At 36.7% G+C, this 144,179-nt stretch overlaps 2 protein-coding genes and 2 long non-coding RNA genes across 8 annotated transcripts; 2 read left to right on the top strand and 2 right to left on the bottom strand.

Annotated features, from left to right (window-relative positions):
- Window positions 1-1,287: 1,287 nt before the first annotated feature.
- On the bottom strand, window positions 1,288-4,672 carry LOC136735143 (uncharacterized). Its single transcript, XR_010810771.1, has 2 exons — window positions 4,463-4,672; window positions 1,288-4,134 (listed from the first exon to the last, which is right to left on the bottom strand). It is a non-coding gene; the product is annotated as an uncharacterized LOC136735143 (long non-coding RNA).
- A 54-nt stretch (window positions 4,673-4,726) lies between these two features.
- On the top strand, window positions 4,727-64,882 carry slc25a26 (solute carrier family 25 member 26). Of its 5 annotated transcripts, none has more exons than XM_066698013.1 (11): window positions 4,727-4,861; window positions 11,287-11,443; window positions 11,880-11,989; window positions 21,555-21,659; window positions 21,863-21,910; window positions 50,128-50,172; window positions 53,677-53,746; window positions 56,367-56,431; window positions 57,700-57,773; window positions 60,999-61,162; window positions 64,628-64,882. In XM_066698013.1, the coding sequence occupies exons 1-10, from the start codon at window positions 4,829-4,831 to the stop codon at window positions 61,114-61,116; spliced, it is 825 nt and encodes a 274-aa protein (XP_066554110.1). In that variant the 5' UTR covers window positions 4,727-4,828; the 3' UTR covers window positions 61,117-61,162; window positions 64,628-64,882. The 5 variants fall into 5 exon arrangements, with proteins under 5 accessions (XP_066554110.1, XP_066554109.1, XP_066554111.1 ...); XM_066698012.1 differs by having other exon boundaries at window positions 64,696-64,882; XM_066698014.1 differs by lacking the exon at window positions 64,628-64,882 and adding an exon at window positions 61,281-63,013.
- Window positions 62,309-107,804, bottom strand: lrig1 (leucine-rich repeats and immunoglobulin-like domains 1). The gene is made up of 19 exons (XM_066698010.1): window positions 106,618-107,804; window positions 89,780-89,851; window positions 88,657-88,731; window positions 80,551-80,688; window positions 79,968-80,111; window positions 79,126-79,269; window positions 78,656-78,799; window positions 76,700-76,843; window positions 74,809-74,889; window positions 71,194-71,265; window positions 70,653-70,724; window positions 70,212-70,375; window positions 68,310-68,630; window positions 67,257-67,538; window positions 65,840-66,277; window positions 65,312-65,443; window positions 64,615-64,755; window positions 64,127-64,327; window positions 62,309-63,957 (listed from the first exon to the last, which is right to left on the bottom strand). The coding sequence occupies exons 1-19, from the start codon at window positions 106,818-106,820 to the stop codon at window positions 63,734-63,736; spliced, it is 3,192 nt and encodes a 1,063-aa protein (XP_066554107.1). The 5' UTR covers window positions 106,821-107,804; the 3' UTR covers window positions 62,309-63,733.
- On the top strand, window positions 107,524-109,272 carry LOC136735227 (uncharacterized). Its single transcript, XR_010810852.1, has 2 exons — window positions 107,524-107,647; window positions 107,802-109,272. It is a non-coding gene; the product is annotated as an uncharacterized LOC136735227 (long non-coding RNA).
- Window positions 109,273-144,179: the final 34,907 nt, after the last annotated feature.

Below are 144,179 nucleotides of genomic sequence, written 5' to 3' on the forward strand. Positions count from 1 at the left end.
TGCACACTTCATATCAAATAAGAAATTTAGAAATCTGAATGGAAACTGTAATACAGTTTGTGTATATATAATATATATACAATGCTTTTCAAAGAGTGTGATCTAAATTGCCAGTATTGGTTATATATAGATGACTATCTCCTCTGACTCAGAATACTCTGTAAGAATTATAAAAGTCGGTCCTGTAAATAATTAAGAAAGGGCACACATACTCCCTTATATGTATGTGCTGAGAAGATAGTTGTTTGCTGTCACATATCGTATAAATTGGGACTGTGGCAAAACCATCTAAAAGAAATATTGTAGGCTATAAATACAAGTTCCAATCTTCTCTGATTTATGACGTAATTCAAAAGATGTATGTTAAATTACACTATGGGATGTGTTGCCAACAATCAATAACGATGCCACATTAGCGGCTGCACATGTCCTTCCCATTGCCACCATTATTACAATGAATTGTGTCTGAAGTTTCTGCTTAATCCTCAGTTCTTTACCCTTCATTTTTCAAAGACAGCCTGCAGGCTAGAATTGGCCTTTGCTGACTTGCTGCTGACAGCGAATAAGTTTTCTTTGCCGCCATTTACTTTTATCTCAAGGATCACACTTTGAGTGGGTCAAGATCAATGCTGCTCTTTGCAAATCTATAGAGACGTCAGGTGATTTTGATTGACCTTACATATGGTAAATGTACTTTGTTGCTTCGTCTCCCTGTACTGAAGTCAGTGCTAAATGGCATTCTCTTTCATTTGTGTACAATCTGCTGTAGAAGAGAACAGAAAAAAAAACAGAAACAGAAAAGTAATTGTTCATTTAGATGCATTCAGTCATGATTTTTTAACACACAGTTTTATATTTCAAAATTATTATTTTCTTTTTGTCATTCTGACACTATATTGTATAAACTTCACTTTTTATTTCACTCACACTGGCACTTCATGGCCAATCCACCAGGGGGCTACAGAGATTAAATAACCAAAAGCGTACACTTCACAAACAGACACACACACACTTTGGTAACTAAAATGATAATACGATTGCTTTACCAAATTGTTTTACAAACACAAAATAGATATATCACTTGTGTAATTTCTCCTTAACCTGCTATTTGTCACTCTGACTCAGAACTAAAGATTGCAGATTGTTTTAATACTAATTTATTCCAGGACTAGTAATTGTAATAAAGGAAAACATTCTGAGGATTTGCGAAAGAAAAAGCAACCAAAACGACAGAGAATGAAGAACAATTATCCCTGAAACAAGTTAATTTAAGCACCATACTGAAACTGTAATGAGTCCATATTTATTAAAAGATGGCTAAAACATTATGGGTTTCACACAGAATCCAGTAAGATGTACAAGCAACAAAAACAACAAAGCAGAAAACAAGATATGACAGAATGATAGATTACCTTCTCACTTCATTGATTAGTACTGGAGGATGAAAACATCACTGAAACAGACTGACAAAAATCAATCCTGCCCATAAGATTAAATCAATTCAGCACAAATTGGCTGACCTGTGGATAGTACTATTATTAGGCAAGGAACAAGAAATGTAATTAGTATTATAATGACTTTCAAAGAAGGACAACATGACCTTGTTTCAATCTTAAAACTTAAAATGTCAGGGTATTTTAAGAAAGAAATGTTCATCAACACATCACAGGAATCATTATTGACTTTATGATGAACATAATCCACAAGTATGTTAGGCATTCCTAAGCACCACACAAAAATAAACACCTCTGTTTGATTTAAAGTTTAAAGTGTGTTAGTGATATTTACATTTGCAGGTAAATTGATAAACTTGTTCATCATATAAGGTACATATCTGTTAATTTACCCAACAATCATTACTTAAGAATTATGTTTTTTATTTGTATTAGTTGCTTCTGTAACAATGTAAAAAAAAAAATCACAAAGAAAGAAATGTCTTTAAAACATGATTTAAAATATTTTACAAAGGTTTTAAAGTATTACCATTTTCCCAAAACATTACAACGTCCAGTGTGTAGATTAATATCAACCGTGTGGGTATAATATTTTGACAGATATTCAATTTTTTCTACAACTTTTAACTAATGGTTTCAGGTACTGCACACCAGCCTGTATACGGTACCTTGAGGAGTAAACAAACTGGATTGTTGCTCTCTGTACATTACAGAACAGAAAGGAAGAGACAAAAGCCAATCTCTTTCTTCCCACAGCTGGTTTCATAGGCCCAAAGGGATCCCTGTGAGCGACATATCAAGAAGATGAATGTTGGGCACACGGCGTCAAACAGGGCCTGCTCATTTAAGACATCATTGTAGCTCAGATGAATAAAGGGTTGTGGCCCTCCTAATGGAGAACTGCTGCTCTTTTGACAGGAGGTGATAAATAAAAGAGCCACAATGCCACAGAGCATATTTGGAAGTGGCACACCAGGCACAGTGAAAAATGGCTGAGGAGACTACAAAAGCCTCCAAACAAAGAGATCCCAAGGAAGAACGCAAACATAAAACACTACTTTATGGTTTAATAAAACAGCTTGCATGCTTTCAGAAGTATGTAACATGCTTAAAAAACACACAACGCAAACACAGATTGAATAGAAAACTCAAGGTATGTTAGGCGAGAAACCAAGCAATTATTTGATTTACTGTCTATTGATCCTCCCTTCAGATAATTATCAACATCTGCTCAGTCCTTCTGTTTCGTTATTTTGTCATCATCGTTTTAATGTGATCAAATCATGATTTTCATTATGAAGTACTATACGCTACGTCATATATTTTGAATTTAGAGTTGCAATCTGTAGCTCTGAAACAAACATTTTGGATGGAATGTATTTTTATATACCATGTAATATTTAAACATAATTCATCTGCACAGGACAAATGAAACAGTTAGGACACGGAATAATTGACACTGTCACTCAGACACCTTTCTTCGGAGTACTTGTGTCAGAGACGTGCCATAGTAGAGAGCTGTAATTATCTGGGGCTGTAACACAACTGGGTAGTAATCTGCGGCCATGTCTTTGTCACGCTTTGATGTGGGAGAAGGCTGGCCTGAGCGAGCCGCTGCAATCAGTAGACAGACAGATCCACACAGCCAGCAACTGCACCTTCAAATTACATCATAAAAAACTAATTCCCAAAGCAAAGTAGGTGATAAGTGGCACAGATTAAATGTCATATCACACAAATACAAAGGCTGAGTCTGTTTTGATAAAAATGGCAGATAAAACACTTTACAAAACATCAAACACCTTCATTTTTCTCATTTAAACGGCCAAGCTCTCTTTACACAGCCCCTGAAAGTAAAAGCAGCATGAAAACTTTAGCAGATTGCCTCATGTATGAAATGTATCATGTATCTGTTGTTCATACTGGATGTGTTTAAATTAAAAGCTACTATTGTAGATGTGGGGGGAGAACTGGGTAATATATACCCAGTACTTAATTGTACATGTGCATGACATAACCCAGATACTACTACTACTATTTTAATATATTTTAAGATATGCAGTTGTTATTTTGTGCTGATTCTGTAAGTCAATATGTTATTTTTATTTGCATAGAATACAATCCATCATTACACATTATAAGCAATACATACAATTTTGAAAGCAAGCAATTTTGCATTAAAATACCAGTCTTATTGGTTCCTAAGGTTTCACTGTTCAAGCAAAAAAAAAAATGAAGAGTCAAATTATTGATAGACAAGGACTGGATACTCCAATATATTTGAATAATATGTAACGGTGTGTCTGAATAAACAGATTTTTAAAGGTTATCAGAAATGTAAGGTTATCTCCAAGACAAGACAAAACAGGCCCTTTTCATTCCAAGTGCCTTTTAAAATTAAAGTCAAGGAGACATGAAGATAGGTTTTGTTACATCTTATGTCAGGTGGAGATGATTGTTCATTGCCTTCCTGGCACTCAGAAGCAGGCACAAGTAATAGCATTTCCTCATCTCACATTTTCACACAACCAAAGGCACAACCTGTCTTGTAACAGCTATATTTCCCAAGAGGTCTTCAACTCAGCCATAAAACCAGGTCTGAAGGTTTCTCCCATCTCAAACGGGAAAGGTAGCCTAACATTGTTGCTCTCTTTTGACAATTTGACGCCTAGTGACAAAGCTGGAATATATAATACAAAGTTGATGTGAAGGTTAAACTTCAGCAGGAGCAGTGACTTATTTATGTAGTTATTATTCTATCAATAATTTCTGGGTACATCCATGTAATCACTGTGTATAATTAACTTATTGATGACATGTAAAGGTTCAATTCAGACCAATTTCTAAAGAATTCATGCATCTGTGGTCGGAATTAAACCACAATATTGTTGTTAAAAAATAAAAAATGTATGTTTATGTGATTATCTGTTTTGCTTGTACTTAGTTTTGCTTCGGTTGTACTTTCGTTTGACATAATGTAGACCATATTTATAACTGCAGACACTTACATGCACATGTGTCGTGGATAAGGTGATCGCTGGTGGGCGCTGGGTAATCTTTACAAGAAAAGACAAAGACATAAGTTCGTTTTCGTCAGCTCGTTAAAAGTGATCTGGCTACATGCTTGCTCAGTGCAATCCTTTCAATACAATGCATGAAAACAGAAGCAACAGCACAGCGAAACTGCACCGCACTGCTGTTATCCGCGCCTCCCCTGCCTGCGCTTCCCGCCCTACAAAGAACACGTGGAGTTTTCATTTATGACCTGTACCCCGGATGTACTTCTCCTGCGCTCCACGGCAACATGGCGGCCCCCTTGACAAACATGTTCTGCATATAAATATCAGCTGTGACCTGCCATTTCAGCCCGAAATATGGAGAAGAGGCAATTTACAGCATCACTTCTGGTAAATATATGTTTTAAACTACCCTTTTGCTAAGGTTTTTAGTGTGTACCACAACAGGTTTATATTGTAAACATACCATGCAGTGTTAATCCAATGCTTTTGTGGAAATTAGTGTTTGAAATAATGAGATTATTCAAAATGTATGTATATATCCCCCCGTTAGCTAAAGATTGATTAAGAAGGCGTTTTAAAAAATACACATTACGTTGTGAGCTTGTACATTACAGTACATATAAAGTGAAAATTTGCAATTCAATACAAATTTCGTATCAATAGTTTTATATACAAGTAATCGGTAATACCACAACTTCAGCAATCATATAATTGTTAGTATAGTTGTTTTTTATGTATATGTATGTATGTACGCATGCATTGTATTTAATAGTTATTGTAATGCAAGGCACTGCAATATTTTCGCAATAAAGTAACGAAACGAACAACAACAAAAACTCACTGCCCCATGGGGCTCTGTAGGGCCATCTACAGTGGCTCTCAAATGTATTCACCCCCCTTGGACTTTTCCACATTTCATCGAACATGAAATCAGAATGGATTTAATCAGGAGTTTCAGCCACTGATCTACACAGAAAATGTCCATAATGTAAAAGTGAAAAATATAATCTGCATATTGTTCTAAATTAATTACAATTACAAACAGAAAATTATTGAATGCATAAGTAATCACCCCCTTTGCTATGACGCATCTGATTTAGCTGTAAAGTCCATTATTAAGAAATGGAGAGAATATGGCACAACTGTGAATCTGTCTAGATCAGGCCGTCCACAAAAGCGGACTATCCGGCGATAGGGCTGTGCTCAGAAATCGATATGGCAATATATCGTGACGTACTGCTTGCTGATGCGCGCATCGATGCAGATGCTACTATATCGATACGGCAGTTTTGAAAAAGAAACATACCTATGCACATTTCTTCCTCAATGGGAGAACTAAACATGTATATCACTCTCTCGGATTATCATAACTTGCTATTCAATCAATCGTACATGACTGATGCATCAATATACTCAATGTCTGCAGTAGCCATTTCGGCCGCCCGTCGCACCCCTCCTTTAAGTGAAAAGTCCCACTACTAGAAGTATGATTTGACAAATAAACTGCATATCAATTTAAAGTAGAGGGTTTCACCAGTATGGGTCTGAATGCGCTATTGAAACGGCCCAATATCAATAAATAAAAACCACATTTATTCCATTTACCTCATGTTTAAAAAATGTAAATCAATCCGCGCATAGCCGACACTTGTATGATATATCCAAGTGCTTGTCTATATTACATATCTGTAGTTCTGTTAAGCGAATCGGTTGGGACTTGGCAGTTATGAGGGTGAAAATAAGAGGCGGTGTGTCCACACGGCGGACCACACAGCAAGTGTACTGCCTCAGAGCACTGTGCATGTAGACTTTATACTGCGGTTTATTCAAAACACGCGTTCAATACAATAATAATCCAAAACATCTGAGAAGAAACAACAAAAATGTTTTCAAATTAAGCCAAAACAACGTCAATTCCACACCATACAATTATTTAAAACTAAAATACAAATCTGATTAATTGCTGATACATGTCTGTGTATTGATTTATATAATATACACCGATCAGCCATAACATTATGACCACTGACAGGTGAAGTGAATAACACTGATAATCTCGTTATCATGGCACCTGTCAGTGGGTGGGATATATTAGGCAGCAAGTGAACATTTTGTCCTCAAAGTTGATGTGTTTGAAGCAGGAAAAATGGGCAAGCGTAAGGATCTGAGCGACTTTGACAAGGGCCAAATTGTGATGGCTAGACGACTGGGTCAGAGCATCTCCAAAACTGCAGCTCTTGTGGGGTGTTCCCGGTCTGCAGTGGTCAGTACCTATCAAAAGTGGTCCAAGGAAGGAAAAGAGGTGAACCGGCGACAGGGTCATGGTGGCCAAGGCTCATTGATGCACGTGGGGAGCGCAGGCTGGCCCGTGTGGTCCGATCCAACAGACGAGCTACTGTAGCTCAAATTGCTGAAAAAGTGAATGCTGGTTCTGATAGAAAGGTGTCAGAACACACAGTGCATCGCAGTTTGTTGCGTATGGAGCTGCGTAGCCGCAGACCAGTCAGGGTGCCCATGCTGACCCCTGTCCACTGCCGAAAGCGCCTACAATGGGCACGTGAGCATCAGAACTGGACCACGGAGCAATGGAAGAAGGTGGCCTGGTCTGATGAATCACGAGTTCAAGGTGTTGACTTGGCCTCCAAATTCCCCAGATCTCAATCCAATCGAGCATCTGTGGGATGTGCTGGACAAACAAGTCCGATCCATGGAGGCCCCACCTCGCAACTTACAGCCATGTTATGGCTGATCGGTGTATATTATAAATATATAATGTGTGTTACTGAAATGTAACTCGGAACCTTGGAAGCAAAGTGGTCCAGTTATTGTGACACAGCTCTGCTGAATCCCACCGATCCCATTGGTGGAGCAGCGCACATGCATGCAAAATGACCGTTACCAGTTGCGCTGGTGTAAGGGTCGTGACATACAGAAACGCCCCTCCGGTGCCGCCTCTTCCAATTGAGGCAGTGGCGCTGCCCGGAAGAAAACCGAAGCACGTATTTTGACGAAAAAGACATCTTTGTAAGGATCTGATACAATTTTTTGAAAAAAACTTTCATGTCAAAAATTGTTAGTTCAACATCTTTATAATAAACAACTCCGGTGTTCTCCACTGCTGGAGACATAGTTACAGCCCAGAGAAGTGCTTTGAAACCTGAGCATGTTGATCAACTGTTTCTGCACAAAAATCTGAAAACATATTAAGCCTTAGCTAGTACCAGGCCGCTTTTAAGTTTGTTAAAACAGTTTTATGTATTTATTTTTTTATTTTTTTTATAAAAGAACTGATATGTCAGGTGGACATTCTTACAGCAGATAGAAGTGCACGTAATGTCAAGTGAAACCAGAATATTATTGTTGCATCAAAAAATTAAAAGCATAAGAGAGTTTAAAAATTAAATAATATTTTATTTGCATTTATTAATAACTGGGTTTAGAAACAGAATATTTTATCTTACTTTTAAGATCTCTGTGGGCCTGAATTTTAAGTGTTTTAAGTTGTGTGATCTTTAAGGTTTTGCCTTCGCTTTATACACAATAATATAGAACAACTGTTGTAGTAAATTATGTGTAGGACATGGTCATTATTCAAAATCAATGTGTATTGTGATATGTATCGTATCGTGAGGTTGTAGGCAATACCCAGCCCTACCGGTCGAGAAGGGCACTAGTCAGGGAGTTCACCAAGAGGCCTTTGGCAACACTAGGAGTTAGTCTTCCATTGGCTGAGCTGGGAGACACTGTGCATACTGCAACAATAGTCTGGGTGCTTCAAAAAAAGTAGCCTTTATGGGAGAATGGCAAAACGAATGCCATTGTTGAAAATCACTTGCATCAGATCTTGGCTAGAGTTTGCCAGAAGGCATGTGGGAGACTTTGAGACCAAACTTGGAGGAAGATTCTATGGTCTGATGAGATCAACATAGAGCTTTTTGGCCTCAACACTAAGTGCTACGTTTGGTGCAAGGAGACTTGGGACTTGGGAGAAGATTCATCTTCCAGCAGGAGAATGACCCCAAACATACAGCCAAAGCCCCACTGGAATGGCAAAAAGGTCAAAGTCCTGTAGTGTCCCAGTCAAAGCCTGCACCTCAATCCAATTTGAGAATATGTGGAAAGAGTTGAAAATTGCTGTTCTCCAAAGGTCCCCATCCAACTTGATGGAGCTTGAGCAATTTTGCAAAGAAGAATGGGAAACATTGCTGTGTCCAGATGTGCAAAGCTGGTAGAGACATATCCACATAGACTCATGTCTGTAATTGCTGCAAAAGGTGCATCTACCAAATATTGACTGAAGGGGGTGATGCATTCATTTATTTTCTGTTTTGTATTTGTAATTGATTTAGAACAATTTGCAGATTATATTTTTCACTTAGTGTCAAAAACGTTTGATTAAATCCAATCTGATTTCATGTTGTAACACAATGAAATGTGGAAAAGTCCAAGGGGGGTGAATACTTTTGAGAGCCACTGTACATTTGAGAAGTGGAAAGTTTGCACTTTTGTGTGTGTGTTGGGGGACCATTTAACATAGTGAAGGAAAGGTGGGGATGAGGGGGATTGGAAGATTGTATCAAGGTCAATTCTGTAGCAAAATTGGGAATTCATTATTGATTACACTGGGCTAATCATCAATTCTTGCCTTGAAAGTGAGGCTGGTGTCACATCGGGATAAAGACAATGGGGGAATTATATTATGAAAAAGCTTTCTATAGAAATGTATTTGTTTTAATCATTGATGCATCTAGTAAATTAATTTATCTTCAAAGTGCAAGACAAATAATTTCCTTCTGGAAATCACAAGATTGGAGAGACTTATTTTGAATATGCTTCAACACATGTCTATGCTTAAAAATAATAATATTAACAAAACAAAATATGTGATAGCCATTTTAAAATCTTCACTCTTCCAATGATGATATCAGCCAGACTAATTACATAAAGAACAGGCGAAAGATGGACTAAAAAACGCTGTAGAATGTAACCCAAGAAATGAAAAAAGACAAAGACGTGACCCTATGGAAGATGGAAAGATTAAATCACAACTTTGCTGGCTTGACCTGGAAAAGAGATTCTGTAAATCGAAAACCAGTGCAAACATCTTGTTGAAGCCTTCAACCAGCACTGCACTGATGAACACTGCTGCTGAGACCTCTCTCTCTCATATATATATATATATACACACACACAAATGTACATATTTATGTATACTATAGATTTGTTTGTGATTACCCCAATGCCAATAGATTGTTTTGCAATGTGTTTAAATCCCTTTCTGTTTATATACCATAGTATGTATAAATATTTTAACATTAACTTAATTTTAAAGCTCAGAAATATATATTGGGAAAAAAAAAAAAAAAAAAAATCTTAAATCCAGCAGCAGCAGCTGCTTTAAAATTGAATGTGTTAAGATTTTCAAAGTCATTTTTAATCTACATGAAGTCTTAGTATGTAATTAGTTACTCTCTGGGTTTAAAGCAGTTTACATTTAATTTGTCTTCCTTCAGTTGGACACGAATACTGATGTACTGTAGGTAGACCTGAAGAATCGATTAATGCAAAATGGCATTAAAACAGCAATTATCCTATTGATTAAAGCTTCACTGTGGTATGCATACTCAAATAGTATTTTCCATTATTTTTACTTATGTAATTTTAATACATTTGAAATACCATTAACATATAATGTATATTAAAAGAATGCAAATATTGAGCACTTTATTGTATTAAACAGATTTTGTTCAGCCTAAAAGTCATTGACTGAAATAATCAATTTGTTGTGATCTATGCGTATGTTTATTTAGTCCCAAAACGGCACATAATTTATAAAATAATTAATGGAAAATCATGCTGTGCTAATGTACTATTTTAACAGATTATTTTCAATAAAGCACGTTAGTTTTCTTACTAAGTGTAACAAGGAAAGTCCTTCCTTAGCAGGACATGGAGTCTTCTATTGAAAGCAATGATGTCTCTCCCTGCCTTGGCTCAGTATGTTAGAATATTAAGAATTCAAAGTGAAATAAGGCTGATACAAACACAAATTAAATGAAAAGTAGAATGGTTAAAACAAACCATATACAATTCAACAACAGCATTCATTTGCATGTTTGAACAGATCAAACTCACAAAAGTAGTTATAGACATGAGCGATGTTTGATGTCCACCTACGCCTACATTATTTGCAGTTATCGATCTTTGACTAAAGGGTATGCTAATATTAAATGTATGCATTACATTATCAGAAAAGCAAATATACACCTTTTAAGCACAAATGTTCCCAAAACATCTTATTCTGCATGTTTAAAAAATACTTAATAGATTTTTGCAGATTATTACTACAACTATTCTTATAGTTGTAGTATATGTATAAATATGGATACATTCAAATATAGTGTACACAATCCCCCCACCCCAATATAACCATCATTTTAGAATGACCAATAACTGTTAAATCCTGGTTGCTGCTGCAATCCCCATGCCAGCGCTCACACCAAAAACACAACATGTCTCATGAAAAGTGTCTTGTGTAGCCCTCCAAACTCTTTCCCTCTGTGAGGCCACTGTGCAAAACCCGCTTGGAGGATTGACATTACTCCCCCTAATGACACCAAGAACTTACAGGTGCCCTCCAGCCACCGCAGTAGCCCCCATTTGAGTGAGTGGGCTCATCCCGTGCTCCGACTGCAGGCTTTTTCTGATACGGCCCCTCAGAAGACCTTGTATTGATTGTTTTCAAGCATCAAATTCAGAGTCAAAATGAAAATATGAATTCTAATAGATTATGTTTTTGTCTCTATCCCTAGGCTGGTGGCTGTGCGGGGATGTGTGTGGACCTGACGTTATTCCCACTGGATACCATTAAAACCAGACTGCAGAGTCAACAAGGCTTTTATAAAGCAGGGGGCTTCCGGGGGATCTATGCCGGTGTCCCTTCAGCGGCTCTGGGCTCTTTTCCTAATGGTGAGACTTCATTTTGCTGAGGACCTGCACACCAATCAGCCGATTTTCAATCCAGTAGAACCCACAAAGGATCAATTCAAAGTGAAACTGAACTGATTTTACTAGTACCTGGCAATATATAATATAAATAATTACTATATTCTACCCTTTAGATATGCTTATGAAAATGAAGGCAACCATATAGTGTGTTAAGAGTGTGTAATCATTTTTTGAAATGGAAACCAGCTGTGCGTGGTATCTCATTAAATAAATACAAAAGGGTCTGTTCATGAGAAGGGTTTGGCCTGAGAGTCCATTGTTCATAGGTCATATCGAGGAGCAAGATGAATTCTTAACCATAGCCGCAACAAGAGCAGACTCTGCAGTGCCAGCGTTTTAATTAATTGCTGTAATTTAACTAATTGGTCCTAAACAAAATGGTTCTGCTTAATTTCAGCGGCTGCATTTTTTGTCACCTATGAAACTGTGAAGTCCCTGCTCGGCAGCTCTGTGTCTCCATACATGGCCCCAGTCACTCACATGGTTGCTGCATCCTTGGGAGAAATAGTATGTGTCTTGTTTTGTAACTTTTTAGGTTTCCTGTCTTATTATAACTGGTTTCCTGTCTGGTTATCAGTTAAGTTGAAATCTTTAGAGATGAATATGTGAAGGTAAAAATAGTTTTGGCTGAGGTTTTGAAACGCAGCTGGGTAAATTAGGGCCCAAGCACCTAATGTTTTCCTAACAGCTGGGTAAATAAGATCTCATTACTTTCTGTTGACTTAGCTGCTTTCTCAGAAAAGCCCCAGACTCTTCCACTTTTGTCTGGGGATTTTTGTTTTAAAGTGGTGGGGAAAATTACAATTTCCTTTATTACTGTACAGCCTGATAACTCCATGTTAATGGAATTCATTTCAATGCAATTCACTTCACAGATATGCAATACAGTAACACAGGAAGCTTAAATACTGTTGCATTAATGCACTAATTCACTTGAGCAGACACTTTAGAATAATCAGTGTTTAGATTTGTTTTACATGATTCTTATATTCTTAGTGATGATTACTTTATGTATATTCTACTTTGAACCAGTTAATTTATGAGGGTCTGTATTTAGTGAAGCTCATTCCATGTATTTGTAAAATACTTTTTAACTCTTCTAAAATTGTATTTTTCCTTTGGGAAAGGTGAGGGCATGGTCAGTGTTGCATTTAACCCTTTTGGCTTTGGGGGATTTGTCTGCTTCAAAAGAAAAACAAACCCAGCTGAGCAGCAGCTGCATGCTAGCTTTCATTGTGGGTTACGTATTTCATCCAAACAGTAATCCAGGGTTTAATCAGGAAAGGTCATGTTCTGAGCAGGTCAAATCCAGGTGAAAGTACTGTCTTTTTTTTTTTTCCAGTGTCTTGCAAATATTTACTGTTACATTTATTATTTGTCAGCTTCAGTTGAAAAATGTTATACAGAGGCTCCTTATATTGTATTTTGGTCTCAGGGTCATAGTTTACATGTGAAGTTGTTTACTCATATAGACTGCACTCTACATATTAGATACCGTTTAAATAGTATTTATTGGTAAAATAGGAAAACAAAGTACTGAGATTTATAGAGAATAGTGTGTTGGAACTGCTAAGCACCTGCCCCCCCCAACTTCTTAAAGAATCCTGTTTTTAATTAAAATGTTTAGGGTGCTTTACACATGTACAGGTGTAGTAAAAATAATACCCACTTCCTTTATCCGAGATGGTTAATCAGTGATTCATTTATATTGGATTACACATTTTTCGTTAAACTATCTGTCAATAATATTCCAGTTGGTTGAACATAGATTCAGCCTAGAGAAACAAAGATCACAGTTGATCAAACTTGGTTAAATCTTTAGGTGTGTGAACTTAATCAAGTTTGAAATGACCCTCTCCCTCGCGGGGTTTACATGGGTTTAGTATATTGCACTCGGGACGAGGTGCTGTTTACCTGACGTCATGCAAATTAAGGGCAAAGGAGTTAATTAATATGTAAATTAGCTCTACGTACAGCTCTCGTGCTGTTTTTGCAGGAAAATAACAAAGGGTGGTTTATGCGAGAATAAAGGCCGTTGTACACTGGATCCAACATGTCATTTGTCATCCGAAAAGGACATTGCACATTGGTCCTTTACGTCCTCAAATGCAATAATAATGATACTCATGATAATAATAATACATTTTATTTATAATGTGCTTTTCTCATACCCAGAGTGCTACACATCAATCAAGAATCAAAACCAACACAGAAAAAATATAAAATGGGCAATAAAACAGTAGCAACTCAAACATGCAGACTACAAGGAAAAATACAACAAGCAGCACAATAGCAGCAGTTTAAACATACAGACAACAAGCAGGTTAGGAAATATAGGGGAGCAAGCAATACAAAAAAGGTTAAGTATTTTAAGGAACTGTAGTAGCAAGTTTTTAAAACTTTTTTTAAAAAGGTGAGTTTTAAGAAATTTCTTATCAAGTGTAGGGGTGCTACTCAAAGCCTCTGGAGTGCCTTCCACAGCCCTGGAGCAGTGCTACTGAAGGCTCTGTCACCCGTCATTTTGAGTTTGCAACGGGGCTGCTGAAGAAATAATGAGCATTTACATACATTTTTACAATGATGTAAAATAAATAAATAACCTAATGGCAAACAAACTACACCTCACCATAAAGGCACTAATGCAGAATTAAACATGGGTTTACATGTGGGAATGGGTGTGTGTTTCATGTGTTTTTGTCATTTTTACGTCATTTACTCAAGTGTTTGGGATTGACCCTGTCTTTCTCTGGGGCCGTTTATTTTTTGGCCGCAAACCTAATTCTCCCGGGTTTTCAGGCTAAATGAAAACACTGCATGTAAACTCCCCCATTGTCTCAAATGAACAGCTGATGCATTTATCATTTTTATTTTTAATTATTGACCGTAGAATCTTGTAACATATTGTATTCTATCCTAACTACTAAAACTACATGGACTTAAAAAAATCGGAATACTTTATTCTTCAAAACAAACCCCTTTATCAGCTCATGGAAAATAGTTTTAAAACATAAAAATAATTCTTACAGGATTGTTTATTTTTTGATGTATGTATTCATTGTCCATTTCATGTTTTATGACTTCGGCAGTTGCTTTTCCTTTATTGGGGAAAAACAAAGGTACTTGAAAGTTAAAGGTCTTAGTTTCTTCTTTGAAATAATTTACTTTTAATGATGCAATACCTAGAAACGGGAATTTGTAGTTACTGAGGAAAACATCACACTTGATAAGGGGTTTAGTAAAAATTAAGGTTACATCCACTAAGTTCCAGCTAGCATCAGCTATTCAGCTTGAAAGTATGTGTCTGTAATCTTGTAGGTTTAACATGTTAAGTCTTTGCATGTTAATCAAAAGCAACCATAAGGTTTAGACCCACAGCTTCAAAAAGGCTTAGTAGTGTCACCTCCACCTTAAACATTATCCCTTAAATTATTCAGAGATCTTTTTTTCTTTTAGCAAATGTAAGTAACACTATTTTATGGCATCATCAGTCTAATGGTTTTTGAAAACCTGTGAAATGCAGTGATATAGTTTCCTAAAAATGCGCTTTTTTTTCATTTCATTTCTAAATTGACGAGAAATTGAACCACAGCAGAAGGTGGTGATTCCTCTAACACTCACAGTACAGAGATTACACACAGTGACAGGGGCTAGATTTGATCTGTAACTATCTGTTACATGGCTGAGGTTTGCTGCTTTCAAAAACCATATTGGGAATACAAATCACTGCATTTCCATTGACATATAATGGAATTCTCTGTTCTCCACAACGTAACACTTTTTTCAATGTAATTTCAAAATGAAACCTTGAAGCCCAGGTTTATCTGCAGCAGAGTTTAAAGTCTTGGCATTCAAGTGATGCTCTCGGCAAGAAAATAACAGGTGAACCAAATTCAGACCGATCATGCGACCTTTTAAAAATAAAGGAAATTATGTTTTGCTAAGTACTTTGTCTCAACAAAACATAGAATTTACTGAGTGAGGATTGTGGGAAGTGGAGAAATAAAAATTCATACAGGACGATTCTTGCTCTGTGTGGAAATCAGTTTTTCCCAGTACAATAAAAGTAAAGTTATTTTGTTTGTTGATTGTTGCACTTTAAAATCATATGAGCCTCAGAAGGTGTGTTCTTTTAAGAAAGTTTTTCCTCTGGCAGGTTGATATATGGTGTCATAGTCCAGGCCCAAACATTTTATCACCAAATAATGCAATTAAATGTGAAAGATATTTCACCATAGCAAACTTAATCCAGCACTGTCAATAAACTCCACTTTGGGAGTGTGTTCTGGGTAGTGGGCTGTCTGACAACTGCTTAACCTCATAATAAAATCAATATAAGGGTTGCCAGATCAGCTATGCTCAAACTCACTGTTCCTTCATTAAAGTGAACTTTTATCTTTTCTTTCTCAAAGCCTTCGCTGTATTTTAACCGAAACCTCCTATTCCACTGTTATCCCATCCCTAAAAAAAATCCTTTGTTTTGAGAATGCGTTTCCCCTAAAAAATGTAGAAGCTGATGGCTGGTGTCAGCAGCAAACAGGTTGTTACCCAGCCATTATGTCAGATTTATCTTCATTCCCATTCATTCGACGTTTTCTCTGAAAGCTCATTTGTCACGTTGAAGGAATGGTTTTCTTGCATTTATAAACCTTGTCTCCCCGAGGATGTACTGGAAAATACAGTGTGACATGACAAGGTAGGGCAATTGGCAGCCGCTTAACTTGGCATGGCAAATAATCCATGCATTTCAGCGGAGAAAGGTGGCTTGAAGTGATTTATTGTGTGTTGCTAACTATAGTATTGTATTGCCTTTTTCTCTTCACACCTGACATTTAAATAACATAATGAAATCTAGAAATATTAAAATAAATACTTTTGCTTGTTGAATTACTATCATATTCTGAAAGCCTTGGCTGTATGCACTACAGTCAAAGGCATCTTTTTACTGGACTAAGTAACCCTTCACTTCATAAATACAGTGACTTGTTTTACATCCTATACATGCACGTATGCCCTTTTCCTCCTGATTTTATAGGTTATTATTTTTTGTTTTTGTGGTCTGGTAATTTTAAGAATTAGGCAATGAAATATCGTGGTGCTCTGATATCAATATCCTTCTGAGGTATGCAGAATTAGCACACAATTGATTTGCATGAATAGTAATTTCAGCTACTGCTTGTGACCTTCTCCGTGTTTTTGCTTCAATACTAGTCTCGGCTGCCTGTGTTTCAGCACTAGGCTGATGTTTGTGGAGGAAATTAAATTGCTGTCATTAGGATTTACTGCACAACACTGGCAAAAAGGGTGGTCTGATCAGAAGGAAGCTCTAATTAATGCTACAGCTGTAAATGGCTTGTAAATAAAGATGAATGAAGGCAGAAATCTAAAAGACACTGCCAACAAATGTATCATACAATTAGAGGCTGGACTGAGCAAATTAGAAGCTGTCAGCCACCCACACACGCCTCTGAAATTGTATGGAAACAATGGAAGTAAATTACTACAGTAAAACATCTGCTTAAACCTGTATTTAGATGATAGTCAATACATGTTTAAAACCTAGTATTTTAAGTTGCATACATTACAGTACATTATTCTATTTTTATTCAATTTATTCATTTACAGTAATACAATTTGATTTATTTTTTTATGAGCATTGCTTTTCCTCTGATACTGTATAGTTTTAAATAGAAAGTAAACATAAACCGTACTTCAAAGGACAGAACTGAAAAAGCTTTTTGTGTGTAAGGTGCATGTGTTACTTTTCCTTTTAGTAGTCATTGTTATCAAATCACATTTAAATGTTTCATTCTCTGTAGTACAATGTTAAAAGCACACCTTGAAAAGTACCACAATACATGTGACGCATTGTGTATCTTATATAGTGTGGATATAACTATAACTGCATTGGATCACACTTGGAGGAGTATTAAATATTACCTTTTTGGACTCAACTGGAACTTGCACCTGTTTTCAGTGAATACTCACTTCCATTTGAACATTTGGTTTTTCATTGTAAACATTTATGGATGATCCTGAAAAATATATATATAATTATAACAATATATTAATAAGTCTACCACAAGATGGCAGTCTTAGAACATGAATGATAATAATCAGGGCAACTCATACCAGTTTAAAAGTACACCAACTGATATGTAAAATATGTTGGTAAATGAACTAAACAAAAACTAATATTAATGTCATTATCACTTTCTATTGATAGTAGAATTCTTTGCGCTGCTACTTTAAAATGTAATCCTAACATAAGTAAGCAGTTGAAGAGAACGTTTTATCCTCTGTGGAGCCTATATTATAAAAAACAACTTAGTTTTAAGTTATAATTAATGTATTAATGATATTATTTACTGTCTTTTTTCCCCCCGCTCTCTCTTGGGGAAACTAGTTTTTAAGATGGCATATCTGTTAAATGCAATATAGTCCTTATTATGCTTGTAATTTTCAAAGAGAGAAGGATTAGGAGGTTAATTTCCAATCATCTAACAGTGACAGCTACGCTTTCATACCAAGCTCTGGGAGACAAATTGCAGGAAAGTAATTTGCTTTTACATGCATTAGTGTACATCTAATAATGTAACCCATGAAAATTAACTTAGCCCCTCAGCTTGGAATGATGAGTCTTAACTGAAGATCAAACAGTAGCAAGCACTAAGCAGGTTACGACTTGATGTTCAGCAACTGACCGCATAGTATTTGAGGATGGCTGGGTGGTTCTGTATTAAGTGTTTGTGCTCTTATAGATAGGCTTGCCATATTGAATTGAGTGTGTCACCTTGGAAAGTTGAATCTTCCATTGCTACAACACTTTTCCACCTTTCGGTTTAAATATTGTATTATGCACCAGGGTCCAGCTGCCAAACTTTTCTGTGTTTGTCGTGATTGGATTCAGTTGTAATTGTCTGTAAGACATTGAAGCCAAGAAATGTTCTTTTCTGTGAAATACTGAAAATTACATGTTATGTTTTGTAACCATAACGCACAAGCATAACCCATGGGTCTGTATTCTTGCTTCATTGGCTGTCTAATGCAAGGTATAAATATACCATCAGCAAGTGTCTGTAGATAGGTTTCTTTTTTAAATAACATAAACACACGTGGCAGCAGTGATTGAATCCTAACATGTCTTTTGATGTAAATAGAAATGCCAGCCATATGGATGGATTTGACATTCAAAGCCCTCAAGTATGCCTACATTGTGGTAAGTGTATAAGCAATGAATGTCCTATGGAGTAGAAAAGTAGTCCCCAGGATGACTTTACCTTTATTTCCCTTTCTAGTAGTACAATGAAAATATGGCAGTTTGTTCCTGCTCACTCAGGGCTATCCCCCTGTTGTCTTGATTCAAATCTGAAAAAGATCAAAGTTATTATGAAGCAAAAATGTAAGGCGCTCAGAGAATCAGAAGGAAATTGCAAGACGTGGCACTTTGTGTCTCCTCGGTTGGCGAAATTGCAGCACTGCGAAAGTCAGGAGGCCACGCTGGGTTCTTTGTACCCCCTCGGCTGGGGAGATTGCTTTTCATCTGAGCGACTCTTTAACGCATCCTTTCTGCCACCATATTAATAAGAAAAAAAAAAAAAAAAAAAAGCTACCATAAGGACATAAGGTGTTATGAAGCATGAAGTGCTATAAATATTTATGCCAAACTTCAATAGTTGACAATTCATATTTTGTTGACATATTGGGGTCGTATGTTATTTGTGACTTCTTGAATTGAAGTGGGCAAGGTTTTTTTCCCCCCTTTTTCTAAATGACTTTTTGTAACTGACCAAGTTTATTATGTTCTTAGGACTATATGGATAGTGCTCATGCAGGGTTTATTTATATACAATTTCCCTCTACTGTAGGCTAACAGGCTAACAAATTTGCTTGTCAAAATAAGTGTTCTTCCTTCCCAGGATCTAGTCTGTGAGGATTAGTTGTTGGCAGTGACATTCCTGGGGTTGCATTTAATGAACTGAATTATATATATGTTACGTATATGAGTGAGTGTTTGAACTGTGAAAGCTAATTCCTGGGCTGTATGCTGTACTGCTGAACTACCTATACATCTAAAATAAGTGTTCATTTTCTGTATCCTAGTTCTAATTAGCGATTTTTTTTTTTAAAAGTTACAGGATTAAAGTTCTTCTTTATGTTCCCAAATGACTGTGGTAAAAGTCTCTGCTCGTAGTGTAGATTGAGCCCCATAGTTCAGACAATACTGTGTTGCACCTGGGATGTGTCTTAGATTACTGCCATTCCTCATGGTTTTCAATAGTAGTACAACAATGCCATGGTTCAACTTTGTGGGTGCCTGAGAAAGATCTTGCCTGTAGGATCTTGTGCTATAACGGCTGTTCACACTGACATGTCTCGGGTCCAAAGGTGCTCTTTTTTTGAGCCTTCTAAGAACAGATGACTGAATAATACTTATTATACAGTGAGGGGAAAAAAGTATTTGATCCCCTGCTGATTTTGTATGTTTGCCCACTGACAAAGAAATGATCAGTCTATAATTTTAATGGTAGGTGTATTTTAACAGTGAGAGACAGAAATCCAGAAAAACGCATTTCAAAAAAGTTATAAATTGATTTGCATGTTAATGAGGGAAATAAGTATTTGACCCCTTCGACTTAGTACTTGGTGGCAAAACCCTTGTTGGCAATCACAGAGGTCAGACGTTTCTTGTAGTTGGCCACCAGGTTTGCACACATCTCAGGAGGGATTTTGTCCCACTCCTCTTTGCAGATCCTCTCCAAGTCATTAAGGTTTTGAGGCTGACGTTTGGCAACTCGAACCTTCAGCTCCCTCCACAGAATTTCTATGGGATTAAGGTCTGGAGACTGGCTAGGCCACTCCAGGACCTTAATGTGCTTCTTCTTGAGCCACTCCTTTGTTGCCTTGGCTGTGTGTTTTGGGTCATTGTCATGCTGGAATACCCATCCACGACCCATTTTCAATGCCCTGGCTGAGGGAAGGAGGTTCTCACCCAAGATTTGACGGTACATGGCCCCGTCCATCGTCCCTTTGATGCGGTGCAGTTGTCCTGTCCCCTTAGCAGAAAAACACCCCCAAAGCATAATGTTTCCACCTCCATGTTTGACTGTGGGGATGGTGTTCTTGGGGTCGTTCCTCCTCCTCCTCCAAACACGGCGAGTTGAGTTGATGCCAAAGAGCTTGATTTTGGTCTCATCTGACCACAACACTTTCACCCAGTTCTCCTCTGAATCATTCAGATGTTCATTGTCAAACTTCAGACAGGCCTGTACATGTGCTTTCTTGAGCAGGGGGACCTTGCGGGTGCTGCAGGATTTCAGTCCTTCACGACGTAGTGTGTTACCAATTGTTTTCTTGGTGACTATGGTCCCAGCGGCCTTGAGATCATTAACAAGATCCTCCCGTGTAGTTCTGGGCTGATTCCTCACCGTTCTCATGATCATTGAAACTCCACAAGGTGAGATCTTGCATGGAGCCCCAGACCGAGGGAGACTGACAGTTATTTTGTGTTTATTCCATTTGAGAATAATCGCACCAACTGTTGTCACCTTCTCACCAAGCTGCTTGGCGATGGTCTTGTAGCCCATTCCAGCCTTGTGTAGGTCTACAATCTTGTCCCTGACATCCTTGGACAGCTCTTTGGTCTCGGCCATGGTGGAGAGTTTGGAATCTGATTGATTGATTGCTTCTGTGGACAGGTGTCTTTTATACAGGTAACGAGCTGAGATTAGGAGCACTCCCTTTAAGAGAGTGCTCCTAATCTCAGCTCGTTACCTGTATAAAAGACACCTGGGAGCCAGAAATCTTGCTGATTGATAGGGGATCAAATACTTATTTCCCTCATTAACATGCAAATCAATGTATAACTTTTTTGAAATGCGTTTTTCTGGATTTTTGTTGTTGTTATTCTGTCTCTCACTGTTAAAATACACCTACCATTAAAATTATAGACTGATAATTTCTTTGTCAGTGGGCAAACGTACAAAATCAGCAGGGGATCAAATACTTTTTTCCCTCACTGTACATTGATGTATTTATACCCCTGGTTTAAGTGTGTTTCCTAATTATTTTTCAGGTAGCTTGTCTGATACGGGTGCCAACTGAGGTCATTAAGCAGAGAACACAAGCCTGTCCATCTTCAAATACATATCGAATACTGCTGGGCACCCTGCGTGAGGAGGTAAGGGGACTTTTGTCAGAGAACAGGATTATTTATGAAATTCTCTGGTGTGTCAGATGATTCAATACCAAAGAAATATCACACTTTTGAAGTACTCTACTTTTTAATTGCATGCATATAGTGACAGTCATATTAAATCCCCCCCCCCTTCTGTCTCTTTGTTGTATGCTTGTATTTTTTACTGTTTTCTGTTCTTGTTTTAGGGCTTCAGGGGATTGTATCGAGGCTACAATAGTACAGTACTGAGAGAGGTAAGACTTCTTATTGCTATTTTACTTCTATTTGAATGTTTTCACTTAAACCCAGACAGTACAATGAGTGTCACTCAGTTTTTAAATACAAAACAAAAATGTGCATTTAAATATAAAATGGACTAGTGCAGTAATAAAGAAAACATCGGTATCTGAATGCCTTTCTATCCTATAACCTAAGGTTCCCTTAACATACTGTACTATATTTGAATTGTACTGTGCTAAGAGCTATATTAGATTGCTGCAGATGTGCCCCTATTTGGGAAGCACTTCTGTTATTGTGTTTGTTGCTTCAATCTGAATTATATGATTATGCAGATGTCAGAATTTTGAAATTCATTTTACATATTCAAGCATTTTTCAATGCAGCTTATGCAATATTTCCTCTGTAATATATATATTTGTGCAGTACCGATAATATGTGTAGAAACATTAATCATTGATTTGACAGCTGTCAGTAACCGCTACATAACTAAATGTACTCACCTTTATAGTGGAACTCTTTATAGAGAACTGTCTCTGTGGTCTATTATCTAGCACATAATGTGTGCTGCAGTGAATTTTAATGCTTAATTAATGTAGACAGAATACAGACTTCTATTTTCTTTACAGGGGATGAATTCTTGTTTTTATGGTTTGGGAAAATAAGATTATTTGTATGAAGGTGACACTAGCTTTTTGTAATCAAGCCCCCCACCACAGTGCGATCCTGTACTTATTTTCTGGCTCACTAAACAGATGTTATTCACGCAAATTCCATCTGGACACCGGAAAAAAGGGCAACAAGCCTTTTTGATTTCTCCAAGGGGTTCTGAATAAATGAATAAATTTCGAACCTTCAGAATACAGATTCTGCATACTAACTGTTAGATAAAACACACGGTTACAAATGGATGCGATTCTCTTTAGGATTCATTTTGACATATGTCAAGATGGTAATTAATTTTCTGGCCGCTATCTTAGCACGGGATGTGACCCTGTCGAGATAACTTTGTTTACTCAAGATGGCAGTCCTCCGAAGGAAATTTAATTGGGATCTTTTCCATTATATATATTCATTAAAGAACCTTCAAAACGTATTTCTGATGAAATATTACTGATTTTGGAGTGCTGGTCTAATAAAACAAGAATAAATTATTGACAAATGAAATAGTGATTCTGTCCAAAATGAAGCAAATCAAAGTTAGTTTACTTTTACTTAAGAATCTAGAAATCCTGATGTGCTTTTTCCCTCGCAGTGATGTGCTTTTCTGTCGACCATGTCAAAATGCCAGGTTCACGTGTTTGTTTGTTTTTTAACAATTGAGCAGAGCTGATTACCATGTACATTCCTCCAAAACATGCAATTAAACAGCATTTTTAAATGTCGCAAATTAAAGGTGACACATGTGAGGTGATCAATTAATGGGTTGCACAGTATAGTATTGCTTAGCTATTATTAATAATACCCATAACTGATTTCTTATTGTCATGTCTTGGTTGTTAATAACTTACTATGAGACGTCAAGACGAAATGGTATATAACAAAATTACTTCACTATTATTCTGTAGTGAATCTAAAAATACAGAGATTAGTGTGGCCAGCCTGTTGTCTAGATTCATCCTATATCCGACGCATAGAAGGGAGTTTTTATTCAGCTCATGTAATTAAGTGTTCCAGTATTTATTTATTCGGCTCCACAGTCAACCACACAAACTCATGCAGTGTGCGTTTGTCTTTGTAATTGGGGTAAAACCAGATACTTTGGGGAATACTTTAGGTTAGCAGTTTTCGTAAATGTGTCGGGAAGAGGTTAAAGAGGCATGATAGATGATGGAAAATTATGGGAATATGTTGTGTAAGGGTAACTGGGCTGCCCCACCCTTAATTGACTGCAGGGCCGGAGTGCCGTCTCAAAGGCCATGTTGGTCAATCAGCCCACCAGACATCAGGATGCGGTTGAATATTGTGTTCTCGTTGGCGAGGCAATCAGCTGATCAGACACCTGGGGGGGTACGCCTCATGCCTTATTTAAGACCAGTCTGTTAAATTAGTAAACCATTCCACTGATTTTCCAACAACAGCTGATTGAATTAGTGAAATGTGCAGTGAATCTAAACTCATCTGATATTGCAGAAAAGCAAGACATGCTTGAAGTAATGAAGCTAAGGAATACACTGAAAATTAATGTGTACATCTCTCTGTCTGCGTACATCATATATATTAACAAACCCACTGAAAAATCCATAAAACTTGGTTTTGTAGAATTGTCATATAGATAAATCTTTGGTTTATGTGCCGCAGTTTGTCACTAGACACTCTTAACCACTTGTTTAGCACTCGTGCAGGACAATTACTGTTCCATGGTATGCATAATTGATGTGCAATCACTTGATGCTCAATGTTTTAGACAAATTAAACGAACAAAATGCCTACTGGGTTTTAATTAATTCTGCTTTGCTAGTATACATATTAAATTTTCTCTTGTAGAGAGAGGGGAATGAATTAGGATAACATTTAAACACTCAAAAATATAGTAAATCAATTATTAATGTGCTAAATTTGATAGTATCGAGTATCTGTGTAGCTGGACTTTTCGTCACTGTACATAAGTGTGAATTGTCTTCAAATAAATGTGTTGCCTGTAATTTCCATTCATTAAAATTAATAAAACACAACATAAAATTATGAAAATTCCTCTTACAGGAGGTCTTCAGTCATTTTCAGATTCGAAATTAAAGGACTATTTGAAACTCATGCTTTACAGGTCTTATTTTTTTTAATGTGTTATCAGATGCCTCAAACTGCTATGTCAAGTAAGTTGTTACTGGAATTTTTACTAAGTTATTGGACTGCAGCTACAGTGATGTTTAGATCAGTTAAATCATTGGGAGTCCTTAATCTCTTCTGACAGCAGTCCCAAGGAATTGCTGTAGGTCAGTATCAAACATCTGCAACAATTATAAGCCATACATAGTCAACTGAATTGCATAAGGTGCAAGGAGCTCATGTCAATATGGTGACGAATTTTAAACCTATTAAATTTCACCCTCCACTAATAATTTAAGTAGTCTTGCTTGCACAGTATTCAGTTTTTTCCTAGCTTTCTATGTCCCCTAGCTTGCATTATTGCTTTTTTTACACTAGAGGGCAGAATTTACTAATGATTGTTTCTTTACCAGTAAACTCTTATTTTAGTCTGTTGCTTACTATAGATTAATTTCTATAAACATAATGGTCTGTATGTTTTATAAGCTTGTTTATATTCTTTAATCTCCTCTTGTTACAGTTATTGCTTAAAGCATTACTTAAATATAGTTTTAAGATGCTTCCACTAAGAAATATTCAACCCACAATGTAGATGTATTAAGAACTTGAATTTACTGGTATTCTGTGTGCTTTGTGTTGAGATGATGAATATATACTTTTTTTTCAATAAATAAATCTGTAGCAATAACTCAAGCAAATACCATCAATGCATCATCTCAATTTGATCATATCTCGAGCATTGTCTGCTTCCTCCAAGCAAAGTTTCACACCTGGGACATTTGCAAATTTCCTTCTCACTGTTTCACAATGACATCTACAGCTGGCAATGTGAGCCGAGAGTTTGAAACCATTCTCCATGTCTCAACGAGAACAGCGTTCCATGCCTCAAGGAGAAACTTGTCTAAGCTGTATCTGACACACACAAAAAGGAATGATTTATGAGCTTTTGTGCAATTCAACATGGCTCAAGGTTTTCTGTTCTTATGTATATCAAGAATACCTGCAATTCAGCATTTTAACACAAATAATCAAAGCCTGTTTTTAAAATTAGGCGCTAATGAAATCTTTTTCTTCACTGCACATTTTATAATGTTGTACAGTTATGTATCTATTTATCTATCTATCAATCTTGCAAATAGTTGGCAGTATGTGGGGGATGGCAGGGTTTTCTGAGGTTTTGCAGTTTTTCCAATGTTTGCATGTCTTGTTGTGTTACTGGTTTATATGGTTTGTTTGTTTTTTGGATCGGTTCAATGTTCATTTAAAAAGCTAAACCTATCTATCTAACTCTATACATTAATATATATTAGGATCTTTCCATTACAATATAGCATGTGCATTTTGTTGATTTTCCACTAAATGGTCATGGAGAATGAAATCGCAGTTACCCGGTTTAATTCTGCAATGAAATTAGAATTCTAACGATTTAAATAGTTTTTCATGGTTTTTATCCAATCTGGTTTACTCTCAAAGGCACACTTAACACTGTAAAGCTAAATACCCTAATATGCCATGCTTACATCCGATGCAATTTGTTTGAATTACTCCGTTATTTACTTTTCTAATGCACTTTGGTCATGACTTATAGTTCTAAAAGTAGGTGTAATTTACAAAGCATTTGGTCTATGGTTGAGTTGAAGGGCAGCAGAGTATATGTGCCTTGGGTTGGTTACAACTTAGTTTATTTCTAAAACAATCAGTATTTCTACCTTACCTTCAAAACAAAGTAAAGCATATTTCCTCTTTCTGTGAACCAATGTTGCACCACAACATTGTCTTTGATCTTTGTTACACACCCATGTTTTCTCTTCTCGTGTTATGTTTTGCATAGGAAAAGATGAATAAAAAGTACCTTCATCTTGGCAAGCGTTGCAGAAGTTGGAAAAGTAACAACAAAGAACAATTATTTAAAGTTAAATGGGATATTTAGAATAAATATTTGTATTAATGAGTAAATCTTGTTTTGTTAATATGTGCAGAGAACAGCTACAGCTTAATAACCAGCAAAGTACATATTCCAGGACAATAAACTGTTAAATAGCAGTATTTTCCAGCTCTGTTTTATTATATTCCATTAACTTTTCCTTACATTTCCTGTTTGTGTACAGTTTGAATCTTCCAAAAATGATGATATATAATCATCATTATCAGCTACTGGATGAAGGCTTCCCCAAATTGTTTCTACATGTTTCATTTAGCATCCTCTCTTTTCTAGGTCACTCCACCAAAGCTTCTTATTTCATCTTCTTCCCATCTTTTATGTGGTCTTCTTCTAGCTCTTCTTTCATCTCTTGGGAACCATTTGATAGCTTCTTTTGTCCATTTTTGGTCTGTTTTTCTTGCAATGTGTCCGGACCATTGCCTTTGGAACATTTTCACTCTTTCAATGATGTCATGTACTTATGTTTCTTCTCAGATCTATTTATTTGTTTTTCCGTCTCTTCATGTTATTCCATGCATGCATCTTTCCATGCTGCTTTGTGTTGTTTCCAATTTCTGTATCGGTTTTAAGTTCAGTGACAAGGGTTCAGAGCCATACATGTTTTGATCAAATACTTTTTTACAAGGCAAATTAGTAGATTTCCTTTCAATTGTGTGCTATTTCTTCCAAATATACATCCCATTTTCACTTTTCTTTTGATTTCTATATTCTATATACTCCTTTAGTTTGGAATCAGTTATTTCAGTTTTGAGATCTGTGTTTTTACAGTTGTTAAAAGTCTGGTTCTGCTGTGGATGGTGTGCATAAATCTTAACATCTTGTGGCAGAAAACATGACCTGTTCCAACAACCACACTTGATTAAAAGAATATTTGAAAAATAAATGAATTAATAAAATGTCAAGGCCTGAAAGACAGAAGATGTATTACAACTAACTGTAACATAGTCCAGGTACAAAAACTGGCAGGCAGTTTCAATCTGAGCTGGAAGATATCTTAATAACAATATAGGATGGACAGCTGTTATTCCAGACATGAAGTCTGTTAATCTTAGCAAAATTCATATTACTCAATAGATGTCGTGTGTGTGTGTGTGTGTATATATACAATATATATGTGTCTCTCTCTCTCTCTCTCTCTCTCTCTCTCTCTCTCTCTCTCTCTCTCTCTCTCTCTCTCTCTCTATATATATATATATATATATATATATATATATATATATATATATATATAGAATCTCGTATTGTTACAGAAGACATGCATTCAACTATGTGCTTGAATCAATGATAATGATGATGACCAATTTTTAATTATTATTTTGAAACACAATGTATTGTACTTGTCTATAAAAGACAGCTGTACTGAAAGCATGGGCACATAATATAATCGACAGAATATCATGCAGTTTTCAGATTATCCCAGTGATTGGCCCAATTAATATATATTTTTTTTAATCTTTGGCAACAATCCAAATATTTATTATATATATTCAGACCACAGTTTGAATAATTTATAAATCCTTGTGTTTTTTTTTTTTTTTTTTGCATTTGAATCTACAGGACATTTTCACTGAGTTGTACTGTAGAAGGAGCTTATCACAGTTTAGGAAAGATTTAGCACTCAAATTATTCTCTGTGTTGCCTGTTTTGTTAATCAATTAACAGGTATTCTTCCTTTAAATTAACTAAAAATAAATAATCCGGCTCTGATATACCCCCATTTGGAATGCATTATTTAAATACATTTTAGCACAGCAAAATAAATGTACTTTTTTGTTTTTGCATTGTAAGGAATTTTAAGACTTTGGCTGGAATTGCCCTTTTTCTTCTTCCCAGATAAAAAATGGTTTCATAGAACATCTGATAAAAATCAAAGTTGCGTAATTTTCTTATTCAGATTGTTTTTATGAACTAGATAAATTATTGTATTATGTTCTAAATGAAAGGCATATAACCGATATTAAGGAAATGTTATCATTAAGTATGTATTTAAATACTCTGTTTTTACATTAAAACTTATCTGTTTTTGAACAGTAAGCCTTTAAGTTACTGAAACTAAATAGCAGTGACAGCTTTATTGGTATTATGTGTTTAAACAGTATTGTCAATTGAAGTTCATCTGTTTTATTTTAAACTTTCTTTTAAACAAAAGCACCATTAACCCTACTTGTACGGACTCTAATAAAACGCAAACCCTCTGTTAACATTTTCTAAGTAATGTCCGAGCAGCAGCACATTCAAAACTAATGTAATATATAGCAGTACATCTCTGGGTCTTGTCATTTTGTGACTCGACTATGTCACATCAAATGATTACCTATTGCTTTCATAAGGATGAAAATATGCAAATCATAGCAAAGACTAAATGTGCTTGTTTTTATTTTATTTGTTGGCAAGATTAAATTTAAACGTTACAGTCTGAAATGTACTTTTAATTTTATTGTCCATCTGGGATATGGATTAGCCATTAAATCAAAGAGCCTTGATCACCCCTTAAGCAGTGATCTAATCTGCTGGAACAAAGAGAGAGCACATTTTGGGACTTTTTTCTTCTTCTTATCCATTACTCTAATGTGTGGCACGTGAACTGCCTGTTCCATTGCCGTATGGGAAAAAAAAAAAAAAGTAATCTAAAAGAGTCAGTGTTTTGCTCCCTTTCCCATGAATTCGATGGATGTTTTGTGTATGCATACAAAGGTTCAGTTTTGGACTTATCCTTCCTGTGTTTCTCATCAACACAATGCACTCATTTATCTTACTGATTTTATGTGTTTCTAATCTTTTAACTTTAGCTTTTCTTGCTTTAGACCGCGCCGCCACATATCCTGCCTTCATGATTTCCACACATGTTCTTCTCAACATTATTAAATGGAAAACCCCATTTTATTTTAATTTTATTTTTCTTGTCTTAATATTTATTATCAGTATATATGAAATGGAACATGAGTTTACATAGTGGTGATCTTACCAGTGATGATAACATGGCCGTTAAATATTTGGAAGATTAAAATACTCAAATAATGTCTGACAGTATATGTGACAATTTTGTGATTGAGATCTGTCAGTGTATGCTTACTTTATCAGATTTTAAAAAGGGGTTAATATTTTAGCATGTTATTTTCAAGGCTGTTTGATGTGGTGAACAGGCCCTGAATAAATCTGAAACGTATTCACCTACACTTGATCTTTAACTTGACATAGAATAAACATTTTTCACAACACAACAGATGTTGGATAATAGATATGTGTTTATATCCTAGAGATGTTTACCCTAATCCTTACTGCATTTTCAGCATATACCATCATCAATCATCATCATGAGCTGAAGAATTTCTTTATTTTGCAGTGGGTACATAAAGGAAGATTTACACTGTACATGTGATGGGATATTTAGTCTTTTGCAGTCTCCACCATGCAGGTTTACTTTAACCTGAAAAGATGCCAAAAAGGTGTTAAGTCAGAAGTAAAACAGAAATGTGCAAAATGGTATTAATTTAAATAAAACAGGAATGTAGTCCAAATATACGCTTTGTGCTGTGTTACTTCAACATGATATATAACATTTCTGAAAATGGCAAACGCAAACCTATATATGTCTTCTATATATATTTGAATTATGTTACCTGGAATTTAAATTGTTTTATTTATCCAAACATCCTACCAAAAGTAATACATAAATAAATTGTAGAAAATGTATTAAAACCTAAAATAGCCTGGTTGGATAATTGTCCATCCTCATCATAATAGCAATCCTAAATTATCTCTGGTGCAATCACCTTCAAAATCACACAAGTTTGTAGAGATTCACATGATTTCAATATATATTCAGACGTTCCTGTAGATTCCTGCTGGGTAATGCATTTCAAAGCATTACAAGGGACAAAAGAGGAAGCTACAGATGAACCCCGAATGATGGAGACCACATAGCAAAAAAAAGATTATTTACCTAGGAATATTCAAGGAGTTTCAAAGGAGATTGACTATTTTTGTATTAAAATCAGTATGTGCCTGCATGTGTGCTGTACTTTATATTTGTTCAAGGTATTTAATAGGAAATTGTATTTTTGAGTGTTTTTTTGGCTTTTATGGCCAAGACTGGTCAAAGTGTGCATGTGATAACATTATCCTAAGCACTCCACAAATCTGACCTGTGTGGTAGGGTGGCAAGAAGAAGTCCATTACTGAAAAAGCCCACCTGAAACTTTCTGGAGATTCTGCAGCCATGTGGCAAAAGATTTTGTCGCCTGATTGCAAAGTGTTATGTTTGGCACAAACCCAACACAGCACATCACCCAAAGAATGCCATCCCAACTGTGAAGCATTAAATTCACCTTTCAGAATGACAATAACCCGAAGCATACAGCCAAAACTACACTGGAGTGGCTAAGGAACAAAAAGGTCAGAGCCCCAACCTAAATCCAATGGAAAATGTGTGGCATGACTTTAAGATTGCTGTCCATCAATGCTTCCCAAGGAACATGAACAACTTGAACAGTTTTGTAAAGAAGGATCATCACATTGCCAAATTTAGGTGTGTAAAGTTGGTAGAGAACTCTTCCATCAGACTCACAGCTATAATTTCTGTCAAAGGTGCTTCCACCAAGTATTAACTCGGGGGGTTGGACACTTATGCAATTATGATATTTCAGTTTTGTATTTTTAATGCATTTAAATTAGGACTTTGTGAAATAAATTACATGAAACTCTGAGGCACTGACACAACTTCATTTCACTCTCGGTTAAATTAATTTTATAATCTGACGTTTACAGCAATGTAACATAAGTTACCGCAGTGTTGATGCTGTAAACGTAAGAACACAATCCAAGATCTACACGAAAGGCCTGTGAGCATCTGGTCTCATGTTTCATGTGTCTATCACTGGATTGATCAGAATGAGTAGAACCTTAAAACCTGGTGAGGATACTGGGTACTTTTGCCCTTTGTTCTTTCGACCTCTGATTTCTGACCACTTAAACCGAGACTTAGTACTTTCAAAGGTGCTGCTGTAATTGAGTTCATGTGGGGATTTTGTGGAAAAAGATTAAGCTCTTGCAAGTTTTTTCCGATAAATAATGTGCCAGCTTTAATCTAATTCTGTGAAAACTGATATCTCCGATGGCATTCAAATTAGAGACCCAATGCAAAAGCTCTGCAGCTGCCTCCGTTTGAATCTCACCACATAAATAGTCATTTTGCATGCCTCATGCCCTTCTCCCCTGCTCTGATCGCTAATGCCTACTTTAAAATCTTCCACTTTATTAACAACTCCCACTTATTAAATGCAACTGGCACCTACCATTTCTTGCTTTCTTCCTTACGGTATCTCTTTCCCTGAGTTGTTATATTCTTGTGCTTAACAGCACTTCAACACCCCTCAGGATTTAATGTATTTTTATTAAATGTGAAAATAAGATGCTTTTTTTTTTTATAGAAACCGTTAGTGAGGATCACATTTTTCAACAAAATCTGAAACCTGCTTCTATTATGTAAATGAATCCAAAGCACAATAATGCTGTGACCTGGCACTAGGCCCATATAGTGAGCATTTCAATTTCTTGTGAACATGTGGCATGCATTGTATATTCAAGTTCAGGTTTATAATAGGTGTTAATGTCAAATAGTTTTTTTTATGTCTAGTTTTATTAAAATGCACCATTTGAGGATGTTATTTAGACTGCTGTTTCATCAGTGTAGTTTACACACCCTTTCACAGAGAGGTTGATTTCTGCAGCATGTGGCAGGATGTTGGAAACTCTAGGATATATAGTGTTGCTTAAATTGTACATTGTTACATTGTTTGTTTTGTTCTTCCCCCCCCCACAAGCAATCCCTCAAGAAACCGATAATTGTGAATAATTAGTATTGTCTCTGAATACATTTGCATTTGAGGTTGGAGTCATGTTGGTATGTTTAATGTTTTTGGCAGGACATTAGTCTGAAGGGTGTACATTACAGGATGACCATGTGGGATTTAATTTGGCGGCAACATGTACAAATCCTGGTGAAATTCTTTAAAAATAATTGAGCCTGATAAATTTAGAAACTTTTTTGATGCCTAATTAGGTTATGATATACCCAACCCAAAACCAACATATAAGGTAAAACTATACCTTATGGCTAATGTAGAGTAATTGAAAGTTAGCTAAATATTAAGCATTCACATGGCATGAAAATGTGCTGTCTGCCAGCTGTTGAGTGTACTATCCATACTACCTAGAATCAGAAAAGCCATACAGTTCTAGACACCATTTATTTAAAATCCAAATCTGCAACAACCGTAAGAATTCCTAATGGCTTTCTGTAATATCCCTTGGCCTCATATAACATGTTTGTGATTTAAATATACATGACAAATAAATATATTTACTATTCATACAGAGCAATAGCACATATTTGGTGTATGTAATACTTAATTCAATTAAAATCAATGAGGAGATTACTGTTAACATTACTAGTCAACTTGGTTCCAACCTTGGTACCTCGGTTTCTGTGTCATTGTAAGTAAATAGGGCAGATGCCAATGCAAGACCCCCTTTTCCCACCCCCTTAGTCTCAGGGCCTGAATTCATGGTGTGACTTCGATATTTCAATTAGGAAAGAGGACGGTGGCTACTACTCATACTTCAATTGAAACAAATAATTAATTTCACTATAATTGAGTACATCCATGTAGGAGGTTGTCCTCAATCACCTCTGATATTCTGTGGAAGGTGGATGTCCATATTTTGAATCACAGCTCAAGGTTTATTCTCCAGTCCTGACTTCATGCAGTCCCTGCTGTTCATAGAGCTCTCCTTTGACAGACAGCATACGCTTCACCACAACCCAAAAGGGTTTTTGGTTTGAAGGCTTCAGCAAATGTTGTGTACACGAACGAGCTTGTATTAGTTCAATTGTGTCTACACTATTAGTTTCCCAAACTCTTTGGGCTATATTTGTTTCCCACAATTTTCTGCGTGTTTGTCTCAATCCAACCAGAAAATGATCTCAACAAACATATGTTTCCAATAAGGCTCACTTGAGGGCCAGTAAAGGAATTTACAGTACAAGAGGGTTTCCACTGAAGAGTGAACTCTGACAAGACTGCAGCAAAAATGTAGTATGTGTGCTTACAGAGAGCACGTCTTCTGTAATAAATGTTAAACTTGAGTGATCTACAGGATAACAACAAAACAAAATACTTCCGCTACATGTGACAGCCTTATTTATGTATGTATGTATACAAAATTGTACTTCTAAACAGATTTCTTGTTTTCCTAGTAAAGGTATACAAAATTAATAAGAACAATAAAACCAATTGTACAGTATGGCTTTAAGGCTAGTATTGATGCATCAGTTTAACACAGAAACAGGATAAAGCTAGGTTTGGAAAGACCAAACAAAACTACTTTCATTCCCTTTTATTTTGTTCTGTGTAATTCCTCCTAAGGGCAGTATACTCCAGAGGTTAAACTTTGTTAAATTAATCTCTTAACAAGCAAACCATAGTGTATTATGGAAAAAATATATTGCTAAACAAAGCAAACTGTGCTGCTTAAATATTTTTACAAAGTTAACATTGTATGTGACATGCAGGTTTATGAAAAACACCATAGTGCTGTAAATTATACTGTGGTTAACCTCTAATTATAGCCTGTATTTTAGTGCGTCTCATCAGAGTGATTTATTTGTTCAGTAGATTCATTGTATCCCTCCATACTACAGCCTACTATACGCCAATATATATATATAATTACTCCAAAATACAATTACAATAAGTTTGAAAATAATCTCTATATATCTCCGTCTCTTTTATTTCTGCATTACAACTAAATCAGTGTGAACTCGTGGGGGATTTGTGGAGCACATCAACTGGAAAAATTGTTGACATTTAGATATGTAATGATCTTTTCTGTATTAAAAGATGTGTGAGAAATATCTGCTTCATGTATCTTTTGATATATTTGTAAGGGGTGTATTCATAAGGATCATCTTAAAACTTCTAAACTTCCGGAGAGAATGCACCTGCTGAAGTCATTAATATGTAATTAAATTGACACTAATATTTATGTTCACGCAAGTAACAGGAGCTATGAGCTGGGAACATCTGCAGGAAGCAGCAGGAGTAAATGTTAATTCATGATGGAACTGTTTTGTGTCAGAAAAGGCTGTGAGTATAGCAAGTGACAATTTGGAAACGTAAGCTACATTTCAGAAGATGGCAAGATGTTTGTGTACCTATGCTTTGGATATCCTGTGTCCAATATAAGTGTGGAAACATCTGCACTAGCTGCATTAGTTTATTTGCAAAGCTCTTTTCCACATTCTAAATATGAGATGCTATATAAATCTAAGATCTTAATGCTATTCCTGTTGCAGAAAGACCAAAATGTTTTCAGTTTTCAAACAGTTATTAGTAGAGTATACAGGACCGTGGAAGTCCAGAGAGGTTTCTCTAGTAGTGAGTGTATATTTTCTTCTCATCTTGAGTTTTCCCAGATTCCTGTGAGATAAGCTGTGTTTCTGTTTATTTTACATAATTGGTGTGCGGGAATAGAAAAGCAGTGTGTGTTTCTCACTGCTCAGTTCTTGGCACAGACCTAAAATTATAATGTTACATTTTTGTATACATATATAAAACATAACATTATAATTTTAGTGTGTGTGTGTGTGTGTGTATATATAGTATATATATATATATATATATATATATATATATATATAATGTATATGTATATGTGTGTGTGTGTATATACACACACACACACACACATATTGTAGTGTCAGGTTGTACTGCAGTGTGCTCAAAGGTATTCAGATACTTAAGATATGTAAAAGTAAGCAGCACAGAGTAAAATGTGAAGACTGCAGGTGTTATGAAGACTAAAATAAATAATGTTCTTCATATAAGCCTGAAACCGATCTTGTGCTTTCTCATCTTTTATGTCTGCCTTTATCGCTACTCAGATCTGCAATATATCTTCACAAAACTGTCATCACCTAATTAGTTTGTCCTGAGGGCATCCTGTGTCATACCAGGATATAATTAATTGACTAAATGAAAAGACTCTCACTGACATCATTAGCAATGAAAGAATTTCTGAAATTCTTCGTTTAAAAAAAAATAAAATAAATAAAAAAATAAATAAAAGCTCCTGAAAATACAGTATTCATAGCAATAAAATCTCTCTTGGGATTTAACAATTAACACGGGGATTGCAGCTTAGTTTATTTTGTACAATTAACACACAGATACTTGTATATATTTGTTAACAAAGTTATGGAGCTTCAGACATGATGTAGTTGAAAAGAATGGATGGATTTTTCCCACAGTTTATGACCACACCAATGTTTCAATTGACTTGACTTTTCATTTTTAATGTCGTATCAGACATGCTAAAAACAAAGTGCTCGTACAGGCTGATAACAAGCACAATGTAAATATTATTTGAAGTTGCTGGGAATTGATTCTCTCTGGAATTGGTATCTTGAAAATTCGCCAAAATGCTGATCCAAGTGCCCTGAACAAGTCCTAATTTGTTTAAAATGTTATTACCCTGTACCAGCACTTATTTTTCCTGTGGCTGGTTCTAACAAAGTACAGTGCAGCAATGATTAAATGTTTTGACATGCTGAGCAACAACTCCAGTTTAGCTTGTTTAAACAGTGTATGCAGTGGCATTTCAAACTGTCAGGTGGAATTTTTCAGCAAGTGCATGAAGGTTTTACTTTGTTGCATTGTAGACTCAAAACTTCATTTAGGTTTTCCCTGGAGTAAAGGATTTTTTTTAGTTTAGCTGGTAACCCAGATAGGAACATGGTCTGACTTTAGGAAATACCCATCTAGTTGTAGAAGGGATATTCAAAGGATGTTTCTATAGGAGTTTCAGTCCTTTGTTTTTTGCCATTTTAAAATTGGTTTTCATATGCTTGCATATCAGAATGCTTATTATTTTGGAGTGAAGTTTTTGATAGTAGTTCATACCTTATTAATGATGCATCATGTTTACTTCGTAGTAGATTTTAATGTTGTGTAAATGTATAAATAGCAGGAGTGCGACTATAATGCATTATTTGTATTTGGAAGATGCCTTGAAGGAAGTATAAAACGCAGCTTGTGGTGTTTCTGGCCATATCCCCTCTATAGCCCAGATGTATGCTGAAGTCTGGTAACTGTAACTCGCAGAAACTAGGCCTCTTAACACTTTCCACAACGAGATGATGGCTGTCAAGGGGCTTGTAATGGTACAAAGAAAATCTTTCATGCAGCAGTTATGAAGTGTTACTCAAACGAAAACAAGTGTGGTGGATTAGCAAGAGAAATATTTATTCATTGATTTTCTTGCGAAAGCATTAATGCTGCTAATAAAAAGACGTACTAATTTACCAAAAAGGCTGTGGTTTAACCTGACACTGGAATCCTTTTAAAATCCGTTCCAACAGTTGTAACCAATTAGGCATAAGACCAAGTTGTATTGAAGTATTAAGTGCTAGTCTTTAAAACTGTTTACTATCTTAGATACAACTACAAATATTTCTGATACAAAATTCTATTATGTATATACATTAGCAAAATGCACATAGGATTTATATACTTCCTAGTGAAAATGAACTTCCCACTTCCCACTAAAGTTCTATAATGTTTATCTAGCTTTATTTACTGATTTGTCCTTTCAGTAGTGTTGCTGTATATTTAATGTTAGATTTAATTTAACCACAAAGATGGACTGATAAGGCAAAAATGTATTTGCACAGCTTGAGAAGGAGGTGTTGGTAGTTTTAATGAACATTGAACAATTTAAGGATGTTGACATACTGAAAAATGCATACAAAAAATCTATTACTATATCTAATATATTATGTATTATTTTACTGTATTATATTAAATGTGTTCCATTAAGTTACACTTCTTATACAAAGATTTCCCTGCTAATAAGAAACCACACTGATGCCTCATGAAAGAGGAAACTGCGACTCAGTGTTCTGCTATGGATGATCTTATGCATGAAATTACTTCAGGAATGAATTTGTAAGAATTGTATCCCTTTCAGATTTTCAGCTCCACCATGTTTCTCATGGCATGGCTTTCTAAGAAACTAAGCCTGTTTTGGTTCTTATATCAAATGCACCAGATTTGACGACATTACCTGGTAATAAATTGGGGATTAGCTTTAGCTTGTATACTTCCTGGTCAACTGATTTTTTTCAGATGTCTCATTGTTATCCTATTTCCTTCAGAGATGGGGCATGCTAACCATCTGACACACATCTGCTTCCTGATATACAATATCCTCATTCTTCTAGAGCCTCAACTCTCATTCCTTATCTTAAGAGTTTCAACACTTTGACTAAACAAGTGTGTCGACATTTGTTAACTGATATGTTCATTTTATTCTACTTATTTTTTTTTCCTTTTTATTTGAAATAGCTTTTTAATTTTGTGATCTGCATCATCATTGGATTGCAACCAATATAGGTATACTTATTGCTTTGATCCATGATTACACTGTTGCTTAATTTTATACTCTAGTTAGTCATTACTCATTTAACATTTAACATCCATGATTTTTAAGTATCTTTCAGGAAATGTATAGATTGTACGTTGTATGTAGATTGACATTTTCTTAGACTTTCCACAAATGTATTTAAAATTGCTACCAGAAGATTTGGCCTATTTGATACACTGCTTCTTCTCTGGAGCACAGAGAATTACTGAAGTACTGAATTCATTACATTTTAAGTATCTAAATGAAAGCTGATCTATGATTTGTAATCCAAGTAAAAAGAAAAAATCCACTGTGATTAGATTAAATATTGAACACCCATTGCTGCTGCTTGTATTACCTGAATAATATTTCAATTTTAAAATGATTTTTTTGTTTTTTTTGTCGGCTCTATCTCATGGTTCTGTGCCGTTTTGCAAAACCAAACGACAACAAAAAAAAAGTCAAGGCAAATATATCAAATTGTGTGTTTTGCAGTTCTCAAGATCACACTGTTTATAGTGTAGCCCCATATTGCTTTGGCAGTCATTTAAAAGCCATAACCCAACTGTTATGCCCCTACTTTTGATGCTTCAGCATGAGCATATACAGATGTTACATTTGAAATTTTAACCACCTTGTCTATTGGGATGACTTAAGGATTTCTTTTGTATTCCAAAAAAAAAAATCACACGCACAAACAAAGAACATGTGTGGTTTGCTGTTTTGAAGTAATTTGAGTTCCTGAAATGTAGAGTAATTTTAGGTTAACTAGTGTTCTTTGGCTTTTATTTATATAAATAGAATGAATCCGTACAACAAAAAATGTATAGATTATATGCAAAATCCTAGGATGGCATTATACATTTTGTATTTATAATAAATGATCAATAATAAATAGTGTTTTGATGTATCAGGTCAGTTTTAACAGTGTTATTAATATTATTGTCATCCACTTGATATATGAGTTGGTTAGGAAAGGAGTAACACTAGACTCATCAGTGTGTTTTCTCTTTTAATTGTAAAGTTTTTCTGCCTGTGCCACTTTTTTTTGCATGGCAATCTGTTTCTCTGTTTACCAAGTGTGATGTGCACTTGGTTCAGTTAAACTAAAGCTTTTGCAATGGTTTCCCTTTCTGTTTCCTTTGTGGTCTACATAATCTTGCAATTGTATTCCCTTATTTGCAGCCATGGTAAACCATTAATTTATATAAGGGATCATAGTTTAATGAGATTAGCCAATGAGAATGTACAATGCAAGTGCAAAGAATGCAAAGCAAAACATAACATTACCTACTGTTATATTTTTAAAATTATTATTATTCAATAATAAACTTTTACATTGAGCAATAAACAAATCATACATTTCCATTTTTAGTTGAATTTCCAAGTGACTGTAATTTTAACACTCACTCTCTGTATGTATATATAGAACTTGTTAAATAAATGCTGAGGTATGTAACAACTGTTTTCAGTCTTCTTAAATCTCCCTACAATTAACAGTCTATACATGCCTTATGACACGCTCAAGTTGAATATTAGCATGCATCAAGTGCATTGTGACCTATTAAAGTGATTTGTCAAATTGCAGGCACTGCAGCTATGAAATATTGCTTAATTTAAATTTATTTTGACATCTGTTTTCCTGATGCCAAACTAGTTTTAAGGACTCGTGACAGTCCATTTTACCACAGAATACTAATACTCCTGCGAGTAACCTTTTACAAAACAAAGTGACAAAGAAAACCAATATATCTCTATATGATAAACTACCTGACAATCAAGTTAAATGATTTTCTCCAAACTAGATCTTATTGGTTGGAACATGTGACACAGTTGTATATATCCCTGTCACAGATGAATCTCAATTCCCACAAATGACTGATGAAGGGGAACACAGACCGCAGGACACAGAAATAATAGCCATGCATGAGCTATGGAGGTTATATAATAGATACCACACCTAATAAGTGCTTTATTGCACGCAGCTATAATTAAAGAGTGTCTGATTGTACATTAAATAAAGTTAAAATGGAAGAAAGAAGGAGATAAAGACATATTTGCTTGAAATATAATAGAATATATTGCTTTAATTAATATCATGTTTTATCACCTAGATTTCTGAGAGCAATATTTCAGACAGACCCTGTAATACATTCATAAACAGAGCTTATTGAGCCTGTCTTTCAGGATTGATGTTGTCTCTTACAGATTATTTGGGTTAACGTCTATGTACTTTATTTTATACTACTACAAAATGCTATACAAATGCCTTCAGTCACACATTTCTATCCCTATGTGATTTGTTGTAATATTATTTGTGCATGTGTGTGATTCAATATTTGACTTTACGGTCCTTTACGGAATTTGAGGATAATTTGTTCAATTGTGAGTGATTAGTTTTGTTATACATTTGTTTGAGTGGCTTGGACAAACACATTTTTAAGTCAAGCACATTTTTCAAAGAGACAAAATAGATAATTTCAAATAAATGGAATCAAAACTACTCTGTGGTTTATGTAAAAAAAAAAAAAAAAAAGTAAACAATTTCATAACAGATTTCAATATGTCTAATAAACCTCTTCTGGAGCAGTGTAGAGCCACTTGGTACAGTACATGTGGCACTAACCTTATAAGGGAAATAAGTTAACTAGGGCTTTCAAACAAACTGTCATTTATGTAGTTACTTTGGCAGCTAGAATTTAAAGTCTGCATGACTGAAACCCCCAGTTCCATACACATTTGCAAAAAAATGCATATAAAAAAGTTTCGTTTTGCAAAAATACATAATTGTATTTGTGCGGGTCCCAAATGTGGTATTTTAAGATATACAGACCAAGTCTAATCTTATACCATCCTGTAAATCGAAAATTACAAACTTGAACCCAATCACAGTTGAATCGATTGTCAGGAGACACTACTTACTGTATTGATTTAACAGTCTTCTTTATTTTGCTGTATGCTGTAAAAAAACACAAAAATGTGTTTAAAATAAGCAAGCATATATTTTGTTTTTTTTTTGAGGGGGGGGTTGTAGTTATTGAGAAATTGTTTTACAGGATATTTTTTTCATAGTTTTTTTCATAAATACTTAATTTCAAAGAGGTACTGCACTGAAAACATGTCAGTCACAGAAAATGTGCAGAAGGTATGCACTTTTATATGCATTGGCAGTAAATAGCCTGCATGTGTGGAACAGATTTGCTATTTGCACTTTGCCCACTTTGAATATAAATATTGTAGTCTAGCCTGGAGCGACGCGGTTCTGTCTGAAGAGTTCTGCCGGGGATGACAAAGGCCTTGCATTCTCTCTGGGTGTTTCAATGTACTGTCAGCACATGGAGACCTCTTGGATGCTCTATCTGACATACATTTTATTACATGTCCTTAAGGGTGTATACATGAGTATTGTTGTTTTGAATCCCTGTATGTTTAAAATCTAAATATTTAAGTGTTCATTCTTTACTGACTTACTGTTAATAGAATTAAACACTCTGGAATTCTTGCTGATTTAAAGTTTCTGGTTCCGTGCATATAATGTAAATAATTCCCTGCCTATAATCTATATTTTGTTATACTCGTGGTTGTTTCCATTGTCAGAAGAAAAATGTACTACAGAATGGTATTACAAAGGCATTTGTCAGGTTTTAAAAATACAATTAGTTATTTGAACAGTAGAAGGTCTTCTATAATATTGTATTCCATTTTACCATTGCATTTAAATAAATCACTGTGCACGGTTTATGCAAGTCAGTTAACATTGACCTTGTGCTGAGGTTCCTATTCAAAGAAACTAGGGGGCTGTTGCTTTGACTACAGTTGCTGAACAAAAGTTGTTACTTTACACTGGAAAGTTAAAAAGAACCTGCAGTGAAATACTTTAGTTGATTTCTAAGTGTGCTCTTCCCACCCCATCCAAACCAAAGAAGGACTAAGGATGCTGGAATCAGTTGATAGTAGGTGAAAGTCTGTCCAGCAATGTCCTGATGGCCCAGCAGATACAATCTCGGCAGCACAGGTTATTCAAAGGGACTTAGATAATTTTCAGTTGTGGGCCGACACCTGGCAGATGAAATTCACTGTGCAAGGTATTACATGCAGGTAACAAAAATGTACACTATAATTACACTATGGGAGGAACAGATCTAGATGAAGTAATGCATGAGAAAGACCTAGGAGTCTATGTGGACTCCTCACTTTCTCCATCCAAACAATGTGGGGAAGCAATAAAAAAAGGCAAACAGGATGTCAGGGTATATTTTCAAAAGTGCAGAATTGAGAACAAGGGCAGTGATGTTCAGACTGTACAATGCACTAGTTAGAGCTCATCTGGATACTGTGGACAGTTCTGGGCTCCACACTTCAAGAAGGATATCGCTGCTCTAGAGGCAGTTCAGAGGAGAGCAACCAGACTTATTCCAGGTCTGAAGGGAATGTCCTACTGAGAGACTGAGGAACTGAACCTTTTTCACCCTGGAACAGAGGAGACTACGTGGGGACTTGATCCAAGTCTTCAAAATCACGAAAGGCATCGACCACATCAAACCAGAGGAGCTTTTCCAGATCAGCAGGGACACACACACCCGGGGACACAAATGGAAATTGGGCTTCAAGGCATTCAAAACGGAAAACAGGAGACACTTCTTCACACAGAGAGTTGTCACAATCTGGAACAAACTCCCCCAGCAATGTGGTTGAAGCTGAAAGTTTGGGAACATTTCAAAATAAACTGGATAGGATCCTTGGATCACTTAGATATTAATGGACACCAAATGAGCACGATGGGTCGAATGGCCTCGTCTTGTTTGTAAACTTTATGTTCTTATGATGAATTCTGAGGGCAAAACCCATGGCCCTGTTGATTGGAGTAGAAAACCCTATAAGAGCAATGTCCATGAAGAAGTATCCACTATCTATCATCTTTTTTTAAGGCTGTAGTATATTTCAGTGGTAATGCAGCTTACAAGCTTGGACGCTGTGCAGTAACTTAGCTAAGCCAACATCGTCATGGATAAGGAATTCAATTTTTATTGCAGATAATATGTAGGTAATATGGCAGATTTAAATCAAAGATTTCACCAGTGTATTTCACTGTATGAGCTGCCTGCTGTCACGTCCACAAATATGTTTTTCTAAAGTGGTTTCTACTTTGTCGTAAGTCTTCTGTGCACTCTTAATGTTATTAATATAAATGTGAACATCTTTGACTCTCTGTGTCTGCCTCTGCCAACAAAAGAGCACTACTTCATGAATCAGTTGTATCCCATCAAAAGAATCTGACAATTTTTGATCATTGTGGATTATTATTTTTTAATAAAAGACATATGGTGGCCTACAGTTTTAAAATCCATTCTTGCACATTGAAAAATATCCTAGTTTCTTGCGTTGTCTTGCCTTATTTGCGTAAACAAATGGCTGTGGTCAGTTTAAATACTGGTGAGTTTATACATTTTGGCCATATCAGGATACTAACTGCTGTGACCATGGGATCTTGCTGAGCTCATTTTGTATAACAAAGCTGCCTATTTGCTACTGTACATTATCAAGGAAAATCCCCCTCCCACTTGTATAAAGCTTATGATGTAGACAGACAACCATTTTTTGCCGTTCATCCCGGGAGAGCCTCTCTTCCGACCATGAGCACAAAAACCCTTTCTAAAGCCTTTTCTAAATAATTTTCGGTATAGTTCTGCATAGGTGATTGCATAAACTAGCTGCACCACCTTCCTGCACAATCTGCCTGGGCCTGAACCATGGCTGTAGAGAATGGCAAGACCCTAGATTTTGCTGCATCTGTGCCCACTTCCAGCAGCACTCGTGCCTCCATTGCCTGGCTCTGATGGGGCCGGCTTCCTCTTTTGGAAACCCTCGAGCCTCAGTAGCCTGTGGAGGAACATGTAAAGCAATATGTCTTCATTATTATTTTTTATATCATGGCTTTAAGACTACAGACATGCAATAATAATAATAATCAGTCAATTAACAGTTCAATCAATAATGTAATATTTTGTTGGAACATAAAACCCAGAGGATGAAAGCGCTTGATCAATGTAGGCATTTTCTATATGGATGTAAATTGCACTTCCACCACATGTGCTGACAGGGGCTGGCACAGATGACATGGTTTGACCTTTCTGGAGATGCAGAGGGAGAGTCTTCTGCTGGAGATGAAACACTTCCTCAGAGAATTCTGTTTGTCAGCTCATTGTACAGCAGTGACATTGATTTCTTCTCGCTGCAGCTTCCTGTCTGGGAAGATAACAAATTCACTGTGGCAGCTGTCTGTCAAGATCTGTTTGGTTTGGGGACCTAAATGAGACTCTTCTCATTTATTAATCATTAAACTTGAGCCTTGGGAGAGTACAAAAAAACATGGAAGCACAGGAGTACTGAAACTGTTTGATGCATTGGATTGTTGTGAATTTTCGTACGGTACTATTTCTGCTGCCCATTAATTATTGGAAATGTACCTGCTTATGTGTATCATAAAGCTGATCTTCAAACTTTTAAGATATTGGTAGTGCTATGTGGGTGTATATATATATATATATATATAATATAATATACATATATATATATATAATATACACTCACCTAAAGGATTATTAGGAACACCTGTTCAATTTCTCATTAATGCAATTATCTAACCAACCAATCACATGGCAGTTGCTTCAATGCATTTAGGGGTGTGGTCCTGGTCAAGACAATGTCCTGAACTCCAAACTGAATGTCTGAATGGGAAAGAAAGGTGATTTAAGCAATTTTGAGCGTGGCATGGTTGTTGGTGCCAGACGGGCCAGTCTGAGTATTTCACAATCTGCTCAGTTACTGGGATTTTCACGCACAACCATTTCTAGGATTTACAAAGAATGGTGTGAAAAGGGAAAAACATCCAGTATGCGGCAGTCCTGTGGGCGAAAATGCCTTGTTGATGCTAGAGGTCAGAGGAGAATGGGCCGACTGATTCAAGCTGATAGAAGAGCAACTTTGACTGAAATACCCACTCGTTACAACCGAGGTATGCAGCAAAGCATTTGTGAAGCCACAACACGTACAACCTTGAGGCGGATGGGCTACAACAGCAGAAGACCCCACCGGGTACCACTCATCTCCACTACAAATAGGAAAAAGAGGCTACAATTTGCACAAGCTCACCAAAATTGGACAGTTGAAGACTGGAAAAATGTTGCCTGGTCTGATGAGTCTCGATTTGTGTTGAGACATTCAGATGGTAGAGTCAGAATTTGGCGTAAACAGAATGAGAACATGGATCCATCATGCCTTGTTACCACTGTGCAGGCTGGTGGTGGTGGTGTAATGGTGTGGGGGATGTTTTCTTGGCACACTTTAGGCCCCTTAGTGCCAATTGGGCATCGTTTAAATGCCACGGCCTACCTGAGCATTGTTTCTGACCATGTCCATCCCTTTATGACCACCATGTACCCATCCTCTGATGGCTACTTCCAGCAGGATAATGCACCATGTCACAAAGGTCGAATCATTTCAAATTGGTTTCTTGAACATGACAATGAGTTCGCTGTACTAAACTGGCCCCCACAGTCACCAGATCTCAACCTAATAGAGCATCTTTGGGATGTGGTGGAACGGGAGCTTCGTGCCCTGGATGTGCATCCCACAAATCTCCATCAACTGCAAGATGCTATCCTATCAATATGGGCCAACATTTCTAAAGAATGCTTTCAGCACCTTGTTGAATCAATGCCACGTAGAATTAAGGCAGTTCTGAAGGCGAAAGGGGGTCAAACACAGTATTAGTATGGTGTTCCTAATAATCCTTTAGGTGAGTGTGTGTGTGTGTGTGTGTGTGTGTGTATGTGTGTATGTATGTATGTATGTATATATATATATATATATATATATATATATATATATATATATATATATATATATATATATATATATATATATATAAATACTTTTTTTCCCTCACTGTATTTGATCCCCTGCTGATTTTGTACGTTTGCCCACTGACAAAGAAATGATCAGTCTGTAATTTTAATGGTAGGTGTATTTTAACAGTGAGAGACAGAATAGCAACAAAAAAATCCAGAAAAACACATTTCAAAAAAGTTATAAATTGACTTGCATGTTACTGAGTGAAATAAGTATTTGATCCCCTATCAATCAGCAAGATTTCTGGCTCCCAGGTGTCTTTTATACAGGTAACGAGCTGAGATTAGGAGCACTCTCTTAAAGGGAGTGCTCCTAATCTCAGCTCGTTACCTGTATAAAAGACACCTGTCCACAGAAGCAATCAATCAATCAGATTCCAAACTCTCCACCATGGCCAAGACCAAACAGCTGTCCAAGGATGTCAGGGACAAGATTGTAGACCTACACAAGGCTGGAATGGGCTACAAGACCATTACCAAGCAGCTTGGTGTGAAGGTGACAACAGTTGGTGCGATTATTCGCAAATGGAAGAAACGCAAAATAACTGTCAGTCTCCCTCGGTCTGGGGCTCCATGCAAGATCTCACCTCGTGGAGTTTCAATGATCATGAGAACGGTGAGGAATCAGCCCAGAACTACACGGGAGGATCTTGTTAATGATCTCAAGGCAGCTGGGACCATAGTCACCAAGAAAACAACTGGTAACACACTACGCCGTGAAGGACTGAAATCCTGCAGCGCCCGCAAGCGCCCTGCTCAAGAAAGCACATGTACAGGCCCGTCTGAAGTTTGCCAATGAACATCTGAATGATTCAGAGGAGAACTGGGTGAAAGTGTTGTGGTCAGATGAGACCAACATCGAGCTCTTTGGCATCAACTCAACTTGCCGTGTTTGGAGGAGGAGGAATGACCCCAAGAACACCATCCCCACCGTCACACATGGAGGTGGAAACATTATGCTTTGGGGGTGTTTTTCTGCTAAGGGGACAGGACAACTGCACCGCATCAAAGGGACGATGGACGGGGCCAAGTACCGTCAAATCTTGGGTGAGAACCTCCTTCTCTCAGCCAGGGCATTGAAAATGGGTCGTGGATGGGTATTCCAGCATGACAATGACCCAAAACACACAGCCAAGGCAACAAAGGAGTGGCTCAAGAAGAAGCACATTAAGGTCCTGGAGTGGCCTAGCCAGTCTCCAGACCTTAATCCCATAGAAAATCTGTGGAGGGAGCTGAAGGTTCGAGTTGCCAAACGTCAGCCTCGAAACCTTAATGACTTGGAGAGGATCTGCAAAGAGGAGTGGGACAAAATCCCTCCTGAGATGTGTGCAAACTTGGTGGCCAACTACAAGAAACATCTGACCTCTGTGATTGCCAACAAGGGTTTTGCCACCAAGTACTAAGTCGAAGGGGTCAAATACTTATTTCCCTCATTAACATGCAAATCAATGTATAACTTTTTTGAAATGCGTTTTTCTGGATTTTTTTGTTGCTATTCTGTCTCTCACTGTTAAAATACACCTACCATTAATATTAGACTGATCATTTCTTTGTCAGTGGGCAAACGTACAAAATCAGCAGGGGATCAAATACTTTTTTCCCCTCACTGTATATATAATCTCACCCTATATTGATCCACTGTTGCATGAAGGATTCCAAGATGTGTCCACTTGCTTTGATCTACAGCTTTCTCTCTGCTTCTGTATCAGATTCAAAGGTTGCTTTATTTTCATGAACAACAGTAGCAGTGTTGCCAAAGCAGAACATAAAATAAACCTGAAGACAAATAATTACAGCAAAATAAATAAATACTTTTATAATCTCTCACGCGCACAGACACACACACACATACAATTTCTACAAATGTCCTTAATATTTTTTCAAGTATTGAGGTAGGATATATAGATACACGGAGGGGATTTTTTATTTTTTTGCAACAAAAGGTGAAAACTTTGAAAGGGGGTGTAGACTTTCTATAGGTACTGTATGTACATGTGTGTACCCATGTATATGGTTCTGTATAAAAACTTAAAATTAAATGTTTTTCTGTATCTAACAGTCTATTAATTCAAATTACAACTGGCTTTTGATCAAAGATGAGTAAATTAAGCACATAATGGTACAGTGGATTTTAATAGTATAATGTATTGAGTACACATCCAAAACAAGTCACATTTGTTTTGTTTGGTATAATCCACATTTCTATGTATACAGTGCATCCGGAAAGTATTCACAGCGCTTCACTTTTGCCACATTTTGTTATGTTACAGCCTTATTCCAAAATGGATTAAATTAATTATTTTAATCAAAATTCTACAAACAATACCCCATAATGACAATGTGAAAAGTTTGTTTGAAATCTTTTAAATTTTTCAAAATTTATTGAAAATAAAAAAACAAAAATAGCACATGTACATCAGTATTCACAGCCTTTGCTCAATACTTTGTTGAAGCACCTTTGGCACCAATTACAGCCTCAAGTCTTTTTGAGTATGATGTTACAAGCTTGGCATACCTATTTTTGGGCAGTTTCTTCCATTCGTCTTTGCAGGACATCTCAATCTCCATCAGGTTGGATGGGGAGCGTCGGTGCACAGCCATTTTCAGATCTCTCTAGAGATGTTCAATCGGGTTCAAGTCTGAGCTCTGGCTGGGCCACTCAAGGACATTCACAGAGTTGTCCTGTAGCCACTCCTTTGTTATCTTGGCTGTGTGCTTAGGGTCGTTGTCCTGTTGGAAGATTAACCTTCGCCCCAGTCTGAGGTCCAGAGTGCTCTGGAGCAGGTTTTCATCAAGGATGTCTCTGTACATTGCTGCGTTCATCTTTCCCTCGATCCTGACTAGTCTCCCAGTTCCTGCTGCTGAAAAACATCCCCACAGCATGATGCTGCCACCACCATGCTTTACTGTAGGGATGGTATTGGCCAGGTGATGAGCAGTGCCTGGTTTCCTCCAGACATGACGCTTGCCATTCAGGTCAAAGAGTTCAATCTTTGTTTCATCAGACCAGAGAATTTTGTTTCTCAGAGTCTGAGTCCTTCAGGTGCCTTTTGACAAACTCCAGACGGGCTGTCATGTGCCTTTTACTGAGGAGTGGCTTCCGTCTGGCCACTCTATCATACAGGCCTGATTGGTGGAGTGCTGCAGAGATGGTTGTTCTTCTGGAAGGTTCTCCTCTCTCCACAGAGACACGCTGGAGCTCTGTCAGAGTGACCATCGTGTTCTTGGTCACCTCCCTGACTAAGGCCCTTCTCCCCCCGATCGCTCAGTTTGGCTGGGCGGCCAGCTCTAGGAAGAGTCCTGGTGGTTCCATTTACGGATGATGGAGGCCACTGTGCTCATTGGGACCTTAAATGCTGCAGAAATTGTTCTGTACCCTTCCCCATATCTGTTCCTCGATAAAATCCTGTCTCGGCGGTCTACAGGCAATTCCTTGGACTTCATGGTTTGGTTAACTGTGGGACCTTTATATAGACAGGTGTGTGCCTTTCCAAATCATGTCCAATCAACTGAATTTACCACAGGTGGACTCCTATCAAGTTGTAGAAACATCTCAAGGATGATCAGTGGAAACAGGATGCACCTGAGCTCAATTTTGAGTGTCATGGCAAAGGCTGTGAATACTTATGTACATGTGCTTTTTTTGTTTTTTATTTTTAATAAATTTTGAAATATTTAAAAATTTTCAAACAAACTTCTTTCACGTTGTCATTATGGGATATTGTTTGTAGAATTTTGAGGAAAATAATGAATTTAATCAATTTTGGAATAAGGCTGTAACATAACAAAATGTGGAAAAAGTGAAGCGCTGTGAATACTTTCTGGATGCACTGTATATTCAACTAATAGAATCACTGTTTTGCTACAGCTTTGACCTCTGAAGCTTGGTGTTCTCAGGAGCAACCCCCCCCTAAAGGCAGAAGAGTGCTTCACTTCTTGTGTCTTTATCAGACAAATCTGCAGAACTTTTATACACCTGGTGCACAGAATTGAGTTACCTATGTGCTCTTCAACGATGCCTCTCTCTAAAAAGAACTGTCAGGTGTAGGTCTGACAACATTATACATTCATATCAATTAATTGCAGGCTGCATTCTTTTTTGTAGTATAACTTGATTTATTCATATTTTGACTGTAATTTTTTTACATTTCAGATTCCCTTCTCACTTGTGCAGTTTCCATTGTGGGAATATTTGAAGGTATGTCAGTTTCACTCCGGGGTTGTGAACTCTGGGTTGTTATCAATCAATACTGAAATTAATGTGGTTATGAGCTACTACATTTATGGCTGAAAAAATAGTTTGATCATTAATGTCTTTTTAGTGATACAATCCTTGTCATTATGCACTCATTCATGGTTATCTCAGTAATTATTAAATTGAGCTACAATTTGTCATTTACCAGACAATGCAGAACAATTTATGTCTCTCAATTGTCTGCTCCTGCAACATAAATGTGTCTTAATGTAGCATTTCCAGCCATGATGTCATGGCGAACCAATGAGAACAGTAAATTCCATTAGCATAACGGCTTAATTTTGTTCAACAAAAAAGGACAATGCACCAGACAGCTGTGAGGGAAACAGAAATCACTTTCTCACTGAAATAATAACTGTCTTTTTTCACACTTTCAAAGGGTATCTTTCAGCCATCTGTATGTTGATGCTTCATAAGTCATTTTATGGGTAACACTGGAATGCGACACTTTAGTTGTGATCACAATAGCATATCTGAAACTTTTTAAATGACTTCATATAAAACCGTGTGCTGGTCACACAGAAGAAAGTGCCAAAAATAGAAGTTCCAGTGCGCCAAAACCTGAAACAACAAAATCTGATCCTTTGTAGTTCTTCTAAGTAAAACTTGGGTTTCACCTGTCCAAATATTTAGTCATTTCTCTTTTGACTTTTTGAGTCTGATCAAGTGAAAAATTGAGTCTTCCGCATTGTGTTTATTTTGGAAAATCTCGCCAGATACAATCTTGTTGTTTTTTTAGTTGAATTAGTCACAGATCTTCTCGAGCCCGAGGGGCCAGTTTCTGTTTTCCCGGCTCTTGGTGTGATCCTGAAGTTGTCCAACAGAGCCTTTGAGCATATGTGAATGTACACTCTAACTCCACAAACGATTGTAAAATGGTGTAATGTAAATACACTACATGATATGCCGTACATAAAACTGTATGAAAACACGAATGGCTTAGTATAAGTGGATGTGTTAAGCAGTAGTGGAAAGGTGGCTGACCTGTTTGTGCATTGCTCTAGAGGCATTTCACACTAATACAACCCCCTGGAGAGCCGTTGTAGAGAGGAGTTTTGCTATTTGTTGTGAAAGTCAGCTTAAGAAAGTGAACGCATTCTTATTGCGTGGAATGTAAATGCATAGGTTCAGGTTATCATTATCTTTGTCACACAGATTGATGTATTACACCACACTGGTAATTATGTGGAAGCAGCTGTCCATATTGAAGAGATCCCATTATAAATAAAGGAGATAACTGTACCAGTGGTTACACTTCCAGAAATATAATGAAATTGTATGGCATGGGTTAAATGGGTCACGTCAAGTGGATTTCTGGTACCACACACCCTGAATAATAGTTTATTCATTAAGGCCCACACTGTGTGGCATTTTAATTGGAAAAATTAACATCTGTTCAGAGCTGTTTTTTTTCCTTTTTATATAGAGACTGTTTCTGCTAACACAAGCACACAACAGCTGCTCATTTATTGCAGACAAACCTCTGATGTCACCATCTCAGAAAGTACCCTGAGAAAAAGCATGAAGTCATCTTATGAGAGAAGGAGACATTTCGGTCACTGGAGAACATCTAATAAGTTAATTTAAAAAAAAAAGAAAATCTAATGTTAAGCACTGAACACAATGAGACGGAAAAACAAATCTGATTTTAAATATTTGATTGATTCTTTAACAATATATTTGCACATTTATGTAGGATCTCAAACTTTATATGTTTTTTATTTAACTATTGTATAATATTCCTCCACAGACCATTCCATTAGCCAGAATCGCAGCATGTGTGTAGGAATCGGATGTACTGCACTTTCCTGTCTTGTGAGGTGTTTTTTTTTTTTTTTTTTTTTTTTGGGAAAGGTGTCTCTCCACAGTAGAAAGTGCTGGGAAACCCTCCTGGTCTGGTGTGTACTACAGGTGCTGAAGAGTTAAAGGGGGTCAGGGAGCAGGGAAGTTGAACAGAGCTCAGCCTGTGTTAGTTTCCATGCACCACAGCCAGCGGATTTACTTCCAATTTGTTATTCATAAGGGAAGAGCGAGAGACGGGGATGGCTCTCTGCAACGGCATCCTTTGAAGTGGAAAACAAAGTCTCTCATTCAATGTGCAGTTTAATGGAATACACATGACACATCTTGGCACTTAGTGGAGCCCTTCCACTGCACACTGGTGTAGAGTGTGTAGGGGGGATAGTGCCCTTTTAAAAAAATATATCTAATTATTTCATGCTGTTCTTCAAATCACATTCCTTAAAGCAATCAAGCATCCATTATTACGGGGTAGCTGAGCGATTGTAGAGCTTCTTAAAAAAGCATTGCTAATTATTAGAAGTATTAAATGTAAATGTACTGAGCGCAGAACAAAGCACCGAAAGGTTGGGAAGTTAAAATGCTAGACAAGATCCCATGTTCAAGTCTACATTTGGCCTTGCAATGAGATTGGAACAATCAGACCGTCGACGGAAAACTTTTCGAATTGTTCAGCTTAAAATAGATTCTTTCATTGGAAACAAATGCTGTGTTTAAATTAAAAATGACATGAAAACAAAGCAGAATAAAGATCAGCAGAATGTACACACTAAATCAGTTGCATATGGTACCTAATGTAAAATATTTAATAACATTATTTTAAAGTTTTAAAATGGAAAAGGAACTAATATTTTTCTAGTAATAACACAGAAATACAATATCAGTATTGATGTTTTTTTAAATGACATTTTCATTTACACATTCATTTACTTCAACTTGGTTTAAACTAAGTTTAATATTGGCTGTTATTATTAATGTTATTATTCTGATGATGATGTATGGCAGTATTATTTGAGAAAGCAGCTCTCTGGGTGTTTATATGTTGGTATATCTATGAGTTCATTTTTGAGGGTTATGTCAACATGACCAGCACAAGCTGTTGATGACCTTAACAGAGACCTTCAACCTAAAATGAATGCCATATTGAGCGTGTGTTTTGGTCTCTGAAATACTTGCTTCATTGCCCGTATTGAATGATTCCTCTAAATAGGGTGTATATTGTATTTTAGTCAAATCAAACCTTCAAGCCTTCAGAATTTTCCATAGGCAGTATTACTGGAAATACTTTCCTTTCTAAAACGATCTAAATTCTCACGTCTTCATGTGCAATTAAGTGGGTGAATTTCATTCTGTATGCATGCATTTATTCAGCAGATGATCTACACATATATACCATATCTTTACCTTTAGGCATTTTTGCTGAACTCAGGAATTTGTGACCCCTTACAATGTTCCAGTTTCTCATTTTATAGTTCTCTTTGAGATTCTTGGGGAAAAAGAGCTTATTACATCACTTTTAAAAGAGGACATAAAAATAGCCCTGCACTTGAATTCCCATCCACAGTACTAACCCAGTGGGGTTTCTGATGCTTTTAAATGCATCTAATAACTTAATTTCCCCCCTTTTTTTTCTTTTCTTCACTACAGAGCCTTTGGTCATGGAAGCAAGGTCATGTGCTGTATCCTTGGCAGTCGGCGGTGTGTGGAGCTTTTGCAGGTGCAAGGGATTATATGTTATTCAGGGTAATGCTCAGGAAGGGGGGGAAAAGGCCAGTGATATATAAAGTTTACTAAAGCAGCATTCCTAACCAAATTCCACAAAGGTAGTTTCATTCTTTTTCTTTTTTTCAACTTTGGATATCAACAGCACTTTTAAAAACAAAAGATTGAAAGAAGGACATCCACCTTGTAGACAGTTTAAAAAAATTATAATTAAAATGTATTTTCCTTGTCTGTCACTTTTAGAAAAGAAAAAAAAGTCTGTTGGCCTAGGTTCATGCATCCTTCCACAGGATGGTTTTGAGTATTTTCTGTGAGGAGGAGGCCTGTGTTGGGTGCTAGTCCCTACAGCTGCCTGACCTGCAATTCTCTTCAGGGGTTTAAAGTGATTTCAGCAAGAGCCCATAATTCACAGCTTATGCGACAGCTAAGACAGAGAAAACAGATTAATTGTAGTCGGCTGGAATGGGGATATTGACAGGACGCCCCGAGGGCCAGAGGGCTGCCATTTTGTGCTTCAGCATGTCTTTGGGCCACCCTCACCTGGTGTGCGTATTTGTGCGTAGGCAAAGGAATGAAGATCATTTTGGAAATTTGAATAATTCAGCATAATACTATTTACTTACTATTTAAAATTGCATTTCGTAATGTTGGCGTGTGTGCACTATACAATAAATCAGCGTTTAATTTTTAATTAAACAAGAAACCTATTCTCAAGTGGAAACCTGAGGGAATTAAAAAATATCTATTTATAATGACTTATCATGCTTATATTTCTAAAGGATATTGCAGTCTTTAGAAATCATTGTAATCTGACGGTGCCGGTGAAACTTGCATTGTAATATTTAACAGCAATATAAAACTACAGCTTTGTAGAATGTGGAAAATTATATTTATTAAAATTCTGCTTCTACCCCAAAACAAGACTGGGCCTTTGATAAAATAAACATGTCTATAATATAGTTTTTAATTTAAAGGTCAGGAAAAAACCTCAACATGAAGTATTTTTAGGCCTGATGTTGCATTTCTAATGTTAATCAAACTGGGAATAAAAAAATAAGTATATTGTAATTTTTTTGTATATATTTTTAAATCAGTTCTGCCTTGTAACACAGTACATATTGTTGGCTTTAAGCCTGGTGAACTCAACCCTGTGGTCACATTATATGAGCATTTCTGGCCAGTCTGCGAAGGCCACAGCCATTGAACAGCAGGTGCTTCCCACTGCAGACGTTTATAGTTCTGGTCACTATGAAACTACTGTTGTCACATACACACACACAGGCATGTGTAGAAAACAGAAAAATCTGACTTTTTTTTTTTTTAAATATTGCTTTCATATAACAGCAGTTGTATTTTCCTATGATTGTCTCACAGCAAAATCTTTCAGACCCTGCGCCAGACTTGTTTTCAGTTGTTTTTTTTAATGAAAAAACAAAATACAATATATTTTACCCTAGAATTAATTGTTTTAAAGACATTTAGTTAATTCACATTTCTCGAAACTAATGTTTGCAGAGAAAACTAAAAACTAAACTACAATTAACTACTATACAAATACTACTAAAAATAGGTTTTAAATTAGATGGTAGGGTCTTTGACAGGTCAATTCAAACTCACTTCTAAGCATCATACTGAGGGAGTGAGGTGTGGCATGAACAAGGGAGAAATCTGGGATAGTCATCATATTGCCTTTAAATGAAAATACTAAATTCATGTTCCTAGGATGTTTCTTCTGTTTTTACAGCATCCCATATGTTAGTGTTTATTGACCTCAGTTGCTATGCAATGAAATGTAAAAATATATTTAGAAGCAAATCATGCTCTGGATGGGTTTCTGTTTGGACAGCCCACCTTGCTCTTACAGTTGGGACATCTCTGGAGCTTCCAACTTAGAAATAATATAGTCATGGGATTTCAGCTTGATTAGTGCAAAATACAGAAAAGGGTTGAATAAAGCCAAATAGTCATTATTTATCAATATTCATGGCAATTGAAATGGGTCAGGACAGCACATTTGTGTTTTTGGACTGGGTTTGATTGAATCTGATTATCACAGATCCAAAACATTACGCCATTTTCGTAGTTAACAGCTGTCAGTACCAGAGTTCTGGAGAATAATCTGGGATTGTTTTACTAGCAGGTGCAGATATGGCTGGAGATGCACTTCTTGAATGGTCATTGTTGTACCAAAGTACCCATTCCTCATTCCCTATATTTCTATATTATTTAACACATAATTCTTATTCCATCAGTTTTCAGCATGTAGACCATCTGCTGCTGTGACTCATACGGTGTATAAATCTCTCCTTGCTGGGCCTTGATGGTTGAGAATCAAAACATCCAATACCTCTTGGGGCCCTTTCAAAGGGGAACATTGTTTTAGAAGCTTTAGGTACTAAGCAAAGCAGTAGCATGCAAGAGACCTAAAAAATAAATAAAGGTCTTTAGTTGTAGAACCATATAGAATTCCATACTACATTGTTTTATAGGAAAGTATTCATAAGAATAATTAAAGCTTTTCATCAAATAGTCTTTGACAAAGTTAATTATGATAAATTGGTAATTTGCTTAAGAAACAATATGACTATTCTTACCTGATGTGCATGTAAAAACAGGTGGATTCGCAGCTTTAGTCACCACGCCTATGGACGTTGCAAAGACAAGAATCATGTTGGCAAAGGTAAGAAATTTGAATAGCTGGAAATTATTAGGGCCAAGAAATATAGAAATCATGAACCCTTAATATTGGTATGGTGTTTTTGTATTTCGGGGAAGTGCTATTGCTATACATTCAGCTAGTTATAGGAATTTATCTACTTTGCAGTGTAATTGTATGTGTAGTTTAAATATAATTTTAAAATGTTGTGCCAGATTTTGAATTGGAAATCTATGCATTTATTTTCCTATATATATTCATCTGTCATATATTCATCAGTGTTACTTTTTGAGTATAATCAGCTTATTATTGTGTTAAAGAATGACCATGGTTTAAATAAAATGGTCTGTAACTTAAATCCTGTCTAAGAAGGGTTAATAGAATGTGTGAAATGAAGGAGAGATGGTTACGGCATATTTTAATGGCAGCTATTTTAAAACTAAACAATTTGACAGGTTAGAATAAACATCCTGTTGTATTTAAACTGTGAATGTTCTAGCACATTTGGAATAGGTTGACATTGTATTCTTGTTCGTCTCGTCTGTCATCATGCTAGTTTACAGTTATCTATACCAGCATTCATCTCAAACTGGCATCAGTAACTGCTGATGTAACCAGCCACTTAATGGTTCATTTTAAACTCTACTAAATGTAGAATGCTGCTGCATTGCACATTATGCAATTGATAATCTTATTTTCTGAAGATGCTTTAAGTGTAATGGCTTAAAAATCTTTTGCTTCTGAGTCGTCTTGTATTCTTTGCATGGTATAAACTTAATTCCTAGGATCTGTGGCTCAAAGAAAATAAAACCTATCAAAAAGAGAAGTGGTTGTGGTCCTAAAAATGACCACACAATTTCTTAAGTGCCAATGTATGAATTTACAGAAGGTCCATCTAATATCTTTAGTTAAAGATCAATGTTTATAAATAGGTATATAAGAACATGATTAAAATTAGCATTCCGGTGTGCCAATTGTTCTAGAATATCAACACCTGTATTTTGTATCTAATATTTACTGTACAAACGTAGCATTATGAATGATTTAATGCCACTGGTATTTTTTTGTAAAACAGATACCTATAGGGGAATGCGTTCATCGGCTACTTAAGATGAAGTAAATCCTTGACTGTTTCTGACACTAATTTCTGTTTAGGTAGACTAAACAAGGGGTTACATCTCTTCGTGGGGCACATCGCAGGAAGTTAAGACAACAAGCTATCCATCATAATGTTTTTGTTTTTCATTGTTTTTCTCTTGCTCTCTATCCCCTCCCGATTGGCTTTGATGTAGGCAGGAACAAGCACGGCGAGCGGAAACATTCCTCACGTCTTGTGTGAAGTGTGGAAGGCCAAGGGATTCTCTGGGTGAGTAGAGATACTTCTACTTCATCATAACTTTGGTGTTAGTGGCCCAAAGATCATTAGGTTTTACTAATATGTGTTCATAATTGGGCATTTAATGCAGATATTCCATCTATTAATTAACCTCGTTCTCGTTCTGTTAACTGTGCTCAGATTTGACCCATCAGATGTTTCACTTAAGAATTATCTTTCCCTACTCTGCCATAAGGCCCACGGCTTTCAACAGTGTGCTTGAAACATACATGTCTGTGAATGAACTTTCTAAATTATGTTAAAAGCATATGTCTTGTTTGCTGTCAAGTAATTAGACTTATGGTTTAATTTTCCTATTCTGCATTGTTCAGTCTATACAAAAATAGAATTGAGTTAGCACAGAGTCTTCATTATACAAACTAGTCAGTCTCCTGGCATGAACACAACTCAAATTTTAAATCAATGAAAAATATTAAACACATTTAATGGAAATCAAGATCCCTGTGGAAATGAAGTCTTGATTAAATGGTCTTATTGATTAAATCCTTCATCTAGAGCAGCCCATAACTTTATTAACCAAGGGTTTATTTATTATTCCTTTTATATAATAAACATATAATAAAGGAAACCACTAATGATTGCCTTGCAGTGAACATGTGGTTCATTCCATTTACTTTATCAGCTTCAGATAGTCAATATAATAAGGCAGCCAAGTTCTATAAATTACTTTAAATGCTAGTTTATTTTAAACGTTGGTCTATGAAGATGTGACTCAGACAGGCAAAGTGTGTGTGTCTGCTGCTGTCAGGGAGGTGGTTAAGAGTTTACTCTCTACAGAAACATTTTAGTGTTCATTTTGAAGACATGAAATGACTGCTGTTACTATGAAATAACGTCTATTATTAATGAATACTTGATATGAGAGGTTAAGGAATATTTACTTTTCTACTTATAATGTACTAATAAATGATAGGAAGTTATAAAAACAAAGAAAATAGGAGTTATAAGGTAACATTATTTTCATTCATCATTAACGGGAAGCTTTGAAGCTAATGAGACGGAGAGTTTTGTGGCTGCCTGGTAAACTATTGTGTAATTTACTGACTAGTCTTTGATGTTTGCCATTTATTTTTGTGTTTTTCTTTCCTTCTTATACTACAGTCACATTATGAAACGTATCCTAATATATTCTGATAGCAGATTAAAATATTATTTTCTGAAGTTAAGGAAGCAAGAAAATATGAAACATTTCAAAAATTTTGAAATTCCTTCCTGATTGCAATATATAGTTCCTTAAGAAAACAGTGATACATTGCAATAGGTACCATAATTCCACTGGGTAAGACTTTGACAGTTCCGCTGGTACATGCCTTTTACAAATTGCTCTGCTTTAAAGCTATAATTATGGTAATAAGCTCAATTGCTGTCTAGTGAAGCCATAAACTACTGCCATCTGTTTGATTGCCCCAAGCTCTGAGCGGAGTTCATTACCACAAAAACCAAAACTGCAATCAGAGGTTCATGTTATACCACATTTAACAATGAAATCTCCTCAACTTTAACTGGCTCTCTATGAAGAAACAAAACATCAACATTTGGGACATCATACTTCCACAGCTTCCTTTTTTCTTGAAAAGCAAATGTGGTCTTTTCCCTTTTGAAGCATGTATCATTTAAAAAAAAAAATCCTTCCTAGGGAGTCATTTGTCTGAATCTGAAGTGCTGAAAGTAATGTTTTCTATGTTTCATAGAATATAGCAGTTTAATAATATAGTTTATTTCAGTTTTATTATAATTTTTGGGGTTTTCTTTTCCCTGAAAAATCCTGCTTATGTTTGTAGACTGATGTTTTTCTTCTAATGTTAAACATCAGCTTTAGAGAAAGTGGAAATCTGTAGCTGATTAGGAGGATTTAATGAGAACTACCCCCTCTCTCCGAGAATTTATGAGAATAGTCGCTTACAGTACACACAGTGCTTTAGTCACTGATTGACTTACGATTCGTTTAACTGAAAGATGAATAATTGTCAGCAGTTGGTACAGTGACTGAGCGATGATGTAGCTGCTGCAGTGATGTCATGATGAGTCACTGTGCTCCAGGGGCGAGGTGAAAGAAACGGACCCCGATCGCTTGCCACAGGTGTGGTTACTCATGCTCCGAGTATACAGAGCCAGGAAATGACTTGTGATTGAGCGGACCTAAAACATGAGAAGGATATTGAAACAGTATTAAAGAGGCCAGGTGACAATTGCTTTATCTTTGTAATCTTAAAGAAAGACAGACATTAGTGTTTTCCCTGGATGTAAAACCAAAGCAAACATAGACTTCAGATTACTTTGATGCATCAGAGATGGTATTTGAATTACAAATTAATTACAAATTAAATTACAAATTAAATAATGATTAACATGGTTAAATGTTAAACATTGTAAGTTTGGGAGAATTTGTTAAGTACTATTAAATTGTTTAAAATGGATCTGTAATTCAGTTTAAGAATTTCATCCTTGAATACCATGTTTTCATGTTTATTAAAGTTTACACATGCAAGAAATGTCATGCTCAACACTTGATCTAGGACGAGCAGTTTAAATGCTGGGATCTGTGAATTGTTGGGATAGTTGTGAGATCTTTGACATGCTTGGCACCTTGTAGAGCTGTGCAGTTGACAAAATTGATGTATTGGTGGTTCGGTGGTTCGTGACCCCGTTCTAAATGAAGTGCAGCCAAAAATGCACAGGTGCAATGTGCCTCGACGGTCTTCTGCAGTTCGCAAAGCGCTCTAGAGCCCCCGATTCTATTAGGATCTATGCTGTGAAAATTGATGCATTTGAAGAAATTATCTCAGAAATCCCCATGTATGTAGGAAATAAATAGATAATTCTGTATACCATTCCACAAGGTAGGAGTGACCTGTATGTTGCATGTGTTCCCCAATATCTGGAAAATTGAACATTAGTCATGCAACAATGTAATCTGGCTGTCTGTCATCCAAAATGGCCTCTAGACGAGCATTAATATTGAAAACAGCTGCAGAAGGCATGCCTGGAGAAACAAAAGCAGCATACAGAGACAACTTCAACACATTTAAGTGAAAAACACATCTGAGCTTAAAATGGGTTAGGTCTAAAAAGTGCATTACTTAATATATATACAGCAAAGGTAAATACATCACCATCCCCGACGTGGGGTAATTTGGGACCTTATCAGTTTCAGTAGCATGAAAACAATTTCTTAAATTAACTTTTCTTTTCCAGATTGTTTGCAGGCAGTCTTCCAAGAATGGCTTCAATCAGTATCGGTGGATTCATTTTCTTAGGCGCCTATGAGAAATTCCGCAGGACGATACTGTCAAACAACTGGATCACGAGCTGAGAATCTGCGGGAGGACTGTCTTATAGCAGTACCAAAGACCACCTAGGTATTTTTGTTTTCCTCCATTTACATTTTCTATTCCTAGCATACATTGTACTTGACACTAAACCAAATCAGCTGAACCATAACTACAGAATTTCCCCATCTTCTCATCATCTCCATAGAAGGCTAATTGCTCTGTGAGAAGCTGAGTTTGACATTCACAGACCGTACTGTTGGGGCATGTTAAGCAACTTCAGTGAGCAAATATCACCCAAGATCTCTTCCAAATAAAGCAAACACATAATTTTACTATGGGACCATGCCTTAGCAAATGTATGGATGCAGCTGTCGATTTATATAGGTTTAAAAAGTATATATATTTTTACTGGGCTGTACAAATGCATTGGGTGACCATTGTAGATCTGGATTGGATTTTATGAATGTAATGTAAGAATTTTGCAGCTGCTCGCTCATTGTCAACTTAGCAATTTGAGTTTCTGCACAATAGCGAGAATTTCCTCAATTAAACTGAAGTGATGAGGGTAAAAACAAACCCGAGGCCCTCCGGAGGGGCCGGCTATTAACATATCCCTGCATTGACAGATCTAAAGAGACAAAAGTCATGTTAACTGTGTTTAAATCCAACTGGGAATACAACATTTTGTTGTATTTAGAGTTTCACACCAGTTGCCTACCGAGGCTTCGTGGGGGGTATTCCACCACCCATTGTACGATTTGCACTATAATAAGAAATCCTAATACATTTTGTAGGAATAGACTTTTTTTGTTGTTTGTTTCTTTCTGGATTTATTCATGAGTGTTTTTCTAATTTTTAAATGATTTTCTTCATATGTTCAGAATCAGGTTTAATAGGGACTGCCAATGAAGAATCTTACAATGGTCCTGTTGGTGCAATATAACTAAATCAGCACTGAGTAGTTAGAAATTTGTTTTTAAGCTGAATTTAAACAATGTAATGGATTGCGTTTATTTAGATCAGTTAACCACTACAACTGAGAGTAATTTGTATGCAAGACACCTTTAGTAGTGTAGTGTGAACATGGGAAAATCACAACTAGCAGCCTGAAGCTGAATTCGTCTATTAACAATTGAAATACTCCTAACTCCTGCATTTCAAAAACCAGTCTAGTACAACAGAACACTTATCATGATCTGATCAGCTCAAGATATAATGATGTAAACAGCCATGTAGTGTAATAATAGGGATTTTAATAAAGACACGTCAATGCCATGTTAGACACCTCAATGTTACATTTTCTTGTCAACGTACAAATTGGTTTTAGAGTTCACATAAATAACTTTGTACAGAAAAGCAAATATTTTTGTTTCCTTTCTGCCTCTTAGAAGCAGTGCACAAGCATACTTTTGTTGGGTTCACTTAATTGTTTTGCGGTATTTATACTGCTATAAGAACAGCACTTGCAATTCTATCAGTTTTTAGTGATTTCACACCGCTTTACTTGTTAGTTTAGATTCACAATGGTATTTGAACACCACAAAAAGTACACATTTCATCCCAACATCAGTACATTGGCACCAGTATTGTTAAGCTACCTGCCCCAAAGTGCAGTTCAAAATAGAGGAAATCATTCCAGACAGATAGCTTTAAGTGTCTTTTTTTTTTTTTTATGGTTTGCTCAAGTGGTCCACATTTGTCATCACCACAGTTTTACAAATTTGTTGTAACAATAAAATAAAGTTGATGTACAAAAACAGATAATGTCCACAGGTGACCAACACCAGCTGGATCAGCTTGTATTTTCAGTACATTTAAAGATGGAAGAGCCTGAATTTAAAATAAACCATTCAACTTAAAAGCTATAAAAATGTCATGTCAGAATTATATTCTTGTATTTGGATTTTAAATGTACAATAAAGACCTTCACAAAGTTTACTATAGTAGCATTCATGTTTAATTAATTTCTATATCCCACTACAGAAAGTGCTTGAAACAACAAGGATTATTTCATTTGAAATCCTACTACAGCCATTACTGCTGTACTTACATTTATAAATTAAATCAAAGCTCTTCCTTCATAAAATGCAGTAAATGTGGTGTGATTTAAGTCCATAACTGCCAGCATTGCATTAAAAAAACAAAAAAACTAAGTGCAATTAAATAGGTCTCAAGTGAACTGATATTTTAAAGAATTTGTAGGATATATCTGTCGTGAAACATGGATTTTTATGATGTGTGTTCATGCAGTAAGGCACCTCTGTTTAAAAACGGGAAAGACTATTTAAAAAAATCTATAATTTCACTCAGTTATTCATGCACTGAATAGATTAAAATATTCTCTGTAAAAGTTACATATATGAAAACTCTTATGTACAGCCATATTCAATAAAACATTTTCTCTCTGTACAATATTCCCTACATTTGCATGCTTCAAATGCAAGTCACTTGCTGAACTACAAATGACACTTCCCAAAGGAAGATTTAAATTATGTACAATGTAAACGCTCAGACAGGATCTGCCCCCATCCAAGCTGTGTCCTCAAACTTCTGACACCCTTCTGCGTGGAGAGCATCTTGCTTCAAAGTTGAGGTAGTGTTTAAACAAGTTCTTAAAAATCAGTGCAAAGAAGAAAAGGAGATTTCTCGGCCACTCTGTTAATCGCTGGCTCTTCTCAATGGCGTATTCTCGTTGATGATGTCACACGATCTGGGCAAGTGGCCGTTTGGTAGCAAAGTCTGTCTCGCTTCGGCTCCACACTCGTTCTCCAGCGACGTTTGTGGAAGAGTAGCTAATTTAATTGGCTTGTGAAAAGACTTTTCTACAGATGGCGAACACACAGACGTCTGTGGTGAAGTCCCTGTACCCTTCGCTGAAGAATCTGTAAAAGAGAAAAAGTTATGTTAAAGTGGGATTTTAATACAATTTGTAGTTTTCAGAATGATCGCCAAACCTCAAGTTTCAGTACCAAAGGCTGCTGCTCCCCAGACTAAGACAGTACAGTTTAGATACAGTGAGAGGAGGATATTTTGAAGAGTAATATTTCTTACCTTTCTTATCAGAATGCCTTTTTGATGATGTCATTCTGTCGTGGTTGCTGGGATACACAGGTGCTTGAATGTCTGTTTTCATAGAGTGCTGTATGTTTGAATGTCCTAGACTGTCCAACCCTTGAGGGACATACTCTGGATTTCTAGAGTAATTGTCATTCTCCAGACAATCCCTGCAGACCACAGGGACGCCATATCCTACTATAATAGAAAAGGAAACGCATGTAATTAATTATAACGGAGCAGTTTTTAGGGCATTAATGTTGGTTCTAGAAATAATTAATACAATGGAGTTTAATTATAGTCCAAGGTGGTAATATCTTTTAAACCTTTTGTAAATAGGCATATAACACATTTAAAGCATCTTAAATGGCGAAACATGACTTTAAAATAATCCAGTGATAACATCCTACTGAGGAATTGTTTGACAGCTTCTTCACAGCAGATTCAGTTGTTTTGAAAGTTAGGATTTCAATTGTATTAAATACCTGTCTTTTCTAGGCCTATGGTCACTTCTCTCTCATCTTCTCCTTTACTTCCTTCTTGACTGCTTATGCTGGGTTGTGCAGACCTGAAGTCTACATGGGTTTCCAGGTCTTGGCTTCCTCTTCTATCCATCCGATATATTCCTGGATTGTAAGAAACAATGAACACTCAAAACACACCGTCACCTACGGCTCCACCTGATGAGGCTGTATGGACTGTTTGTAATGTCTTTCTTCTTAAATATTTAAAATAAAACATGCATTCATTACATTTGGTAGCGTGTTTGGCTTTCTCCTTATAAAATTAAGCTTTTCATAAAGTTATCCTTACTGGGTTTTAATTTAACAAAATGTAGTTTTGTGGAGAGGAGTTACATTATAGCGCCAGAGGGCAAATGATCGGTTTGTGGTATTAAACAGAGGACAGGTGAAGGTCAGGATGTTAAACAAAGCCCTTCCAGATACCATCAAAAAATCAATAAGCTTTAATATCTGTAGAATAGATTGTGACTCTGTGCTACTTGGAATTGCTCCAGAAAAGGGAATTCATTCAGAGCAACCTTCATTCCCAATTATCAAAGAATCACACGCAAATATTCGGGGAATCAAAGAAAGGCAATTCAGAGCTAACTCAAATGGACATGGCTGAGGTACAATAAGGAGAACAAAAATTAAATTCAAGTTGGAAGTAAATCCCTACCATTACTCTCAATGTGTCCATTTGGCTGTGGGCCGTTGCTGGCTTCCACCCTGATGCACACTTCCTGTCGGTCTGACAGAGTTCCCTGTGAGGACAGGTAACTCGGGACATCAGGAGGCACGATGGTCTCGTCTGGGTTTAAAGCACAGTTGATTGTCAGACGTGATGGACAGGTAAACACAGGTGTGACAGCACTCAGACTCTTCTGCTAAAGGAGCCTTTGTTATGGATCATAAAGGAAAGATTGACATGCTGGCTACAGGCAAGTTACTGTCAAGCAGCATACAAATTAAACCCACTGGCCCTCTTTAAACACGCTTCATTAGGAAATGCTCCTCACAAATGTTTAAACTGAAATAAAATAATCTTTTACTTTTAAACTTCTTAACCTTGAGAAAATTAATTATTTTAAGTCTCCTATAAAAAAAAAAAAAACAAACAAGCTAAACAAGCTTTGTGAAGCGAGAGAACAGTGTCGGATAGAAAGACTGCAAACGGAAGGGAAAGGGGGCAGAGGGCGTCGCTCACCGGTGTTGGTGACGCTGCACTCCTCGCTCTTCTTGCGGGTCTGGTAGATGATGCACACCCACACCAGCGAGGTGATGACGATGCTGCAGACCACGGCGATGATGATGATGCCCACGGTCATGGTGCTGTCCTTGCGGTTGGGCTCCGCAACGCAGCCACCGGAGCGCTGGACGCTGAGCTGGCTGTGGGCGCGCTCCGTGCCCAGCGTGTTGGACATCAGGCACGTGTACCGGCCGGCGTCCTCCAGCACGGCGTTGCGGATGATGAGCAGCTGGTTGCCCGGAGTGAAGTGATGCCGATCGGACAGTTGCAGCGGCTCGTCTCCTTTCAGCCAGGTGATGCGGGGTGGGGGGCTGCCCAGGGCCTTGCACTGCAGTGCCACCGTCTCGCCCACCACAACACTGTGGTCCTCGAGGGCCTGGACCAGGTATGGGGTCTCTAGAGAATGAGCACAGTAGAGGTAAGAGATTGGATCCAGCACAACCAACCTTTAAAAACCGCAGATCGAGTGCACCTCTGAATTAAGGGATCTTAATCCTGATTTAAATGTATCCTGTTTTTGTTCTCTAAATTTACTAATCTTTACTTTGAAAGTTATCATTTAACTTTAATGCCAACTTGTTCTATAACTCAGTTAGGCTTTAATGTTAATAGCACACAAAGAAAGCCTGACCTCCGGTTCTCTTCCCTACTGGAACCAGATTAAGAGATTTCAATTTACCCCCCACGTGGTCCAGTTACTCCATAGAGCAGCTTATAATCGGGCAAATGAAAAGTAAAATGCTGCCACTGAAAAAGTGAGTTTACATGATACAAAATATCTATAGATTTTTTTTTAAATCTGACTGGTATTGGAGTATAATATTAAAAGCTTGTTTTTTAGCTTCCCTCCTGCAGCTGAGGCCTTTACGTAAAATGATTCATGCTTTCCCTGACAAACACCCCTCTAGGAGAGCCAAGGCCCGTGTACAGAGGTTTACTGACCCTTCACCTTCGACGGATCAGAACAGGCAACAATACGCCCATTTGTCTCGCTCAATCTGGGCTAACCAAAACAAGCCACGCTGGAGAGACGCGGCGAGAGTCTGGACAGTTGTAAAATCTCCCTGGACATTTTCACAGCTGTGGTTACGTTACTTCAGCTGCATGAAGTATTTGCAGTGTAAGAGCTACTTCTTTCCCCACCTTGGAGTTGCAGTTTTAACAAGAGGATTCAATTAATCTACACTGTAAAAAATGTCAGCCTCATCTGGAGTGTAACACTGTTGTCTATTATGAAAGATGGAGAAATCAAGAGCTGTAGCAAGGGCAATTGTTTTTAAAAAAAGGTGAACTCTTAAATGTATACATAATATACAGGAGATCTGAAAGTGATCCATTCTGCTGAGGTGCCGGCCAGGTTGAGGGGCTCTCTTACCTAGCACAGTCAGTGTGGCATTGGCAGAGATGGTCCCGGCGGTGTTTTGGGCAGTGCAGCTGTAAACGCCCATGTCCTCGATCTTCACGTCCATTATGAAGAAGACATCATCATCAGGCATGACGTGCATTCGCCGCTCCCGGGCAGCCGGGAAGTCGGTGCCCCCGTCTTTCTGCCAGGCGATCTGGGGCGTGGGGTGGCCCTCGGCCGCACACTCCAGCCGGGCGGTAGTGCCGGTACGAATGGTGATGTCCCGGGGCGTCTTGACGAACGAGGGCAGAACTGCACGGGGAAGTGGAACACAAAGATCAGGGTTTGTCGTGGGCTTTCACAGCCTGCGTCCCAGGCCAGCCAAATTCACCACTCTGCCCACCACAGTCATGTTAATATCACATTTAACTGTGCAAAACACCACAAGCCGTGTTCCTGCTAGAGGTCTGCAATATATATTTAGAAAAAGTCAATTTCCGAGTCTGATAAGAAGTCATCCAATTAATTCAGTGAAATTTAAATATCTGCGTTCATCAGATTACATTCTTTAGAGTGAATCTAATTTGGGAATTTAAACAATTGGAATAAACAGGAAGATGTTTGCAAAAAATTAAAAATCCTTTCACTAGAGTAGCATTTTTGCAGTGCTTTAGAAAGTCATGGCAATATCAGACAAAGTATCTAATTTAGAAGCAATATCATTCATTAAGTGGTTCAATCAATTAGTTCCAGATTCTGGGAAAATAAAGAAGTCATTAAAGAGAAGTTAACCAAATCAAATTAGCAGCACAAATCTAACTTCCCTGACAGACGTACACAGAGCACTTATCAGATCCAGTCTTTCTGCAGATCATTCGGGCCTGCTTTGGCTAATCTTGATTTATTTCGCTTTCAACAGTCAAAGTGGCTTTAATTGGAAAATGCTTTTGGATGAGCATGTTTGAGCAGCAGAATGTAATTTTCAGCTAGATTTTATTCTGAAAGTTAAACTCATTTCTAATAGGTTACAGTGAAACATGTGAGATTTGCGACTCTTCTGACCCCATGCAGCCGTTAACATACCGTTGACAGTGAGCCGTGCTTTGCTGGAGTACGTGGAGCCGAAGTGATTGGTGATGATGCATTGGTACCGGCCCTCGTGTGCGAAGGTCACGTGACGCAGGTGCAGGATGGTGGTGTACTCCATCACCTCCCCGTCCTTGGCGCGGACGTGGGCAAAGTTCTCCATTTCTGCGTCCCTCAGGAACTCCTGGTCTTTGCGCCAGGCGAAGGTCATCGGCGAACTGCTGCTGCTGGCCGCCGTGCAGGTGAAGCGGATGTCCTTCCCCAGAACGCCCATGGTTGTGTCTGGCTGCACGGTGATCTGTGGCTTGGGGAGGTCATCTGGAACAGGAAGAGAGCAGGATTTGTACATCACAATGTGGTTCTATTAATTCGTACAAAGGTAATGGAACTCTAACTCCTGCTATGAAACGTGTTTCTTGTGTTTTTAACTTACAATTGTGCTGTTTTTTTTACATTAGATCTTGATACAAAATGGGAGATCAGTTTTGTTCTCTCATTTTTTTTCTGGACCTTTCCTGGTTTATAAAACGAGCATCAGTAACTTTAACACAACCCTCAAAAATGAGTGTTTTGTTTCTCGCAGCAAAGCATTTCCCAGTGTGTGCCAGGCTTCACTCACACGCCTCTGCTAGTTCTGACACTTAAATAATAACCCACTATATTAAATTTTCACAAGCTTCAATTGAGAGGAATGTTCCGGTAGGGCGATGCAGAATGTGAGCAGCATGAACTACAGAACTGCAAAAAGGAGTTTAAAAATATAATCATAAAACACTTATTGCTGAAACTCAGTTTTACTTTTTTTTTGGCTTATTATTTTTTGTCTTCATTGTTCAAATCCTATAGCCTATACCTTCATGGAATATCCATTTGCAACCAGCTTGGGTTTCTGGTCAGAGGGTGCCAGGTTTATTCACTAAAATATTATTGTAAATTGTAACAAGGGCACCAGGACAGGAATATGCAAAACAGTCATAAAGCAAAACATGTTTCACAGGGGTTTTGCACTAAATATATCACTAGCGAAGTGTTATTGCGGCACCCGGTCTCCATCACTATTATGAGACTTGTTGTTTCTCCCTGATTTGACAGCCTATGACATCACCAGTTGGGTTTCATAAATCAAACAAACCCTAATCATTCATACATGATGTGCATTTACCGTGTTCATATGCATGTGGACAGGGCAAGTTAATGATCGATACCCGGGTAGTGAAAAGAAGACCGGATTAGGTAACAAAATAAAACCTGACGGATACCAGTATATTTCAGATTGTTTCGCTATTGTCAAAAGATGCCTTTGACAACAGTTTTATTTGAAAACACATTTTGGGACGGTACGTTTGGAAGGTGACAAACCAGACGGTCTCGTTTTGCAGAGGCGTTAACTCAGGCAGGCATGCAAAAAACTGTTTTGTGTTGTTTCTATCTGATAAAACGTCATATTTTACACTGGTTATGTCATTTTCTGCAACACAACCGTTGCATTTTCATATTTACGCTGTTATATCTCATAACAGAGGAAAGAAAAGACTTGCAAGGTTAATTCAAAATTGCTATTTTCACTTATTGCTATTTTTGTATTTAATTTCAGAATCATTATTTTGCTCCACTTGTTAACAAGAAGCAATTTATGTTTTCTGATAGCATTAGTATCTGAATATAAACAGTGTCCTGTGTGTGAAACTTCACACTGCACAATGAACTGAGCATGGGGCAGTGTTAATTTTTCCTCTATATCCAGTCAGTCGACATATCAGTACCCCTGGCACTGAATTTGCATTTTGTTTTTTTCAACTTGCCTTTCCAAACATGTTATTTTGAAAAGACATTTGCCGAGAATACCACATTTAAAAAGCCAAAAGAAAATCCAGGGTGAGGAGAGAAAAATAAACTTACCACACACAAAGCTGTCAGCTGAGGCTTTGAAAATGCTTGTGCCTTTTAAGGACTCTGGGTGGGCACACGTGGCGACTACACTCGACTGCAAGCCCCTCGCCACCAGCCACTCGGGGAACCACTTCAGCTGGCAGTCACACAACAAACTGTCACTGTTTATCCGTCTGTTAAAAAAAATATAAATAACAGGGTTATGATAACATGACACATATTCGAATGATGGAAAATCCCTAATTTATTCAATCATTAATCTGATTCACACATCTGAATCTGAAAAACATTCACTTTTAAAGAAAGAAAACGCAGGCCCTAAAAAGAGTAATTGCAGTGGTAGGTGAATATTTATGGAACAGACCATAAAATAACTATATTGAGAGTATATCAAATACTGGATTTTCATTTTTATATATACAAGTTCTAGGCTATCAGGCTTTTACTTACAAATTCCTCAGGCTCTTCATCTTTATAAAGGCCTCTGGCTGGATTGATCGAATTGCGTTGTTCCCCAGGTTTCTACAGAGAAGAAGCAGATGTATGAGCTGTGACACTAATAATTAATTAAAATGCATTAACAAGGCTGAACATAGATATAGATAGGACTAAACCTTATTCATATATTACTTTTTAAAGCCTTTCCTTTAGAAAATAAACATTTCATCTAAATTAAGTTGAATAATTTTAAACTGGTTGTGTTTTTTTTCTCCACAAAAAGGATGTTTAAAAAAAAAATCTGAAAGCCTGTGAAAAAGCTTATATAAATTCCATTTCTTATACGAAACTGACCATATGCTCAATAACTTTGTTCCCTGCACAAGGAAAAAAGGCCAAAGTTGAAACTGACTATAACGAGAAGGAAGCAGCTGGCCTCCACAAATGGCCCGTCTTCTCAGTTTACAAAGACGCTATTAAATTGCTGGCAGCCCTCTCAAGCAGCCACTTTTGGCAGCTCCACTCAAAACGCTATGCATTCTGGGATACTCACAGGTGCTCGAGGGCCTCGAGGCCTGAGAACGCTTTCTTGGCCACCGATTTGATCTTGTTTCCAAACAGAGTTCTGCAGTTTCCAAACATGTAGGTCCAGATAAATGGGAGAGCAGAGGGGAAAGGGGGGGTGCAGAGAAGAAGAGGAGGGGAAAAAAAAGCAGCACAATTAGTTTGGCTGAATCTGATAAGAGACCAGTTTGAAGTATTCGAAATCCGAACTGTGTAGAGATTAGGAGGGTGAAGTATTTTGGCCCTGTGCTGCTCTTCAAAGAAAGACTTTTATCTTTATTAGAATTTAATAGCGATGACAGGGCAGAGCTGCGAGGACCGGGTCACATGAAAGGCAGGTTTCCGCACTAGAGGACAACACAGCTTGTAAAGTAATAAAAGTACCCTTGTCAAGTTGGAGTTCAAGCGGAGAACGAGCGGTTTCCCCCTTTTGGAGGTCTAATCCAGGCCAATCTTCAAACGCCACTCTGAACAGGAAAACAAGCTTCTGATTCTGCGTTCCCCCCCCTACATCAGAAGACTTAGACTGAATACAAACTATCCTGGCATAGGAGAAATAATCCAACTGGTCCAAGTCAGAGCCCAAACCTCCTATTTACCCCTATTCCTTACAAGACAATTTCATGCTGAGCAACTGTCTTCATGAGATACCTTCTCTCTATTTCCAACACATATACAGCAGCTTAGTAACTGGAGCGCTCTGCTCTCTGCCATCAGTACTGTGTTTACACTACAAAGTCGGACCTAAATCTGAGTACATTCATGGTTATTGTAAACACCATTAACCAACAAAAAAGCTTTGAAAACCAACGCAGGTCTGCATTGTGGCGTGAATTCTGCTTTCAAAATGTTATGTTTAAGGCAAAAGTAAATTTATTGTAAAAACAGTCACCTATAAGGAGTTTACAAATAGACACAAACCCCATTGTTTAGAGATTGTTCAAAAACTCCTGATTAAAGTGTTAAAAAACTAATTATGTTTAACTTAATTGCCCTCTGGTAGACAATTGCCGTGCCAAAGATGTTAAACAAACAATTTAATAACGTATTAGCCAATGTAGGTGACAGTGTAAAGTTCTCACCATTGTCTAATAATTTCTCACAAAGTAAAACAATGCTTAGAGAAATAAATGTGTGTTTTCAAATATGTAATTGTTTTGTCATTTTGTTTTCTTCCACTATGGTGATGCTCAAGTCACGGGGTTGTTGCCTACTGACGCTTGCGTCGTGTGTGAGTTTTCCTAAGGCCGGCTGCATTGACACTGCACTTAGGACAGCTATAAGTTGTCACAGGGCCATTTTTAGGTTGGTTTAGGTCCAACTGTAGCATTTACGATGTGTATAGCCGTCCTAAAAGCAGCCAGTGTAAAAACAGCACAAGATCTCTCCATTCTTTTCAACAGATCGGGGGCTGCAGCATCAATGAGAAGGTGCAGGGATATTCCCTATTTAAAAACTAAGGAACTGCTCACTACATTTTCAGCTATATATAATGGTACTTTCGGACAGATGAAGTTGGTCCTGGCAGGAAAAAAGACAATGTTGGATTTAAAATTGTCAAGTTCACAATCTTAAAACTGAATTATTATTCTGTCAGTTGCACAAGCACACCGCTAACTCACGGCAACAGAAACTTTTGATTGGAAACAGTAGCTTTTGAAGCACAAGGGCATTTTTAGAACAGTATTCTCAGTTCTGCTTCAGGAAAAACAGCGATAGTGATATAAACAATGATATAAACAAAGTGATATAAACAATGATGTCAAAAGAATAATGGACACTATTTGTGTTAGCTCTGCATTATTAATTTCCCTTTCCACTGACACATATCGGTTCATACTTCTTTATGGGTTTATTTTTTATCTTCACATCCCTTTATTGGTGTGATTCAGCTGACCGGAGTACGGAAATTGACAACATTAAAGTTGCCCATTCCAAAATGGCTGGGGCTGGAGCACTCCTAGTCAGGGGCCCAGCCAAACCGGATCTGTCTCAACCTGAGAAAGACATTGCACTAATTCACCCCTCCGGCAATCCAGCCCCAAGCTGGCCAGCAGCCAATTTCATGGTAACTTTCAGAGTCGCATTTTTAATAGGAAACAAATTACCATTCTTAGGGCCTGTGCTTTACTAAATGCCTGACTACAAAGCAGTGAGTAAACCTCCAGTCTTTGAGTTGCAGGCATATCTGCTGCCGTCACCTTTAAAAGGGAAACCTGTTTCAGAGTTTTCAGAGACTAGCAATTCCTTATAGATCTTGTTTGTCGAGGTGCCCCAGACTATAGTATTACTATGCACAGGGCTTTTCAGAGAATAACTGGTGGTAGCGCGCACTTTAAAAAGTGCGATCATAATACACAGCTAACGTAGCATAAAGGCAAGGACACTTCATACCATGTAAGGTCTAGTATGCGCAGCCCAAATCGTGGCTGGTTTCTCTTTAGGAGCTGTCCTCTCACTTCAGCTGCCAGAAAACTGGAGTCTGAAGCATTATTTGAAATGTTAACAGAATTCTTTACTTTGGACGGCATTTACGCTCAACTCGTGTAATTTTCGAGGTCTATTTATTTAATTGGATACAGTGCCCTAAAAGCAGCTCGCCAGCAGATACTTTGAAAATAATTCAGCTAAATATAAATATTTACATAAGCAGAATGAAAATAAGATGCAGCAAAGCTGATTTTGCTCTGTTAGATAAAATGTATAGCAAGCATAGGAATTTGATTAAACATTATTTATGGAGCTTCACTCAGCAGAGGTTTTGATAAATGTACACATGGGTGAAGGTTCAAGCTTGTAATTTTGTGGATCAACACTGCCATACATGATTTTTTTTTTTTTTAATTGCTTAAAAAGGGAAAAAGAAAATAAGAAAAAACAAGCAAACTTTTTTTTTTTTTGTCCTCCAAGCTTTTATCCCCACCAGTCAATGGTTTCCCAGCATTTGTTAATGACTTTCATGCCTCGATTCCTGAGGCCTTTGCCAGGACAGCACATTAGCTGTAGCCTCACTTGCTCCTCACTTGGAAAGCACCGAGACAGGATTCAGAAAGCTTTTTGATGTCACCAGCCTCATCCACCCTCCCATTTAGCACCTTCTCTACCCTGAATAACACTCTCATTGCTGGGTTCATGACTATCCTTTCACTGGCTAATCCTCTCTAGATCAAAGGCTCTAGCTCTCACATCTTCAATGAGGCAGAGGTGATAATTTATTTCTTTAATGCCTGTTTCTTAAGAGTTATTACAAAAATGAAAGGCATGGGCTTGTGACTGCTTTAAAATTAGCACATTCACCAGATCAGTATATGCACTGGCAAAACACTTCACTACAGCTTGTATATTAGGGTAAAACGGTGTCCTCTCCACAGAAGAAATGGGAGAAAATTGGGAAAGACTGTTTCAATCACTCAAATCATAATCAAGCTGAACTTGTTCTAAAAGGAGGCTTTTAAATTGAAGCCTCAAGTTTGAGGTTTCCCCTGGGCTCAACCAGATGATTTAAGTTAAATCCTCAAGTCATCCCGATTCAAGGCTCAACAACAATAGTGGGCTAGCAACAGTCTGAATGGCTCAAAGAGACTTCAAACAGTAAGACACTCACAGCTCACTCAAACTGTCCAGTCCTATGAAGGCCCCATTAGTGTCTTCTATTGTCCCCGAGATATCATTATGGTCCAGCTCCCTGGGGAGAAGAAGAAAAGAGAACTCAACAAGTTGCCTTCCCGTCCTGGATCAATCCTATAAAATCCCAAGATAAATGGCTCGGGAGTTTTGGGAGCTTGCAGTAAAGACTTGTAGCCCTCCCCTCACCTGTTTAAAGGCAAACATGTCCCCTCGCTTTCATTCACCCCATCCAGCCTTAAAAAATATTATTTGCAAAAACATGTACATATGTCACACATTTCAAAAATCAAATACGTGTAATCCATAATGCTTACAGTGGTTAGTTGACAAATGTTAACTTGAATCAGAAAGAAATCTAAGTAATATTAAAATTAAAATCAAAGCTATTCAGATAAAATAGATATATATATATATATATATAGATATATAGATATATATATATAGATATATAGATATATATATATATATATATATATATATATATATATATATATATATATATTATACACACACATACAATTCAGTTAAAACCTAAGAAACATACTTGTCACTTGCAGATACAGTAAAAATGCACTCATTTTAAATTGTCTGGAATAATATAGTATATGAAAACCTTAACATATGTGGTTCATTGCCAAAACAATGACAACAAAACTGTCTTCATGGCAAATTTAAGTAATCCCCATGAGACCAATTAACTTTGGTTTTTGTCTGCTTTTCAGATTTCTTTTACCAATATGAAAACTAGAAAGTAACGGTAAACATAATTATTTCACTTTCTCGACAGATGCAGTTTTTTTTGCAAATCAATGGTTTTCTTTTTAAAAGAAGATGAAAAAAGTCTCTTCTTGGTACCATGTTTTCTTTTCTGTCCCATCTGAAAGAAAAGTATTTTTAACATCAGAAATCCTTTGATTTTGTTTAAAAGGACCCTTTCTGTCTATTTTTCTGTTTTTGTATTCGCTTCCCCTTCTCTGCCAGGCTTTGCTGCCAATTTCCTATTCTTTCTGGCTGGCTGGGCCTGAATGCCTACTGCCTTGTTAATCACTGCAGTGCAAGGGCCCCAAAGCCTGACCTCTATTTGAATAGCTCTGCATTTCAGCAGTTTCACACCCACTGAAGGCTCGTCAATCCCCGGCAACAATAGTCCCTAATTAAAGCATGCCCGGGTCTCTTTCACCAGGTGCAGGACCCTACAGTTTCTCTCATTATTAGATTAGAGCTCTCTCTGAATGGGTGAAGGAAGGATTCAGCGCTAATGTGAGCACTCCTCAACCGAAGAAAAACTGCCGAACAGAGGACTCTCAGAAGATCTCCCCACCCCCTCCACCATTAGAAACGTCAAGCCATCATAAAGAGGTCTATATAAGCCTGGGATTGTCACCCTACTGTGAGAAAACCTTCATCCAGCAGGCAAGGAGCTAGGTCTTTTTTTTTTTTTTGTCTGCTTCGTTTTGGGAAAGGCCTGAGCCAAACAACTTTACTATGACTACTCCCTCCTGTGAGGAGTTCAAGTGTGCACTGAAATGTATGAGAGAAATCTCCCTTTAGGCCTTTCATTCTTCTCTTTTTTAAAAGGAAATTCTCCTGGGAAGCCATAGACACAGAGCATGTGCATCCGAGTTGGTGGGAACCAAAAAATATATATATTTTTAAATTTCCAGGACTAAAGTTCCCAGTCAACTTTTGTATCAGAAAATGCAGAGGTTTGAAATGGACATTCTCCTTGAACATGTCTGAATCAAAAAAATACACACACACACACACACACACACGCTTTGAAAACAGCTTGGACTGCACAGAAGTTGGGGATTCAGGATACCATTTCACACAATTTTAGACCTAGATCCTCACAGTGCTAAACTTACAGTATGCGCAGCGCTTTAAGTCCTCTGAAGGCCCCTTCGGCAATGTGGCTGATAGAGTTATGACCCAGGCGAAGAATGTGCAAGTCACCCAGCACAGCCAAGCTCTCCTCGTTGAGCCGTGTCAGGTTATTATAAGACAAAATACTAGAGGAAAGAAGACAAAATACAAAACACAATGTAAGTAAAGGAATGACAACCTATAAAAACACAACATTATCTCTTAAGTGTACATAGTCTTTATAGATCATCGTATTATGAAGGGAATCATTTTTAAATTTAGAGTTGAAATTGACAGACAAGCTTGATGGCTGCATGACTAATCATGTGTACTATGGTTCAGAAATGCGCGGCCATATCGCCTTACTAGGAATGTAATAACAGTAAAGTCACACAAGAGTGCTCGTGTTAAACTCTGCAGTTAATGGACAGAGTGACAGAGAAACCACCGATACCACAGCACTGTTATTACGGCCCCTTTCCAGTCAAGGACAGTGAGTAAAATCTGAAGCTGAGGTTATTATACAAACTGTATCACATGATATACTGTTTAACCACAAAAAAATCGATTATCTTTGTATTGTGCATCTGGAAAGGCAGCCTAAACAAGCAAAAATTCATTAAATCGTGAAAAATATGTAACAATATTTAAAAGAGACCAAGTCATTTTAACTATGTTAACAGATAAGGAAAGTAACAAGAACTCTGCTTTCTTAACCATAACATTACTAGGTTCGATTTGATTCTGACAATAGTTATGCTGCGTTCATTTTACATAATAAAAAAATTGCAATTAAGACCGACTGGAAAATGTATTTGTAATTATTTTCTTACAACAAAACCAGTCAAATTAGTTGCTATAAATAACTTTTTCTAATACATATTGGAGCCAATACACTGAATGCAAAAACAAAACCAAATCCAAAACTATGATCTATGCACCTCCGAGCCTGGTATGGTTTTTGTTTTTTCCCAATGAAGCTCAAGTAAGAGTCATGTACATCAGTATGGCAGTCAATTTGTCCATATATACTCCAGATCTCTCAAGGTGATCGTGTTGGAGTCCTGCACCATACTGGAGAACCTAAGGCTATTACTTTGAAGCGACTCTGCACAGACAGCGGGTTTGGGCTTTAGGACACCTGTCAACATAAGAAAGCAGCTGGAAAATGTCATTGCGGGAGTTGCTACTCGGAGAGAGATCCCAGCTCTGATCTATTGAACTCCAGCAGGTTTATTAAATAGTGCAAGCTCTCTGCAGAGGTTTGCATTCGAGGGCCCAACACGAATGAAGAAGTTCTTTGATTGTTTGGGGAAAGGGCAATTCATCTCACTGTTGGTATAAATCCTGTCTGTGGGCATTTTACCAACCTCAAATGTTTAGCCCCTGTGTCAAAGTACCTCTATAATATGATCTATCATTCGTGTAAAGTACAGTCGAACAGCGCTGAGTAGCTAAACACGGCAGGCTGTTTATACAGAGGGGAACAGACCACAGCGTGGTTAAGAACAAAACTGGCCTCTAACCAAGCCAATATTATTTTCCATATTTACAAACTTTATAGTATTTGAAAAAAATGAAATGCATTTTCACACAGTCAGAATTCAACAGTAACAATAGGTAAAACCAAAAATGCATTGAACTTTATGAAGAACCTTATGTTCAGTCTACCTTTGTTTTATAAAGCCCTTCCCCAATAGGCATGCTGTACCTTGACATTTCTGCCAATAGGAGATTACACTTCTGGCTTCTATATGTTCAGAGTGAATATGACTTTTCAAGCAATAAAAGTACTTTGTATCCTCCAGTCATTATGGGATAATAGGGGCTTAGCTTTGAAAAGAAAATGAGGGCTGACTGAAATTATACACGAAGTGACTAGTTTATCACTTGTAATCCTAAAGGGAATCAGAAACTCTAAAAAATGAAAGAATAACAGAGAATATTGCCACTCTTACAGCTCCTTGAGTTTACTGCAGAACCTCCATCCATCAGGGTTGATCTGGGATATGGAGTTGTTACTCAGCTGGAGATGAAGGAGAGCCGACAGCCCATACAGAGATCCACTGTTCACCTCAGTCAGGCTGTTGTAGTCAAGATGGCTGAAGGAGACCAGAAATCATCAATGAGGACAAGCTTAGAGGAATTCTAGACATGTGTATTAGGACCACACAAAGTTTAAGATAGTATCTCTAGATCCAGCCGTTATCATCATCACTGCACAGGACAGAAGATCGGATAATAAAGAATATATTTTATCTTGGTTCTATTTAATCCTCTTCATTCAAGCATATTGTAATGTCATCCTTCACCATATTTACGGTATTTGTGAATCACTGTATAACGTTAAATTGAAAACCAATCTATATATTCGGAATACACTCTGCGTGTCAAGAGCAAGCAGGTACACGCTTTAAAAGAGACTTACAGCGTTCTCATCTTCGCCAGACCCCAAAAGGCTCCGTCGGTCAGCTTACTAATGTTGTTTCTCTGCAGTTTCAGTACCTCCAAGTTGTCTAGGCCTTGGAAAGTCAGGCCTTCGATGAGACGCAGTTTATTTCGGTTTAGCTCTCTAAAAGGGAGAAGACCTAATTTAATTTTTTCTCATTCAAAACCAGGGCCTTCTTACTTTTCAAGGTACTCATCTTATCTCATCACCTATCTGCACCTGGAGGAAATGAGCTTCCATATCAAAGGCTTTGAGCATCCTAACAAACATCTCTGTGGATTCTTTGTGTGGCCTACCTTGTATTTACAATTGGCTAGTGATATGATACTCATTTGATACTCGTTTGACCACCTGGGTAACACAGTGTTTAAGTTACCAGAAGGCAGATAAGATGTTTTAGAGATACGAGACCCTTGTGTCAATGGAAAAGATTTTCATTACACAAATTCCTCTTTATTATACTTGTATGGGATGAGGTATAGCTGTCCTTTTTAATACAGCACGGTCTGGGAGAAATAGAGACTTTGTGAAAGGGGGAAAATACAATACTTCAAAAAGTAAGGATACAATCAATGTTTCAGCTCATAATTCATCATCTTAGTGTAACCCTTATATTTATTAATTGAGTTTTATCTTCTTTACCAATTCCTCCCACAGAGTTGAAAATTACCATTGTTAAAACCTTACAAATTTAAGCAGAACTGAAATCTTACTGGAAGTATGTTGTCTTTCATTATATCTATATTTACTTCCATTAAACATTATCGGAAGAGGTAAACAACAAAATGTTAAAGAATACAATCAAATAAAGTGATACTCACAGATGTGTTAGCTGGGGTAGCTGAAATGCTTTGACAGGGAGTTGGGTGATCTTGTTTTTGCTCAGACGAAGGGATTGCAAAGAGCGTGACAGGCTATCAAAGGCATTGGGTTCAATTGTGCTAATTCGATTACTGCCCAGGTACCTGGAAAAAACGATTTCAAATGGAAAATATAATGCATGCCATGAAGCAGACTGAAGAGCAATTTACAGCAGTAAGATCAAAATTATCACAAGTTATTAATACATGAAGATATTATTTTATTCTCTAGAAAACCTATAGAGAATTAAGTTGCATGTTTTATACCATCATAATAAGGTTACCGCAGTATTTTTGCTTAAGGTTATCGTATTGTGGAAAACGTATACCGTCTCATCCCTACTAGCACATCGATTAGGTTTAAAACGATAAACACATATCATGCCGTTAATAGATCATATCTATTAGAGACCTCCAGTAATTTAAATGATCTAGATAGAATTCCTGATATTTTATTAGATTTCACTCTTACCAAAAAAAAAAAAAAAAAAAAAAGAAAAGAACATGAACATCCTTTGTTTAAGCTGTCAACAAAGAAACTTACAGGTCTTTGATTTGCAGTCCTGATGGGAAACAGGTGCTCCGTATTTCAGTGATGTCATTGCTGTTCAAATCCAGTGTTTCTAAGGAAGTATATGCCTTCAGCTGGTTTGCTTCAATCCTCTGAATCTTGTTATGATGCCTTAAAAAGGGAAAACACAATAAGTACTAATCCGATCTGACATATAAAGCTGGATAATAAGTTACTGTATACACACAACAAACTGCAAGTCTGAGGAACAAGTAAACAAAGCGCTTATTTGTGGTCAATTCAAACATCTTGGATTCTACCCATCTACCCATTTAGAACAGTCAGCAACTTAGACTCTCTTGTTCATTTGGAGAAATCGTTGTTTTAGAAGGTTTTTTATTTTTCTAGATTCATCAGTTGTCTTCGTATGTAGCACGGGGACTTCCAGACTTCCAGACACTTGAACCTCTGATGAAGCGTACATGGCGCAGGAATCCCACTTCATTACATCTTAATCAATGCCGACTCTCTTTACAATCAAGAATAGAGCTGTCTTCGCCTAATCAAAGGCCTCTTACAATGTACATGTACCAATAAGGCTTTCTGCTACAAAGTGGTGTCTTGTGTCAATAAACATACTTGAGTGAAGAAGCGCTCTGGCCTGGTTGAAGACATTTATCTGCATAGATACTCAACACTGTCTTCTGTTAGGAAGCCTTTTGAGCAGCTTAGGATCTGAACAACATAGATCTTCCTTAGGGCGCATTTCAGTTTTTCGTAAAAACTCGCTACTGCGAGGCCTGTCTGTAGGTTTGTGGGTGTATAGGCAGCATGTACAAGCGCAAAGTTCCCCCTTTAGGCTACCATGCATAGAAGAACCTATTATATTAAGTATAATTCTATTCACAACTCTTCTATATAGCTCATGTAAGCGAAGATAATATTCTGTAAGTTATTCCTCTGAATAAAATGAATTTACTGAATTATTCAAAACCTGTCACAGTTTATATCCACTATAAACCACTTCCCCAGGTGTTCATGACTTTCTCTTGTGACGAAGAACATAAAAAATATATATTTATAATTCAAAATTCTGTTGCAAGGTTATTTAGTCAGAGCAACTTTAAACATCCACGAAGCATAAATTCTACTTCAGCTTTGATCTGTTCTTTTAAATTTCAATTTTGTGTATTCAAGATGTTATGTTCTTCAAGTATTATATTTCATAACCTGAAATCATTTCCAAACATTAACAAAAAAAAAACAAAAAAAAACAGATTACGATGTTCTTCTGCCAAGTGACAAATTGATATCTAACTGTGTTGGGCTATATGTAAACTGTGTTCGTTCTGCACTTTTACTGCAACACTTTGGAAATTGTACAGTTGTGCTAAGACAGTGAAGTTAATGTAAATAAGGATTTTCAAGCTGCCACTGTCCTCCTGGGAGTTAGTGATTTGTATATATTGTTGCTCAGCAGCAACTGTGTGTAACTACAAAAGAGCAATTTTTTGGAAGCTTATAATAACAATATTTACAGCTACAGTGTAACTTCATGTACACATCTCTGTATACAACATCAAATTTAAGATGATCTTCTGCAATTGCTACTTCCCAAATCATAGGAAGGAAAATAAAATTGGAGAAGTGGAGGGACAGGACAATGTGTTTAAATGATTTACAGCTTCTTAAAAAGAGCTCTTCCCAAAAACAATAAGAGGGCCTGCACCCCACATCTGATATTTATTTTGGTATCAATATTAATCCACCTCTGTGAACAGAATGGGAAGTCTGATCCTTCCCCTCCTTGGAATTCCAGAAACTTCCTTTTGTTTCCATTTACAGACTACACACACACACAAAAAACTCCCCCCACCCCACACCAACTCTTGCAGTTCGCTGTGCCCTTTCTGAACTAACCAAATTCTAAAGTCGTGACACAAAGAGTTATAGTCGGCAGCTACTGAAGGACAAACAGGGCCCAGTGTCACAAGGGGAGGCCATGCCCAAGAGTTACAGGAACTGAGATCAAAGCCAGTGATACACGACACGTATCACACATTCCACGGCTAGCAGTTCTCCGGGACGCAAGGTAGAATTACAGCACCACCTCCACGCCACACGGACACCTATTCCCTGCAGGCAGTTCAAACCGCTATGAGCGCCGAAATGTGGTTATCGCCGAACGCCACAGAGAGAGCTCATGTCGCAGCCCTATAGAGCTTTACAAATGTGAATGTACGATAAACCCAAGACCTAGTACATAGCACTCCGAAAATTAAATACCTGCCTAATTTGGAATGATGAAGGACCTCCCGATTAGCAGGGGGCTCCGTAAAGCTCGACAAAAACCCTACGTATCATACTAGACTTATCATAGCCTTCCTTTTCTTTATTTTGGCTTAAGCAGTGTTTAAATTTAATGTCTAATCTTTGATATACAAAAGCAAATTCAGCAGATTGTTTTCAACATTTGTTTAAAATACTTTATGTGGTAGAGGTTTCTTCAAGTTTCTGCCCCTCTTATGGCACGACAGGGGCAGTAGCTATGGTCAGATGTTTATTGTTTCTTCTGCATTTTCTGTTGGGCGGTGTCCTACTGTCAAAATACAACAAACCGAGTGAGTTCTCCGTTTTTGTTTTTTTCTCCAAATGTCCCAGTCTGGTCTAAGATCAAATTAATTGATTTACTGTTTACACTGCTTCTGGTTTTTGGGCCGGCTCTTTTTCAGTCCGTCCACCTGAGTAAACAGAGATGTAAATTTATCTGCACAGGGCCTGAGAATGTGCCAGGCCCAGCAGGGGGGCGGCTCGCAGAGGGAACGGATTCCAACAGACAAGTGGATTGTTGTGGTGACTGTGCACTGAGTCTGCATTAATAAAAGGGTGGGGGTAGTTTTAACAGCTGGTGACCTTCGGCATAAAATAATGTCATTTGGGGAATAAAGCAGAATTGTATTTAATCTTTGAGCGCGCACAATAGACTTCCTAACTAGCCAGTCAGCATCTTTTCTTCTTTTTTACACCCTCCCCAACAGAAATGACTAATAAACAGTTGTGATGTGGGTTCAGATTTTGTCCCACTATTCGGATTCATCTGATATAGTCATTCTCTATATTAAAATAAATATAGCTTGCATTGATAAATGAGGTAGGACTCAGGGAATCCTTACTTAGTGACTATCGACAAATTGTGCTCAAACAACTTAAAAATTAAGATTGAAAACCTTAAATTCATTGCTTTTGTGTGTGTTTGTGGTTTTATTAAGGCCTAATTTAATATTTACTATATTGAAATGCATTTTACTCATTCAGGTCAATTATAATTGATAAACAAAAATGTATTAAGAACATCCGATTTGTCCGTTATGAAATTGTTTGGTTCATTATCATGTGATTATTGCACCTCTTCTGCGCTTCAGTCAGTGGGATTTCTTAAATTATTTCCCATTTGATCCCATCATTCCCATTAAGCTAGCTAAAGCCACAGATCTTAAAGATTAGCAGGTTTGCTGCTTCACACCAAGATCAGCTTATCTGCTTCACAAACTACAAAACAAGCAGATCAAAGAGAGGGCTACATGTGTATTGGATGGCCCCGATCAAGAGACCACCCCAGACTTTCCATTAAAGAGCAGCGCCAGGTTTATTTAGAGCCAGCAAAATCAGCATAAACATATTGTTTAGACTACATTATAAACCAGTTCAACAAATTCTCCTCCACTGTATTATTAATATCTTTTATTAAAACAACTTCTTAGATATCCAGCATGATACATAGCAAATAAGGCCAATCTGTTTCCAATTGTGTAAATAGATTCCTAGCTGAATTGTTAACAGAATTTGTATTTAATTGTTTTATTTAGGTTTGGCACATGAACTTGAAAAGTCATTCAGAAGGCTACATACAAAAATGCCAAAAAAGCTATCAACAATGTATTTAAATTAAATACAATCAGTTTGTAGTTCAATTGTTACAAAGAAGACAAAGAAAACCATAAAAAGATATAACATCTGTTTGCCAGTCACCTATACTGTAATCAAAATCGCTTGAAGAGCACAAGCAATGTGGCGGTGTGACTGCCTAACAAGTCATTCCACGTATGAAGCACAGGGCCCATTGAAAGGACTTATCTTGGCTGTCAGCAAGTTTACTGCAACAACGTGAGAGAGGCTGCCTGCAGCACGCTGAAGGGTGTAGCTCACACCACGGCCCAAAAATGTTTGTTTCTACAATGTCAAACAGGAGGCGTGTACCAGTCATTTTCACAACATCAAGGTTAGGCTATCATTGGTAAAAAAAAATTAAATGTTTTAAACATCAACATCAAATATTTTGTTGTTCAAAATTAAAATGCAGTCAAATTCCAGTGACAGAAGCTAAACACTACAACATCATATGTATTCCATGCAGCATCCCTCTGGCATTTTACTTTAGAAGAAAAAGAGAAACGGCTACAGATTACTAGATGCGTTTTCCGGTATTGCTAAATTTCATATTCCTGTAACAGTAATTTGCACATTACCACATAAAAGACAATTTCCTGGACATAGCACTTTAATAAGAAACCTTCAATGGCCTGTTCATACCTAAAACTCAAAACAACATTAATAAATAAAAGCCTCCGTTTTAACACTTAGTTTATCTGTTGTATGACGGAAAACATTTCTTTTTGAACTCTGCTCCTGTTTGAAAGCAATCCAGTCGATGAACAAATACTAGAAGAATTCAGTGTACAGTAACATTTGAGTTGATATGTGCAGTTACAAAGCTAAATTCACAAGCGGAAACTGAGAATACGCTTTTGGCCTAAGTCTGTTCTAAGAATGATGTCATGCTCTACACTGCCCCCGTGGTTTTACAGTAAGCCCCCTGATTGACAATGGCGGCTGTGGGCTCTGCTCCCTTCAGCTGTGCTTTAAGAAGTTATGCGTTCCCACAATGCACTGCACCATAGCAACAGGCATCAAACCAGTCCAAAAAAAGCCTACTAACATCTGACTTTATTCTATGTTTCACTTCTTCAAGCATAAGACGTGCATCAGAATATTTTTAAACTAAATATTTGCATCTCATTTCATTTTAAATATATGGATTTATCCAATCACACACACAATAAAAAAGATTATAGAGTTACAATTATTTTACTTACTAAAGAAATGTGTAGTCAATTAATCCACTTTTAAGTTTTAAGAAATACAGATTGTCATGTTTATAAAAGAGGCCCAAGCTGTTCAGGCTGAACACAGCGAGTTTGCTTTTGTATGAATGCTGTGTCACGTATCACAATGGCTTCAGGGATGAAGTAGAAACAGAGAACAAGAGTTCTTCTGGTGTTACTAGGCAATAACAGCCTTTGGCTCTTTCTGGTTGACTGAGAAGCTAGAATTCTGCTGCAACACAAGAGAATGAGCCGATGAGAAGGGAAGTCAGTCACAGAACGACAAGGTATTTCTTACAGACGTCAGTGGGCCAGGAGGACAGCAGTGCAATCGTGCTTCTAAAGCAAACCAGGCTGTTCTGGGAGCACAGGGCTCATCCTGTGAATCGCATCAGAGGAACCTACACATGCCTGTGGATTACGTTTCCCAAATAGGGTAATACATTTATTCTGAGACGCCAGCATGCACACTCCTATTGGATGCCAGGCTCATAATTGTAACCAAATGCCTGATATGAATAACAAACTGCAGACACACACACACACACACACACAAAATATTAAAAGAGGACTGTGGAAAATTGTAACTTTAAGCTGCTAAAATATGCATTAATACATTTCAGAAACTGATATTGAACAAATCATTTGTTCTGATTGTAAAACTTTTATACTTGTACTTTTATTTCTTTATAATGATTGGTGTAGCTTCATGTGAATCTTAAATGGAAAAAGTTGACTAGTTTCCTTTTATTTACTCTAACATTTAAAAGCAGTTCAATGTTCAAATATGGTCAATACAAAAGATATTGCTTTGTTGGACTACTGAGAAAGATGTCACAATGGTGTTCAAGTAAAATTGGGAATTATGTGCATGGTTTTCCAATATACTCTGAGCTTTAGGCCTTGATAGCAGTTATAAATGCTATGAACAGTCCACTTTCTTCCAAGTTCCTGTAAACCCGCCTTTAAATAAAAAAATAAGCATTTGCTCCCCTTAGCATGCAGCAGATGAAGAGTTAACTGCAAACTAGCACAGCAGTGCAACAGTGAAACACAATAGGTAGTGCTATGTATTGTAAACACAAATTTGTTCCAGGTGTGCTAATTTGAATACAGGCCAGAAAGAGAGCAGAACTTAATTTCAAGACAAATACAGCAAAAGAACTGAAGCACTTTTTTGCCCTTTAGTGCTGCTCACTAATGACAGATTAAGCAGGTTATTATGAACAGAAGGAGATGAAATGCGTTATTAGCAAATACTGGCAGAACGATAATTGGAAAGGCACCATTCTGAATATTTATTTAGACAAGATTCTTTTTTGCATGTACCTTTATTAAATAGTAAAATCTTTGTAAGAGTTGACTCCAAGTAGAAATTAGCAATGGCTAATGATTAGCAATGGCATGACACCCATTTGAACGATGTACTGTATAGGGACTTTAATAACATTGTTGATTTGGAGTTAAAGATCAGGTGCACAGAAGAGAAAAGCTGTGATCCTTCCCCTGGGCTTCAGTCGAGCCACAATTTTCCCATGAAAACCAAAGAATGTGATATTATTTTACAAAGCATGGCAACTACGTTGGCCCAATTTCCACAGGCATTTCTACAGTATGGTAGACTTTATGCAAGCTAATATGTGCCAAAACCATGTGAGCAACTGAATTAACTCTTGATCTGTTGATGTGATATTCTGTACTTATTTCCATCCTTTGTCAACACACAGCCTCGTTATATGGAAATTAAAGTTGACAGAAATATAAGGTAACACACGTTCTAACAGATTGTTTCTATAGGTGACTGTGTTGTTTTAAAATAAACCAAACAAGGAAGCACAGCGTGTTCCTATAAATCCAAACAACTATGTACAGATTGTACACCAAACAGTACTATTATACATAGTACTATTACTGTTCATAATAGGTATAAGGACAGTGATGGATCAAATGTATGACAGGGGAGCAGGGGCGTCGCAAGGGGGTAGGCATTCTAGGCAATTGCATGGGGCCCTGGGCTGAGGGGGGACCCCAAATGTGAACCCCCCCCCCCTCCCTCCGCTCTCATGGGAGAAAGCTCCGCCACCCCCCCCACATACCCCAGAATCACCTCTGCAGGGGAGATAAAATTATCAGAAGCGGCTTCTTTTACTTAACGATCAGATACTAAATACCTGTACAAATATGAATTGAGATTTTTTTTATCTAAAACTATTATCACCATGTGCAAGTGAAATGTTAAATCTTCCACACAGCAAATTTAAAATTGTTCATCCATGCATTATGTCCCACTAACAAACCCTCAACACTAGGGATTTTCAGATTCTAGTACACATATACCAACAATATTTGCCAGATCTAGGAAATGCTTTAAAAATCCAACTTCCAAATCTCTTGTTATTCTCCACTTGAATTCTCATTTTCTTTACAAAATTTCTAGACACTAACATTGGATGCTTTTCAAACACAGTAGGTGACAACTATCTGATGTTAGTCAATAAACCAAGTTTAAAAGCCATTTTAAAATGCTTCCATTATGAATAAATTAGCCATTTTGATTTCCTCCTCTGGTCGTTACACAGATCATAAAAACACTGGAAGAGAAATTATATGACTTTGTGGTTTCAGGGTCAGCCTTTTTAAGACTGCATTTCACAATAAATATTTGGCAGACAGTTTTAAATCGTTTTCCCCCCACTATTTTTTTTTATTTTTTTTAACTCAGAAATCTCTTCATACTACTTACAATAAGAAGTGTATCTGTATGTGATGGGGAGAGAGTGAAAAAAATCCTCAATATACATACTACTGTCAAAATTTAAAGCCCAAAGTAGGTGGTTAAAACTATTCATCAAAGGAGAAAAAGAGTACTTTCAGTACACTGAGACATTCAGTAATACCTGCCTGCTTTGTAGATTATCATAAAAGCTATAAATATTCATGACAGAACATCTAGCATATTTGACAAGGCTTTACTTACACATAAAGGGAAATTATCTTTGAAGAAGCCGCTCCGAGGGAAGGGATAGACGTCAGCGCATTATGATCTAAATGCCTAGGAAACAACAAAATACAGATCTTGTTAGAATCGAACATATTTCAAATGATTTTATATGTAAAATCAATGGTAGTCCATGGGATGGTCTCTGCCTTGTGCCTCTCATATAAAACACAAAAATAACAAAACAAACTGAAAAGATTTCAGGTGAATCAGTCTGCGGCAGCTATTCCACGTGGTTAAGCATAGAAGTAGAAAACATTTTTATAACTACAACTTTATAACTACAGGAATACAAGAAGAGGCCCTGTGAGTGTGATTAATTAGGTACAATTTTCTAAGCTAACACCATTAAAAGAAAATGGCTTCTGCTGAATGGTCACAGACGGGCCTTTTCAGTATAAAATATTTACAGCCCAGGTTTCTGGCTGGTGTCAAGTTTTAATGGAGATAGCTTAAAATAGCAAACCACTTCTTAACTTCCAATTAGTACCATTGAGAATATGGTACACGAAACCATGGGGTTTATCCTATCCAATATAACCAAATGAGAAGGTAAGGAGACGAAGGGGTATTTAAAAACAAAACACAAACTATAATGCTGCTGGGGGTATAGTTCAAACTAGTACACTATTGTGCTACAGTGGGGATGTTACTATGCAGCACACACAGTTAAGCTAATGGAAACCCTCCCCCCCTGTAGAGCAGTTGTTACCTTGCACTGAATATGGAGATGCATTGGACAACTAATAAACAACAGCTTCATATCAAGTGTATTTAATTAGTTTTGACACATTGCACAGCACCGCACCGTTAGAGAACGGATAGTCCATTAGTAAAAAAATCTTTAACCACTTTGTAGCACTGTAATGGGCTAGTTGTGTATGGCTAATTGATTTCCTTTCAAAGACGCTGTTATGAAAACACAAACAAGAACATGGAAAGGCAAATGTGCTGATGCAAATGAACGCAACGACAACCGAGCTTGAAAAGTGTCCCTGTAGAATTTTCCTTTTTTTTTTTTTTAAATCCCCCTCTCTCAATAAACACAAGGCAGCGCTTCCCCTCGGCCTGCAACGAGACGCCGCTCATCTGGGATACTTACACTTCTCTGAGGTTGGCTAGCTTGGAGAGGGTGGCCTGATCGATTGCCGTCAGCTTGTTGTTGCTCAGGTTTCTGTTAAAATAAAAGACAGAGGAATCAGTGCACTGCAGCGCACAGGGCTCAGCACCCGCATGTCCTCGCTTGGCAATTATTCTCGATTGTGCCGGTGAAATGATCTGCTGTTTTACAAGCTCAATCAGGAAATTTGAAAAGCACTTTACTTCACTCTCTGAAAGGTTTCCTCGCTTTGGACAGATTCATACAGTGGTAATACAGCTGTCCTTTATCTCTGTAATACCAGTAGGGCCTTACCCTGTGCAAATCAGCAATATAGCTCAATTCGAAGGGGAAGAAAATAGTCTATAACCTTTTGTTTATGCAGGGATAAAAGAGGGAATAATATATAAACACATGGATGTAAACCCAGGTTCTGCCATAGCTACACAATATGAAGTAAAATATGTATTTCTTTATATTATGGATGTTAAACAAAAAACAATATAGTCACAAGCAAATTAAATTAAACTATATTTAAAAACATTTGTTTTCTTCTAAATATTCTTAAAATTCACTATGAGGTTGGAAACTATCTATAGTCAGAATTTTTAAACAAAATTAGTAAAATTAAGTTTAGCTACTTCACTACTTACAATAGGGAACAAACATTTAAACTGCATGACTTGAGATGGCAAAAGCTTCTGACTGACAGTTGACACTTTCTTCTAAAAATTGAAGGTATTCCCTTTGACTAAAAAGTGTAAAGTAGCATTCAAAATACACACAAACTCAACCCCGGGCCTCTATTTGACGTTCATGCCCAGTAAAAGTCCAGTACCAGATTTCTAAAGGACCCAAGGGAATTTCAAAATCAATACACTGCCTGGAGCAGGTATCCATTTCACTCTGAACTCAAAGACATTTATCTATATAAAAGTCAAACTGCAGTTTAGACTAACAGTGCATTTAACAGCCAAGTCTATATTCATACTGTAACTGGAATTAAAGTGCAATTTGTCCAAGGATTATGTTACTGCACGGATAGAGATTTCTGTCACACACTACATCCTAGCTAGAGAGGTTTCTCTACAATTGGTAGAAGAAGCCTGACTAAGCAGTATTGAATATCTGGCAAATGCACGCATATTATGCAGTGCTTATTTTAATTGCATTTGTAATGCTGCATTCCTATACATTTTTAAAATAAAAAATTCTTCATAGCAGAATAGTACAGTGGATATCATTCAAATTATTATTTTCTGTCTTCTTCTATATTCAGGTGAATACAATACACAGATACTGCCCAATGCATACACAGAAAAGACAATACATAGGTATTACATAGGTGCTGCAGACACACATGAATGTATATGAAACCAAGGATAGATATCGCTATACCTTTTGTTGTTTTGTACTTATTTAGCCACACTAGACCCTAGATTCAACTGTCAATTAAGTGCAAGTGTGACCGGAACATGAGAACACCATTCTGAAAGTTAAATTCAGCTCTCAGATCTCACATTCGAAACATCTCACAAATACCACATCAATTAAAAACCAGCAGCCAAATACAGTACATCTCAGCCAGCATGAGGCAAGAGTTCTACTTTAGTAAAGCTCAACAGTATTGCATGCTCTTTTGCTTCCCATTCAGACAAGTTTATGCGTTGTATGTTTTGATTTGGTTACAATGTAACCGGCTTCAAGGAGTTTTTCTTATGACCCTTAGGTAAGAGCCAATCAGGGAACACCAGACATGGGAGTGCATTTATCACCTACACATACCTTTCACTAAACACTTTGTCAAGCATTGTCATAACACAGCTTTTTTTCACCCTGCACAAACAAAGGCAGTTCGTAACCCCTTCATGCAGAAGAACTGCTATAGAAATGCTTCCACCCAAACTGTCGAAAGATGGCTGCTTGTTCGCAGGTCAAGTGAGTGTGCACTACCTGACGCACTGCATTCCTCCCGCACACCGCAAGGAAGCAGATGCAGGCCTTTAGGCTTGAGAGACAAAAATGAAAACTGTTTTTCAGCAGAACTCACACAACAAGTAGTGCAGTACTATGCCAAGTTTCTGAACTTTCACAAATGGATTTGAATGTAACATGTCTAAGCTTTTGTTTTTGAAGGAAAGGGTTCACATACCTAGACAGCAGCAGGTCCACTTATGAAAAAGGGGGTCATTTGACAAAGATTACAAAATAAATAAGTTCAAAACATCAGTGGTAAGTTTAGTGTTGGTTGGTTCACAATGGGATATTTTAGTTAAAAACAAAGCTGATTTAAGGGTTTAATTATAATAATCTATAAAAACAGAGTTGAATAAAATGTACTCTATGCTGCCTTTCCTTTCCACTAACATTTATACGACACAAAAGGGATTGCTTTTACAAACCTGCCCGTACTTCACAAAGACAAAAATAGATATGAAATATGATACAGCTACAAGCATGCAAGCATGGAAGGGGAAAAAACAAGCATGCCTGACAGCAAAAAGAAATGGGCAAAGAAATAAAATCTTTCAAAGATTAATCATACTGGCTACAATACATGGAACTGCCAATAAAATCCCACCAGTGATCAAAACAGTGTGGTTCCATGGTCTAGCTGCACAGGTTTCAGAGTCTGTAATTTCAGAGTCTGTAATGCACAGCAAGTTATAATACAATTAATAAATGGGAAGGAATTCAAAATATTTCTATGCAACTTGCTTTTAGTTTTCTGCTAAATACTGCATGTGTTACTAGTTTCTCTTTTGGTTTCAAATGTGTGCATTCTCAAAATCTTTGCCTGGTTCGAGCTTTTGAAAGCATGAGTAATTCTGATCTCACATTGAATAAATTATGAAGCACACAAATAAAACCAGTTGGAATTCCACTTGTTCAGAACAATGAGTTTCCATCTTTATTGTTTTGCCGAATCTACCGATTTCTTGAGGACACTGAGATCCAACAGAGCTACTGAATACAGTAGATGAAAGAGATCGAAGAGTAGGTAGGAGGTGTGGTGGTGCTAGTCACCATTTTTAAATGTATTGTTGCAAGACAAGATAATATCACTTTTGAAGGTTCCCTGGAGTGACTGGCAAAATGCTTCATTATAATCACATACTCCTTTGCTAAAGGACTACTGAACAGAAGATAGGGGAATTGTTGTCCTTGGTATAGAAGGCAATTACCAAATTTTCAAAGTGAAAAATTACTGGTTTTCCAAAACTAAAGCACCAGGGGGTAAAATTACTACAGAGTACAAATACCACAAGGAATACGACTCCATTACAACCCTAGTACACCTCTTATAAAACCATTTAATGTTTGATTATCTTCACATTACTAGCAACTGTGTGCCCTTTAACAAATGCACATAATTTATGAAGGTACCTGTTAAGAAAGATATAAAATAAACCCATACTTATTTTCTTTCAATATGTTAAATATGGGACCTTTAATACTTTTGTATTGCCATTTAATGCAACGTTCCTCTAGTGTATTTGAGCAAGACTGCTCTGCACTTATACCCATCATCATACCCTGTTAAATATTATGGGTTAAATAATGTATAGCCCCCTGGGTGACTGGTAAACGTTTCAGCACCTTTAACAAAAATACTTCTCCACCTTTAACAGTAATGGTATCTCAGGTGCCATAAATGTCACAATCTGACAAGTCTCTGTGGAAGGGTCCATATTTTTAGTAGTGCTGGTATGGTAACTGCTTCCCTGAATCCCACTGCTGTCAGTGGGTAATTAATACCCTGCAAAAAGCACTATAGCACTAATAAACTTATCTATGTCTACTTTTCAAACTGTTGCAGAGCTCAGTTTCATTTCCTCAATTTTACTTAAAACTATCATGACCATGGTAAGCTAGGCAAGGGTGCAGCGTCGGTCACGTGTGAGTGAGGCGATCACTGGTCAACAACACAGGGTAAACACAGGGGGAAACCATTCACTCTGCCCTAATCTTAAATAAATTCAGCAGCAGGGAAGCATTGTGAAATATTGCCTATGCAAATGCATCACTAATCTTTCTTCATAAGTTAAACTACCATGAACTTATTTGAAAAAACATTTCTTTTAATTGACTGAGCAAAAGGCTTCAGTGTGGGTTACTCTAATTTACAAACCGTGCAAGACTATTGTGTGTGTGTGTTTATTTGATGCTCTAGTACAGAAAACTAGATCAAAACAAATATGGTTTCTCTGAATCGGCAGCATGTTAAAAACTGAGAAATGTAGCTATGTTGGTCCATAACAGTTAGAATGAAAATCTAAATTACTATGGCCCTCCAGGATTGGGTTGTACATCCAATGCAATGGGAAAACTGAAATTAAGTTACTTAAATAATAACCTTAAATTATATTAAAAATTAAATAATAATAATAAAAAAAAAGCTGTAAGTCATGAAATAGGTTTGTAGTCTTTAGGGGAAGGATATATAAATAACCTAATACCATTCACAAAAAACCTCCTTGAACAAAGAAATAAAAAACATCAATGGCTCTAAATACAAATGTAGCTCTTTCATACACAAACTGGTGCCAGCAGAGGTGATTACAAGCTTATTAAGCATACAAACCTTTTCTTTGAAAGTATACTTTATCAAAAAAGGAAGGAAAACCCCTCCCCATTTTTTTTTTTTTTTTTTTTTTTTTTATGAGCTTAAGCTTAACAATCGGGCTCATTAATTTCTGTGCCAGTAACAAGGAAATTGGAAGGGATGTTTACACAACTTTGATTTCTTCCATTCAGCTTCATTTCCACAGTTAATCAGTTGATACCACACCTACAGAGAGTACAGTACTTAGCACATATGGACATTGAATGATTAAGAGTTCATTTGTTTAGTCTTACCCACTGTGTTCATTCAATAGCAATAAAAAGGATTGTATATTTCACCCAAATTTGTAGAGAAAGTACCACATGTATGCATCTGTTAGATTAAAAGAGTTTTCTTGACTCAATGACTGCTGAGGTGGGAAAGAGACATCTCCATTGTCCCAACAGCCCCAAGTCATACCGGAAAAGCAAATGTTTTCAATAAGGCAGAGGTGACTTTAAAAATGTAATCACATCTTGAACGGCTTATCACCAATATAAAGTGTAAGTAGAAAACATCACCAAAATGTATGCACAAAGTAAAAATATAACCAAGATATACGAGGTAAGTTCTAGAAGCATTAGGTAGACAGCTCTCAGGATAATTACCGTATGGCATTACAACCTAATTAGATTACAACAAACTAATCACAGATTTCAAAGTAAAAGATTATATGATTACTTGGATTACTTAGTTTTTACACTTCTTAGCAGATTAGACCTTTAAGGAGCCTAACTACATCAAACTAAGCTAATAATAAACATGCACTGAATAGAAAATGGAGATCAAACAAATTTCACTAAATGCTCTTCAAAAGAACTTTAAAATGTATGTTTGCTTGTACAATAGATGGAAATATTATAATAGCCTATATACTGTAAGATAAGGAAGTTTTCTTTGTAAGTTTTACAGACCCATCGTTTTGCATGACATGAAATATAAATATTATACGAGTATATAAATGTATATAAACTCATGACTTGTTGCCACTTCTGCCACCAGTTTAGTCCTGAGGCATAGTTATTATTATTATTATTATTATTATTATTATTAATTTCTTAGCAGACGCCCTCGTCCAGGGCGACTTACAAAATACAAGAGCAATTGTTAGTAGCCCTGTTGTAACCTACATTGCTGTAGCGCCTTAAACATGTGCAACTAATCTGTAGCTTCTCCTGATCAATTTAGCCATATAATTATGTAATTTCAAAAGGAATAAGACATTTCATCTTAAAATTGAACATCAAATTTGAACCAAATCGTTTATTAAACAAAATTAAAAAATTAAACTGAGACAAATATTCATAAACAAATATTCTTACTTGCATAAATATTTATTTCAATATACCACACAAATGGGTTTTGAAAGGGTTATAATTCCAAAGGATAATTAAAGCAAATGGGTATGGTTCCTTATCTGTCATTTAATACTTTTTTGTGATTAATATCAGCCTCTCAAAAGTAAACAAGACAAATGCAGTGTACTATTTGGTCATGCTTTTGAATACATGACGCACTACATTTAAAGCGTCTGTGAGGAACAGTTCTTGCACGGATCACTTTCAGAGAATTCTGCCATCTTGAACAGCAAGAGCAAAAGAAAATCAAACAAGTACACCGTCTTTCTTATTTGTCACCCATTTCACATAGTGTGTGGGAGGCACTTGACTGAATTACAAAAACACATGGTGAGTGAGTCAATAAAAAAATGTTTCTGAATTCACCAAAAGGTATTTGCTTATTCTCAACTCAAGAATTGACTATAATTTCAGATGGATGTACAAACTATTCTCTTTTCCTACTTTTTTGTAGCAATTGTCCTTTCAATTTTTGAATTTTTCAAAGCAGATGTAGTGTATTATGAATACTTTTGAACAGAATTAGCCTACATTGTGAAATATACTGGTGAAACAGTACTGGCTAACATGATTGCCTAAAATCATGGGGGTTTTGTTTAGGCCTATTTGCTATGGCATCTATTAACCTGTGCACTAATGCATATCTAAACATAACTCCACAGAATGGCTTTATTTACCATAATGCACTAATAATATATTTTAATTACATAGTACAGTGATAAATCTCAACAAGATGTGAATCACATAAAAAAGTAAAATCAATCAATAGTATGCCCATTGTGTAACTAATAAAATGCACTGAGACACAAAGTTTTCCAATTGCACAGAAGGTATTCGTAACACAGAGGCTTATCTACAGGGTCAAACAATTCATGTTGTGCCTTTTACAGGAATTGTTTGTTTTAAGAGAAAGTGTGAGGAAATCATAGGAAGCTCTTCTGGTTAAAAATCAAGGGTAACCACTTGGCTACCAATTTTATGTATTGTATGTGAAATATGAAACTCCTTCTCAATTTTTAGATTTTTAATTAGTTTCAGCAGAGAAGGCTTCTGGCAATCGTCACATTGATAGAAATGTACAAAGAAAACCACAAATGTATGCAAGTCAAATAAAAATGAAAATATTTTGCTGTATTTTCCTTTGGCTTGGGTCGAAAGTGACCCGTGGTATTTATTTTAAGCAGCCCTTGCTCCCCAGAGTTGGGAGTTCCATAATATTTTCTCACGATCATTGACACAATCCCACAAAGTCACTGACCCACAAGCCTATCACTCCCTAAGAAATGCGTGCCGTCCTCATTCAGTAGTGACACAGCATGTTAGTCTGCAGAGAGGCCTAATGCCCTCTCTACCCCCCATCCCCCATCTTAAAGGGTAACCCTGACAAACAGCAAGTGCTTCACACCTCCCTACTGTAAACCTGTCCAGACCAATTACTTTGTCTCTCTTTCGATGGATAAGCCTGTTGTACATTTTTTTTTTTTTTTTTTTTTACTTAATTTATTGGCAGCAGAGAGTAGCTGGCCCCTCTGCGAGAAACTGGACTGGGACAGGGAAAAAAAAAAAAAAAAAGTACTTCCACTTAACATCACCATGAAAACACTGAATATGTTGTTAGTTTATTTAGTACTTGCCAGTTCTCATAAAATCAATTTCAGCTTCAAAGTTTATCCTGAGACTGGGGCAAATTTGATCAACTTCAGTATGAGTTGAAGCATTCTTCTTAAGATTTCATTTATTAAGGTATTTACTAGTAACAATTAGGGTAGGAACTGAAATTACTATTTTTATGAAACTCTTATTAAAATAATATATTTTTTAAATATATATAGATCATCATTACACATGTCAGGCAAAATATAGCCTACATATAAAAAAAAAAAAATCAAACAATACTGTAAAAAAGTTGCACTTGACGGGACCTCACAAAGGCAGTTTGAATAGTCTATAAAGCAGTAAACAGGCGGCAAAGCAGAGATAAGACGCATGTTAAGAACTACTGCCGTTTGGTTCAAAGAACCTAGATAATGATTTAAAAAATATCCTTCCTTGAGAGAAACCACTAGTGTTCTTTACTAAGTTTCTATTTTAAAGTTACATATAGTCTGATTGGACTAGTTTCAGGCATACACTAGTTACAAATCATAATTCATATTGCTGAAGACAGCAAGTTTCCTTCATTGACCCTGAGAAGGGAAGGTTGTTAAACTACATTTCTGCCACTTGAACAACTCGCCTTATCTCCGAACAGTGGGGTCATAATGGCAACCTAGACTGATTTTATGTAATCTTAACACCTTAGTCCATTTATACTACTTTGGCCAAAGTCAAGATAAGCAAAAGTTGTGGAGCCATAAATCAAGCTAGTTATGTCCCTGACATAAGACACTGCTCTCTTGACACATTATCCAATCAGTCAGTTTAGCATGAAACGCAATGGGAGAGATTATGTAAATCCTATTATTTGCCACATGAGTTCTTGCAAGGTCAATTGATTAAAAAAGGCTTACAATTAAATAAAACTAGAAGTAATTATTGAAAAGCATATTCTTCTACCTGGAACTGTTAAAGACACTAATTAAATATGCATGGACACCCCAGTGCCACCATTATCTCAAAACAGACCATGGCACTCTACAATGGGAACAGGCTGTCACTAAATGAGAAAAGACAATAACATAGGCGTGAACTTTGCACTCTGAAAGTGTGAAGTGATGTCAACGATGGGGTTTTATTGCACAAGTGGAAGATAGTGGCCTGCTTTAATACCCTCATTAAATATGGCAATAAAGTAGTCAAAGAATAACCCGTCAGTCTAAAAATTACCCTGCAAAGAAAACTCAATGACAAACATAACAATGTTTTGTTGCTTTCTTTCTCTTGTAAAGCTACATTTATAGCTCAGCAAGAACAATATGTGCCAAAGCTCAAAAGAAGAGTACAAGACAGTAAGGTGGTCTTTGACAGAACATTCCAATCACTAGATCTACACCTTAGCATTTATACTTTCCACATGAACAGTTGGAGAAAAAATTAAAAAAAATGCAAAAAAATAAAATAAAGCTAAACAAGTAAATACATTTAACACACCAGATTAAGACATTGGCTAACATTGGATCCCATGTCAAATACAAGATCACAACCTAGAATTCCAAGTTTAACAAAAACATTTGTCGTGACCAGCCTTCAACTATAGCTTCCTTACACAATAGCTACTGCATACAATGAAGACCTTCACAGAGGTTTTAATTTAGGTACTACATCCTGTTGCAGTCTTACTGTAAAATACATTCTGCTCTGAAAATTGTTCCCCAAGAAATAAAGGCAATGACCCTCAAGAGCAGGACATGATAAAGAATAGTTATAATTCATTTCAAAACAGGCACAAACAAAAAAAAGATTAGAGGGTATTAGGGGTTGTTTTTCAGAGACTTAAAGCATCACATCTTGGTACCATGTGCTTGGCTAACCTTTCAAAACCAGTTGCAGTTCTTTATCTAAACTAGTTGTCCAACATCAGGGCCAAAGGGTCCACATACGCCCTAGGCACAAAATAAACTGGAGCTGCAGAGAGCTGGCCAAGAAGTGAGAGACAGGAAACAGGTTTGTGCGTTGAGACTTCAAATTTCAGAAGGACGTGGCCAGCTCTCCAAAAGCCAGGACTGTTCACTGCTTTCAAGAACATATTCATGAAGAAAAACACATCATCATAAGAACAAAATATGCCTTCAAACCTGTGCTTAGTGTCACAAACTCGCATAAAACATGGGTGATCTGAAAAGAAACGCTCTGGGAATAGTTGTTGAGCAGATCAGGAAATCCATACCATGATATAGCCTATGCCTCCCATGTGACGTATCTTACTAAAACCTGCTCACTTTATTGTGGGAAGAATATATAGGTCTAACTATAAAGTGCAAAAACATGTTAAAGATAGAAAGGTGATGTTTTTTGTGCGTAAGAATTTAAAGACTTGGCAGAAGTTAGTTTTAAAACAAAAAACAGCAATGGCACCTTCTATATACATAAATACATACTTGATCATCAGAATTGATAAAGGGTAAAGGCCAAAGTTGAAAATAAATTGTCAAAAATGTACAAGTCTTGATTACAAGCTCTAAGGCAATATGTTCTTCAGTCCTATCCCTGCCAATTCCCAATCGCTTTGCTCTCAGTGCTGCTCTGCACTGTACCTCTCAGAGGCCTTTTCTTTTTTTTGTTTGTCTAATGTCTTATCCAGATTTCCAAACTGTTACCAGATGTAGAGAATTCACAGATGATTCATCTATCATGACCACTTTGTAGACACCCGCTAAAAGAAAAAAAAAAAAAAAGTATTTGGATCATGTCTTCCCCCTAGCTCCACTAGGTCTAAACTTGCTTTCTGAAACAGAAAAAAAAAATGGTTTGTTTTCAATTATATTCTAAATTCCTCTAACAATAACACTCTGGCGTCTGGCTCCAGCACGTTTAGTTTTTATTTTATTTCTTTTCTGTCCAATATTTAGCCCAAAGAAAGGGAGGCGCATTAAAAGAGCCGTCATCAGCTCTTTTCAATAATACATAAAAAACGACAGTACAACCTAAATTTAATGATGCATAATAAATGCAAATTACACTTTAAAAAGATGTGTTGTTGGAAGTTATTCAAACTCCACAAAATAACTAAGTATACTATTTATTTATTTTAAAAGATCAAGTGAAGCGGACTTGGGGCTAGACCATCAATCAAAACCAATTTTGACTTACCTGCAAATCGCAAAATACAAATCCTTACCCTATTGTGGTTTAGTTTATTGTTAGAAGCCACTTTATACTATTTATAAAATCAAAACACGATATGCTACAACTTTGTAATTTGCAGGTGGGTCAAAGTTTTGATTTGGCCAGGCGTTGAAAAGGAGAATAAAACACTGAGGTTTGGCAAGTGTCCACAGGAAAAGCCAGGGGTCACATTATCACTGTCATTTACAGTGCATGTTATAGTAGCCTTTACTCAAGGAAAAACTAAAAGAAACTGATTTGACTGCTCTCATTTGACAACTGTATTTACCATATACCCCAAGAAAATTTCAAATGTACTCCAAAAAATATTATTGGTAAGATTTTAAATCCGTTAATACCCAGAATTCCTCCAAGGAAAACATCTGGCTGTGAAAAGAGAGTATCAAAACTCAAAACCCCAGTCAGGGAGGAAAAATACCAAAACACCCTGAAGACTTCCATAACTTTTATTCCAACAGCAAATCCAAGCATGTAAAAATAAAGTAAGTGTGATATCCAGAAAGAATCACCCTTCGCTACCACATGATTACATCTCTGCTTCCAAATAAGTGTCCCCAAAAACCACAAACAACTTAAATGTATACCAATCTGTTGTTAATGTTCTTCTGGAGCACTGCCATTTCTTTCTCTAAAACTTAAATCAACTGTGTGGAAAAAGAAAAGGCAAACCTGAATAATGATTAGATTAGTAATTTAACATTGCTAAATTTGTGTTGTAGGACAAAATATTTTGAAACCTAATTCAATATTTTTGTTTAAGCGTGTACATTCTTTTTTTATTACAGCACAGATTTTTAATACATCAGAAAAGCTATTATATCAAAAAAAGTTAAAATGATTTTGTACATTTCCCATTCATATTTTAAAGTGAACTTCTGCTCATCTTTTATCAATCCCCTTTTCAGACACAAAAAAAAACCTTTGTTCACATTGTCAAAGCCTTATAATGGTGAGGGAGTTATTAAATTAGGCTGCACATACTAAACATTAAAGTATCAAAGTTGTAGTAGACCATAACATTTACAAAACACTTCCATCATACAGTTTCAAACTGTTCCCAGGTGAAAGACAACAATCCCACAGAGACTTATGCTATTGCTTCCTATCACACCAAACCATCAACAAACCAATTTGCTACAGGGGAAGCCCCGTTCCCATGTTTACAAACACTTCGAGCCCAGGGCAAACGGCACACAGGAGAGACACCGGCCTCCGCTGAAGACGCAGTCGGACTCTCAATTCAGTACAACTGGAAAAATCATAGCGTAGATGGCTAGGCACATTTGAAAACCACCAGTCAGCTCATTCAGGAAACCATTCAGGAAGTGCTTGGGGCTAATGGGATTGTTTCAGCTTCCTCATTCCACATCATGATTTGCACAGTATGCAGAATACACCTTGTGATTTCTTTGCATGCCATGCTCTGGTAAAAAAAAAAAAAAAAAAAGAATTCATTATGTTTATTAAGTCTCCGTGTTTGACAGGCGATATGATGATATGATATCTCTTTACACGCAAGACAGATTACAGCATGACTGAAGATCATCACCTAGCAGTAGCATAGGGGTGGCCAAGACTGGACTCGGAGACTCAGATGTTCTTTTGGTTTCCGTTTTATTTCACCAACTTTTTATGGGCTCAGCTGGTAATTATGATTACATTTCTTGGTATCCATTGATCTAGGAATTCATGATTTTAAGATAAATTTCACATTTAATTCATTTTTCCTTTTCAATCATCTGAGAATGATATAGTCAAGGAAAGACATAACCTTTAGAAATAATTATCAACTATACTTCTGTTGTAAACATACAGAGCCTGATTAGTGCATAAAATTGCTGAAGCACCATCAATGCTAGAAGGCACAAAGAGCGTGTCATGCAAAGCAAAGAAATCCCATGGTTTACCTCAGACAATTTGCAGTCAACACACACGCAGCACCGTGCATCGCAATGACATTGACACAGAACAAAAACTTTCAAAGTGGTAATAAATCTCAGTGTGTCAGAGTATATCTGAAAGCAGCGAGATAACAATCACCTACAATACAATGAGTACTTTTAAGAAAAGGAAACAATTAGATATCTTTAAACGGATCACAAGTATAGGTTCGCTGTCATAATTATACCTTTCTTGAGTTGTGGACAAATATTTGCACTACATTTGGCAGACATTACTAGAATAAACTAGAAAATCAACACATATTAAAAGGTGAAGTATAAGTCACCCTTTTCTCAGTGGACCATAGGAATAAAGCAGTAAAAAAAAAAGGATAAAGCAAAAACCTTTAGCTCATGCTGTTCATAGGCCTCTACATGTTATGTTGGGAAACCTGAAAGTAGGTTTCCCAATCGCAGAACATGCTCTTCTCATTTTCATTATTTTAACTATTCCAGAAAACAGTCATATATTAACCTCATCTTTATTTGGTTATTGCCATAAATGCTAGAACTGAATCTCCAATGATCTCCATCAAGCAACCAGGTCTCATGGGAGCTGTGAAAACAGGGAAGAACGGAGAAGGTATTTGGACAACTGGAAGGCATTAAGGCTTGATTTTTCACACACGCCGTGTCCAGAGAGTTTCCTAGGAAACCCTGTTCCTCCCACAACTGATATACTACTGATGAGCACCTTAGTAGAGTTCCCACCTCTCCTTGCTACTGCGAGAGACACGGACCAAAACAAAACATTCACCACACAGAGGAAGGTCTCTCAAACAATGTACAAAACCATACATAAAAAAAAACTTACTAAGCAACAGGTTCCCAGCAGAACTTGAATTATAAAAAAAATCTAAACTATGCATTGACAGAATGAATCAGAACTTCACAAGTTCCACCACAAATTCAGCGGATAACAAGTTGCTGAACTATGTATACTTCATCTGTTGCAAAAGTATTTGTTCAAAGGCTAATTTTCATTGCAATTCAAATCTCATTTTATGTATTAATGACTTGTAGTTGACATTTTGCATTTTTTTATTTATTTTTTAATATGCAGCTCAACACAGAATTCTGCATTTAAGCAAACCGAGTCTAAGTGAGGCAGTGCAAGTCAAAAGCCACATTTGTTTTCATTGAAACAATCCTAAATGTCACATCAGCAGCACCATCGAGGCAGTGCTGCTGCTAAACAACAGGGACGGTTTATTCCCCCAATAAATCACTTGGCAACAAACTTTAAGAGTCCCTGTTGCTCAGACAGAGAGAATAAGTTTCAGTATATTTAAGCTGTGCAAAAAATGTTAATTAGTACAGCTTTGAATGGGATCTCAAAGAATTATTACAAAAAACATTAAACTCAAATAGGTTGCATTTCACTAACTGTCTATAGGCACAAACTCCAAAAAACAACATCACACTACCGGGGAAAAAACATGCATTCAAAAAATTAAATTAGTGAAAACTGAGGGAAACAATTCTTTCCTTTTGTCTGCAGTCTTTCCCATGGGATCGGAGAAATACAAACTTTTTGGGCCATAAATTATAACGGAACCCAGGCAGTACGAAGAAGCAGGCAGGGTGACCTGAGCTATTCATTCTCTTGACTTTGCCTCAGCACAATGTGTGCTATAAACTTTTATATGTTGCCTTTTGAAGTGCCGAAAGGAGAAAGGGAGTATGCTAATGAGCCAGTGGCAATGAGTTAGTTGTCCCTCTTCTCCCCTGTAGTACTGATCAGACAAACCCACACACAGGCCTCCATCTTCCAATCCAAACACACACAACCATGCAGAAGGCCTGAAGATGTTACACGTACGCTACACATTCAGTATAGAAAATAAAGTCTACACCTGCTTTTCAAACAATTCTGGTGTGTGTATGTGACAATTTACAACACATATTCTAGTGAATATAAACAAGGTCCCTGAGAAAGGCTTCTACCCCTAAAGAGTTGTTACATTCCCTCTCCAATCCCATTCATGGACAGTTTTCTACATGGTCCGTTTAGCCTCAAGTCCCGTTGGAAAAGCGGACTTTACTCTCACTCTTTATTCACAGAGATCACTGAACAGTTAATATAAGGTTCTAGTGAACACAGGGTAGGGCATTTTGCACACACCATTAGCTGACATTTCACTAGTGGTTTCAATCCAATGTTTTTTTTCTCATGCTCCAGAAACTAGAGGTTTTACAAGAGCTATGGAAATAATGCATAGGTACTCATCTTCTCGGCTTTTCCAGAGGATAATCCATGAGAAAACTCATATTTAATAATACACCATTCGAATACTCTGATGTGTTAGGAACAAGAAGAAAGAAGAAAATGTCCCTTTCTTAGGAATTTAATTGAAAATTGATTTGCAAACACTTTGCTGAAGGATTGGTTTTCTTAGACAAATTCTCAGAGGAACACTGTGCCTTTTCTTTTCTTATCATGTCTTTAATCACATAAAACAAGCTATAAAACATTTCAATTACATATTTACGTGAGCACTATTGAAAGGTTTGAATTGAACATGCCTATCTACATCTCAAAACTGTCATAACCTTAAAAAGATGACTTGTTTCCTTGTCTAAACAAAAAGGTCAGAAAAGATCTGCAGATTGAACTTCGGATAGGATCACAGTCATCACAGTTTCTTTGGAAAGTGATTACAGAGTGCTCTGTGATGGTATTGTGTAAAGATGCTGCGGAGAAGCACCAAAACCTTAAGAGTCTTAAGGATGTCATTATGAAGCCTATCAGCACTTTCAAGTTCAAAAAAGATAGGGATGTCCCTGTATTGATCCTGCACTGCCTAATTTGCCTTCTGTGCAGTTTAAGTAACAAAACACTTTCCTTTCTAGATCTAGAAAAACAAACTAATTAAATCTATCTAGATATCACAATTGCAAGGTACAGCATTCTGACAGTCACAAAAATATATTATGTCAGCTTGTGTCAGTCTACAAAGCCAGTCTATGAGAACATGTAGACAACAAGGATACTACTTTCTGATATATGGGGATGGTATTGTTGATTAGCAATTGGCCCATTTGTATAATTGAATAGCTCAACTACAATCCAATTTAAATTTGCTAATATGTTGGGTAAAACAAAACGTTAGGACTAGATGGAAAAAGTATATACCACGGTGCCTAACATCTCACCTTTAAAAAGGTCAAGGGCTAACAAAATCAACAGAGAAAGTTCTTGTGAATAATCTGAAAGCTACAGATGTATTAAAGGACATAAATTATTTGAACTTGACATGCTAAGTAATAATTCATGTACACACATACTACTCCAGGATATAACTTGCACATGTATAAATGACCCACATCATAATTTATTTATACCTGGATAGGTAGAACTTCTGTATATAAAACAAATTTCAAATAGAGGAATTGACGATTGATAAAAGATAGGAGAAAGTGTCAACTAAAACTTATAAACGCATGCATACTCTTCCGAATGATTAACCTATTGTATAACCTGTTGTAAAACAATGGCCAACTTGTAACAATAACACCTGTTACATTACAGTAATGCAACAAAGTATCATTTTAACACAAAACTACCGATTTTTTCACAGTATGCTTCAAAGCAGATACCTAATGCTAAAGAAAACGTCGGACAGCTATGCGCTTAGGTTTTAATTTGTGAATTCTGTATCTAAATAGCACTGTCAAATGTGTATGTGTCTATACACACACACACACACACACGTATCATATAGTAACCCAAAGTTTAAATAGTGCCAATTACGGAACCCACTGAAACAGGCACTCATTCTTTGACTTATTTTGAAGTTTATCATTTTATTGTGTGCTTTAACAAACCAGGGGAAAAGTTGAAGTGTCAACCAGATCGGCCCATAACAATAAGCTGGAAACCCCATGATCAAACTGGCCTTTGTTCAGAACTTCCTAGTCCAATAACTATTTCCCATGCTGCTTCCAGCGTTCACCAGTCCAACCTGCCAGACTACCGGAGTCCGATTCCCTTCAAACCCGACCAGAAGACCCACATGGCGAGATCTACAGTCGGGCTCCCGTCAACACACAGGACGTTTCGCCCGATCGACGCGTTCTCCCCATCCACCCCGACCGTGCACAGCTCAGGGCCCTGGCACATCTCACTGGGGGGCATGCATCGCTACTCACAGAGAGGCGGTGTGGGCTGGCAGGTCCGCCGGGGTGCCAGTCAGACCCATGTGGCTGCAGTCCACCAGGTCGCCCGTGCACGTGCAGTTGCGGGCGCAGGGCACGGCGCGCGCCAGCCCGGGCCCCGCGAGCGGCTCGGCGGACGCGATTAAAAGCACGAAATAATACGGCAGCAATCCCACTCGTCCCACCGAGGCCGCCATTTTGTATCCAGTTTATCAGTACGGCGGCTGGTTCTTTGTTTTTCTTCAGAAGAAGCTGATATTGTTCTATCAAGACTGTCCCTTATTGATGGTTATATCTGTCAATCGCATCGGGAGACTCGGTTTCGCTGTTTACATAGTGGAAGCGCAGGGTCGCCGCTGCAGGTCCCGGTTGTTGGGGAAAGTTACTGAAACACCCCTGCGAGTTTATGCCAGTGCCCTGTAGGACTAAATCAAAGGTGAAGCACGATTAACAAAGCGATACAAGTAACTTGTCCAGCAGCCAAGACTAAATGCAAGTTGCAAGCGGTTGTCCTTAAAAGGCTGAAAAGGAGGTCTGTCCCGAAAGCGCCGCGCTTGTGCTGGACGGGTTTTCTCTGCAGCTGTGAGGGAAAGAAATCCACGATCCTTCTCCTTCAGTGCGAGACGTCCGCAAAGTGTCCACGGAAAGGGTTTCTACTTTCTCTCGGATAGACGCAGTGCAGTTCTCTCGTAGCAGCAGAACATGTCTTTTTCTCAGATATGAAAGCGTACAGTTGTCCCGCCGCTTGTCACTGGAGAAAAAAACTAACTTTGAGTATACAACTTTTTTTGATTTGTATTTGTTATGAATTGCTGTATCTTGATTCCCCGAGCCTCATGCTGAGCGGGGCAAAGTTTCACGGGTGCCAGAGTCCAGGATCGGCGAAAATCTTCCGTGAAGTGGATTTCTCAGCTGTTGCACCCATGCACAACACCAGCACTACTAAGATCACCAAGTGCACCACCGCCGTTACCACAGTCCTCGCCGTTTGCAGCAACTTCACAGCACTATCTCGTACCTACTGGTAGTTATCCGAACTCCTCGAGTTTCCGATAGTTGCCAAATATATACCCTCGCACCAGAAAACCTCAAACAGCCCGAATATTACCCAAATTGAGCCCCTCACTTCTGATCGTTTCCACTATAAGATCTTTTCTTTTTCTTTTTTTTTCTCACAGGGATTGCTCCTGAACCCACGTTGGATACATCACAGCGTTCTAGCACCTCCCATTGTGAACGCCTATTGGTCAGTCAGCTTTGAGGAGCGTGTGCGCTCAGCCTCCCATTGGTCGTCCGCGTTCCCCCGGCGACAGAAGGTTCGATTGCCGTGGCCCAGCTGTCACTCAGCGCGCAGGCCCCGCCCACCTTCCCCACCCGGGGTGTGAAGCCGCGCCGCCTCCCCTCACTCGCACCTATTCTTAAAGGGCCAGCGCCCGGATTCTGACACTACTCACTAGCCACACCATCTGATAAAAAATGACAATATTAAACTGCCAAAGATGAGATACTGTGTCTTTCTTAACACAAATGATCAGAGATCGCAGAGAAAAAGTAAGCTGTTGCTTAATTATTTTTTATTTAGTATGGGGTTTTGTGTATGTCGTTTTGTAACCAAAGCCAGACAAACAAGAAATTAGTTGTTTTTTGTTTGTTTGTGTTTTAATACCTGAAAAAGTTGAATATAATTTGGCCTACGTGCAGTATGTTTTATGGAACACAATTAAACAATTGAGCTCCAGACCCCTCAACCTGAACATTATAACATGGTTGTGTCTCCAGAGAATACATGATGTAACAATAATGAATGTGCGGATATGCAAGTAATTCTATATTATGTAATAATCTTTAAACAATCAATAGGCAACCAATATAGCAAACGTAGGTGTGCAAAAATATTGATTGTCTCGGCAGATGATCTTTTCTAGGTTAACGATAAACTATTCAGAGAACTTGGTAAGGTTGGCCTTGCATACGAATGAGCCAGACTTAGCTAAACTAGATAAGAAGTTTTTATTTGGGGCTTTTAGATTACATATTGTTTCAATCAGTGTTTAGATTTTAAAGTATGAAAGTTCGTGTTTTTTAGTCACTTCACAGATTTTCATTTTTATGATTTTAGCTTAATAACGATGGTTCTTCCTGCAGGGGAAAAAATAAAAATTACAACGAAGTAGGAAAATAAGGGAATCAGTTTTATTGCATTCTAAGGTAATTTTATATTGTTTTTAACAAAGAAAAAACATATATAATATAATATGTGATTATGTATGGCTGTATATACTTTAGGAAAACCTACACTATGTTTTCAAATAACTACACACAATGTAAAAGATCTGTAGAATAAAAAGTCCCAGTTTCAGTCCATTACCTAAGTATAGAAATTAATATACTTTGTCCTACATGTATTTAACTTTCTCTCCTTTAATTATTCTATACATCTGGATGGCACATTTCATGCTCATTCTTAAAGGTAGTTGAATCGTCACTTTTGTTTGCTCTGGTACATCCTCTAGATGACTTTTAACCGATTTAATGGTGTAATGGTTTAATGATAGCCCATAATGTTTTCCAAATGGTCACCTCTTGATTTGCCTGTTGTTTAAAAAAGATAAACATCTGTGTCAAATAAAGCGTTTTTTGGGCACCACACACCACTCTGCTTGGCTTAAAGTATTGATCAACTTTAAACCAACAAGCTTCTACAGAAAGCTGTTGTCAGTGCAAGCTTGAATAAGTTGTGTTTTTCAAGCAATTAATCACAAATGTTTGGAGCGTCTACCTCTGCACCTGTATATCTGGAGGGGCTGTAAAGCCAGATTTATATTTTATTTTTGTGTAGCATTCATACTGTTTCCAATGGGCAGTGATAGCTTTCTCATTGCATCATTTTTTAATAAACAGAAAAGAAGGTGTCTGTGAGAAACCTAACAGACATTGCTGCTGCAGGAGTGTTTTCTGCTGTCAATTATACGATGTCACACTACTTTCAAGCAGTTGTCCTGGGTGACTTATTGATTTGTATGCATTTTAAATACTTATTTTAAAATATAAACTTAATTTTAAAGCAGGTTGCCTGCTTTAATCATAAAGATATCAAACTGGAATAAAAAAGACATTAAAAAACAATATACATTTTCTCTTAGCATGATTGATACAATGTTAGTGACTATGATCTGCTTTTTAAAGTTTAAGAAAGATAATTTTGCCTGAATTTATGGTTTTAAGAGACAGCAGGGTCTTTCTTTCATGTTGTCCCATCTATCTGAAAGCAGTGCTTTATAACCTTGATTCAAAGCTTAAGCGTTATAATACAAGCCCAGGCTTTTAAGAGTTGGCAGAAATATTTTCCAAGCTTACTGTTCTGAAGAATGATCATTCCATACCTAAATATTTTAATTGCTCTCTTATTTATAGAAATAATGCATCATTATCCTCAATGCGGGTTAATATATATATAGCTTTGTCAATATTGTGTAGTAAAAGGCTAAATATGTTAATACCACTATTGAGTCAGAAATAACACTCCTAGCTTATAAATGCCATTTCTTCATATTCTTTGCAATTGGTGATAATTAATGACCTTTTTAGTCATTCTTACGTTTATCAGGTATTTGCCTTTTCACTAAGTTTGAAATATCTGAAGTGTTTTCACAAACCACTTTTGTCAGTTGGAAACATTCCCTTTACTTTCTCCGTGCCAATCCTTTGGGTAAGGGTTACGCACTGAAATTTCTTGGGAACGAGGAATTTTAGAAAGAACCATGGAATTTGGCATTATCCACAGACTTTCAATTTAACGCCCTGTCCAGCCAAAGTCTTTATATCCAGAAAGTTTTCCATGGAACTTAAACATGATGGCCAACTAGAAAACTCCAAATACTAGGGCATATTTATGGTTGTTTTCTGCCTCTATAAAATCCAGTTTGCTAGGCAAAATACGAACCAAATATCAAATTAATGAGACACATTATTTAATTGTATTGTTGTTATTACCACATTGTACTAAATTGTAAAAGTTAAACATGTTAATTACATTACAATATTATTATATATTACATAATAAAAAATATTACAGAGCTTGTTTATACAATTATTGTGCCCATATAACATCCTGAATACAATGTCTGCACTTCTAAAGTTTTTGGAGAGAAAAAAATTGAAACTCAGATAAAAATACAGCCACATCCAAAGTGTGGTATTTTAGGTATTTCTTGAGATGTAATCAATTATAAATTTCAACTGAAACCTTTAATTCTATAAATTTTCTTGACAGGTGGAATTTGTACCGTTCATTCCCAAGTGCTGTACATTTTCACCACAGGGGTTGAATCTTGCAGACTTGTCACAGAAGGTTGCTATCATGGCCTTGCACAGAAAAATGAATATTCTGTGCTTCTGTACTTAGTTACAGCTTGCCAATGTTTAATCCAATTCATGCTTTATTGCAACACTTGGGAATACATTATGCACATCATGGATTAGCTAATGTAACTGCAAACTTTGGGAGACCATTTTGCAACTATACCTTTTAACTCATTAAACATAAGAATATTTCCATAGAATATAATACAAGATTAAAGCTCTAGCTGATGATAAGTCATTTGGAAAATGCTTCCAGTCAGTGTTTTCAATTGCTGTTTCGGCCGTGTTGTCCTCCTTTTAGTGCATTAATGTGTTCATTTTTAATTAATTTGCAAAAATCCTACACTCTCCATGAAGCACATCCAAGTAAAACGGACCTAGGACATAGACATTACAACTCTGCATTTCAAAAGACATGGCCATGCAAAGTGTGAAGACTCAAGAATGCTGAATACATCAAACACTTTATAGGTTCTGATTTTTAAATATTAATCTCAGAGGTAGAGAGAACCATTAACACATTGTTTTCCCTCTCTGGCCTTGGCATGTTTTCGAGTAACAGTAAAGTAAATGGTAGTTTGTTTCTAAGTGTTTTGTAATGTAGTAACGACTCCACCAGATGAGTGAAACCTCTTCCTCCTGCATAAACATTTTCAACACATACAAACCCCATTCAGCTGAGCTGGAACACGATAAAAGAAAATAATGCTGTTAAGAGAAGGTACAAAGCATAGAGACATTTGCTGGATGAAAAAAAAAAAAAAACATACTTTTTTCACATTGCAGATTATTCAGAGCAATACTTGGACAATTTATCACGCTCATCTGCTGGGATCTTCAAAGATAACGAGACATCTGCTGAACCTATTCATCAACAATAAAACAGAAAGGCGTAAAACAAGGCAAGCACATCATCATCTTCCTAAATGGTTAACGGGTGTGATCAGAGGAGCATGGAAATGCCTCGGTAATGGGAAGCAGAACTGCTTGGCTATTGTACGTGATATTACATTGCTTTCTAAATTATGTTTAGTTTAGTAAATAGGAAATTATGCACAGGCACAACAGCTCTATTACAGGGAACCAGCATTTCGAGAATCTCTAAAGGTAAAGAAAAGTGTATTGGTGTTCTTCTAAAACCAGCCAAATGCAGGTGAAACATATAAAACCGGAGATGATATGTACACGTCATTTATTTTCTTGTTTATAAGTAAACCAAATTTAGCCATAGGAAACTATTTATCTGTTAGATGGGGGAAAATATGTTGAATTTTTTTTTTAAATCTTTTATTTTTTAGGGATACTAGTTCATACAATAATACCCCTGAAGTGAATGAGGACATAAATGTAAAGGTATCTTTCTATACAGTAACCAATACATATTTAAAAAATACATAGATAAAATTGAAGATCTGTAATATGAAATTATAATAAGAAAGATAACTGAAATTAAAAACAGGGCTTTTAGAAATGTGTGTGAGCTTTATTAATTATTAATTTTATAATAACAACAACAAAATTAGGAGTAGGAATTGATAGTTTATTTTTGTCATTCTCCTATTTATTTGCCATAAAACCTCTAAAATACAAATAAGTCTCTTCTAGCCATACACACGTGACAAATTGTAATGCATCACTGTGTTCCCCTTACCTTTGTTTGTGTCACTACAGAACACTACAGCATATTCCTTGCAGTTAAAGTAGTGATTGATGTATTCCCAATAGGAATTTACCCAATGCTTTATACACTGAGTGGTCACTTTATTAGGGAAATCTCCCCTTTCCATGAAATAGACTGTGCACTGTGCACAGTAGCGTTCAGACGATGCTATTTAAAGCAGGTAGGCAGGTACCTAGGGATTGTGTGTGTGTGTGCAATTCAGAAAGAAAATGAACTTTAGAAAATATTTAAACTAGATGTCATAAACAGCAACGCTGCTGGAGTCTTCATATATCGAGCATTTTCCACCACCCAAAAAACATCCTGTGTCCAGTGGTTGGTCCTGTGGTCAGAAACAGAGGTGCCAAAAGAGGCATATCAGAACACACAACTTGTGGGACCCTGTCATGTATGGGGTATGGCAGCCAATGATCTAACCAGGTTCCACTCCTGTCAGTGAAAAACAAGAAACTGCAGTTGCAGTGGGCTGAGGAACACAAACACTGGACAATGGAGGACTGGAACAACACTGCCTGGTCTGATGAATCCTAGTTCCTGCAATTTCTGCTGATTGGATGACCAGAATATGGTGAAAACCGCATGGATTTATCCTGCTGGGTGTGTTTTCGTAGCACATTTTGGGTCCCTTGATATAAGTGGAGCAACGTCAGAATGCCTTAGGATATCAACATTGATGCCAATCAGGTGCATCCCTTCATGGCAGCAGTGTATCCATCTGTGAATGTGTTCTTTCAGCAGGATAATGGCCCATGCAACAAGGCTAGGGTTGTCCTGTTCTGAGGGTAAAAGGGGGAGCAACTCGCTATTAAGTCGGTATATCCCTAAGCACATAATACACCCTGCCACTGCCCCCATACTTGCTCTGCCAGCCATTATTCATGAGAATTTCCAATGTGTGTGTGATAGATTTAATTTCTTAATACAGAGCTGACATATGATGAGATTAGCATTGACTAACATTCCCCGATATATGTCACTCCAGATTTGAAATGGTCCAAATTAGAAATATAAGGTTTTGAGTACTGCTACTAAATTCAATACAGAGCTATTTATTTATTTTAAAAGCCTGAGGAAGTAACATTTCCAGTTCTGTTCAACACTCTGCAAACAGTCGTTTCCAGGTGTTCAAATGACTTTGCTTATTTGTTGATTGTGTGCACTAATATTGACATTAATCATTACTGTTTCTTTAAAAAATAAAATGAATTGCAGAAGTGGTGCCAAGTTCCTTTTATTTTACACTGTTCGCCTTAAAGTTACCAATCTGAAACCAGTGAAAGAAATGTCAGTTAGAAGAGTGTAACTGTTATACGTTTTGTCCTCAAAAACACCTAGAGCAACTGTAAACATATACATTGTTGAAGAAAGGCTGTGTAAGCAATTGTATAGGTGTGTGTGTGTGTGTGTGTACCATTACTTGTGACTCTAAGCCAATAAAGGCAAGTAAGTCAGTAACATGTAATTCTTGTGCTGGAATGAAGTAAAAGAGTTATGGTGGGAAAATGCATGTTTACTTCCTGTATGGTTATGATTTTAAAAAGCAGTGAACTTTATTGCTTTTATTGTTTTAATTAACAATGTTTTCCTAATTTAGAGCTTAAAAAGGTGTCTGATAACATAGAAAGCAGTTATACAGATGCCAAGTATTGTGGATATTTTCTTTGGAAGGTGACTAAGTTGCAGATAAAGAACTTGTGAGCCAGCTATTGTTCCAAAGCACCCTTTGTATTGTATTTTGAAAGGTTTGACGATACTAGTGCTATCGGTCTCCCCATAGTACAATGTTAGCTTATTTTTCTTTCAAGAAGCATGTTGTTAGCAACCTTTAGAAATAAATGTCCTTATTCTAAGCTTTGGACAGCTGTGGCCAAAGATATCCGCTAAATCAATCTGCAAACTTAGGTAAAATCTCAGGATTGTGGCTTTGTCTTTCTGAGTCCTAGAGTCTGATGGTGTAGGAAGTCTTGCACAATGATTGTAAAGAAAGCAACCAAGAGAACAACAAGAATTGAAAGATGTATGTGTTGAAATATGATTAAATAGCAAGGATTATACAATGGTTATTGTTTGTTGTGGACTATTGACATTTTCAGTGAATTTGATCATTTTCCACAAGCAATCCTTTTTTTCATTGCTTGCAAGGAGTGCAAGCTTCTGTCCTCACTGGCCATTTACAGCAAACTAATAAAGCAGGGTCAACCAAATACCACGTATCTTTATACATACACGTAATTAATTGGAAATCTTTTTACAAGCTGATTTAACTTGAGCTGTATCTATAAATTCAATTACTTTTAAACAAGAGGCCATTGAAAGTATAACCCTGAGGTAGAAATCCAATTTATTTTCAGGAATATGATACCTTGCTTCATAAAATAACACATGCTGGCTCCTCTCTTTGTACTGTGTAGTTTACAGGCAAATCATCTAATTTAATTATTTTATCTAAAGTGTATCTTTAACTGTGAAAAAATTGTAATTACTGGGTTATATAGAACTTGTGTTCGATTCCACTCCAAACAAAGCAGCCCTGTGTTGTTAATAGGCTGTTTTGCTTGACAGCTTCAATCCAAAGTGAAAATGTGAACTAAGCATTGACACATTTCCCCCCAAAAATATCTGCCTGCAAAATACTTTTTTCAAAATATAATATTAAATACATTCATATGCATTTCAGTATATTTCAATCATACATCTGATCTTTCTTACTTATCTGTATGTTCAATAATGTTCATATATCTGTTGTGGTTATTATTATTATTATTATTATTATTATTATTATTAGTAGTAGTAGTAGTAGTAGTAGTAGTAGTGTTGTTATTATTGTTATACATACATTTCTGCATACAGTATGTCCTTAGAAAGTTATTTAATGTGTTAAGTTGTGGCCCTTAAGATTTTTTTAACTGACTAGCCAGGTTCTGGTTTTGTTTACTCTGGTATACAAAACATTCGTCAAAAAAAAAAATAAGAAAAAATGTGGGACAAGTATGTGTAGTGAATTAAAATAATAGTTTTGCAAGGATGTTTTTTTTTCCTCATTCTCTCATTCTTTTTGCTCATTAGATTCTGACTAATCAGCAGTTCTAAAAATCCTACTATAAACTTTCAGTGGAATCAATAGTTGAAGTTCACTCACCCAGTGTGTTCTGACTTTTTCCCTCTAAGGATAAACTCTTTTTCACAGCTGACAGCTGCTTGTGTTTTGATTTTTATTTCAGCTGAATAAACCAGCTCTTAGTATAAAGGGAACAGCGTGGTACTGTGGACCCTGTTGTGTCTGTGCTCATCTTGCCAATTATGACAGGGTGGATAAAGGAATGAGAGGTTTATTTGATGTCTCATAATACAAATTAGCATGCTATAATGAACTAGCTTAAAGGTCTATTATTGTTTTGGTCAAAAGAGTGAAAGTGAACAGGCTTTTGAGAATAAATCCATGACTTCTAGCCAGACACTAATTGGCAGGTTTCTACCATGTTACAGCATGACTAAATAAAATTAAGTAACTTTTGAAAGCAAAGGTTTTTGGAATAAAGAATAATTGTATTACAAAATGAAAGAGAAAGGCCAATAGTAATGTTCATTATAATCTAACTTTCACTGTGGCAGCCATGCGTATTGTTTCACTGAACCGCTTTTTAAAAAGCCATTTGAATCCCCCAGGAATAAGACATAAATAACATTTATAAAATACAATAAAAACAATTTTGATAGAATATCATGTCTGTACCAAACAAAATGGCATCTCAGTTCATTTTCTATCAAAGTAAAAAATGAAACAACTTTTTTGATTGCAGTAATTAAACTAATAATATCTTACAGGTGTTTCCAATTGACCCATAATTATTGTAATCAATTGATGTTTATTATTCTGGAATGTGCTTTTCAATTGCTTCTTTGCTGTCCTTTATTATAACGCCTGGTTTAGCTGACACTTCATAATCAGCCTCATGTAGTGTAGCAACCATTTCGTTTTGACATGGGAGTTTTAAGGTCTCGTTTTTAAGGTCTCGTCTCCTTTTCCCGTAACAGGTTACCACAAATGTATCCTCTTTTTATTTATTAACTTAGCTTTACACTTTACTAGCCCATAGAGTGTTAAAGGCCCTTTACATCGTGAAATTACAAGGACTTTTCCAGGCATCAATTGTGCAGCTGCTAAATATATTGTGATGTACACAACCTTGGAGCAGGTCTAGTGAGTGCATAACTGCCATTTACCACATTGCCAGGCTGGTGAAGTGGTTATGTTTGGCTAGGGTGTGGGAGATCAGGGTGTGGTGGCACAGGTGGTGATGCATTCATTATTTCAGATATTTGCAGCTTTGTTATATGTATTTATATTTCACCAATATAAAAAGCTTGTTATGGTGATATGGTGGCGGTGAGAATGTTAATAAACAAAACAAAACAAAACAAACAAACAAACAAAAAAAAAATATATATATATATATGTATCAGAAATACATTTTATACTTTGTGATTGGATAGTTACCCATATACTGAAGCTCATGTATCTATACAGCTTTCTTATATTTTGTTTTGAAGGGTTCATATGTGCTGAAGAAAGTGTCATCACATCATTAGATCACCTCCCTCTTTGAACTCCTACGCAGTCATGCTCACTGAAGTTTATGGGATCCAGAAAAACTGGTCTGTATTTCAGATGAGAGGGCTGGTGGCATGTTCCTTTTCCTGTGAATACAATTTCTATAAACACACAATCTGCATAAATCCAGGGCTTGGGCCACAGTGTTGATTATAAGCATGAGATCTAATTCACCTTGCACTTGATTTAAACTTTCTCTAAATCTGTATGGTGCCATAAAATTGAACTTTTTAAGTGTAAAAGATTTACCGTTTAATCTTGGCAGTCTTGATTAGTTAAGCTCAGTTAAATTCCACCTGTGCTCTGAATATCACTGTTTCTGAAAGCAATAAGGTCTTGTCTCTCTTTAGGACTTGATATTCACCAGCATAAGACTACTGATGAGGTAATGGACTGAATAGTAAAAATGTCTTCAAGATTTAGACTTCATCAGTCATTAGGTGAAAAATTCATATTATAGTTCAGGTCAGATTTGATAAGTAGTTCTGACTGTGGAGAATGTTCTTTGCGTGTAGTCACAAGTATTGGCGCAGATAAGTCCAAAATAAGCAGTAGCTTTTCAGGCATATCTGTATCACATAGACAGAAAGCCTTTAATTTTGAAGAGCTAAGACAAACATTGTGAGGGGCAGCTGCAAACACTTCAGATGTGTCACAGCCTCTTGTAACCTGATAAATAGAGGGAAACAAAAGAATGTCTCACAGCAGCATCAATCTTAGGAATGTTTTGATGCCTAAAAGTTTCACCATTCAAGTAATGCTAATTATGGCTTAAGCACTAATATTCCCAGAAACTGCACATTATTTGCTTTCCATAGCTTGTGGTGAGCTTTGGGCCCTTCACTATGCTATTGTATACTGACATTTACACACAAACACCTGGTTTAAAATTAATTAAAATCTTTCAGTGTACTGACATTTTCTTTATGAAACCAGCAAATGCTATTTACGTGTAAGGAAAAGTTTAATATCCGTAAGGCTTAAGCATTTTGCTGTGCTTTTTATTCCTACTGTTTGAAACGTACAGCCTTGTGTTGTTATTGCCTACAAGATGTTGTATGTCAAAATGACAGTTTGGCCAGACAGTTATTATACGATTTTGTACTGTTACTCAAGCGTTATAACTAATCAAATAAACAAACTTTGGATTTGGTTTAAAGAAACAAAATGACATTTAAAGTGTATGGTGATTTAGAAGCTTTGTGATTAAATTAGTATAATGGCACAAATTATATTACTGGTGTCTTGCTCTCTCCATGGTAAGTAAATAGATAGAACCTGGATAAGAGATACAGACCTTACACAGTTAAGTATGCTATAAAACCTAGAACTGAAATTGTTCTGATATTTTAATGAAGAGTTCAAAAGTGCTTTTAAAGGAATGTGGCATTGTTTTTTTTTAATCTAATGATGTTTGTTTTCTGAGGCATTGCCATAAGAGATCAGAATAACTTTAGTATGCATGGTCAAGATCCTTATTTTTACATTAAGTATGATCTAAACTAAACTAGTAAAAGTATATATGACTGTGTTAACATGCTAAAATGTCATAAGCAAACAGGTGTATGGAAAATTCTTGCAATTAATTCAGTTTTTTTGTTTTGTTAAGTCAAGTCACGTTACAGATGGAATACTTCTGAGATGCCTGTTTATGCGATGGTGTACTAAAATCTGAAAGTAATTAATCAAAGTGGCACTTATTTTTAAGTTTTATTAATAATATTCCATAATTCTTTCCATTCAATAATTTGCGAATTTCCATTTGATTTTAGTTATTTAGATATGTCTGCATCTGATGTGAGGGAATATTAAGGCAGAACTATTACAGGATTGCCTAGCATACATTCTGACAAACACAAAAATGCTTTCTATTTTTATCGCTGTGGATTATTGCTAAACACATAATGGTGTGGAGGTCAAGAACTGTTTGAAAGAGAATGTGGAGTCGTAATGTTTTAGCAGATATGATTGATGTTTTTTGGAGGGCACTTTATCCGCAATCATGTTCACATATCTTTAAAAGCAAATACAATGATCATTTGTTCACAGGTCATGGTCTCGCAAAAGCAGAGGTTAGGACTAAATGTGTTCTAAAAGGCATATTTAGCCCTTTTCGCCTTAATTATTCATACTGCAGTAAAGTACTGTCAGTAATTGTAATTGTTCATTACTTACTGTGCCATTTACTGAAATTTCTTTGATGAAAAAAGAAAGAACCAAACCCTTTCAGCCCAATGTTGTATTGTCTTATTGATTGTATCTGGATTTGATGGAATGGCAAGTCAAGCCAGATATACAAATACATACATTTCTTATTTTTGTGAAAAAAATGCATTCACTTTTTATTTACTACTTTATCTGACTCCTGAAAAAATGATTCGGGAGTATTTGGTAAAAAGGACGGTCGTGTGGGTATGGGTCGCTGAACAAATGTTTGCCAAAATGATTTTGCTCTGTTATGATTTAGGTTGAGTACCAGAGTACCTTATAATCATGAATTATGAACTCCTCATAACTGGGTTAAACATGCTTTTCAAATTAAAATTCCGGCATAAGTTATATATTCAAATTCCATCATAAAAATTACATAAAATCTATTTTGCCATGCTAAAAGAGCTGATAAAATTTGCATTGTAAAATACCATGAAAGTAATTGGATCATTTTGTATTCAGTGCAGAATGTATTGCTTTGGAGGGTGTTATTATAAAGCACATTCAACTTCTTTAGGATGGTCTTCAATGACTTTGACATTTTCTTGTAACCTTCTCCTGATCTATGCTTTTCTGCCATGATTTCCCTGACTTTGAAAACTCCTTGATCTTCATGGTTGAGTTCTTGTATCATTATGAATTGTAGCTTGAAATTCAATATTTAACTCAGGTAACTTACAGCAACAGATTCATTTACTTTGAAGTCAAGTTAAACCACTTTGATTACACAGGGACAGAGATCATAACACTAATTTTTAACCTTTCGAATTAATCTTTTCCACCTGAGCTGATTTAAGGTTGCCATTAAAAGGTAGAATCTTCCAATTTTCTTTAAAAATCAAACTTAATAACCAAATATCAGCATATCATAGCTGTATCAATTTTGGGTAGATAGTATAGATTATAAACATAAAGTCCTAAACTCAGTGAACTCAGATGGCAACAAAATGTGCAGACTTTGCAGGGGGGTGACTACCTTTGGCACACTTCTTCATAATAATCAGTTCATCCATTGTACAAATGGGTGACAGAATGATCAAAATATGTTTATGTTTTTTTATAAAATTTTTATAAATATGTCTGCTTAGATATGTCTTTTATTGCAATAATTTTACAGCCTTCTGTGGCAATTGGGAAATTTAGGCCACAATTTAACTTTTGATGGTTAAGACTTGAAGCAGCCATGGAATGGAAAGCAATACATCAGTTCGGTTTTCAAGGTAGTCACAGATAACGCATAATTTGTTAGGCCCCTTATGCATTTAGTTTTGAATTCTTCTGCCAAGTGTGTTCACCATTGTGCTTCAGATGAATGACAGTGCAAATGCGAGACAGGTCCGCATGACTAATCTCAACAGGCTGCTTTCTGCATTTACATAACTCAAACGTTTCCTGTCAACCACCTGATTTAGATTAAGATTGACAATACCCATTTACTGAATGTCACTTCATGAGGTTGGCTTCAATAAACATCTTATATCCTATAGTCTACAACTGCTCTATGAATCATAGGAGAGGTAAAACAAAAAAGACTTGTAGGTTTATTTCACCCTGCAGATAATATGTATTGATTCAGTTTTGATCCAGGTGTATCTTCAACCATACAGGTTCTTCAGGTTGTTTTTTTGTCTACAATAGTATCTTTGTCTGAGTTCCTTGTTTCATAATGATATTACTGAGATCTCTAAGTGGTTTCCTATGTTATTAGACACTTATTGGGTTAATTATAGATAACTTGTAATTGTTGACTGCGGTAGGGGACCCATTGAGACCGCTCTTATGCTAGAGTTACCAAATAAATATTGACCAGTGAGAAAAAATACTGAGCTTTTAGAAGTAGCTAGAAGTGAGAAAAAAATCCTCATTCTGTGTAAAAAACTGTATATAGTTATTTTTCAGTTAAAATGAAAAAATAACCATAATGATAATCCATGTGAAAAGTCAGCAGATAATAAGCAATAACAGGCATACCTAATAATACAATTCTATATTCTGGGAGCTGTAAAAAAAAAAAAAAAAAAAAACAAGTACAATGATTTATCTGTATCATTAGATAATATATTTATTGATATTAAACAGAAAATTGTTATATAAACAAAGTTTTTCATATTAAAAGGCAGCATGAAATTGTACTTTCATCCTTGTGGGATACTCTGGCTTTCAGTTATCACCAATTGTGAAACCACATGACCCACAACTGAAGTGCTTGGGTTTGTATTACTGCCATTGAAACACATGTCTAAAAATCCTCACAAGAAAGTGTATTGTGTTGATTATGATTATCACTATATTTTATATTTATATTAAAAAAAAAAAAAAATATATATATATATATATATATATATATATATATAGTGATAATGCTGTGATATCTCACTGAGATTGACTTTAAATCAAAGTGTTCGAAAAAAACTTCAAACAACATCCTTCTGTTGCAAATAGTGTGGTCACCCTCATCTTGTGATCAGGTGACTAACTCCAAAATGTGTTGGACTAAAGGCCTAGTGTGGACATCGCCCGTTCTGGCTGGCAGATGTCTTCTCCTGGCTGAACACAAAACTCACAGGAAATGCCTGGCTAATTGAAAAGATTAGTGAAGGTCCTTACAGCTGTTTGAGAAGACAGTGTGACAGGAAAGTGAAGAAACATGTTTTGTTTTCCATGGCATTTAACTCCTTATTATCAAAGTTACAAAAGTTGACATTTACCATTAGAACATTTTTTTAAATATATAGTTTTTACATCTTTAGAAGGAATATTATACTGCCTTTATCCTAAATAAAGTTCATCCAGTCTGATGTTTATAAAGTTAATCCAGTTCCACCAATCTGGAAATGAAGAGAGCATTATCATGTAAAAATAGTATTTCAATATTCTAGCTTACATAACCATAAGATGAATCACTTCCTTCCAACAGAGGAAGAATAAATTGTGGTATATGGAGTTTTCCCACAAGGAAATAATCTAAATCAGGGGTAGTCAATTATTATTTGTCAGGGTCCAAATTTCTTGGTCAAGACATAGTCAAGGTCCAGACTCCAGAGGGGGGAAAAACAATCAACCTCCAAATGCCCCTTTCCAACACACACACATAGTTCTGTGAATTAGTAATATACCTTGTTGCTTATATTTAGTACATTCATTGGACAAAGTACAAAAATAAAATGTTTAAATAGATGTAAATATAAGTATTAAAGCGCAATCAGCCCACTTCTAATTGTTTTAATTTGTTAAAGATTATTGTAGGCATATAGATAAACATAATAGAAACTTTCAAGCATTTATTAGATTCAAGTCTTGACCACTTTTCCCTTTATCACTGTACACTATTCAAAATTAATGTTGCAAAATGAGGGGAAAGAAGATTGAGGAATTCGTGGCGGGGGGTCTGGGGGTCCTCTCCCGGAAGATTTTGAAAATTGGAGACCTGAAATGCTTCCAATTTTGGAGGTGAGGTTTAAATATGTCCACAAGTCAAACAATCCACAGTTTAGCTATTTATTTATAGAAATCTGGAAAACAAACCGAATACCTGTGTTTTTGACGAGTACAAAGTGCCGCTCTTGCCCCAGTCCAAACCATGTACACAGACCCCCGCACCGGGAATCTGTGAGCAATCAACTAACTAACTGAACACGGGCTCTATATAGGACATCCAATATTAATACTTAACATCCTATTGGCTAATAACCAGGAAGGGCTGCTACTTGGTTCCACTCAATAACAAGCACTGAGTGCAAAAAACCTTCATAACAATTCATAAAATAAATAAATAATAATAATAATAATAATAATAATAATAATAATAATAATAATAATAATAATAAGTTAATTATAATTATTCTCGCAGTCCATTCAAAAGCGTCTGGCAGTCCGGATTTAGCCCGAGGTCCGCCTATTGACTACTCCATATCTAAATGAATTACCAAATAAAATTGTTTCATACCTTTGAATACAGCTATATGTATTTATTTATTTATTATTATTATTATTATTATTATTATTATTATTATTATTATTATTATTTATTTATTTCTTAGCAGACACCCTTGTCAATTTAAAGAAGAATAATGTGTATGTAAACGAAATATATACTACTAGAGATTATATTGAATGCTTTTTTGCTTGCTTGAAAAATATTAATCAAAGAAGGGAGCAATGGTAAAAAGGATTGCTGGATTTACCAACAGCAACAAAAATGTCCTCATTTATGTATGTACAGTGGCAAGAAAAAGTGAACCCTTTGGAATTACCTGGATTTCTGCATAAATTGGTCATAAAATTTGATCTGATCTTCATCTAAGTCACAACAAAAGACAAACACAGTCTGCTTAAACTAATAACATACAAATCATTGTATTTGTCTTGTCTATACTGAATACATAATTTAAACATTCACAGTGCAGGGTGGAATAAGTATGTGAACCCCTAGGCTAATGACTTCTCCAAAAGTCAGGAGTCAGGAGTCAGCTAACCTGGAGTCCAATCAATGAGACGAGATTGGAGGTGTTGGTTAGAGCTCCCCTGCCCTATAAAAAACACTCACAAACTCTGAGTTTGCTATTCTCAAGAAGCATTGCCTGATGTGAACCATGCCTCGAACAAAAGAGATCTCAGAAGACCTAAGATTAAGAACTGTAATTGCATAAAGCTGGAAAGGGTTACAAAAGTATTTCTAAAAGCCTTGATGTTCAACAGTCCATGGTAAAATAAATGGTCTATAAATGGAGAAAGTTCAGCACTGTTGCTACTCTCCCTAGGAGTGGTAATACTGCAAAGATGACTGCAAGAGCACAGCGCAGAATGCTCAATGAGGTTAAGAAGAATCCTAGAGTGTCAGCTAAAGACTTGCAGAAATCTCTGGAACATGCTAACATCTCTGTTGAGGAGTATGCGATATATAAAACCCTAAACAAGAATGGACTTCATGGGAGAACACCACAGAGGAAGCCACTGCTGTCCAAACAAAACATTGCTGCATGTCTGAAGTTTGCAAAAGAGCACCTGGATGTTCCACAGCACTACTAGCAAAATATTCTGTGGACAGATTAAACCAAAGTTGAGTTGTTTGGAAGGAACACACAACACTATGTGTGGAGAACAAAAGGCACAGCACACCAACATCAAAACCTCATTCCAACTGTGAAGTATGGTGGAGGGGGTATCATGGGGGTATCAGGGTTTGGTACTACTTTGCTGCCTCAGGGCCTGGACAGGTTGCTATCATCGGTGGGAAAAATTAATCCCCAAGTTTATCAAGAAATTATGAAGGAGAATGTAAGGCCATCTGTCTGCCAATTGAAGCTCAACAGAAGTTGGGTGATGCAACAGGACAACGACCCAAAGCACAGAAGTAAATCAACAACATAAGGGCTTTAACAGAAGAAAAGATGCCTACTGGTGAGTCCTGACCTCAACCCGACTGAGATGCTGTGGCATGACCTCAAGAGAGCGATTCACACCAGACATCCCAAGAATATTGCTGAACTGAAACAGTTTTGTAAAGAGGAATGGTCCAAAATTCCTCCTGACCGTTGTGCAGCTCTGATCTGCAACTACAGGAAACAGAAACAGTTTGAGGTTATTGCTGCCAAAGGAGTGTCAAACCAGTTATTAAATCCAAGGGTTCACATACTTTTTCCACCCTGCACTGTGAATGTTTACACAGTGTGTTCAATAAAGACATGAAAACATTATTGTTTGTGTTATAAGTTTAAGCAGACTGTGTTTGTCTATTGTTGTAACTTAGATGAAGATCAGATCACATTTAAGGACCAATTTATGCAGAAATCCAGGTAATTCCAAAGGGTTCACATACTTTTCCAGCCACTGTATATCTTGTTTAGTGTCTTGTACACATTTGACATCATTTTGCAAAGAAGATGTGACCATAATAATTTTCAGGACTTTGAAATGTAGATACTGTGCATGTACTTTTGAACTCCCTGAATACCTTTTATCCAAAATCCAAAAGTGACGAAATCACTTCTACTAGATTATGCCTTTACACAGAACAATAGCTGGCAAACCATAATGGTAGAAAGGCATTAAATGAGTACTTTGTCTTCCCGTCTGTAGGCTTCTGGAAAATCATTTCTAACTACTAAGCCAGGGACCTTTAAAGCAACTCCAACTTTTTCATTTTTTAATATAAATAAATTCCAGGGGTTTTGATATTAGCCATACTCTACTGCTTCCTAGGCCAGTACGTCTTATGAAATCATGTTCAGGTTTGAATGTGTGTTGTATTAAGCACTGTAATATATTATAGCCCTAAATGTATAATATTTATCATATTTAAGTAGAGAAAACCAATTGATAGCTGGTATATAGATTTTTGTAGAAATGTAATGCTTCATTGCTCACAAATTCAAATCTGAATCTATTTAAAACGAGACAAAGTGTAGAAGTCTTTGTTCTTCAAAAGACTATAAAACAAGTAAGGAATGTCCTCAATTATCTGTGTCCAAGTCTTCACAGTTCCAGGCAGGTTGGAACGTCCCTGTTCATTGACTTGTGAAGGTAATCTGTATCTCATTCACACATGTCACATGTTTTGAGTTTGCATATGCGCTTTATGCCTTCTGTAACTGAGGTATCTACTTAAGGATCTGAAACAATTCAGTGTGAAGGTTTCTACAGTATATTAATATAATATTTATTTTCTGTTTACTGGATATTTTTCTGAGCCATGTTAAAATAATTAATACATGAGTATCTCAAATGATCAATTGTATATTGTATATGCATGAGAACTCTTTCTGCTCAATTGCAGTGCTATATATATATATATATATATATATATATATATATATATAGTTCCCCCCACTCCATTCTCTCCTGTGTAGCTTTCTACTGCTAAACATTTTTCAACCCAATTTTCAACAGTTAAACGTTCTAAGTAATAGTGTCAAAGCTTTTGAAGGCTGGAGATCTTACAATAGGGTCATCCATAATTTGTGGGACGTAATTATTACAATTGCCAGTTCAATTATGGTTAAATCTAGGAATGAACTACCACTATGTTAAAAATGATATCCCTGTTATGTACAAGATAAATAGACACATTCAAACACTGTTTTTATAAGACCTGTAGAACACTCTAATCCATTCACTATAGTTTCAACTTAGCTGAAATAAAATGCAAGGCTGACAGATAGGAAACAGATCATTATTACTTATTATAAATTTCTTAAAGCAGTCCATTTATCATTGTTAAAAAAAATTGGACACATTTAAACGCAATTATCTTTATAATGGCTTGAGGTAGGATTACACAGGACATCTGCATGCAGCCCAGAAAAAAATTAAGAGGAGCTAACTTTGTTGCTCCTTATTAAACTGCATTTCAGGTTGAAAGACGTTTGACTGACTGACTGAAGTTTGTATGTGCATTTGTATTTGGTTTCCAGATGTTTGTTTTCACTATCATTAGCTAGTAAACTGAAAGTGCAGAAGATGTTTATACATAAATAGAGAGCTGTTTCTTTCCTATTCTGTTTCAATATCAGTTGGTGGTATTATTTATTTAAGTGTTGTGTGGAATTCTATATTCACATGTATATATATATATATATATATATATATATATATATATATATATATATATATATATATATATATATTTTTTTTTTTTTTTTTTTTTTTTTCAACTGGAAGTGCAAGTTTATGGTTGCTTTAATGTTTGTGTTCTTGTAAGTGCATAATATAAGTAAACACACATTTGGTCTGAAGAGCTAGTGCTATTTTAGAAATAAATAGCCACAGAATAGCTGAATCACTCACTGTACTCTTGATAGACCTCTATGGATATATGTGTAAAACTTCCAAGCTGAGTTTATTATTCTATTAAGCAAATGGAGAATATGTGCTGTGGGTGGTATTTAACAAAATGAACAACTGATCAAAGAGTCTCTACATAGATTATGTTCATAATACCAATATACAATTTTGTCAGTCAATCATTGGTATCCACCCCCCAACCCCCCCATGTGTGTATATATATATATATATATATATATATATATATATATATATATATATATATATATATATATATATATATGTGTGTGTGTATAAACATACAGTATAGTCAAATAGAAATATGTTATATTGTAATTTCATTCTGCCACATCAAGAACACATGTTTACCATTTATTCTAGTATATTTCCTGATAAATCCAATTGATGGTAGTAATAAACTAGTCGCTTACTGTTCTCAAAAAATACTTTCAACATCTTCTACAATTCAGTTTTATAACACACTGAAACCATCCCCTGCTGTGTAACTTTCATTTTGACTTTTATTTTTCAAAGCAAGAGGTAGGGCAGTATTGCATCAACGTATTTTATTTATTTGGCTTATGCTTAGCGTGAATACACCCCCAGGGTTTGAGCTTTTGTTTATCTCAGAGCTGGCTTTGTTTCTTTAGGCTGGAGATCCAGTACTGCAGGTGCAAATTCTGCTTACTCTTCCAACTGAGGAAACCTTCAGAATGAAAACAAATACTGACACAAATAAAGGTTGCGTTTTTGCCTCGAAGGAAAACAAATTCAAGTTCTATTGAAGTAAAAAAAAAAAGAAAAAGAAAAAGAAAAATATAAACATTGGTTGTTTTGGAGAACTTATTGAGTGACTGGCGTTGTGCTTAAAAAATTCCTGACATAGCATATTGTCTTCTTTTGCTGTCAAATATGTGGTGCGATTTCCCCCAGAGCTCACCTGTTGAACTCTGACAGTAAAACAAATCTATAACATCGGGGCTGTCAGTGACCTCTGCTCTTTCTATTCAGTTTTTTTGCTGGGGCACAGACCCTGGTAAATCTCTTTAGTTCAATAACACCTCCCAGTAGTAGTAGGAGCTTAACAACAACACCTGTGGCTGAATCTTTTACCTCAAGCTAAATATACATCCTTGTATCTTTCCTAGTCTTCCACCTTTCTGCCTTTACTAATCTTTTAACTTTTCTGATTAATTGAATTGCCTCAGCTGACCAATTACATTTTCAACATCAATATAATTCAAACAGATAATAGTGAGACGTATTAGGATTATAATTGTTTCACATATAGGTTTGTTACAAGGAGGACACATTTGACTGCTAATGACACATGAGAAATAGCTTATTCAGCAAAGCAATAACGTTCTTCAGAGAGCACACAAGAGAATAACCAATAATTATGCACTCTCCCCCAATCTGTACAGCAGTTCTGCTTCTAACATTTTGTGTACTATAGCAGAATATAGAGAGTGGAAAATTATAGTGTGTTCCACTCATGGTGAGAAGCTCCAAGAGCGAAATGGTTAAATACCCATGATTACTTTTGCTCAGACACACTCCAGAGGTTTGTAGGGTTACTCTGTCCTAACCTCATCTGCTGCTGCCTCTCGGGAGCAAGGATCAGTAACACATGACAACAAACACAACCCACTGTCATCTTCAACACCTGCAAGCGGTGTTCAGTTCAAACATAACATGATTAAAAAACAGCATTGAAAAGAGTAGCATGCAACAGTATTTCAAATACTTTAACAAGTGAATGCTTTCCATCAACACTAGCTAAAAAAGAGACTTGGAACATTGTCAGTGAAAACGCTGGACAAATGTTGGTCAGTCAGTGGGCAGCATAGCAAAGCTTGGCCTGAAGTTCAGATGGGTTCAGATGCTGCTCGGTGAAAGTCAGAAGACACACTCTGTTTACTGAACTCCTGGCATGATGTGTCATAACACTCCACTGTCTGAACGAATGAGATACAGTATGAAACATGTAGTGACTGCCTCTGCATGTGGAGCTGACGACAGTACAAAAAAGCTCCCACTCCAAATGCAGGGTATTTAATGTGATCAGCTGAACAAACACAATATTAAATAATGCACACATGATGGGAATATAAATACTTCCAAGTCAATTTCATTAAAGGAGAGAACCTTGAATGGCTTTCACAGAATGAAAAAGTGCAGTGTTGATTGCTCAATTGAATATCTCCTCATTAGCTCCTTGATTGTATGTGCTTTCAAGTTTAAAAATTGCCTGTAGCCTATCAAAAAAAGTTTGGCAACAAGTTATGTTCATCTGCTGACCCTTATGGGGTTGACAAGCCTGCGATGCTGTGAAATTCCACACTGGATGTCAAATAAATTGCTGGTGAAAAACATTTGCTCTACGAATGTAGCCTTTCGCAATGTTTTCACAGTTCTGTGGGTCGAGGTGATGCACAGTGTGTTCCCTGCAGTCACTGCATTAGTAGTATGGTTACATGTTCACCCCCATTATTTTCCTCGCAAGCCATTCCAAACAGACTGCTTAGATAGGAAGCAATAAACCATGTCAATACTTCACAACAAACATGAGTTCAATAACTTTTTGGGATAGTACCACTGCAATTTAAATGTGTCCAGTGGATGTAAAATAACTATATTTTGTATACATAACAGAAAAAGTATTATTTTTCAGCTCAATGTGTTATGTGCCACTGTATGTAGCCAGGTTATGTAAATCTATTAACATATTTACAATGAAATTCTGTGTGGTTAATTTCATATGGTGACAAAAAAGTGAGGCCAAGAGAAAAATAAAATAACAAGGTTGTAATGTACATGTAGATGTAACATAGAATGCATGTTTTCATTTTTCTCTCAGTCTTCTTCTTCATTATTATCATTTTTATGTACAAGACTGTCAGCGTGTGTGTGTGTGTTACTGTGTGTGTGTAACAGTATGTGTGTTATTATTATTATTATTATTATTATTATTATTATTATTATTATTATTATTATTTATTCCTTGGTAGAGACCCTTATCCAGGGTGACTTACAGGATACCAGAGCAATATAAAAGAGTAAAAATACAGTAAACAATTACAAATGAAACAAAATAAAATTACAGAAGTGCATAGGTAAATATACAGTTAATATAAAAGTCCTACATCCTAGTTTTAATAGCTAACACATTTAGACAAGAAGCACAGAAAATGTGCTATTATATGTTTGCATCAGTATGTGTGAGTGTGTGTGTATATCAGAATGTATGTGTGTGTCTGTTCATATGTGTGCATGGAGGTAGGTTTGATTTCAGACATGCATTTCGAGTCCACAGGTTGTGTGCGGGGGGTTCTAGAGCGGAGCAGAAATCATAAAAGAATTGGAAAACGGGGGTCTAGGCAGATGCATTATGCACACACACACACACACACACACACACACACACACACACCCGCACACACACACACACACTCCCGCACACACACACACACACACACACACACACACAGACACACAGACACACACACACACACCCACACACACCACACACACACACACACACACACACACACACACACACACACCCGCACACACACACACACACACACACACACACACCACACACACACACACACACACAGACACACACACCACACACACACCACACACACACACACACACACACACACACACAGACACACACACCACACACACACACAGACACCCGCACACACACCCGCACACACACCACACACACACACACACACACACACACACCACACACACACACACACACACACCACACACACACACACACACACTCCCGCACACACACACACACACACACAGACACACACACACACACACTGTTCAATGTTCATATTGTTTTTTAGCGTGCAACTCCCCATATTGCTGAACGTACAGTTTAACTCTACCTTATACTGCCGTCTTCTGGTTTTCTGGTACCACGCAAATCTGCGCAGAATCTGACCATTGAACCAATTAATTCACAGTATTTGTTCAGATTCTGCACAATACACTTGCGCTTGCTGACGTTATGATCATAGAGCTGTGCTATAGGCTGGGAATGCATTTCCTTGCCAATCACTGCAGAAGCCTTTTCTGTTTATGCGACAAGATTACTGCTTATAGAGAAGGGGCGTTATAGTTTTTGTTTAATTCATTAATTTATTGGTAATTTGAATGACTCGAGTCATTTTGTGTTTTTACTCGAGTCGAGTCCCATAATTTGTACACTGACTCAAGTTGAGTAATTTGATATCAAGGACTCGAGTCGAGTCATCAAAAAGGTCACTGACTCCAGTCATTACAAGTCTGCCAAAAAGCAAGTTAATTACCATATCAGAAATGTCACACCTTTATATATGTCACTCTATCTGACTGAACTAACATATTACTGTGGATTTGGGTTTCGTGGGAAAAATTCTCCACAATGAGAATGAAACCTTATTCTGTTTCTGGTCATTAAAGCAGCATAAACTAACTTGTTCGACAGCACATAATAAAATAACAAAGATTTTGTTTGGCAGTAAATTCGACCATATTCTGTGCCCAGTAAGCTATTTGTTAAATTGTTAATATGAATGCAAGGCATAGTATGTATATTAACATGATCCCAATAAGACAGCGTGTCAAATTAGGCATGGGTTGCTTCTGGATGTTTAATGCTATGATGTTTAACCTAACAGATAAATCTGATCCTTAGAATAACATGAAAAGGAAAATCACATTCTTTCAGAACTCCTTTTGTTCACACTGATACTCAATGAAAGCTTTTACAATTATAGTCACATAAATCCAAGGTATAATAGGGATTCATAAGAAATCTGAAACAGGCTAAAGTTTGTACTTTGCAACTGCTCACTTCCTTGTGATCCTTGAAATTAACTGTGTAATTATAAACACATCCAGCTTCAAGGTGCACTGGGCAATCAAACATGTGTAGCTAATCAGATTTCTTTAAAATCACAGCTGAGTGAAATTATTTCAGATCTGCTGAAAGGGTCGTTAAAATGCAATATGAATAGTTATAATTATACAAAGCTGATGGGTATTGCAAGAAAGGAAGAAGAAACAGATCAAAGCTGGTATTTTATTAGTTCTTCTGTAGAAAATCTAAATGAAGCCCAAACATGAGGTTGCTTTCTTTAAAGCAACTCATGCAATTCCTCAGCCACACTCCTTCTCACACATAAATGCAACACCATCAGTGCACGGAGGCAGTTTTTAAAGCCGTAATGGTTGAAACATTCAAAATAGACCATAACTAATATATCAAACCAACAAATATTTATTAAACTGAATAAACTATAACTGTATGTTACTTTTGCATTTATTTGCAAGAGCCATGAAGATATAGAACATATATGTTTATATTAACAGTAATTTAGATATTTTATTGTCATTATTATTATTCCTATGTACATAAAACAAGATACATTATTTGCATAAGGGTAATATTTGATATTGTTGCTCTCAGTGTACTTATAAACCTATGTCACTTTAATTTTATAATTATTTGTATTCACTCAGAAACATACAAACCCTCAACATCAAAAGCTTTATACCATTGCCAAAATAAAACAAATTTAAAACATATAAAAGTAGCACCTGGCTGAAAATGTAATGCATACTTAATAATTTTAAAGCCTGTAAAAGCATGAAGAAACATAATGCATCTGTACAAGGTAACTTTAAAGTTACTTCATGCATTCTGTTGCTTATAATGTTCATGTTAGCAGATTTAGTATTCAAACAGGGTCATACCCAACACAATCTCTGTTCAACACTTCCATTATGCCATAATGCATTTCCTCCTACTGAATGTAACCTTAAAAATCCATCAGATGGGTAAGTTTGCCTGCAGAAATGTTGGGGATGCATGAGTGTATTTAGACTTAATTCTGCTAATGTATTTTGTATGGTTTAGTTAAATCCAGTAACTTTAGTAACTTTATTCCTGTAATTCCTATTTTGTTTCAAATAATTATTTAAAGAGATCACAAAATACAAGTTGACTAGTTCTTCATATATCCAGTTTTACCTCAGTCAGGAAAGAGAAGTTTCCATTGCATTTTGTCCTGGATTTAATTTAGGTATCGAAAAACGTCAACCTTTGGGAATGCTGACAAGTGGAATGAGTCACATCGTGGGACCTTTGTTCGTTTTTATAAATAATCAGACTTTTTTAGCCACAATAAACAAGAGTGTTCCCAGCAAATGCTAGTTCCAAATTCTCACACTGTACTGAAACCTGCTTTTTCCACTGATTTCATAGTTCCATTTTTTTTATTTTAAAATCCTATTTGTAATATACAACACATTTGAATCCACTTGATTTAGTGAGGAAATAAACACTTATTTTAATACCTTTCTTCAATTGAGATAATTGAAGATAACCCTAACTTAATATGTTGTATATGTAATGCACTAAAAGCAAACAAAATAAACAATATATTATCAAATATACGATGTTCCATATCAGGACTAGATTTTGTTGTATTTTGTTCAAATTTTTCTTGTAAGTTAGCTGGTCAAAAATGCACAAGTTCCTACTTCTAATTTGTTATTCATCCAGTAAAGCAAATTCTGATTTGTTTAGCCACTATAATTTGAGAGCTTATTTGGACTACATGGAGTAAATAAATATTTGATGACAATGCCACCTTTTCCTACCGCCATTGCTAGTGTGAGCAGATCATCTTCTGACCTTCAGAAACTAAAAACCAAATGAATAATTAAAAACAAATCTTCAATTATCCTGTTTGGTCCAGGTGGAATAAGGAGTTTATCTGCAATCAAATCTCAGTGGAAAGTCACACTGTGTGGATCTTGATGGAAGGAGGAAAATACAGTTTCAAGTGACTTCACGTCCTCTTCCAACATGTCAAGAGGATAGTATTTTCAGAAGTTCATAATAACCCATTCAGTGTTTGCAGTGCATTTATGTGAAAACATTTATTTTCTCATGAAGCAACTCAGTAACACAATATCGCTTTTGTAGTTTTAATTTTCTTACTATCATAAAACGTGTGATGCACTGATTGTATTGGATTGTGTTTGAACTAGATATTCTAATCTTTAAACTACAGAATTTTCTAATCCTGACCCAAACTGGGATGTAATATAATCTAAAATAAATAGGTGATGTTAACATAGCTTTTCTTATTTGCTATATCCCAAGGCAGTAGGATTCTCTATAGCCTACTCAACTTTATGTAAGTAAATAAATGGACTGTGGTTTGTTTCGGAAATACCATTTTAGTGCACCCTCAGCTTTTAAAAACTGCATGTGCAAGAGTCCAGATGAATTAATGTATGAGCAATTTCAGCTGTGCACCACCATACTGTCACATCTGCTTAAAGTCATGAGCTAATTAATATTTACTGCATGATTTAGAGGTTACAGGAGCACAAGTCTGCTTGTGAGACAGACACAGTCGATTCCAGTCTTTGGTAACCTTCTCACATGAAGGTGTTGCATTTGATACTTCCTAAAGCCTCAGATAAATACAATCTGATCTTCATGCTTTTTCTGGAAGTTTGTATGTTTTTCTCAACTCTTCCTGTTGTTCTCAACTTCCAGCTCATTGGCAGTTTTCTTCAAAGCTGCAAAGGTTGAAGACTGGTTAAGAAAATGATCCAAAATGGTACAAAGTACTGTATGATATGTAGGAAGGGAAACCAAGATATTTTAATGAAGCTGAATATTTAAATGTTCAGTAAAAGTGGACAGTAAAACCCATTCTGTATTTCTGACTTGCAAAGGTATTCAGACTCTTCCGATAGTGTCCCATTTTGTGAAATAACAAAATTATGCATATCAGTTACTTTAACTTAATCTTTTTTTCAAAACTTGAATGCTCAAACTGAATACTTCTAAGAGTAAGATAAGTTACAGTTAATGTCAGCAAGAATTAAAGAAATATGTTGATTGCATAAGTATTTAGACCCCTCAACTCCATATTTGATGGAAACACCTTTGGCAGCAATTACAGCTGCAAGTCATTTCGGGTAAGTCTCTACCAACTTTGAACACTGTCTTGATATACAATTGTTGCCCATTCTTCTTGGCAGATTTGCTCAAGCTCTCTCAAGATGCTTATGGACAGCAGTTTTCAAGTCTTTCCACAGATTCTCCATAGGATTCAAGTCAGGACTTTGACTGGGCCACTCAAGGATTTCTACCAAACAGTTCCAATTTGCTCTTGTCAGTTTTGTAGGATCACTCAGGTGCTTTGTTCCAAACACCATGCCAGCTTTGAAATGCTAATTGTAAGTAATGACTTCCTTCTTGCCACCTTGCCATAGAGACTAGTAGTGCTGTGAAATCTCCTTGGTCTTCATGGTTGAGTCTTTGGTTGACATTCACAACCTGACGAAGGAACCTCATAGAGACAAGTGTTTTTATTCTGAAATCATGAGAACCACTGTTACTGCACACAGACAGTATTCAACTAATTCTGTGGCTTGTTAAGGTGATTTCATGTACCTGAAATAATTTAGGTTTGCATGCAGCAAAGGGTTTGAATACTTATGCAGTCATCCATTTTCTATCTGCTTCAAATGTGGGGATTCGGTTGTGTATATAACACATATGAATTCCTACTTCAGAGTGTCATGAAGGTCTGAATACTTTTGTAAGACACTGTAAATACTTTTTGTAATGGACTAAATTTAGACTAGGTAAAGTATGCCTTATGCACCATTGCTGAACTAACAGTGCTGTCGACAAGAGATTTGGAAAAATAATAAGTGGAAGGTGAGTGATGAGGGCAGTGCAAACATACATTTTTAATGAAGGCGTTATTGCACATTGATATTGAATGACCTGAGTTTTTAGCATGGTTCTGCTTGTCTAGTATTGTTCTTCTAGCTAATTTCAGTTATGACAGTTCTTGGTTATAGCCAAGTGGCAGTCTGTATAGAATTCAGTTTCAAGACTATACAAGATTTTCTGTGATATGTAAATTTGAATTCATCCACTTCAGAATACAATAACCTAGCATTCCTAACATGTTCTGTTTGTGAAATGATTGTTGTATACTACAACTTTAGTTTGGACACAGTGATTATATATTAAAAGAAGCTTACTTATTCTGGTGGTTTAGGTGATTTGTTGTACCCTATAGAATGGAAACATCTGAAAACCTTCTTTGAGTAACATGTGCAAGTTTTCTTTTTTTCTAAAATGGTTTTCCACATCGATATAGCAACAACAGATATTTTCCAAGAGAGTCTTATTATGTCAAGTTTTTTTGTAATTATATTTAAAGTTTTATTCATGACTCCCATACACACAACAAAAAATGTGTGAAAATGTAGGAAAACAATGAACTGAATTATCCTCTGTGGACATTTAGAGTCCTGGAAATGGTTCTAATGTTTTTGCAAGTAGCATCTGGGGATGCATTTTGTTGGCTCTTGGACTGTTGAATGTCCTCAAAGTAAACTGGCAGCTCCCCGGTATGCTGATGAGAGTGATATACCCACTCAAACGGAAAAGATTCCAATGTAATAGCAGCAGTGGTCTGGGAATTGTTATTGTGTGCTTTACACTTTCACATCCAGTCCTGTGCAACAATTCATAACAGTGTTGTAACTTTCAGGAGAATTTTGTTAATAGTAATTGACAATTAAATAATGCTGGGCAAGGAAGTTATGCAGTGGATTACTCTGAAGCTTTCTGAATCCTTAGGTTGTGGGGAACGTTGCTATACAAAGGCAAACTGTTTTTCTGGCAGAATTGCAGTTCTAATAGTGTACACTGACGTAGAACAGCCGTTTCCTTACAATGTCTAAAGAGACCGTGTTAAAGTAACCGTTTTTCCAGATTTCCATAGAAACAGACAGCAAACGAACAGCTTGTCTTTAGCACTACGAATGTTAAGAAATATTGGGTCTGAGTTTTGATTAGTTTCTTTGGCTCTGCGTAGCTTTTCAGTAGCAACCATATGTCCCAAATCTGATCAAACTGGTGAAAAATATTAAACTTAATGTTACAACAGTTGTAAAAGTATAAGGGAAGTACTAAATTTGTATTCATACATTATATGAATACATAATATCTTTCAAACATATTCCAAATATCAGATTACAGTAACTAAGCTGTCACACCCCCTGTGTATGGGAGTTTGATGTGTTTAAACACAAATATCACACACCTTTGGGTTCATGTTTACTATAGCCTAAAAGTTAAGCTTAGCCTTAAGTGAGAAGAGATTTTATTACATTTTTAAACTGTGCTTTAGAACAGTATCTGTTGTACTCTGGAAATGTATGACCACCGCATGTCAATCCAACCGTAACTGTATGTGGTGAGCACTTAATATCTAATTAAATAGGGATTATACAAAAGCTGTGTTACAAAGGATTAAATAAAGACACACATTTTGATTGATTTGAATGCTTTCCCTATAGGAAGCTCATTGAAATTGCTTTAAGGGATTGATAAGAATCCTTTAAAAAACAACCTCAGATGTTATGTTGCAATCTGAAATAAACATATATCAAAATACGGTTTGAACATGATGTCCTAAGTTTGTGATTCATTTTTTGTCAAATGCAAATAAAGAGGGATATGTATGAGATATGATGTGGATCATAATTAATTAGAATACTAATGGTATGTGATTGCAGGATACATATATTGATCAAAAATATTATTACTAAGGGTCCTGTTATCACAATTGAAACAAGGATTCTTTAGCCCACCACTAGTTTGTTCTTTCATCTACTGTTAACATTTTAAAAATGAGTTTTTCCTCCCAGGATCAGCCGGTTCACCATTTAATCATACGGTAATATAGGGCATTCATGTCTGATTTGAAGCATACATTGAATTATAGTCATCCAGACAGTCCAGGAATATCTTAACGTTAAGGTTGTAACTCTGATTTTATTGGCCTTCACTAGGCCCTGGAAAGCTAGAATTGTATTCACAAACATGTTCGATGTATTTCTGATGGTCGTAAGAGCCAGTCAGCCTTGCAGCGCTTTCAGTAATTGTATTCATTTTATAGCTGAGAAAATGTATGACTGAATTTGCATTTTCCTTGTGCCAACAACCTACCCAGGAAACCTCTCAAAAAGCAGTCTTCAGGGTTTCAAGTTCCAGGCCTGCTTGAAGAGAAACACTTATTTCACAATTAAACTGACCAGCTTCTGTTAGTACAGTGTCCCCTGGGATCACTTCTGCTAGGTGGTGACAAATTGCTATTTGAACTAAAGGGTAGGATTGTACTGAACACATTGATACTTTGTTTACTAAACATAAGGTAACAGTTATGAAATATTTTGGGCATTTCAGGTTGGTTACACAATGACTGATTTGATCTCAACCGGTTGAATTAAATTGATTAAATAATCAGCAGTTATTTGAAAGAGTTCAATTAACTTGGGTAACAAATGTAAATATATTTAAATTAGATTGAAAACTAAACACAAACCCACATTTACCAAATTTAATAATTTGACAAATGGTTAAAAAATACACTGGAATCCATCAGGAGTCTGCCAGATCGCTTTGAGTAAAGCAATTCAAAATGTATACCATTAAATATAAACAAACAAAAAGAAGAAAGAAGAAAAATCACATGCTTTACTGTTGGAGACTCTTACATTTAAGTAATGTTCTGGCTTTTCATGCATTAGACTGAAGGGTCTTTTAATTTAACACTGTCGTGTGAAACAGAATGAAAATTGCATTTATTTTTTGTATGCAGATCTTTACAAACAGTACACAGTATGTTCTTTAGTATTTGAGTTATGTTGTATAAGATTGTAAAATATTTGGGGGTTTAAGCTGAGAGCCACTCTTTTTTCTGGGGCAATGTGGCATGTTGTGTTTTTCTTGTTGTTGCTGGTATCCCTCAAAAACAAAAACAAAAAACAGCAGTGAAGTACTCTGATGTGGTATTGGAGCTGGCCCTTTTAGGACGTTTCGTAGAATGTAAATTATGTTTACAGTTGGTTGAAATACTACAATAACATATGTGTGGATCCACTTGACTATTCTGAATATGCAGGTTTTCTAGTTAACTATATGTCCCTCCCCATGCACTAATATGATTCAGCTAATGTACTTAATCATTTTAATTCATTTTTCTCATCAATTATGAATGTACTTTGCTTAGCTCTTTTTTTGTTGATCTCTGTGCCTATTGTAGTTTTGAAACCATATTACAGGGATATTTTTGACTACAGGCAACATATATCACAGATGCACAATACCATATATGTTTATGGAATTAATGTTGAAGTGCATTTCTGTGATCTATTCGCAATTTCCAAGACAGAGCTATTGTGCTCCAGTGAGACTTTATTAAGCTAAATGTGTTATAGCTATTAAATGTAATAAACAACCGAAATGTATGCAAGTAACAGACCCTGTGTTAACTTAATATCTAATGTGTGTAGCACTGGTCTTTAAACTCATTTATATATTTTAGTTTTCAGCTTATTTTTTTAATTAAATATGAACAATGAATTAAGCCGGTGGTGTGGATCTATTTTAATATCACCTCTTTGAGTATCATTCTGTTAATATACAGGAAATAAATGTTAGTTTCTCAAGAACATGCTTTTGTAGTCAGCTGAACTTTTACCCAGTTTTACCTGGCTTCAGCTCCAGGATTTTCAGCCATAGCAGACCCATGGGAACAGACTTTAAAAATAACAGACAGTGCTTATTCTTAGTAATTAGAAAAAAATGTGATTTTGAACAGACAGCTGCTTCACTCATCTCCCTGCTGCCTGTTTTTTAATAAATAACCCAACTGACCGAGAAGGCTCTTGTTCAGCCAGGGTCTTGTGTTTTACCTTACCCCTTAAAGTCTTTGCCATTTCAAATGTTTCCACTAGTGACCCTATGCTACCCATGTCTTAGGATTGGCGCTGTGTCTGTTGTCCTAACTGTAACCAAACACAACACCATTTAAATACACAGGAAGGGACAAAAAACAATACACAAAACGTTATTACTTCGCAAGGAGAACTGCTGCCAAAAGCCCAAATGGTAATTGCGCATGCAGGAGGCCTGGGGAGGGTAAAAGGAAGTTGTGAAAGCACCTGCGATTCTCATTCTTACTCCCCCGATGCCTTGCATTCCACCCATTCTGCTCTTATAAAAGTTCTCATTTGATCCATCTCTGACCTCAGGGCAAGGCCTAAATGCCAACAAGGTCTCTGCTGGCTCCTTGGACCTTGCTCTGCTCTGAGCGCCAATTAATCAAAATCACAGACTGACAAGCCCAGGCCAAGGGCTGTCAGTCCTCTTCATGCTGCTGCTATGGTTACCCTAAAGCCTTTTTGCAGATGTTGCAAACTCTTCAAGTTTTCATTTCCACACTTTTGCCTTACAACCACAAACAACTGTTGTTCACTTGAGAGCCACATGGCAGCTCTCTGCGGTCTCACAGGGCTCGGCGGTTGCCTTACACTTTTGCCTCTGCTAAGAGCGCTCGGCCGGAGACCAGGTATTTTGGGGCCCATGCTTGTTATCCAATTTCTGTTATGTAATCACAGCACAGCACAGCTTCTACACAGATATAAACTGCACTTTATAGAATAATAGAGACCTTCCTTCTCTTTGAAAGGAAAATTAGTATCAAATCAAATTTATACCAACTGAGCTTTTGAGATCAAATTAGAGGAAATTGTAAGAAGCACAGATGTTGTATTTCAGATGCTTTACCGGACATTGAAATGGCTCTGAACCTTTCAAGTGTAATAATCAATTTGTTAGTTTTCAGTGACAGAAATGCCAGAATGTTGTTCCTATTGTCTATACATGGGCTTAACTGGCATGTTGAATATCATAGTCCAAATTCTACTGTGGCTGAATGTGTTTGTGTTGACAGTGTTAGCGTTAGCATAAGTCATTTCACTTGCCAGTTGAACCATAAATAAATCTGATGGTTTGTGAAGAAGCTGCTTGTCAATGCCAGTGCTAATGAGTGGCAGCAGCGTTGTCTGGACTCCCAGGATTAGTCTTGTCATTCAGTTAACCTGACACAACAAGTTGAGGTGCTCATGAGAAAAACAGGTGCTCCTTTTTATAGCACACGGGGTCGGGAACACATTTTTGTCAGTCTTCAAAGTAGCTGATGAAAGATAATGTGAAGGGAGGATAAACTGGGAGGATAAAGATTAGTAATCCATACTGGTCACCTGATTCGAGGTTGAAAGGTGACAGGGCAAAATTATATTTTTTTGAATATGTCACAGTTCAACAATAACATACATATATAGTGTGACACCATGTGGGGTTGGACACGACATCTGGGCCTCTCAGGTGGGGCTTTTGAAACACAGAGGCAGGGGTGCGGTTACAAGAAATTACATGGTCCAAGTAATATTCAGAAGAAGATCTAGTGAAAGCCCAAATATCCTTAAGAAACACAAACATTCGTATTTTCCTGTTCTAGTCTAGCCAGTGTATACACAGGACACTAGTCTGTACATTTTCAGAAGGCCATACTGTCTCTTATGTCCAGTTGGGTGGCATGTTTTGAAAAAAGTAGAGAGAGTTATCTCCCACTAATGTGAAAGCCCCTTTGTCGTTTACATTTTGAATTTCACAATGAAGTTTATATACTAGTATCAACTATCTTGGCAACATCTAGGTCAAAGTGTACAGGGTATACCTCCCTTTTTCATGGGAGTTTGTGTAATGGAAAGATACGATCTTAGTGGATCCTTCTCGTGTGAACAACATGTCTCTGTGGTGAAGAAGAGGTCTGGGCTGACAGTGTCTAATATTCTCAGAGCCTTCCAGTGTGCAGACAAGCAGACAAGAAAATGCTCAGATCTATGTCCTGATGCATCCGTCAGACTCGACAGGGAAAAGGGACGGCGTCCGACGCAGCTCTGGTGTCTTTTCGAGGCCCCACATGGGAGAGTGCCAGAGGAAAATAGCGTAACAATGGGCAGCTCAAAGGGCCTTCTTTGTTGAGATGACTAGTACTCCGGCCTCACCCCCATGAGAAGGAGCATCTCAAACTTGCAACGGGGGATCACACGGAGGTCACCCGTCCCCTGAGTGTTATCGAGGCTTTGGCCGCTGTAACAGCAGACCTCTCCTCTTGATTTTTTCACCATCTGAGATCTCTGTCAAAGCCTGGAGAATAAAGAGTCTCTTTCTTCCTACTCTGCCATCTGAAAATACAATCTGAGGACTCGTGTAACCAGACACTTTGCAAGCTCTGGTTCCTTAGATAAGGCTCCCCCACCCTCTCACTCTGTCTTTCTCTTTTTCTGTCCCTCACTCCTATTCTTTTTTACCACCCCCCCCTTTTGGTAAATCCACAGAGTGCTGATCATTTGCAGTGCAGGTGTCTAATTTTCATTAAAATTGCAAATTGAAGTGGATGCTTGATCTGATAAAAGAAAGGTACTGTTGAGACCCATGTGTCTGCTTTCAGGCTGTAGACAACAAGTAACACACACTGTGAGGGGGATGTTGTAGCGTTGGAGCAAATTGCAGATGCAGATATGTTCAGTGTCCAATTTTATGTTTAGAACAGGAAAACTACCCCAATTAAATTATGCTACACTAAGTCATGATGATTGAATTAGGCAGAATGAAGGTTAAATTAAATAACCCAAATATTTTTTCAGAAGTGTTCTTGAATTAAAACTATTTACTATTAACAGAACTCCATCTTAGTAATTCAATAACTGCAATGCTCCTTAAAGCCTTCTAGAAATTAAAGTAAGCACAAACAGTCTGTGTTATTGGCATGATAATGCCGTTTACATTGAGAACTCCGATCTAAACAAGGTTAGATCAAATGCATAGGAAAGATGCTTAACATGTTTCCAATTTACACATACTGACATAAAAGAGTAACAATTCTGTATTAGTATTGGCAAGATACTTCGGCCTTTGGCTTATTATGGAGTTCTTTTGTTCTTTAAAACATGGTCCACGTGTTCAAATATCATGTTTGGGAAAATAAAACACTTTATTTTAAAGCAATCTAAATAAAATATTCAGCCCATGAGAAGAGGTGAATCCTTGTGCTGTTAGAGAAATTAATACTACCGGCACCTCAATTGCACCAGTTAGCAGCAGCTTCAAGGACACCTCTTTTGCACATATGTAAGCTGACATCTTCAAAGTGACTGCATTAGACTAATTCCTAAATTGCTAAGAAATTGTCCGGGTGTGAAACAAGGAAAAGACGAATGAAAGGCATGTCACATGAACAGCTGCATCAATGTGATATAATACTACATTGATTGGCACTACAATATTTGCTCCTTACAACTTTTTAAAAAGGTTCAGGAAGTGTTAATCACTGTATACAAACACAGAAGGTTTGTCAGGTAAATTACAAATATTCAACTGAATTATTTGAATGTGCAAGCATTCTAGAGTGACTCAGTTTTCAATCAACCTATACCATGATTAACCCTAAATACATACCTTGTATTAGTTTATATAGATGGTGCCACATAATACCCAACACATTTTTTGAAGCTGCGGTCCAGGATTTAATAAATAAAAGGCTTACTAACTAATTAACTAACATACTAACTGTAAAACAATCAATACTGCCATAACTACAATTTGTTTTGTCACATATTTTAATCAGAAGTCTTTTTGTTAGTATTGATATTCAATTGAAGTACCACAGGTCAATGTTGTCTTCTTGCACTGAGATACCAGCTGGAATGGAGGAAAAGGGAGGGAAACATCTGTGGTCTACAGTTGTCAACCCACAGTGAAATTTCACACTGGATTTCTGGCTAAAGATCCAAATAGACAAACAGGATTTACTTAGCATTTAAACATTACACATATATATATATATATTTTGTGTGTGTGTTGGGAATCTAGCAATTACGTAGGCCTGTGAAAAGTCTCACAGCTGGGACTTCTCCCCTTTCTCATTATTAAAA

Source organism: Amia ocellicauda, chromosome 3 (genome assembly GCF_036373705.1).
Source record: "Amia ocellicauda isolate fAmiCal2 chromosome 3, fAmiCal2.hap1, whole genome shotgun sequence".
Taxonomy (NCBI): domain Eukaryota; kingdom Metazoa; phylum Chordata; class Actinopteri; order Amiiformes; family Amiidae; genus Amia; species Amia ocellicauda.

Excerpts from the sequence above, each read along its gene's own strand:
- lrig1 (XM_066698010.1), bottom strand. The coding sequence starts at position 106,820 with ATGGCGGCCTCGGTGGGACGAGTGGGATTGCTGCCGTATTATTTCGTG. Across the intron at positions 64,756-65,311 it reads TGGACACATTGAGAGTAATG|GAATATATCGGATGGATAGA; the intron begins GTAGGGATTTAC and ends CTTACAATCCAG. Across the intron at positions 64,328-64,614 it reads CATAGGCCTAGAAAAGACAG|TAGGATATGGCGTCCCTGTG; the intron begins GTATTTAATACA and ends TTTCTATTATAG.
- slc25a26 (XM_066698013.1), top strand. The coding sequence starts at position 4,829 with ATGGAGAAGAGGCAATTTACAGCATCACTTCTG. Across the intron at positions 56,432-57,699 it reads CAAGAATCATGTTGGCAAAG|GCAGGAACAAGCACGGCGAG; the intron begins GTAAGAAATTTG and ends GCTTTGATGTAG. Across the intron at positions 57,774-60,998 it reads AAGGCCAAGGGATTCTCTGG|ATTGTTTGCAGGCAGTCTTC; the intron begins GTGAGTAGAGAT and ends TTTCTTTTCCAG.